Here is a 144,179-nt window from a genome sequence, read left to right as displayed (position 1 = left end):
ATAGCTGATTGTGTTAGTTGGGTAGTTGTTGGACCTAAAACGAAAAAATTGGGCTTATGAACATGGTCTCAGAACAGAACTCATTCGTATGTAGGGGACTTACTGTACTGTTGAGGGTCTACAGTGAGCCAGAGACCCTTCATGGCACAGGAATGTTTCACACTGCTGTGTGAAGAGTGGGTCGGACCACAAAACTAGAGCAGGAGGTAGGGAGACTGGTCATGAGGCTCTTTTAGTCCAGTGAAACAAGCGGACCAGAATCGGGGAGGGAGGAGAGTGAAATGTAATGCTCAGTGTTACTTTAGGTGAGATAAGTCAGACAGAGAAGGACAAATACTGCATGATCTCACTTATTTCCTGGTATCTAAAAAAGCTGAACTCAGACAGTAGAGTTGTGGTTGCCAGGGGCAGGGGGTAGGGGAAATGGGGACAGATTTCTAGTTATAAGATTGACAAGTTTTGGGAACCTAATGTACAGCAGGGCGATTATAGCTAATAATATTGTATTATGTATTTGAAAGTTGATAAGAGAGTCAATCTTAAATGTTCTTATCATGAAAAGGAAATGGTGATTATGTGATGTGATGAAGGTGTTAGCTAATGCTATGGTGGTAATTGTTTTGCAATATATAAAAGTATCAAATGAACACTGTACACAGTGAAACTTACACGATGTTATACGTCAATTATACCTCAATAAAGCTGGGGAAGAAAACCCATAATGCCCAGATTTCTTGTTTGGGAAACAGGGGCCAACACTGTCATTTTCTGGGTGAGGGAGTGCAGCAGACATGCTAGCAAGGATTCTAGAAAAGGCGATCACTTTGCTGGGCTAGACAGCAAAGTCTTCTTGGCTGAAGTAGACTCCTTTTCAAATTTCTTCATAAGGGGACCTCCCCGGCTCCCAGGTAGTCCTGCAGAATTTCATGGCTGCTTTTGGCCTGTGAGCTGGGGTCTGTTACTGCAAGAAGTTGTTTGAATAATGTGCCTATTTCAGGTTGTAGTTTATATGTTTAAGGGAGACATATTTCAGTGGAGTCAGTAACTTATTTCTTACGGCCTTCTGGGCTTAAATAAAATGATGATTAGAGTAATTCAGGGTCCATGAAGTCATGCAAAAACAGCTGCCACCTGCCATTGCTCTCGTTGGTAACTCATTTACTTCTTACAATGGCTTTCCACATCTGTGAATTAAGTTAGAATATGCTGCTCCGAGGAGCCAATAATGACTTGCTTTTGTGTTACAACTCTCAGAAGTAAATGATTCAGTATTCATTGCTTATAAGGTTTAAAGAGAAACTAAAGTTATTTGGATTCCCCCAACCTTCACTCTAGGGCACGGTTTTAATGTTCCCATCATGGAGACATTGTGGAATTGACTAATTGTGTGTTTTGCATATTTATAAACACTTTTTTATTTATTAATGGGCCATCTCAGAGATAAAATTAGTACTTTATTTGCATTGCAGCCATTTCTCAGAGTCACGCTGACTCATGACAGAGGGGCTGAGATCTGAGAGCACAGAATGAAAGGGCAGGTGATTGCCTTCTCGGTAAATCCCGAGGAGGGGCAAGAGCTGCCTGGATGCAGTTTATCAGACTGATTCTCTAGAGCTGCACTGTCCAATATGGTTGTGTAAAATGTACATTCATTAAAGTTAAATAAAATTAAAAATCCAGTTCCCCAATCACACTGGCCGCATCTCAAGAGCTCAAGAGCCACATGCGGTCCAGTGACCACCATATTGGAGAGTGTGGAGTATTTCCAGCATCGCAGAGAATTCCACTGGACAGCGCTGCTCTGGGCTGTTTTGGTGCTGGTGTCCTTTTGTGTCTCCCTGGATTGAAAGAACTTGGTGCTTGTAAACTGACTGTCCAGAAAAGCTGAGGGGTTAAGGCACCCCTGGTCATATCTCAAATCCTGAATATAGTCAGAATTGCATCACTTCTTACCACCTACAACCTGGTCCCATTACTGTCAGATCTCTCCTGGATTTACTGCAACAGTCTTCTAACTCCCCTCCCAACTTCCATGCTAGGCTCTCACAATCTCTACTCCACATAACAGCCAGAATGATCCTGCTCAGAACCTTCCAGTGGCTTTTGTGTCTTACACAGAGTAAAAGCCAAGATCCTTACAATGACCCCCAAGGCCCTATATTCTGACTCTTCACCATCCCTTAGATGCATCTCTTGCTATACCTGACTTGGTTTTCCCTTCTGCAGCCACACTGGCCTCCAGGTATGTTTTCCCTTGCCTTGGTTCTTTCCTGAAACACTCTTCTCATGATAGTGCTACGTCTTGTTTCCCTACTTCCTTCAGGTCTTTGCTTAAAAGATTTCCCTGCCTACCCTATCTAAAATTTCAGTCCTGATAGGGAGGACCTTCAAGATGGTGGAGGAGTAAGATGTGGAGATCACCTTCCTCCCACAAATACATCAGAAATACATCTACATGTGGAACAGCTCCTACAGAACACCTACTGAACGCTGGCAGAAGACCTCAGACTTCCCAAAAGGCAAGAAATTCCCCACATACCTGGCTAGGGCAAAAGAAAAAGAAAAAACAGAGAAAAAAGAATAGGGACAGGACCTGCACCACTAGGAGGGAGCTGTGAAGGAGGAAAGGTTTCCACACACTAGGAAGCCCCTTCACGGGCGGAGATGGGGGGGTGGTGGGGGGGAAGCTTTGGGGTCACGGAGGAGAGCTCAGCAACAGGGGTGCAGAGGGCAAAGTGGAGAGATTCCTGCACAGAGGATAAGTGCTGACCAGCACTCAGCAGCCTGAGAGGCTTGTCTATTCACCCGCTGGGGCGGGCGGGGCTGGGAGATGAGGCTCGGGCTTCGGTCAGAGCACAGGGAGAGGACTGGGGTTGGCGGCATGAACGCAGCCAGAAGGGGGCTAGTGCACCACAGCTAGCTGGGAGGGAGTCCGGGAAAAAGTCTGGAGCTGCCTGAGGCAAGAGACCATAGTTTTGGGGCAGTGCGTGAGGAGAGGGGATTCAGAGCACCGCCTAAAGGAGTTCCAGAGACGGGCACAAGCCGCTGCTATCAGTGAGGACACCAGAGATGGGCATGAAATGCTAAGGCTGCTGCTGACGCCACCAAGAAGCCTGTGTCCAAGCACAGGTCACTATCCACACCTCCCCTCTCTGGAGCCTGTGCAGCCCGCCACTGCCAGGGTCCCGTGATCCAGGGACAACTTCCCTTGGAGAACACACGGTGTGCCTCAGGCTGGTGCAATGTCATGCCGGCCTCTGCCGCCGCAGTCTCGCCCTGCATCCGTACCCCTCCCTCCCCCCGGCTTGAGTGAGCCAGACGCCCTAGTCAGCTGCTCCTTTAACCCCATCCTGTCTGAGTGAAGGAGAGACGCCCTCAGGCGACATACACGCAGAGGTGGGGACAAAACCAAAGCTTAAACGCAGGAGCTTTGGGAACAAAGAAGAGAAAGGAAAATCTCTCCCAGCAGCCTCAGGAGCAGCAGATTAAATCTCCACAATCAACTTGATGTACCCTGCATCTCTGGAACACCTGAATAGAAAATGAATCATCCCAAAATTGAGGCAGTGGACTTTGGGAGCAATGGTAGACTTGGGGTTTGCTTTCTGCATCTAATTTGTTTCTGGTTTTATGTTTATCTTAGTTTAGTATTTAGAGTTTATTATCATCGGTAGATTTGTTTATTGATTTGGTTGCTCTCTTCCTTTTTTTTAAATATATATATATATATATATATATATATCTCCTTTTTCTCTTTTTGTGAGTGTGTGTGTGTATGCTTCTTTGTGTGATTTTGTCTATATAGCTTTGCTTTTACCATTTGTCCAAGGGTTCTGTCTGTCTGTTTTTTTTTTTTTTTTGTATAGGTTTTAGCACTTGCTATCATTGGTGGATTTGTTTTTCAGTTTGGTTGCTCTCTTCTTTCTTTCTTTTTTTTTCCTTTTTTATTACTTTTTAATTTTTAAATAATTAAAAAAATAAATTTTAATAACATTATTTTATTTTACTTAATTTATTTTTCTTTTTCTCTCCCTTTTCTTCTAGCTGTGTGGCTGATAGGGTGTTGGTGTTCTGGCTGGGTGTCAGGCCTGTGTCTCTGATGTGTGAGAGCCAAGTTCAGGATATTGGTCCCTAGAGACTGCCGGCTCCACGTAATATCAAATGGCAAAAGCTCTCTCAGAGATCTCCATCTCAACGCTAAGACCCAGCTCCACTTGACAACCAGCAAGCTACCGTGCAGGACACCCCATGCCAAACAACTAGCAAGACAGGAACACAACCACACCCATTAGCAGAGAGGCTGCCTAAAATCATAAGGTCACAGACACTCCAAAACACTCCAAACCACTGGATGTGGTCCTGACCACCAAAAGGACAACGTCCAGCCTCATCTACCAGAACACAGGCACCAGTCCCCTCCACCAGGAAGTCTACACCACCCACTGACCAACCTTGGCCACTGGGGGCAGACACCAAAAACAATGGGAAATATGAACCTGCAGCCTATGAAAAGGAGACCTGAAACACAGTAAATTAAGCAAAATTAGAAGACAGAGAAACACAGAGCAGATGAAGGAGCAAGGTAAAACCTCCCCAGACCAAAGATATGGAGAGGAAATAAGCAGTCTACCTGAAAAAGAATTCAGAGTAATGATAGTAAAGATGATCCAAAATCTTGGAAATAGAGTGGAGAAAACACAAGAAATGCTTAACAAGGACCTAGAAGAACTAAAGAGCAAACAAACAAAGATGAACAACATAATAAATGAAATGAAAAATTCTCTAGAAGGAATCCATAGCAGAATAAAGAAGAAAGAATGAAAAGAATTGAGGACAGTCTCAGAGACCTCTGGGACAATATTAAATGCACCAACATTCAAATTATAGGGGTCCCAGAAGAAGAAGAGAAAAAGAAAGGGACTGAGAAAATATTTGAAGAGATTATAGTTGAAAAGTTCCCTAATATGGGAAAGGAAATAGTCAATGAAGTCCAGGAAGTGCAGAGAGTCCCAAACAGGATAAATCTAAGGAGAAACACACAAGACACATATTAATCAAACTATCAAAAATCAAATACAAAGAAAAAATATTAAAAGCAGCAAGGGAAAAACAACAAATAGCATACAAGGGAATCCCATAAGGTTAATAGCTGATTTCACAGCAAAAACTCTGCAAGCCAGAAGGGAGTGGAAGGACATATTTAAATTGATGAAAGGGAAAAACCTACAACCAAGATTACTCTACCCAGCAAGGATCTCATTCAGATTCAACAGAGAAATTAAAACCTTTACAGACAAGCAAAAGCTGGGGAATTCAGTATCACCAAACCAGCTTTACAACAAATGCTCACGGAACTTCTCTAGGCAGGAAACGTAAGAGAAGGAAAAGACCTATAATAACAAATCCAAAACAAGGAAATAGTAATAGGCACATATATATTGATAACTACCTTAAATGTCAATGGATTAAATGCTCCAACCAAAAGATATAGACAGGCCGAATGGAAACAAAAACAAAACCCTTATATATGCTGTCTACAAGAGACGCACTTCAGACCTAGAGACACATACAGACTGAAAGTGAGGGGATGGAAAAAGATATTCCATGCAAATAGAAATCAAAAGAAAGCTGGTGTAGCAATTCTCATATCAGACAAAAGAGACTTTAAGATAAAGACTATTACAAGAGACAAAGAAGAACACTATATAATGATCAAGGGTCAATCCAAGAAGATATAACAATTGTAAATATTTATGAATCCAACGTAGGAACACCTCAATGCATAAGGCAAATGCTAACAGCCAGAAAAGGGGAAATCGACAGTAACACAATCATAGTAGGGACTTTAACATCCCACTTTCACCAATGTACAGATCATCCAAAATGAAAATAAATAAGGAAACACAAGCTTTAAATGATACATTAAACAAGAGGTACTTAATTGATATTTAGAGGACATTCCATCCAAAAACAACAGAATATACTTTCTTCTCACGTGCTCATGGAACATCATCCAGGATAGATCATATCTTGGGTCACAGATCAAGCCTTGGTAAATTTAAGAAAATTGAAATCATATCAAATATCTTTTCTGACCACAGTGCTATGAGACTAGGCATCAACTACAGGAAACAATCTGTAAAAAATACAAACACATGGAGGTTAAGCAATACACTACTAAATAACCAGGAGATCACTGAAGGAATCAAAGAGGAAATAAAAAAATACCTAGAAACAAATGACAATGAAAACATGATGACAAAACCTATGGGATGCAGCAAAAGCAGTTCTAAGAGGGAAGTTTATAGCAATACAATCTTACCTCATGAACAAGAAACATCTCAAATAAACAACCTAAACTTACACCTAAAGCAATTAGAGAAAGAAGAACAAAAAAGAAAAAACCCCAACGTTAGCAGAAGGAAAGAAAACATAAAGATCAGATCAGAAATAAATGAAAAAAAAATGAAGGAAACAATAACAAAGATCAATAAAACTAAAAGTTCATTCTTTGAGAAGATAAACAAAATTGATCAACTATTAGCCAGACTCATCAAGAAAAAAAGGGAGAAGACTCAAATCAATAGAATTAGAAATGAAAAAGGAGAAGTAACAACTGACACTGCAGAATTACAGAGGATCATGAGAGATTATCACTAGCAACTATATGCCAATAAAATGAATAAACTGGAAGAAATGGACAAATTCTTAGGAAAGCACAACCTTCTGAGACTGAACCAAGGAAGAAATAGAAAATATAAACAGACCAATCACAAGCACTGAAATTGAGGCTGTGATAAAAAATCTTCCAACAAACAAAAGCCCAGGACCATATGGCTTCACATTGAATTCTATCAAACACTTAGAGAAGAGCTAATACCTATCCTTCTCTAACTCTTCCAATATATAGCAGAGGGAGGAACATTTCCAAACTCATTCTACAAGGTCACCATCACCATGATACCGAAACCAGACAAAGACGTCACAAAGAAAAATACTACAGGCCAATATCACTGATGAACATAGATGCAAAAATCGTCAACAAATTACTAGCAAACTGAATCCAACAGCACATTAAACGGATCATACACCATGATCAAGTGGGGTTTATCCCAGGAATGCAAGGATTCTTCAATATGTGCAAATCAATCAATGTGATAAACCATATTAACAAATGGAAGGAGAAAATGATCTCAATATGATCTCTATGGTCATCTCAATATATTCAGAAGAAAATTTTGACAAAATTCAACACCCATTTATGATAAAAACCCTCCAGAAAGTAAGCACTGAGGGAACTTACCTCAACGTAATAAAGGCCATATATGACAAACCCACAGTGAATATCATCATCAATGGTGAAAAATTGAAACCATTTCCACAAAGATCAGGAAGAAGACAAGGTTGCCCGCTCTCACCACTATTATTCAACATAGTTTTGGAAGTTTTAGCCACAGCAATCAGAGAAGAAAAAGAAATAGAAGGAATCTAAATCAGAAAAGAAGTAAAGCTGTCACTGTTTGCAGGTGACATGATACTATACATAGAGAATCCTAAAGATGCTACCAGAAAACTACAGGAGCTAATTAATGAATTTGGTAAAGTAGTCGATACAAAATTACTGCACCAAAATGTCTTGTATTACTATACACTGATGATGAAAAATCTGAAAGAAATTAATGAAACACCCCCATTTACCATTGCAACAAAAAGAATAAAATACCTAGGAATAAACCTATCTTGGGAGACAAAAGACCTGTATGCAGAAAACTATAAGGCACTGATGAAAGAAATTAAAGATGATAGCAACAGATGGAGAGATATACCATGTTCTTGGATTGGAAGAATCAACATTGTGAAAATGACTATACTACCCAAAGCAATCTACAGATTCAATGCAATCCCTATCACACTACCAATGACAATTTTTAGAGAACTAGAACAAAAAATCTTAAAATTTGTATGGAGACAAAAAAGACCCCGAATAGTCAAAGCAGTCTTGAGGGAAAAAAACGGAGCTGGAGGAATCAGGCTCCTGGACTTCAGACTATACTACAAAGCTACAGTAATCAAGACAATATGGTACTGCCACAAAACCAGAAATATAGGTCAATGGAACAGGATAGAAAGCTCAGAGATACACTGACACACATATGGTCACCTTATCTTTGATAAAGGAGGCAAGAATATACAATGGAGAAAAGACCGCCTCTTCAATAAGTGGTACTTGGAAACCTGGACAGCTATATGTAAAAGAATGAAATTAGAACACTCCCTAACACCATACACAAAAATAAACTCAAAATGGATTAAAAACCTAAATGAAAGGCCAGACACTATCAAACTCTTAGAGGAAAACATAGGCAGAACACTCTATGACATAAATCACAGCAAGATGCTTTTTGACCCACCTCCTAGAGAAATGGAAATAAAAACAAAAATAAACAAATGAGACCTAATGAAACTTAAAAGCTTTTGCACAGCAAAGGAAACCATAAAGAAGATGAAAAGACAACCCTCAGAATGGAAGAAAATATTTCTAAATGAAGCAACTGACAAAGAATTAATCTCCAAAATTTACAAGCAGCTCATGCAGCTCAATATCAAAAAAAACAAACAACCCAATCCAAAAATGGGCAGAAGAAATAAATAGACGTTTCTCCAAAGAAGATATACAGATTGCCAACAAACACATGAAAGGATGCTCAACATCACTAATAATCAGAGAAATGCAAATCAAAACTACAATGTGGTATCACCTCACACCAGTCAGAATGGCCATCATCAAAAAATCTACAAACAATAAATGCTGGAGAGGGTGTGGAGAAAAGGGAACCCTTTTGCATTGTTGGTGGGATCGTAAATTGATACAGTCACTATGGAGAACAGTATGGAGGTTCCTTTAAAAACTAAAAAGAGAACTACCAGGGCTTCCCTGGTGGCGCAGTGGTTGGGAGTCGGCCTGCCGACGTGGGGGACGCGGGTTCGTGCCCCGGTCCGGGAGGATCCCGCATGCCGCGGAGCGGCTGGGCCCGTGAGCCATGGCCGCTGGGCCTGCGTGTCCGGAGCCTGTGCTCCGCAGCGGACGGGGCCGCAGCGGTGAGAGGCCAGCGTACAGCAAAAAAAAAAAAAAAAAAAAAAAGATAGAACTACCATACGACCCAGCCGTCCCACTACTGGGCACGTACCCTGATAAAACCATAATTGAAATAGAGTCATGTACCACAATGTTCATTGCATCTCTATCTACAATAGCTAGGACATGGAAGCAACCTAAGTGTCCAACAACAGATGAATGAATAAAGAAGATGTGGCACATATATACAATGGAATATTACTCAGCCATAAAAAGCAATGAAATTGAGTTATTTGTAGTGAGGTGGATGGACCTAGGGTCTGTCATGCAGAGTGAAGTAAGTCAGAAAGAGAAAAACAAATACCATATGCTACCACATATATACGGAATCTAAAAAAAAAAAAAAAAGGTCATGAAAAACCTAGGGGCAGGACAGGAATAAAGATGCAGACGTAGAGAATAGATTTGAGGACATGGGGAAAGCTGAGCTGTGACGTAGTGAGAGAGTGGCATGGATATATATACACTAGCAAATGTAAAATAGATAGCTAGTGGGAGGCAGCTGCATAGCACAGGGAGATCAGCTTGGTACTTTGTGACCACCTAGAGGGATGGGATGAGGTGGGTGGGAGAGAGATGCCAGAGTTAGGAGATATGGAGATGTGTCTATATGTATAGCTGATTCATTTTGTATAAAGCAGATGCTAGCACACCATTGTGGATCAATTATACTCCAATAAAGGTGTTAAAAAAATTTGTCTCCCTGAACAAAATTTCATATCCCCCTTCCATTTCCCTGACACTTGTCACTATCCACATACCATATGTTTTACTTATTAGTGTTGTTTCTTTTCTGATTCCTCTGCTAGAAGGTAAGCTTGGCTGAACAGGGTTTTATCTATTTTGTTCACTTCTATGTCCCAGTGCTTAGAACAGTGCCTGGCACCTAGTAGGTGTTCAATAAATATTTACTGAATGAATGAATTCATTTTGCAACTCAAGCTCCTCCGGATGAATGAGGTAAATGAAGAGGCGTGGGTTTTAGATGCATGAGATTCTGCCTCCTTTTAGATGTGAGACTTCAGGCAAGTGGCTTAATTTCTTTGAGCTTGTTTCTTCATCTGTAAAATGAAAATTAGAATACCTGCCTGGAAGGATTGTCATTAGGATTAATTAGGGTGTTCCCTAGTACATAGTCTGAGCACAATAAGGTTATTCCAGGAGCTGTGAAATTTGGCCCAGGGCTCTTCTTCATCTACTAGTGTCAATGTGAAAACCATGCTAGCCTTTCTTTTACTATGCATTTAAAAATGTTGTGCTTTTATTTTAATAATAGAAACATTATATGTAGGGATATTTTGGGGAAATCTGGGTGATGAAAACTGATGATAATTGGTGATTACTGAGTTTGGCTGTGAGGTTTCTTTACAACAGTTTTTAGATGGGAAAGCTAGGAATCAATGCTGATATTCTATGAATGAAAGTTTCACAGAAATTCCAATAGAGAACAGCAGTGGGAAAATCCGGTCGTGCTGAGTCACACATGGTGGCATAAGCCTGCTAAACTCAGAAAGAACCTACACCACAGGGGACAGGCTTACAGTCACATTTCAAAGAGGGAATTTTGTTCAGCAAAATAGTGTAGTCTATATGGTCTATCATGTCGAATTAATGTTATTTGGAATTTTATTTTTTTATTGTTATAGTAGAACCCTATGCTTATAGAATGTATACTTCGTTTTATGTTTGTACTTATTTAGAAGTGTAGCAGAGGTCCCACCAGAAAAATTGAAATGACTCTAAACATTTGGAACAGAGGCAACTTAACACAGGGAAGTGGTGACGCAGGGGGTGGGATTGCTGAGACCCAAATGGGATGCACTTTAGAAACTGGAACAAGCAGGAAGCTACCCCACCCGTAGGCTGGAGAGAAGAGGATGGTTTTGGAGCCTAGGGTGGCTGCCCAAGGTAGGCAAAGATGGGAGGAAATACTCTGGCTTCTCCTTTCCCTCAGCCTCCACTTCTTCAGTAATGCTTCCCGTTGGCTGACTCTAGTAGAAGCCCAGGAGACATAGGAGAGGGGAAATGCATCCGGCAGGGATCAGCTCCTCTCCACTGTGCACGTGCACATGCGCACACACACACACACACACACACACACACACACACACACTTTAGCAATACAGAGCAGAGCAGGGGAAGAGTGAAGAGATTGTCTAAGGACAAACTCACCACCAACACGTTGAAATTATATGGACATGTGGTTGATTGTAACCATCTGTGTTCTTCCCTGCCACCCTTTTTTAATTTTAATTTTTTTAGGTAAAAAGTGGATTTATTTACAGAGATACACATTCCGTAGATGAGAGATGGTCCGTCTCAAAACGCAAGAGCAGCCCTGGGAGAAACCCATTCCACAGACAGAGTGCGGACCATCTCAGAAGGCCTCTTCCCTTCCACCATGAGTGGCAGTCAGGTTGACGGGGTGGGTTTGGCACTACTCCAGCTCCAGTGGTGGGCCTTGATTGGTTTCCATGTCTAAACCAGGCAGGGGGACCCCACTCCCCTTGCTATAGTGATCTGTTACATGAGTGATGGCTTAAATCAACAGCTCAACACATTCCTCAGGCCTCAGTTTAGGTCTTAGGGTTCTTTCTCCTGGATATGAACCAAAAAAAGCACATAACCCCCCAGCGTTCCTAGCAGCCATCTGTGGCTGGGTCAGGACAAGCCTGAAGGGAGAGGCACGATGCTGAATCTCTCTCTCACACACACACACACCACACACCAAAGCAGAGACAGAGCTTACCTCACAAGACTGGTGGTCATAATTCCCCGGGGTCCTCATTTGTTTGAACCAGATCAATCTCCCTTCATGTCCAAGCCAGTCTGAACTGGGTTTTCTGTTGTAACTCACACAATAAGAAAAATAAGTTAGGTCGGCATTGGGAGTTCCAAAGATGAAAAATAGTGTGTTAACGGAGGTACAGACATTGTTCAAGCTTGGGAAACACTAGCAACTCCCGACAGCCCCACATCTTCCTTTCCACGCTGGAGATGAGTAAAGAAGAACTGCACCAGGCGTGGACCATGCCGGGTCACGGAGGCCTTTGGATGCCAAGCCGAGAGCGTGTGGCGGCTCCATGGCGCACCCCTGGCTCTGAACCAGGAGGAGAGATGCTTGCTTGGTGAAGTAAGGACCTCCCAAGCAGCTGTGCGTGGGCTAAGCACAAAGCTTGGAGTCAAGCTCTACAGCATGGGTGGGACTTGGGCCAAACAAGCAGAAAAGGGGGTCGATGCTACCATGTCAACATTCTCTCTTGAGGTGGAAAAATCAATGGCTTAGAATTTTAATAGGTTAAGAATTTGTCTCGCTGAATTCGGGGCAATGCTTAGATGTTCAATCTATTGACAAGAACGTCTGGCCTGAGTTTCCTCAAAAGGAAGGCCTGTTGGAGCAACTCCCTTCTACCAAGAGAGGCCATGGCCCTGTAATTCCTGGAGAAACTACCAGGATCCATGCAAAGTCAGGGGAAGTGAGTGGGCTTAAGCATTTTGGAAGCTTCTTCCCTCTGCTGGATTTTGGTAGCAAAGGCCTCTGAGCTCGCATGAACATACTGAATGGGGTCCTTTGGGTTTCTGCAGACTGATTTTTGAAATAGGAGGATTGTTCAGCCTGAGTCCTTTGTCTCCTCCTGAATTAACTTGTGACCGAAGGTCAGTATGGCGCAGGGGAATCCAGAGAGTACCTTCCCCAGTCCCTCCGGTTCCCTAAGGCTTGTCTGGATTAGAGGATGTGGGTTAGGATTCACTATTTCACGCTGGACCACGAAAGAGTTGCTATTTCTGTTACTGGCTATGGCGGTTTGCCGCAGGTCATTTGGGATTAACTTGGGTCCCCTACAAAGTGTACATATAACTGTTCCCCTCTCTTCCCTGGTCTGGGCTGCTGTGGGTTTTCTCTGAGGCAGACCGAAGTCTGGTGGGTGGAGGAACAGAAAGCGGGTGCTGACATTTGCTTGGGGACCAGCAGGTATTTCAGGGAAAGTTTTCATGGAATAAATAAACCAGCTCAGTTTAACCTTTAGTCGTAGTCTTGGAGTTTTGGGGTCTCCTGGGCTTTAGGGTAACAGTTTTGCTTTGACTTGCCCCAAATGACCCTCCACTGGGCAGTTGTGCCTTTGGAGCTGTCTCTGAAACCTCCATCACTCCCAATGTCTGACTTTCATTGTTCAGGGAGCAATTTTAGGGCAGCCTGCATCTAACTCCTAATACATCCATTGATTTCACTATCAGCTGAAGTCAGTTTTCTCTTCTTTCTGGTGGTGGTGGGGACAGCTGGTAGACCAGAGATGTGACTTGGGCAAAGTTAACCGAACATTCAGGCAACAAGTTTTCCCTTTTCTTCTTTGGTTCCACAGCTGAGTTCCCGATACATTGCCCTGGCGATTCAGCTTGGATTCTCAAACCTTTCCTCAGCCCCTCTTTGAGTGTGAAATCCTGCTCATTTCTGAGGCTCAGGAAAAATTCGGTGACGGACACTTCAGATCCTTTGGAAGGATCCTTCAGAAGATCTCAGAGGACAGGAGGCTGACTCAGTCGGTTGAGTTCGTACAAGACACTTACCATCATGCTGAAGGAGGTTTTGGACTGACCATCATGTCCAACTGCTGGTCACGAAGTTGGGATGGCGAACACTTGGATTTCACCACTGGCACTGGAAACAAGAGCCTTCAAGCTGTTCTGTTACCTCATCAGGAGATGCAGCCTTTCCTTTCTGCTGTGTGGTTAGTTTAGGAAAACCATGCTGTGCAATAATATTTCAGAACTCCCAGTTTGGGGATTTCCCCCCGTTCTATGTCTTCTCTTTATTCTCTCCCCCATTGGGATGATCAGGCCTTTCTGGGTCCATTGGCCCAGGGTTTAAAGAAAAACAAAGAGGAGTTTCCTGGACTTTAGCCTCCAAAAGCTTAAGCCCCTACGGAAATGGTAGACAAAACGTTTTGCCTGCACAGAGTCCATGCAGATCGACAGCTCCATGGAGATTTCCACACCCCACTGGGACAAGAAGCACGAGAGTGGTTTCAGAGGGGCCCCCCAAACAAGGCATGGAAGGAACAGAGAAAGTTTCAGGGCCTGAGTGGGCTAGGTACCCACAAGAGCGGTGTCTGCAAGAGGACATGCCTCGACAGATGTGTGACGGATGTACAGAATGAGGTATGAATTGGGGATGTCTGTAGGGACAAATGACTTGAGTCCATAGAGTGGACTTTTCTTCCCTTCTCCCTGTCCCATTACCCACCCACCGGGCACCTTGCACAGGAGCCGCATAGAGTGTCGACTCTACAATGGCCCAAGCTGGGGATACCTTTAAATTTCATTAAACGTGACCTTCTCAGCTGCCAGCACGTTCTGTGTGGTGGTATGAACTGCATAAAAATGCCCCTTCTGGGTGGTCAAATGCCAAAATGGTGCACCTCCCCAGGCTGATTCAGCCGTATGCTAGGGTGTGTGGTTTAGCAGATAGGGTGCAGGCTGAATTTCAGCCCTCACTGAGGCCCTCAGCTGTGAGGCGCTTAAATTGCGCCACCGGATGTGGAGGCCCCGTGTGGACTGAGGTGCATCCCCTCCACGTGTGACTTTAGGTCACCTATAGCTGCGTAGAAATGAGCATTCTGACCGCCTATAAAAGGGGTGAGAGATTCAGTGGTGGTGTGGCAATACTGGAAATCAGAAGGTTCGGTCCCGGAAGCGTCATTTGTTCTCAGTGTGGTGGAGGCAAGCATTTAACAATGGAACCGCGGTTTCTTCGTCTGTTCGGTGGGGATAAAAGCTCTCTTGCTCTTCCTCGCACAGCTGCAGTTTGGGTCAAAGGCAGGGATATCCATGAACCTGCTCTGGGAATGGTGAACTAGGGCTGAGCCCCTAAAGTTCATGGTGCCACTGAAGGAGGTGAGATTATAGTGCAACCCTCTGTGAGCGAGAGGAGGAGGTCAGGAGCCCTGGAATCTGCTTTGGTGGCAGACTTTGTGGGACTGGGGAGGAAGGGCAGGAAGAGAGACCCAGGGCTGCTGGGTGACCGAGGGCTGGCCTGTGTGACAACTATAGGTCATACTTTAAGGCTCTGTGAGGCAGAGGTGAGTGTCTGCTGGGACAGAGGAGGTCCGGGGCCACTGCTATTTGGCTGTTAGTATAAATGGGCCCAATTTGCATGAGGTGACTTGTCATAAGTCTGTGCTGCTTTGGGGACGTGAGGCCTGGAGCCTGGGCCAGTCAGGAGACAAAAGCCACACAGGAGGCCAAACAGGGAGAGCTGAATGTAAAGAATGATAAACTCAGATGGAAGAGTATCTGTAAGGTAAAAGAAACTGCATGGCTCTCTAGGGCTGAGGACGTCCGCCGCAGGAAGGACGAATTTGGAAGGGGGCTGGACCTCACTGGAGGGCATGGTTTGGTCACTGGGTAGCAGAGAGGTTTATTGGTTCAGCCAGGCTGGAGTGGGCCTGGAGCGGCTGGACAAGCAACAGGCCACCCTTGGGAGTGCAGCCATCCTCAGTGAATGGCTGGGTGTGCAGGGGGAGGCGGGGGGGGGCCTTCAGAACACGTGACCCACCTGTGCACAGGCCCTGGTTTCGGTGTCAAGGGGACTGCAGAAAGGTGATCGCCAGGCCAAAGCTGCAAGGTTGCAGAGGGACTGTGTTCTGAGCTGCGGGGAGGGGGTTGGATGGGTTGGGGGGGCAGGTTCTTAGATGCCCTCATACCACCTCCAGCTGGCATGGAACTGCAGGCGACCCCCTCCTGCAATGTCCCTCCAGTGCCCTCTGAGAAGAGAGCTCACGTCGTGTTTACTGTAAAGAAGCCAGGGCACTGGCCACACTCCCAGACTAAGATCCGCAGCCCTCTCATTTCCACGAGCTGCCTGCCTGGCCTAACCTTCCTGAGGCGACAGCTAGGATACTCTCGAGATTATGTGCTCAAGTTCAGGGTAGAAAATAAATGAAAGGGCCATTCCTTCCTCCTCGTCCCAGGGAAGAAAGAAAATTCACGCAAGGTTTCTCAAACTAGACTCTATAGTCATCCTTCATAATTTTGTTTGCCATATTCACAGTCCATCTGTGCTATGATTTACTTGTTTTCTTTTTTAAAGAGTTGAGTCACTTTTTAACCCTTAACAAAATGATTTGAAAATGGAAGTCTGTAAAAAAAAAAAAAGAAAATGGAAGTCTGTATGGCTTTAATTAATGGAAAATCAGAGAAGGGAACTGCAAATACATTGAAAACAATCTTTTAAAATCAGGCTAGATGCTGTGTCTGGGCAAAGACACAAGCATGAAGCCTGTTGCTTCTCTGTGAAAAAGAGAGCATAGCAAAAAGGCCTGATTGAGAGTCTTTCATTAATCAGGACTCAGAGAGTTGGAAAGGAAATAACTTTTTCTACCTGGTATTCAGTGGTTTAAGACCCTGTCACATGGCACCTTGAGCATCTCAGATATACTGGGACAGCCTGGATTCACTGAGAGACCTGGACGTGGGATCAGATACATCTGTGATGAATTCCTCCCTTGTGACATGAGGTAAAATATTTAACGTTGCTGATGTGCATGTCAGGTGTTAAAAACTTGAAAAAAAGTGAAGCCTTAGAAATACTCCTTAATGCAGGGCTTCCCTGGTGGCACAGTGGTTGAGAGTCCGCCTGCCGATGCAGGGGACACGGGTTCGTGCCCCGGTCCGGGAGGATCCCACATGCCGCGGAGCGGCTAGGCCTGTGAGCCATGGCCGCTGAGCCTGCGCGTCCGGAGCTTGTACTCCGCAACGGGAGAGGCCACAACAGTGAGAGGCCCGTGTACCGTAAAAAAAAGAAAAAAGAAAAAAGAAATACTCCTTAAAGCAGAAATTTATGTGTGTGTGTAAAATATAAATAAAACCTGGGAAGTGAAAAGACATATGTACAAAGATGTTTATTCTAACATTGCACAAAATACAAATCACAAATTCAACCTCCATGGTCCAAAAGAGAAAGTTGATAAAATAAATTATGATACAATCCTAAAGAGAAATGCAATGTTGCTATTATAAATGGTGTATATTTTTTCTATCATAATAGGAAAATTAAATTTTTTTGTATGTTGATGAGGTGTGTAGAAATGTAACTTTTCATGTGTGTAGGTGTGAGAGTAAAACAATGGCACCTTTGGCAGGGTTATTTGGCAGAATCAATCAAAAGGTAACATGGGGCTTCCCTGGTGGCGCAGTGGTTAAGAGTCTGCCTGCAGATGCAGGGGACACGGGTTCGTGCCCCGGTCCAGGAAGATCCCACATGCCACGGAGCGGCTGGGCCCGTGAGCCATGGCCACTGAGCCTGCGCGTCCAGAGCCTGTGCTCCGCAACGGGAGAGGCCACAACAGTGAGAGGCCCGCTTACCGCAAAAAAAAAAAAAAAAAAAAAAAAGGTAACATGGTCTTTTCTAACAGGAGCCTTTCTCACTGTGATATCTACAAGCAAGATTTAAAACAGAAAAACACGGGCCTTCCCTGGTGGTTCGGGTAAGATTCCACTCTCCCATTGCAGGGGGCCCAGGTTCAATCCCTGCTCAGGGAACTAGATGCTGCATGCATGCTGCAACTAAGAAGTCCACATGCCACAACTATGAGCCCGCATGCTGCAACTAAAAAGATCCTGCATGCCGCAAATAAAAGATCCCGCATGCTGTAATGAAGACCCAGCAGAGCAAAATAATAAATAAATAAATATTAAAAATAAAAAAAAATAAAATAGAAAAACACAAAAAGTCCTAATTCCCTTCAGTAGGGAATAGTTGAAAACATTATCGTATTTCCATAATGAAGAGCCATGCAACCATTAAAAAGAATGATCTAGATCCTTCACGTATACCGACAGAGACGTCCACACTATATTGTTCAGTGAAAAAGGTAAGTTGCAAAACAAAAAAAATGGTGTGTCCCCACTAAAAATGTATACACACACACAGATATATGTGTATATATGTACTCACATATATATCTTTAGTTCTGTATGAAAAATATCAGGCCAGAGTCCATTAGTCCATTAAACTATTAACAGTGGTTACCTGTGGATATCAGGACTGGAGAGGCAGCACATTGGCAGGAGAGGCAGACTTAAGTGATGGAACTAGGGATGATTTTTACTCCTTTTAAAAAAATACCCTAAATAAAATAATCTTAAAAAAATGACAAGCTCTCTCTTTCAGGTTACAATTTATTTTTGTAAAATTCTGTAAGTGATTTTAGAAAAAAAACCCCAAGGTCATATATAAACACACACACACACACACATACACACACACACACACCTGAATTGACCAGAAATAGTGTTTACATTTACAGCATAGGTTAAGGGAGAAAACCAGGCCACGGAACATTATGATCCCAATCTTGCTAAAAATAAGTCTATTTCAGAGTACAGTATATGCATAGAAAAATAACGGGAAAGATACATAGAGAACTGTTAGCAGGGTTTTTCTCTGGTAGTATTATGGCTAATCTTTGTTTTTCTTTTTGCTCATCTATATTTTCCAGTTTTCTATAATGAACTTGAATAAGGAAAGAAGGAAGGAAGGAAGGGAAAGAAAGGAAAAAAGAAAGAGAGAAAGAAAGAAAGAAAGAAAGAAAGAAAGAAAGAAAGAAAGAAAGAAAGAAAGAAAGAAAGAAAGAAAAAGAAGAAAGAAAGAAACAGAAAGAAAGAAAGGAGAAAGAAAGGAAGAAAAGAAAGAAAGAAGGAAAGAAAGGAGGAGAGAGGGAAGGGAGAGAGGGAGGAAGGAGGGAAGGGAGAGAGGGAGGAAGGAAGGAAGGAAGAGAAAGAAAGAAAACAAGAGAAAACCCCTGAGCCAACCTGGACAGGGATGAAATGTGAAGAATGCAGGTATCCAGCACAGGTGGGCATCTGACATCTGAGTTGCTCTGTCCTTGCTTTACCTGGTGGAGGAGAAGTGGTCCAGTTCTCCCTGTTAGGACCTATCCCCTGCACCCTCAGAGCTGTGCTCTGTCCCTTGTGTCACCTGCAGGGAAAGCTGTGGCCTTGGACACTCCTAAGACTGCAAGCCCTCCAGGTCATCCTTCCAATCTCCCAGGTGTTCAGCTGGGGGTAGAGGAGAGGCCAGATTGCAGCCTCTTTGGCTAAGCAGGTCCCACTTTTATTAGACACAAACCTAGCAAAAAAACCTCAACCTGGGGAAAAGTTTCTATTTAGAGCTGGGAAACTAGGCCACTTGGAAGATCAGTGACCTACATTTCCTGCTATAGAAATGTAAGATGAAATAGCGGTTGTTAGTGCTGCATGCAGGCGCTGAAATCCCATCAAAAGGCAGGGAGGAGAAAGGGAGGAAAAAAGAGAGAGAGGGAGGGAGGGAGGGGATTTCAAAGAGCTTCTGTATTTGAAATCTTTTTCATCCTAGCTAATGATATTTAACCATGGAGGAAAAAATGGGTCTCCCAGCTGTGTATTTGTTTTCCTGGAAGAGCAGTGTTTGATAACGGGTGGCTCCTTCAGCAGGTAAGAAAATCCATCCCCATTCTGAGCCTGTTAGAAAAATAGCAGCTTCCCCAGGCTCCCGCTAGCCTCCCACAAAGACCAGTCTTGGTATCTCATGCTGGCCTCCAGCTGTCTGCTTTTTGCTTTAGACTTCTGAGAAACTGTTTGCTTGATCTCATCGATCTGGGCTCTTTGCATTGGACCCTGTGGAGCATCTAAGGTTAATAGGCTCTTGGAGCCCGAGTTCCCATGAATCTTGGTGGTGGAGGTGCATGGCTGTCCAGAGGAAGAAAAAATAAAATGGCAGCCTCACGCAGTGCTGCTTCTTATCCACAGCTGCCTCATAGCAGAGTCTGGGGCGTCAGGGCCAACACTTAGATGGCAATCACTAGATGGAGAACACTGAGGCCATGATCACTTTATTCATTGTCAATTCACACTGGGGTTCTCTGTAATCGTTAAAATGTGGAGACAAGGAGATTACTGAATCCATACCTGCAGTTGGTGTTTCTAACATTCCCCAATATCTAGTTCTCTCCTAATTCTGGTTCACTGAGCATTGCCATTTCCCGTGCCGGGGGTTCGAGCCATGGTAATGTAATAGAAGTAACATGATAGACATAAGCATCGCAGCACTGATGCTGGATCCTCAGGCCTCCTCCCCTGCAGCGGCCAATGCAGCTGCCTCCTGTAGAGATCAGCTTCTCAAGAAGGAACAGCCCCTGTCCGTCTGGGTCGCGGAGTGAGTGTGTCAGGGAGCAGAAGTTCTCCAAGCCCAGCCCAGGCTGAAGGGTCATGTGAGCGAGAAATCATCTTGTTATTTCGGCCACTGGGCTGGAGACAGTCTGTACACCTATGCTGATTGAGGCGGTATCATATCAATGCATTGCTGAACTGGTAATAGTTTTGGTCATACAACGGGAAAATCAAAACCGAGGAACAACTACACAAAGCGAAAAAGCCGACGACCGTGTTTGTTGGTGGAGACACAGCAGGGATTACTCAGACGCAGCCTCTCCTCTCCCGGATCTTACATGCAGATACAGGGAATTCACACATTCTGGGATGTGTTCGTAATAAAAAATAAGTAAATAATAATAAATACATTTTCTGTAGCAAATTATCACAAACAGTGGCTTACGACAATAGGAATTTTTTTCTCTCACAGTTTCAGAGGCCAGAAGCCAAGGAGTCAGCAGGGCTGTGCTCCTTCCCAAGGCTCTGGGGGAGAATCCTTTCCTACCTTTTCCAGCTTCCGGTGGCTGTTAACATTCCTGTGGCCACATCTCTCCGCTGCCTCCATGGTCACGTGGCCTTCTCCTCTGGGCATCTGAAATTTCCATCTGCTTTTCTCTTATAAGGATACTTGTCACTAGGGTCCACCTGGGTAATCCAGAATGACCTCACTTTGGATCCTTAATTACATCTGCAAAGACCCTTTTTTCAAATAAGGTCACATTTATAGGTTCTGGGTGGGCATATCTTTTGGGGACCACCATTCAACCCATTACCTGAATATTTTCTAAGTGCCAGCCACTAGGCAGTTTACGTCCATGTTTTATCTGACTTTTCCTCCCAGTCAGTCTCTGAAGTAGATATTTTTGTGCCCATTTTAAAGGCAGAGAAACTGAGCTGAGTTTCAGGGATGTTAAGTAACTTGTCTAAGGTCACACAATGGTGGGAGCCAGACGATATTCCAGGTCTTATTCCTAAACTCGTAGAATTTCACATCTATATCTGTATCATCTATATCTATATTATATACCTATATCTATCTATATATATACATCTACACCTATCTATATCTATCTATCTCTCTATCTCTCTATCTATCGATCTATCATCTATCTATCTCCAAGTAATTGTCATTTTCTCCAAACCACTGTTGCTTAAAAGATTTCTGCAACCCCCCTGCTTCTAAACCACTTTACAATCCACACACAAAAAAGTCTACCTACTTGCATTATTGTCACAATTTGTCTTATGTGTGGTCTTAGGCAGCTTTATTTTCATATGATGTAGTTCCCAGATTAAATTCTGCTCTCAGTAAACAGGCCCCAGCATCTGACGAATCACTGCCTATGGATTTCTCAAAGCACTAATTACTCAAGAGCAAAGTAAGCTGGTTAAATCCAGCTGAAGGCTTTGCTCTGCAATTGAGGGGCCCAGGTAGAGAGACAACGTGGAATGCCCCCAGTACAATCTGGGTTGTCACACCGGTGTAACCCTTCTGCTGTGTCCCAGGGAGGTCTGGAAGGCAGGCAGGTGTGGCTCATTAACCAAACATAAGTATATGGAGTCCATGTTGCAGAAAGCCTTCCTTTTCCATTGAATTCAGTCTGAGCCACATACTCTTGGTGCCATCCCCAGCAGCTATCTCCTTCTGTCTCCTTTGCTGGAAATGCTGCCTCCCCACTTTTGTAGAGGCCATGTGGCAGCTGGGAATGCAGGGTTACCTTACAATAGTGGGGAAACCCTTCTCGACCTCCTGCAGATTCAGAACAGAATGACACAGAGCAGCTGGGATGTAACCAGAGGTGCCTGGAGCTCCCTACCTCTGGACTCACAGCAAGGAAATCAATGCCTTTATTTGAATCTTGCATTACCTACACCAATAGCACACTGCCTGATCACAGGAATTATAACAACAATAAGGTAACATTTACTGAGTACCCAGTATGTGCTGGGAACTTTTCATAGATTATCTCATTTAATTCTCACATCAATGCTACGAGGCAGGTATTGTTATTCCTTCCATTTTACAGATGAGAAACCAAGGTACAGAGAGGTTAAGTAACATACCCAGGGGAGCACAGTAAGTATGAGGGAGGCAGAATTTGAACCCAGAGCCATGTGCTTAACCCCTATGCTGTGCCAGTTGAATGGGCATCTGGGAACCTCTCTTCTCTTCCCCCCTAGAAAGCCCTATTCTGCCACCTGCTTAGCCAATTCTTCCTGAAATGGAAAGAGTAATTCCACTGGGAAGTACTCTCAGCCCTTAGGACCTTGGGCACAGAGTAGATATTTTCTCATTGGAAGGGGGATGACAAGTTTGTTATTTGGGAAGAAGGAATATTTAGAATGCCTTGTTTCTTTTGGGTTGACAGGGATCCTTAAGCTGAGATCAGCTAGTTATGTCTGCAGAGGGCTCGAGTAAGATGAGAGGTATTGTGTGTGCTAGGGGTTTATCATTCCCGCTATGGTGAACAACAAGACATTACATCCAACAGAGGAAAGGACTTTATTGCTAGGTTGGGTGGCAATGGAGGGTACTACTTTTATGTAAACTTGGCCTTGAATGTCACCCCATAGGTAAACAAGAGAATGTGTGTTTGGCACGTATGATATAAATGGCAAGGAGGGACACCTATGTGGGATGGTTTTCCATGTCTCCTGCCATCCTGATTACAGTGTGGGAGGAAAGCCCTGTTGCCATAGGTTGAGGTTAAGCTTTAACTTGGCCCAAATTAAATGGCTGCAGATTATGATTAATTGATTTTGATTAAAGTGGATTTTAATATCTATTGCCTGTCCTTATAAATGTAATTTCTTGATGAAGGCATTCTTTATGTAGAGGTTTAAAAGAAAAATTGATAAATAGCTGAGCCCAGCTGTTGGATTTCTATTTCCTCTCCAACTCCTGCCTGTACCATTGTTGCCAGCGCTTCTCAGAGCCTTCCTTGAAACTGTCCTGTTTTACATGTCCTGGTCATTCAGTTACTGGCTCCTTTGTTCACCAGTAAACTGAGGCTCTGGCTAGCATCGTGCCACGGGAACAGCTCCCTGAGAAGCGTTTGGGCGATCTCTCATAATGTGGCCTACTTCCATGCCCTGGAAGCGTGTTTCTTGATGAGGACTCCTGGCCCCTGAGGGCTACTGGTTCTCCCACGTCTCACCAAATGATGCTCTTAGTGAATTAAAGCTGTTCGCATTTTGCTCACGGCAGGTTTCAGAGTGCTTTTTCAAGAAACATGCAGCCCTGCCTCCACCAAGGCTTTTCCGGGCCTCTACATCTTTATAAAGCGCCCACCTATTTGTTTTCCTATTTCCTTCTGTGGCTCCCTTTCTGTTCAAGGCTCTTGGCAAAACTGTGAAGTAACTGCTGTTGTTCTTCCCAGCCTTCCTTGCTGTGTCCCATTGCTCTGTGGAAGCTCTGCAACCGTCTTCCATGGAGAGTTTCCCATTCCTGAGCACTGGCTCCTGCAGTGAGCCAGACCTGCCTTAGCGATGTATACCCTAACACCCATTTAAATTCTCTCAGTAAATCTCTCTGCTGTTTTAAAGAAGAGGGAAATTGAGGCTCAGGGAGGTCAAGTAACGTTGCTAGTTTCCTCCCCAGTAAGAAAATGGGTTCGGCTCAGGTGTAAAGTCCGAGCTGTGGAGTGTCCCCCGTAGGCTGTCACCCACCCCGCCCCCTGACCCCTCTTTTCTCCCGTTCCCTATAACATCTGCTCTCAGCAGCCTCTATTTTCCTAGCCATTGTCATCTGTTCTCATTCATTTTCTATTCCGTTATTTTCCTCGATGACAGTGCTGCCTCTTTAAAATACAAATCCAATCACATTCCCCCTTAGGATAAAATTATTCCTGGCTTCCCATTGCTTTCCAGACAGAATCCAGGCAAGCACAGCCTCTCAGGCCTGAGGGGCCTTTACTCTCCTCCATTCTGTCCTCTACTCCTCCCCTACTCCATCAGGGATGCTCACCCCTTGCACGCTGCACAGAATTGTTGGCAGCCCCTAGAAGATCCCCTGACTCTCTTTCACCATCATTCCTTTGCCTGTGATATTCTCTGCTACCTAAAATGGGCACACTTCTGCCTGACCTTGGAGATTCAGCTGAGGAGTCGCTGCTCTGGGAAGCCAGCTGGGCTGGGCCATTCTGTGTGGAACCCCTCCCTGCAGGACAGCCTGCCCTGGGTTTGGTGCTCTGGAGGCCCCTCCTGCAGCCAGACCCTGCCTGCCCAGCCTGTGCCCCTCATCTAGACCATGACCGGAGTGTCAGGACCTGGAATATTCTTCCCAGAGGGCCCCAGCCTGCTTCCAGGGCCTGAGGGGTCAGAGTGACAGCCAAGGGGAGGCCACTTTTCAGGAGAGGAATGTCATGTGAACTTAGGCTTACAGACTGGGTTGGACACGAATATGCTTGGGAGGCCTTTTGTGATGTCCCATGAAGCCAGGATGGGAACAGAAAGTGGGGATGGTGAGCTGGGGCTGGGAGCACGCCGCTGCTGGGTGCTACAAGTACTAAACATGGCCTGCAGCTACCGCTGTGCTTCCTTTCCTCCCTTCCTTCCTTCCTCCCTCCCTCCCTTCCTTTATTGTTGTAAAAGAACACCTAACACACAATTTACTGTATTAACCCTTTTCTTTTTATCAATATTAAGAAGGATCTGCTAACACTCGGGGTGCGGCTTCTTCATACGAGGAATTCTGGAGGTGAGACCACACCTGAGCAGCCAATGCCAGGGAGTTTGATTTTGATTGAGAAAGAGTAAAGTTTGGATTGGAAGGCCAGCTCTGGGCAGGTGATGGCTGGGGTTGGTCAGAAGCAAGGTCAAAAGACAGGGCCTTGGAATTATTGTCAGCACCTTGAAACGAGACTTTCAAGTTCAGGTCCAGAGAGGGTCGTGACGCAGGCTAAATCCTTGCAGGGTCCTGAGGCTGAATGTTATGCCAGGAAAACACCTTTTAAATGGCCTTTGCTCACTTTCCAGGCCTGGACTGGGTGTATCCCTGATCAATATATTTTGAGAGACAGTGACAAGCTGGAGTTTTCCAGAGTAGGGTAAACAGGGCTCTGGACGTGTGCCCTGGAAGAGTGGGAGATGTGTGCTCTGAAGAGAAGACTCACTGGGGCCATTGATTCGTCTTCAAATCAATGTTATATATAATTCATAGCATAAAATACTGCATAACTAACTGGAGAAAGAGCCCCCAACGCACCACGAATCAGAAGAAGCCAGTTACGGAACAGTGTGCTTGGAGTGTCCTCATGTTTTAAAACTGTTAACAAACATATATGTATGCATACCTGTGTATGTGTGAGTATTCATACATATGTGTGTGTGTGTGTGTGTGTGTGTGTGTGTGTGTGTATAAATGTATTGGATACAATGTTTCAGAAGTCGGGCCGTTTGTAAAACTCAGCTTTTCAGTCTACAAAAATGAATTTTCTTTCATCTCTCCATCCACATTCACCTTAGAAAAGAAGTCCTCGTTTCTGTGAGGGTAGGAAAATGGAAACCTTGCCACCACAGGGCACTTAATCATTTCTGGCCTGAACTTTGAGCTTTTGGGGGAAATGTCAGTTAATTGAAGTTTGTCACCGTGACACTCTCTCCATGAGGTGGTGGCCGTGTGTCTGGTCAGGGAGTGTCTGCTGGCTCCATCCTGGACCTCCCGCTTCTGGGCTGGTCCAGGTGGGCCTGGCCCAGTGTCTGTGCCTGCACAGTGGTCTCTGCCAGCCAGAGATGCAGGTTTCCTTGGGCCATGATGGCTTCACGCTGGTTTCCTGTTGCAGGTGCCTCTCAGAGGTGCGGCCGCGGCTCCTTTCGGCCTCTGACGGTCTTGTATGTGACACTACCGCCTGGTTTCATCCCCAAGTCAACCACTGACCCCTTGGGGTGACAGAGAGATGCTGGGTCCCTTTCCATGGCCCCTGATCCTCAGGGAATTGGTGATTATTGATGATGATGGGGTAGAGTGGTCTATCCTCTCATTCTTAACTGGTGAAGGGGACACTTGGGCCAGTGTTCTGACTTCAGAAATCTGAAATCAAGGGGAAGACACAAATCCCCTATATTCAGAGTCACCTTTAATCTCCAGGGAGGGTCTGATCCATCACTCCAGAGGGGGAGGGGCACACAGTTCTTACCTTTCTTTTTCTAACAAGTGACTCCCTGTTCCCCTGCCCTCCTCCATCGTCACTGTATCTACAATACTGCACTGGACTGGTCACCAGAAAGAGCAAGCACTAGAGAGTTGGGATTTTTAGAGCCCTGACCTCTGGGAGAGGTGGGGGGCTGGAGCTTGAATTCAATCACATGGCTAATGATTTAATCAATCATGGCTATGTAATGAATCCCCAATAAAAACTCAGGATACTGATGCTGGTGGAGCTTCCTGGTTGGGGAGCACATTGATGTGTGGGGAAGGTGAAGCGCCCTGGCTCCACGGGGAGTGTCATAGAAGCCTTGAGTCTGGGACCCTCCCAGACCTTGCCCTAAGCCTGTGGGGTCAACACTAACTCCAGGTTGTTAGTGTCAGAATTTTACTGCAGTGCACCCAGCTGGGGTGAAACAGCACAAGTGTATATACCTAGGAGTGGAATTGCTGCCAGGTTATTTTCCAAAGCGTTTGACCAATTCACATTGCCATCAGTACTGTATAAGTGTTCTGGTTATACAGTACACTGGTTACTCCTTGCCCTATACAAATGGCAGGCTGTCTAACTTATGCCAGTCTGGAGGTACCATTGCTTTCTTACTGTGGTTTTAACTTGAATTTCCCTTTTACCCAAGGAGATTAAATATCTTCTCATACAGTCATTGGCCATTCAGGTTTTCATCTTTTATAAAGTGCCTGTTTACCTGTTTTGCTTATTTTTTTTCTGTTGAAATCAGTAAATAAAATCTATCATCTTTTTCTCATTGATTATTTATACATGATATTAATTTCTGTCTTGACTTTCCACTTTCATTTTGATGTCTTTTGAAGAATTTAAATATAGTAGTGTTTATTAATCTTTTTCTTCATGGTTTGTGCTTTCTAGGTCTTGTACAAGAAATAAATCTTTACCTTCAAAGTCTTTTTTTTAAAAAACTACTTCCACACATTTTATTTTATTTTGTTTTTAACATCTTTATTGGAGTATAATTTCTTTATAATGGTGTGTTAGTTTCTGCTTTATAACAAAGTGAATCAGCTATACATATACATATATCCCCATATCTCTTCCCTCTTGCGTCTCCCTCCCTCCCACCCTTCTAGGTGGCCACAAAGCACCGAGCTGATCTCCCTGTGCTATGCAGCTGCTTCCCACTAGCTATTGGTTTTATATTTAGTAGTGTATATATGTCAATTCCACTCTCTCACTTTGTCCCAGCTTACCCTTCCCCCTCCCCGTGTCCTCAAGTCCATTCTCTAGTAGGTCTGTGTCTTTATTCCCATCCTTCCCCTAGGTTCTTCATGACCATTTTTTTTTTTTACATTCCATATATATGTGTTAGCGTATGGTATTTGTTTTTCTCTTTCTGACTTACTTCACTCTGTATGACAGACTCTAGGTCCATCCACCTCACTAAAAATAACTCAATTTCGTTTCTTTATATGGCTGAGTAATACTCCATTGTATATATGTGCCACATCTTCTTTATCCATTCATCTGTCGATGGACACTTAGGTTGCTTCCATGTCCTGGCTATTGTAAATAGAGCTGCAATGAACATTGTGGTACATGATTCCTTTTGAATTATGGTTTTCTCAGGGTACGTGCCTGGTAGTGGGATTGCTGGATCGTATGGTAGTTCTATTTTTAGTTTCTTAAGGAACCTCCACACTGTTCTCCATAGTGGCTGTATCAGTTTACATTCCCACCAACAGTGCGAGTACCTTCAAAGTCTTAAAGATGTTTTACTGTATTGTGTTCATAATTAAAATTTTTGATTTTCACATTTAAATGTTTAATGTACCTGGAATTTATTGGTGTGTATCACGTGAGGTAAGGGCCCAATTTCATTTATTTCTACATAAATAACCAATTATCCCAACACCAATTATTGCTTGGTCCTCCTTTGCTACTAAAGTGTCAGCTTTATTGTAAATCAGTTTTTCATGTATAAGAAGGTTTGGTTCTGGTTTTCTATTCTTTTTGTTTTAATTGAGGTATAATTGACATACAGCCTTATATTAGTTTCAGGTGTATAACATGATTTGATATTTGTGTATATTATGAAATGATCACCATGATAAGTCTAGTTAACATCCATCACCACATATAGTTACAGAATTTTTTTCCTTGTGATGAGAACTTTGAAGATTTACTCTCTCAACAACTTTCAAATATGCAGTGTAGTGTTATTAACTATAGTTGCCATGCTGTGCATTACATCCTCATGACTTATATTTTATAACTGGAAGTCTGTACCCTTTGTATCCCTTCACCCACTTCATTCACCCTCTACCTCCTGCCTCTGGCAACCAATCTGTTCTCTGTAACTATGAGCTTCATGATTTTTTTTTTAGATTTCACATGTAAGTGGGATCATATGGTACCTCAAGATCCATCCATGTTGTCACAAATGGCAAGATTTCATTCTTTTTTATGGCTGAATAATATCCCATTGTATACACCACATTTTCTTTATCCATTCGTCTGTTGATGGACACTTAGGCTGCATCCATATCCTGGCTGTTGTAAATAATGTTACAATGAACATGGAATTTTTGAATTGGTGTTTTTGTTTTCTTTGGATAAATACCCAGAAGTGGAATTAATAGATCATATGGTAGTTGTTTTAGTTTTCTGAGGAACTTCTATACTGTTTTCCACACTGGCGGAACCAATTTACATTCCCATCAACAGTGTATGAGCGTTCCCTTTTCTCCACATCCTCACCAACACTTGTGATTTGTTGTGTTTTTTTGTTTTTTTTTTTGCGGTACGCAGGCCTCTCACTGTTGTGGCCTCTCCCATTGCGGAGCACAGGCTCCGGACGCGCAGGTTCAGTGGCCATGGCTCACAGGCCCAGCCGCTCCACGGCATGTGGGATCTTCACAGACCAGGGCACAAACCTGTGTCCCCTGCATCGGCAGGGGGACTCTCAACCACTGCGCCACCAGGGAAGCCCTGTTGTGTTTTTGATAGCAGTCTTTCTAATAGGTGTGAGGTGAGATCTCATAGTGGTTTTGATTTGCATTTCCCTGATGATTAGTGATGTTGAATATCTTTTTATGTACCTATTGGCTGTCTGAATATCTTCTTTGGAAAAACATCTATTCAGGTCCCCTGGCCAATATTTAATCAGATTTTTTTTGCTGTTAAGTTGTATGAGTTCTTTATATATTTTGGATATTAACTTCTTATTAGATATATGATTTGCAAATATTTTCTCCTATTTAGTAGGTTACTTTTTCATTTTGTTGGTGGTTTCCTTTGCTGCGTCTCGCTTTCTATTCTATTTCGCCGATCTATTTGTCCATTTTGCACAAATACCATACTGTCTTCATTGCTCTTTTTGGTGTATGCTGAGATGAATTACTTCTACTCATTCTAATGTCTTGATTATTCTTGATCTTTTGTTCTATATATGTACATATTGGAATCAGCTTAGCAAATTCCATTAAAATAAAAACTCTTGGAATTGTGATTAGAATGTTATTAAATCTAAAGTTTACTTTGAGGATAATTGACCATTACATGATATTAAGTCTCTCAATCCATTAATATGGTATGCCTATTTATCTGTTTAGGTATTTTTAAATAATTTACAATGTAGGTCTTGCACAATTTTAATAAAATTTATTCTTAAACATGTTAGTCTATATGTTGATATATGATTTTGTAAATTGTATACTGTTCTAAATTGCATCTTTTTTTTTTTTTTTTTTTTTTTTTTGCGGTATGCAGGCCTCTCACTGCCGTGGCCTCTCCCGTTGCGGAGCACAGGCTCTGGATGTGCAGGCTCAGCGGCCATGGCTCACGGGCCCAGCTGCTCTGCGGCATGTGGGATCTTCCCGGACCGGGGCACGAACCCATGTCCCCTGCATCGGCAGGCAGATTCCCAACCACTGCGCTACCAGGGAAGCCCTAAATTGCATCTTTTAAAAATTATATTTTGAACTTTTTTTACCAGTATATGGAAATGAAAAATATTTTTACATTTTGGTTTCAAATCTGACAAACTTCTCAAACTCTCTTACTAATTCTAATTATCCATAGATGCTTTTGGGTTTTCTGTGTACTTAATAGTATAATCTGCAAACAACAATAGTTTTGTTTCTTTCTTTCCAATCCTTATATATTTTCTTTTTCAAAAATTTTCTTTTAGAAAAGAAAATTAGAAAAATTTTCTTCTTTTTATTATTCTGGTGTTTTTTTAGGCCTCAAGATCAGAGGGTCAAGTTAATTATGCTTCTCAGTTCAGGGTGAATTATCATAATGGATTCATGCAAGGCACTTCTCCTCCATCATTTATTTATTCCTTGTTTCTAACACTCTCCCATCCCACTGCCCTCCCCCTACTCCAGAGACAGCCACTCCAATATGTTTAATGTGTAGACTTTATTTTGTATGTATTCTTGGTATTTTTTTTGTAGGAATATATTTTTAACTTGTGCTATATAGATCATTCTGTTTCTTTTTATATTTAAATATATGAATACTTAATCACCATTTCTAACTGCTTCATAGTAAATATATTTTGTCTCTTCATCTCTCAGTAATGGATGTCAGAAAACCCCTTTGCCACACAAATACAGCTACAATAAACATCTCCATATATATTCCCTTACAGACCTGCATAAGGGTATATTTGGAATCTAACGAGGGAGTGGAATTGCCAGCTCACGGGGAATGCATATTCCTAATTTGATGAAGTGGTCCCCATGGTGTTTCAGGACAGCTATTGTCAGCAATACCTGCTGTTTCTGTGTCTTCACATGTCCTCTGATATTTAGCATTATGCCATCTTCCTAATTTTTGCCAATCTAATAAATGTAAGTGGATATTTTATTGTTATTTTAATTTGCATTTCTTTGATTCCTAATGAGTTTGAACATCTTTTCATAAACTTGTTAGATTGGGGATTTCTCTTTTGTAAGATGCTTGTTTATATTTTTGCTCATTTTTCTATTGTGTTTTTGTTTTTTCCTTGTTGATTTGCAGGCATTCCTTGTATATTTTATATATTATTCTCTTGTTGATTTTAGTCATCACAAATATCTTTTCCTAGTCTGTCTACTTTCTATTAAGTTTGTCCATGATGTCTTACATAGAACAGAAATCTTTCATTTTGATGTAATCAATTTTATTCCCCCTTCCGTTTTTTTTTGCCTTATGATTTATGTTTTTGAAAATTTGTTTACAAAGTCCTTCCTTGCCCCTGGATCACAAAAATGTTCTTCTGCATTTTCTTTGATTAATTTTATATTCATATTACCTTTCATATTTAGGTCCATCAGAAGTTCACCTTCTTATGTAGTATCAGGTTTAAATTCGGATTTAATGATTCATTCTTTCCACTTGATTCATGGTGTCACCTTTGTTTCACATTCAATTCCTATACACAAACGTGTATATGCATTTTGTGTGTGGGTGTGTGTATGTGTGTATCCATAGATTTGGCTTAAACCTGTGGGTTTGACCCTGAGCTCTCCATTTTCTTCCATTGGTATACTTATCTATTCTTTCTCTACGACCAAAACGTTTTTGTTAATATGTCAATATGACTTTGTAGACTGTCTTAATATATTTTCAGAAAAGACCATTTCTTTATTTTTATTTTATTTTATTTTATACATATATATTTTTTGTGGTACGCGGGCCTCTCACTGTTGTGGCCTCTCCCGTTGCAGAGCACAGGCTCCGGACACGCAGGCTCAGTGGCCATGGCTCACGGGCCCAGCTACTCCGCAGCATGTGGGATCTTCCCAGACCAGGGCACGAACTCATGTCCCCTACATTGGCAGGCAGACTCTCAACCACTGCGCCACCAGGGAAGCCCCATTTCTTTATTTTTAAAAGGTGACTTACTTATCCCTGAATATTTATTCTTGTATGTAAATTTTAAAATTTATTAAGTTCCTAAAAAATCCAAACAGAATTTTATTGTATAGAGTTTATACACTAATTTGGGCAGAATGTCTATAACATTAAATCATGCCATTAAAGAAAATGAGATACAATATCTCTGCATTTATTTAGATAGTTTTAAATGTTCCTTATTGAATTTTAAAGTTTCTCCATAGATGTATATCCTCAGTGAAGCTTTTTCTTAGATACTTTATAGTTGTATTGATTTGGGGAACTATGTTTTATTTTTAATTATATTTTCTATATGGTTAGAAAGGTCATGTAGAGATAAGCTGGTGAGTCTTGTAGGTTAAACCTCTCTCTGGGCCCTGATTAGGTATGTGTGAAGCCACTCTCATCTCTATGTTTCTTAATCTTTCTTTCCTACTTTCTATTTGTTTTTCCATGTGCTGCTTTTTGGATAATTTATTCAGCTGTAACTTCCAGTCAAGTAATTCTCTCTTCAGCTGTGTCTAAGGTACTCCACCTCTGTAGTCTATTTTTAGAAAAAAAATTCCCTCAAGTTATCTTTCTTTTCAAAAGTAGGTTTATTGAGATATAATTTATGGCTGATAAAATCTCTAATTTTAATTGTTCAGTTTTATCAGTTTTGACAAAATTATATAATAGTGTAACCATCACCAAAATCAATATATAAAGCATCTCCAATCCCTTCAAAAATTCCTCATAATCTTTTATAATCAATTCCTTCCAACTCTTCCAAGTTCCTGGCAACCATTGATTTATTTTCTGACTTTATAATTTTGCCTTTTCCAGAATGTCATTTAAATGAAACCATATAGTATATAGCCTTTTGTATTTGGCTTCTTTCACTTAAGCATAATCTTTTCCAGACTTATTCATGTATCCTGTAGTTTATGTATTAGCAGTTCATTCCATTTGGCCACTGAACAGTATCCCAATGTATGGATGTACCACAATTTATTTATCCATTCTCCAGTTGATAGAATTTAGGTTGTTTCCAGTATTTGGCTATTATGAATAAAAGCGCTATGAACATTTGCTTACAGGTCTTTGTGTGAACATATGTTTCATTTATTATGAGTAAACACTTAGGAGTGAGATTTCTGGATCACATGGTAAATGTATGTTTAATGTTATAAAACACTGCCAGAACTTTTCCCAAAGTTTCCATACCATTTTGCATTTCCTCTGGCAATGTATGAGAGCTCCAATTGCTCCACATCCTTGCCAGCATTTGATATTGCCAGTTTTTTTTAAGTTCAGCCAATGTAGTGAGTGTACAGTGTTTCTGCAGTATATTTTCAATTTCAATTATTATATATATATTATATATATATATATATATATTTATTTATTTAATTTTTCTTTTTTGGTGGTATGTGGGCCTCTCACTGTTGTGGCCTCTCCCGTTGCGGAGCACAGGCTCCAGACATGCAGGTCCAGCGGCCATGGGCTATGGGCCCAGCTGCTCCACAGCATGTGGGATCCTCCCAGACCAGGGCATGAACCCGTGTCCCCTGCATCGGCAGGTTGACCCTCAACCACTGCACCACCAGGGAAGCCTCATTTATTATATTTTTTATTTCTAGAGATTCTATTCATTTTCCCCCAAATATTCTTAGTCTTTTTAAGATATGCTTTCTCCTTCCTCAACTCTCCTTTACTTTTAAAAAATTATTATATAAGTTTTAGGTGTACTGCATTATAATTCAACATCTGTATGTACTACAATGTGCAACTTTACTTTTAAAAGGCATATTAAACTGAGTTTATGTTCTGTGTCTAATAATCCCGGTATCTTACCATGTTTTAAGGTCTTATTCTGCTGTCTTTGTTTTCAGCTGGCTTTGGTTCATGATTTCTTGTTGTTGATTATGAGCTATATTACTTGCAACTTTACCTGTGGGAATACTTTGAGGGTGGGGTTGAAGATGACTTCCTTCAGATAAGGAAGGCATTGCTCGCTGTCAGGTGTCTGAGGAATTACCATCCCAGGACTATTTAAACTAAATTCTCACCCTGAGATTTTTCAAATCAACCAGTTAGTTTGAATTCAGTCTGTGAACCTGCCTGAGTCTGACTTGAGATTACACACTCTCAGGGGAGATTTCTTTTTTCTCCTCTACTCACCACAAAGACTTGAGACAGATCATTTTCCTTGTAGTCCTTAGAGAGGTGGGTTTATTTCCAGAGCACTCTTACACTGGGGGATAGCATTTAGGTAGCATTCCAGCTTTTTGTTGGGGGTCTCCAATTACACACTATTTTGAGGGGACTCTGGGCTTTGCTCTAGCAGCAGGAAAGACAGGAAGGAAATGGAAATGAATTGGCAACCACCCCTATCTACTACAAACACTATTTTAAATAAAAATCACATTAAAGTAATGAATGGAAAGACACCCTAAAATGAGGAAATGCAAGGACACAGGAGTAGGAACAGAATCTTTATAGGTTTAAAAGATTTTTTTTTCTTTTACCTAATGATTTATCCAATTTTTCCATTCTATTTTAAGATTCTTTTCCCATATAGGCTATTACAGAGTACTGAGTAGAGTTCCCTGTGCTCTACAGTAGGTTCTTGTTAGCTATCTATTTTATATATAGTAGTGTGTATATGTCAGTCCCAATCTCCCAATTTATCCCTCCCCCCCACCCCCAAGAATCCTTATAGGTTTACCTGAAGACATGGAGTGAGTTGACTCCAAGGTCTTACACATCTCTTCCTGCATTAAGATTCACACATCATTATCCCATTCTAGAAATGTTCCTTGAGTTCTTTGCAGTGTGTTGATAAGAGGTCAACTAGCAATAGCAAAGCATTTACTTCCTGTCCTTTAAAAAATATTAGTAGATGGGGCTTCCCTGGTGGCGCAGTGGTTGAGAGTCCGCCTGCCGATGCAGGGGACACGGGTTTGTGCCCCGGTCCGGGAGGATCCCGCATGACGTGGAGCAGCTAGGCCTGTGAGCCATGGCCGCTGAGCCTGCACGTCCGGAGCCTGTGCTCGGCAACGGGAGAGGCCACAACAGAGAGAGGCCCGCGTACCGCAAAAAAAAAAATTAATTAATTAAAAAAAATATTAGTAGAAGAATATAGTAGAAATAGTATGGTAGAAATTAACACTTTCCAACTCAGATGTGAAAACCCGTCTGGGAATGTCAGTTATTTCCAATACTGACAGAGATTGAATTTCTTTCTTTCTTGTTGTCTGATGAACTTGTTAAGATAAATACTAGAAGCAGAATCGCAAGGTCAGCTGTATGTTGATTTTAAATTTGGAGAAGTATTACCTGACTTTCCTTCAGATATTCTACTATCAGCAGAATGTGAGCGTTAATTTTCCTCTCTACCCTAGTCAACATTGGCTATAATTAAAAAAATTTGTTTTTTGCATAGTCTTTTGTAGTCTTGTAACAGTTCTCATAAGTTATTTCTAACTGTCATCTATAACTAACTAATCAAATTCAATGTTCAAACCTCTACCAGGCCAATATTTCTTCTTTCAAATGCTTTGTTCTATCTTTTCAAGATGGTGTTTGGGTATAGATATAGATGTATGTGATTTCGTGGCAGCTAAGGGGTCCTTTTGCCATCCCCTGGATTCTTGATGACTCCTCTGGAGAGAATCTTTGTCATGCCTGCTCAATGGGCATCCTACTGGCATCTGCCTCTTACGACTGTTGAAGATGGGACTTGGTTCTATCACTACCCCATTGGCTAAATCCCACCTAGGTTCTTGTTGGCCTCACAGAACTTGAGTCTCGCCACACTTTCCATCTGGCTGCTGGCTTGGGCCATCCCCTCTGCAACCTCTGCCTTCCATGGGCTTCCCTTAACTCTCTCTTCCCTTAACTCTCAGGCCTGATGCCTTGCAACACTCTACTACCTCCTGCGTTCCCTAGGGTAAAGCAGTGTGAGGATTCTGGCAGCTCTCTCACTAGGGAAACATCCTCACGATATCCCAATGTACACATGCTGAGGCAAGGCAGATAAAGGCTGCCCAGCCTAGCAAATAGTAGGTACATAAAGTCTATTTTCCTTCCCTTCTCTTTCTACAGTAGGCAACCAAATGTCTGGCTCTGATCCTGTCACTAATCAACCATGCTAGAATAGTGGATTAAGAAAGAAAAGGAAATAGTTCCACTGCTGAGAGATAAGCACTCTGACCATTCTGATAGATATTCATCTCCAGACTTTTTTTCTGTGAATATTGAAATCTATGTTAAGGTTGGGGTAGGGGGAACATCCTTTCTCTTGTCTCCATGTTTCCAAATGTTAGGACCTCTAGTAGAGTAACATCCTAGCCTTTCTCTAATGCCTCACTTAATCCTCTGAAGAGAAGGGGCTGGGAGAAGCAGCTGGGTCTGTGAGGCTCAGTACCTCCACCTTCCAGAGATAGGCTGAGAGCCCCTATTCTGCCTTGGGGCTCCCTGCTTTGAGTTTTACAGAGACAAGATTTGGTCCTGCTGAGGGAGCCTGTGTTTGTCCAATGTAGCCTGTGATCGAGTAGGCAAGGGAGTCAGTTGTGGGGTTCTGTATTGGGAAGTTTGTAATAAGTATTTTCTCTCTCTCTGTCATAGAGTGTTTAACCCCCTATGGATGGTAATTAAGTTGTTTCCATATTTTACTATTAAAACACAGGCTTTGTAAACATTCTTGTACATATTTCTTTTCTGCTTGCCTGATGAACTCATTAGGATAAATTACTAGACACAGAATTGCAGGGTCAAATGTACGCCGATTTTAAATTTGGAGAGGTATTACCCAATTTTTCTTCAGTTACTCTCTCATCACCACAGTGTGGGAGTTCCTTTTCCTCCACACCTTAGCCAACATGAGCTATAATTAATTAAAAAACTTTGCTCATCTGCTAGCTTAAATATTGTTTTAATTTCCATTCATTTTATTACCAGTGAGCTTGAACATATCTTCAATTTGTTTTTCTTTAATTTGCTTGTGCATGTTCTTTGAGAATTTTTCCATTAGGGTGGGTTTTCCCTCTTCTTTGATTTGTAAGAGTGATTTTTGTGTTAAGAATCTCAGTCCTTTTTTTTTTTTTTTGCGGTATGCGGGCCTCTCACTGTTGTGGCCTCTCCCGTTGCGGAGCACAGGCTCCGGTCACACAGGCTCAGTGGCCATGGCTCACGGGCCCAGCTGCTCCGCGACATGTGGGATCTTCCCGGACCGGGGCACGAACCCGTGTCCCCTGCATTGGCAGGCGGACTCTCAACCGCTGCGCCACCAGGAAAGCCCATCAGTCCTTTGTTGATGGCAGATTAGTGTAGCGATTGACAGCTTGGGTTTTCCAGATGTGACTTTGGACCAAGTCACTTAAATTCTGTTGTCACTTCTTCATCTCTACGTTAGTTCATATATATCTATATCCCTGTCACTTCTACACCTCTACGTTAGTTACAGGTATGAATATCACTGCTCTCCTCTCACACCCTCCACCTCGACTGCTCCAGGAGTAACATGGATAGACAGTATTGGTAGTAGCCAGAGGATCGGATGACTTTACATGATAGTGACTTATCCAGAGAGGGCAGCAATCATAAAGAGAAGAACGAGGCAACGTTTTGGAGGAGGGATGTAGAGAGAAGATTGGAGGTAGCTGCCACACTCTGTGGCCTGTTGGGAGGATAGATGGGCTAAACATTTTTTAGCGATGTTTTTCTGAGTGTTATAACCCCTTTGTAGGCTCTGACCCTGCAGAGCTACTTATTAAATAGTGTTCTTTTCCTGAGCTTTGATTCAGAATTGTATGTCTTCATTATCTTCCGCTGTGTGTCACTGGATTTAGAAAGAGCAAGAAGGCTCACTTGACCAGGGTATTAACTGAAATGGGCTATGTAAGGTGAATGTTGCAAATATTTTCCCCAATCTGTTATTAGCCTATGCTAAGTTTATGACATTTTGCCATAAAGAAAAATTGTTTTAACTTTAACTATTTTAAAATAATATCTTCTAGGCTTGTGCCAGTTGGGAAGTATTTGTCTGCAGGTAACAGAAGACACAGCGTAGAGGGGCTTGAACTGTAATCAAATGTGTCGGCTCATGTGGAAGGAAGTCTAGCAGTGGGATGGACCTCAGATACAGGACTCAGAGCTTTTGTCTTTCTGCTCCACCTTTCACAGTGTCAGTGACATCTTAAGGTTGATTTCTCTTGTGGTTATAAGATACCTGCCAGTAACAGTCAGGGTTTCATCCCTGTCCTGCTCGTGTTTGGGTTGGGGGAAGAGAGAGAAAGTCTGGTTTGCCCTGTACTTCTCTCTTTTTTTTTTTTTGCAGTACGCGAGCCTCTCACTGTTGTGGCCTCTTCCGTTGCGGAGCACAGGCTCCGGACCCGCAGGCTCAGCGGCCATGGCTCACGCGCCCAGCCGCTCCGCGGCATTGTGGGATCTTCCCGGACTGGGGCACGAACCCGCGTCCCCTGCATCGGCAGGCAGACTCTCAACCACTGCGCCACCAGGGAAGCCCTGTGCTTCTCTTTTAAGAGAAGGAAGTGTTCTCCCAAAAAACATCCCATCCGACTCACATCAAATATCTCAGTTGGTGTAGGCGCCATAGCTCTGAAGCCATCGTTGACAAAAAGGAGGAGTTTTCTGGCTTAAATCATGGGTTCTCAAGGTATGGTCCCCTGACCAGCAGCATCAGTGCTTCTTTGATATGAAAATTCTCAGGGTCCCCCCTTTAGATCTACTGAATCAGACACTCTATGATTTAATAAGCCCTCCAGCTGGTTCTGATGCCCCTCAAATTGGAAACCCACTGGCTCAGGGCCCACCACTGGGGCTGGGTAGGTTTATGTCCCTTGAATCACATGGGCTGCTTAAGGGATGGATGGAGTCCTGAACAAAACTGAGATTCTGTGAGGGAGGAAGGGAGAAATAGATGCTGGGGCGGTACCAACAATGTCCACTATGTGGGACAAATCGTTCATAATTCCAATCCCAGATGACCATTTATTTATTTATTTATTTATTTATTTATTTATTTATTTGCGGTACGCGGGCCTCTCACTGTTGTGGCCTCTCCTGTTGCGGAGCACAGGCTCCGGACGCGCAGGCTCAGCGGCCATGGCTCACGGGCCCAGCCGCTCCGCGGCATGTGAGATCTTCCTGGACCAGGGCACGAACCCGCGTCCCCTGCATCGGCAGGCGGACTCCCAACCACTGCACCACCAGGGAAGGGAAGCCCCCAGATGACCTTTTAAACCTACCTTTTTAAATTGAACAATTAACATATGCACATAGTGAAATTTTGTAATTGTGGAAAAGTATAGGTGGGCATACGATGCTCACAATGCTCACTTGCTTTTTTCGTGTAATATATCAGAGAGATAATTTTATGTCAACGCCCATAAATCTCTTTCATTCTTCCTATTATTCCATTTTATGAATGTTTCATAATTTCTTCCATCAGTCTCCTGTGGATGGACTTTTATGTTGTTTCTAATCTTTTGCTAATACAAACAATGTTGCAATGAATGAATATCTGTGTCCATATATCTTTGCATGAGAGCAGATATGCAGAAGTGGAATTTCCAGCTCAAAGTGAGGTGCCTTTGAAATTTTGATAGATATTTACCAATTGTCTTCCACCGAGTGACACCAAGACTGTATAAGAATGCTCGTTTCCTCACATCCCATCAACTCTAGGTATTACCACACATCTAGATCTTTGATTATCTGGTAAGCGAAATATTATTTTCATGTGTTTTTGTTATTTAAATGGGCATTTTCTCATTTATGAGAAAGGTTGGGTTACTTTGTGTTATTTTCTTATGCTTAAAATTCACTTTTACATCTTCTCCTCGGGGCCAGCCACACAGACATCCATATTTAAGTGGTTTCCTCAAAGAATTCTGGCTTCAGCATCATGCAAAAAAAAAAAGGGTTCTTAACTCTAAGATTTTAAACAGATGTTTTAGGGACTTCCCTGGTGGCATAGTGGTTAAGAATCAGCCTGCCAATGCAGGGGACACGGGTTTGATCCTTGGTGCGGGAAGATCCCACATACTGCAAAGCAACTAAGCCAGTGTGCCACAACTACTGAGCCTGTGCTCTAGATCCTGTGAGTCACAACTACTGAGCCCACGTGCCACAACTACTGAAGCCCGCACACCTAGAGTCCATGTTCCGCAACAAGAGAAGCCACTGCAATGAGAAGCCCGTGCACTGCAACCAAGAGTAGACCCTGCTCACCGCAACTAGAGAAAGCCCACGTGCAGCAACGAAGACCCAACGCAGACAAAAATAAATAAAATAAAATAAATTTATAAAAAAAGATAAAGTGATGTTCTAATAGAAAAGAGATTAAATAAAGCATCTCTGGGAGTGATAAAGAAGGTCAGTGCTGTTCTCTTTGCAAAAATGTGGCTTGTTCAGACGTTTCAGGAATTCCTGAAAATGTCTTGGGCACAGAGTGGAACAGGTGTATTTCTTTACCATCCAGAGGCCTGGTTAAAATGGTTTTTAACCCTTCCATTGAACGATTACGAATCACATCAAGTCTGAGCTTTTGGTGGAGACACGAGCTCTCCTTGTGTAGGATGAGGCGTTTACAGCTCCAGCATGGGACTCTGATGGAATCCCTCACAGGACGCCCTGTTCTCACCCTGCTGTTGTTTTCATCCCATTCCTAGGGCCTAGTTGATCCTCTGTGAGTCGCTTTCAAATACCAGCTCCTATGGGTCTTGTTAAAATACTTTATCAATGCCCATCTTTCTTGCCAGGGATGACCTTTAACTCAGCTTTGCTGTCACTACCTGACTAGGATAACCTCCAAAGGAAGGTTGCCATGGCGATCCTGCATTCAGCTCAACCAAATCTGGCTTCTGTATCTTATTAAATGTTCCCTAAAAAGGAAATCACACAGAGACACGGAAGAGGAGGGTCATTCACGTGTAGCTGTCATGTTCTCTCGCCCTCTCCCCCTCCCTGATCACCAGCGTCTCTTCCTCCTCCAACGTGAGTTAGTTCACTCATGGCCCCTCTGCTTCTTTTCCTAATCCCAGCTGCCATGGTAAGTGCTTAAGTCTTAGGACTCGAGGGGGTGGAGGGTGGTTAGGCAAATGTCAATTTGCCTTTCAAAAGACATTTTTGCAGCTCAAATCTAACACCACTGGCAAATGTCAGAAGTGGATGTATAATGAGGCTATGTTAGAGACACTAATTGGATGGATATTCTTTTTTTTTTTTTATTGTGGTGCTTTTCCCCTTTTTCCTGGGGACTCTGTTTTCACAATGGCTCTCATTAAATCTGAAGAGATTATCTCCTTTAAACTACAAGCTCCATGCCCCTTGTTCTGGGAGAGACAATTGCTGCTGTGGGCTTTCAGGAGATTGTTCGGTATTCACCCAATGGTTGAAGGAAGAGGGGAGAAGGCAAGAAATATGTGACACGCACAAGAGTCTGCAGGAGGGTAGATCAGGCATTCCATTTTTGGCTAACAGTCAGTCTGGCGAAAGGGATGATTGGGCATCAGGGAAGATAAAGTCTGCTCTCAGAAATAGCACAGGGACTCTGCTTAATATTATGTAACAACCTAAATGGGAAAAGAATTTGAAAAAGAATAGATCCATTTATAGGTATAATTGAATCACACCTGAAACTATCACAACATGGTTAATCAACTATACTCCAATATAAAATAAAAAGTTAAAAAAAAAAAGGCAGTGCTGCCTTCAGTCCCTGAGGGGTCCCTACCCCTCCACCGCCCCCCCCCAGCCTCTAGGAGGAGGGGAGGCCTGACTCTCATCCAGCACACAGGACACAGAGAAGAGCAGTGGGATGCTAAGCAGGCAGAGAAGAGAGCTCTGCTGCCTGGCGCCAGGTCCTCGCCTCCTTCTGGAAAGTCTTTCCCACCATTAGTTTGCTAGGGCTGCCATGACAAAATACTGCAGACTGGGGAGCTTAAACAACAGAAGTATATTTTCTCCTGGTTCTGGAGGCTGGACGTCTAAGATCAAGGTGTTGGCCAAGGCACTTTCTCTTGAGGCCTATCTCCTTGGCTTGCAGACAGCTGTCTTCTCCCTGTATCTTTACACGGTCTCCTCTCTGTGTGTGTCTGTGTCCTAACCTCCTCTTCTTATAAAGACGCCAGTCCTCTTGGATTAGGGCCCCACCCCAATGAATTCATTTTCACTTAATTACCTCTTTTAAGGCCCTGTCTCCAAACATAGTCACATTCTGAGGTCCTGGGGCTCAGGACTTCAACATATGAATTTTGCTGGAACACAGGTCAGCCCATTATACACACCTGTTCCTGACCAGCCCTCTTTTCTGGGCCACTCTTGCCCTCACGTTGTGTTTGTGGGGGGAACAGCCACATGCCTCAGAAGGAAGCAAACCGGGACAGTGTCTGGAACCTCATTTTTACCAGATGTCAATCGTTGTTATGATGGAATGCCAAGAAAACTTGATGTTTAAATAATATAATAATCTGCTGTTGAAAACATAATAAAATATAATGTTCCAATAAAATAATCAAAGTGGTAGATGAGGTTGCTCATAATATTCTCTCACGGTCCTCTGTTCTTCTCTTCTGTTGCACTCAGCAGAGCCCTAATTGATACGTTGCCTGTAGGATGATTATTTTCTTGTTCATCCATTCCTGGTGATGGATACTCCATCTGGGCAAGAACCAACACTGTTCTCTTCACCCTGTATCCTGACCACCTTGCACGGGGCCTGGCACACAGTGTGTGCTTAGAAATAAACTGTGAGTTAATGAATTTATATGCATTCTTATGTCTCCCTCTCTCAGAAAATAAATGACCATGGCATCAGATGCTTTTCGAGCAAGTGAGTGTCCACCTTCCACATACACTGGGGAAATCCACCCACAAGTTCTGAATGGGGAACACTTCTTAAGAGAGGACGGGTACCCCCTCCTCCAGAAGTCTGCCTTGGCCCCAAAGTTAAACACTGACTCTTCCCTTTCCTTTCTTTTTTTAAGTCCAGGCCGTGTGGCATGTGGGATCTAGTTCCCCTACCAGGGATCGAACCTTTACCCCTGCATTGGAAGCGTGGAGTCTTAACCACTGGACTGCCAGGTAAGTCCTCTTCCCTTTATTTTCTAATAGACTAACACAAACACTGATCTATTTAAAAGCTTCACCAAGACTTGAAGGAATTACATGAAAGAAAATAAAACCTTAAAATTGGCTCTGGGGTTTCACTTCCTGCAAAACACATCATCCTGTCTCTGTCCTCACTCCCCTCCCTATAGCAAGCTTTTGGCTGAGCCCCAGGTCTGCCCAAGTTATGAGGTCTCTCCTTCCACACCTGACTCGTTCTGGTGTTCCTATCCCCTCACCCCAACTCCCACCTTAGTTCTAGAGCTCCCACCCCTGTGTCTGGCCAGGTTGGAGCTGTCAGAAGTGAGCTAGCATCAAAATCATCTTTGGAGAGATATCCTCTAACTCCTGCAGAGCTCTCCTTCTACGTTATCAAAACTGCAGACCCACAACCCAATAGAAGCATTTGCTTCCAGATTTGTTCATCCAGATGCTTACATGGGACTTGTGTCTGCACCCTGTAAAAGAGGCACCGGAATGCTCTTTCCCAGAAGCAGGGAGAGCCTGTTCCAAAGGAAAATCGCAGCTTCCGTCCCAAAGCCACCTGAAATGAATACTTCAGGCTCTGGCTTCTGGCCATTCGAGTCTCAGAAATATTAGGACTCAATGTCAGAGACCCTTGTTTTGCAAACCTCTTCACCCATAAGCTAGGGCCAAGGTGACACTCTCAGACATTAAGAGACAGTGAGTTGCCTGGAAAGTTCAGCTTACAGCAAAGGCAGTAAGACTGTCCAGTGAGGAGTTGCTGGCACACAAACAGCATGGTCTCGGGCCCCTGATGCTTACCTGGGTCACTCAGAACATGTCCCCCATGCAGGGTGAAGCCTGCTAAGGCTGAGTGCAGTGGGGAGGAAAAGAGGGTATTGTAATCAGCCCTTCACTCCACAAACGCAGGACAAACTCAGAGCACCCTGGCTCAGATCTTAAAAGACAGGGCTTTCCTGGGGATGGGGGCAGCGGGGGCCTGTGCCCGGCTCCTTGGAGGAGGGGAGCCACACAAACGCCCAGAAGCTCTGGGGAGGGCCAGCCCTGTCTGCATGGGGGGGATGCTCTGTCCTAAAATACTCTGCTGCCCATTCCAGCTCACAACCTGCTTTCCAGGGACGGGGTCCTGGTTTGTCCCTACCATGACCACAGGCTGCCTTGTCTCCAACCCTCTCTTATTTGTATTTATTTATTTTTAATTAAAAAAAATTTTATGTTTATTTATTTGGTTGTGTCTGGTCTTGCGGCACGTGGGCGGCACACGGGCTTCTCTCTAGTCGTGGCGCATGGGCTCTAAATCCTGCGGGCTTAGTTGCCCCGGGACATGTGGGATCTTAGTTCCCCAGCTAGGGATCAAACCCACGTCCCCTGCATTGGAAGGTGCATTCTTAACTACTGGACCACCAGGGAAGTCCCTTTCCAATCCTCTCTTGTATCACCTTCTACAAAAGGTGACAAACAGACCACACCTGGGCTGTTCCTGTGTGGCCACCTGGAGGGTGGTGACATATTTCTAAAAGACGTTGACTGTTTTTGTCCCTTGATTATTCCTGTCTTTGCCTCCCCTACTCCACCGTGATTATCTTGCAGCCACAGCAGCAAGAAGTTATGTCAAACTCAACAAATCCAACAGAGTCCCACACGTGACTGTGCTTCAGGGAAGGTGAGATCCCCAGGCAGTGAGCATGATTATGGAGACATCAAGGGTAGAACCCGGAAGCTGGGTGACCATCCTCAGCCCCACCAGCCCTACCCTGAGGCCCAGAGGAACAGAATCAGTCCTGGACCCTCTGACAGGCATAGAGACAGTGGAGGGCTGGCCTGAAGCGCATGGAAGAGAGGAATGAAGGGGGTGCTGGTGGATGCCTGGGTTGATAAGTTGACACCAAGGACCAGATGGCACCCCTGCCCCCATGCTGTGCACCAAATAAGTCCCCAGGATTTAGGCATAGTCACAGGGAGGTGAGGAAATTCTGAATTGATTGAGTTAGAGTTTCCCCCAGCCCCGTGGAGTGATGGCTCAAAATAGAAATAAACTTTAATTATAGAAAGATGAGGCAAGTTTTATTACTTGCGCACCGAACTGAGGAATGCGATTCGTGTCTGCAACACATGTTTCAAGACTGAAAGGCCCTTTCTTCAGGGGGCAGAACGCTGGGCTTATTTACAGATTCGATGTTGGAGAAGGAGGGAGGGGCGGTCTTGAATTAGGGAGTAGAGGACACAGGCTTGTATGCTCAGGGGCAGAGTGGGGATAAGGGAGAGGCACGTGGAGGGGGGGAGGGTGCGGATGGCTGGTTAGCTTCTTTGTCCCAGGAAGGTGGTGAGGCAGGGGGCCAGTGACTCAGCATATCATCAATTTTCCAGGACCTGGGCTCAGTAGGCAATTTTCTTTTAGAAGCAAGAGATGGCTCTGAGCTGTGCAGCCAGGCCCTCTTCCTGGGACCAAGCTCCAGCTCAGCTCAGCTCAGCATCTCCTCACACTACTTGTTAACTTTTATAATACAACCATGCCCATGAAACTTGCCGACATTGCCACTTGCTGGGTCAGCTGCTGACAAATAGCTTCTCGATGAAGAACTCCGATGGGTGTGCTCTGTGATAGGGGAACCTGAAATAAATTGTGCTAAGCCTCATGCTGGGTGTTGAAATGAAGACAGAGAAGAGAAGGGACCACAAAAAAAAAAAAGAAAAGAAAGAAAAGAAAAGAACGTCTGACTTTCCAGCAAAGAAATTCCCTGATCCATTTTTACAAGAAATCCATATTTTACTCTTTTAGGATAAATTCTTTTAGAATGGTTACTGAAGAGCTAAAACCATCTCCTTTTAATTTCCTTATTCCTTTCACCCCCATCTTGAAAGCACCAAAAGACACATAACAAACAGATGCAATGCCCTCCTTCAAACCAAGCAATAAACAAGGCACGATCGCCTTGCACGTGCCGCGTGCCTCCTGCAAAAGAAAAGCTGCTTCTGACCAAAGGGTTCTATTAACACTCTCTCCTGGAAATGATTCAAGCTTGAGTTCCCTCGAACTGTACCTTCTGTGATCACCTAGGTGGTATAGTTAGCTTAATGTGTGCAATTATGAAAATGGCTCTTGTTAACCGTAAGCCCGGTAGCTTTCCACAGTAACTGTGTTTCCTAGCAAGAAACTGGGGAATGTGTCCCTGACTCCAGGTCTTCCAGGATCCTTACGGGTAGAAGGAGGAAAATGGGTCTAAAACCCTGGATTTCCAATGGTGATGTTTGGAACCTTTAAATTCCTTAGAATCTTCAGGGTTTGTCCTTTGGAGGAGAAGAAAGCTAGGAGTCACCTACTCCCTCTTAAGATGGAGGGGTTCTGTTTGTCAGTTTCATTTGAGGGAGGTAAGGTCTATGTTGCTGAAATAGATTTGAAAAGCACGTGACCATGACAGCCAAGAACGGACCGTAAATCAGTCTTCCCTTCAAAGGGAAAGTTGGGCAATGTGGGGTTTTTGGTGAACTTTTGCCTGGATCAGGGGGGTCTTGATCTGAGTCATATAATACGGTACTGAGGAAACCAGTCCCATCCATGTGGGAATGATGCCATTGAGGTTTTGTGCAGGTTTCTGCCCTACACTGCTTGACTGAGGGTCATGACTAGAGCGTGACGGCTTTTCTTGTCAGTCCTAGTTTGAGTTAACTAGTACTTTAAAGAGGGTGGGCTGTCCTATGGAGAGATGTAACAGCTTAAGTGGGTGTTCATAGGGACAGCTGCACCACCTTTTGCTGTTCAATCTCAGCATAGCCTTTGGGGCAGGAATACTGGTGTTCTTGGTCTGCCAGTCACTATCTCTTTGACCTTGGCACCTTTTTTAAAAAAAAAATTTATTTATTATTTAGTTATTTTGGCTGCGCCAGGTCTTAGCTGTGGCATGTGGGATCTTCAGTTGCGGCACACAGACTTCTTAGTTGCAGCACATGAACTCTTAGTTGCGACATGCATGCGGGATCTAGTTCCCCGACCAGGGATTGAATGCCGGGCCCCCTGCATTGGGAGCACGGAGACTTACACAGGGAAGTCCCTGACCTTGGTAACTTTTTAAACTTCAGCCTCTTCATCTGAAAAGTGTGGAGGACAGAGACTATCTTATGAAGTTATTGTAAGAATGGAATCAGATACTTCACATGTAATGTGTAGCATGATGCCTGGCACAGAGCAGGATCTCAGTGTATCATTCCCTTTATCATCATTATCCTGAGAGTGGATGCCTAGCTCATTGACTGAGCAGTGCTGAGGCTGCACATGAGCCCATGGAGATATTCCAGTGGAATATGAGGCATGGAAGCCCAGTGCAGTCATTCAAGGATGAACTCCAAGTTCTCACCTGTTGCATTCAGGAAGGGCAAGGTCTCCTGCTCACTGGGTATGCTATTGATGCTAATGACAAGTGGTCCTTGGAGATTTACCGGGAGGGCATGAACAAGATGGCTCCATTAGGCAGCTTTTGAAAGAGCACCTTCTTGAATTCTCCCTCCCAACCTGGTCTTGGGAAGTTGAAGTAGGATCATCTGTGTCCAGTGCTGTGGACTTTATGAAATGCAGCTCATTACAGAAGCCAAAATGCTTAGTGGATTTCCTGAGGGGAAATGGTACAAAATAACTTAACAGAGAATGGCTTGAAAGAAGGAACAAAAAGACGTTTTGTTCCTTAAAGGAGAATGTTGAACACTCAGTCCAAACACCCCCATAATAATTCATTACTTTACACCAAGCAGACATCTTTTAAATTAGGCAGAATACAAATGAGACTTGTTTTGTGCCGTTAATTTCAATGGTTTTACAAAATATTTGAAGCACTGGCTTTTCTGCCTCCTTTGGAGGCAGACCAAGTCAGGCTGAATCTACTTGTATTAAAAGCCATTCATGGGACCCAGCCAGCCCCATCTTACAGATGGAGCACCATATGTTTGGGCTTGCCCCCGCCCTACCCCCATATGGAGTGGTCATGTGCAGTCCAAGAATAGAATGCACTATTTCTCTACGTCTGCATTTCTGGTTCACCTCTAACCTACAACCACTTTGCATTCTGGACGGAGGTAGGCAAGTTCATCCGGAAAAGATTCAGAGAGACGCTGATAGTCAGAAGGGATGATTTTGGTGTTCTTTTGTCCCTTCTAGACTCAAGACATCAAATGCAATCACATCCAAGAGCTTAGTGCATCTATAAAATGGGACTTGGAAGTATTCCATTTTTACTTTTCCAGGAATATATTAGGCCTTTTAACTTGAAAGCGTAACACTGACTTTTTATTAAGGTCGGGAGGCTCTAGAAATAATGAATTAAGTGGTTCTGGCCCATTCAAAAGCATTTGATCTTAATTTGACGCTTCTTGGGGGGAATCCCAGAATGGAAAAGCAGAAGTACTGTTGCTCAGATGAGACTGGTGAGTATGGAATCTGAATCATATCTACAACTAGAGTAAGCCTTGAGTGTTTGGAGGGACTTGATGGGAAGAATGGACCAAAGGTAGGTAAGAGAGAAATGCTCGTTTTCCCATTTATTCAGTCTGGAGTGGTTGAAAGAGCATGGAACAGGGAAGTCTGGTCTTTTCCCTGCTTTTGACCTTGAGCAAGTGATAGGACAACGTTCCTCACCTGTACAATAAGGGAATCAGGTAGAACTGGCCAATAGATTTCATCTTTCATGCCATCTTGCATTGATGGGTACTGGCTGAAGCTGGGCTTTGTGGGCGGCGTGGTGAGATGAATTAGATGTTTGCCATGAGCCCAGGATCTGAGAGAGAGTGTGTTTACCACTTATTGGATTCAGCCTCAAATGTCTCCAAGGTCCCCTCCAGCAGTAACATTTTGGAACTGTGATTCAGTTTGTTCAACAATTGACCTTCAGAAGCATGGGCACCATTTGGAAACCTCTTAGTGACTGAAGAAGGGCACTTCAGCTTCCAAATCATTCTCTAACACCAGGAGAGCCTCTGTACAAACTCCTATTTCCATTGGCCCATTGCTATGAAGTTTTACTTCCTGGCTAAGGTACTGTTCTAGCAACAAACAATTTGATGTCATGGTAACACAGATGCACCTAATCTGAAATTCTGATTTCAGGGAGATTGTAAGCCAGAAGCAAGAGGCAGATAATGGAATTTCATCTTGTTTCAGATTGCTATAGTGTGGCCCACATCTTCTTACAGTTCTTGAAGTTTCAATCAGCCATAATCACGGTGCTCGAGTTACCAGATGTCTATTTTCTGGGTCCTTAGAGAGGGAGCTCTACAAATCTAGGTCTCTGACATCATCTGACCCTGTAGGATGGGCTTTCAAGTAAGCTGCCTGAACCATTACCTGTCACAGCATGTTAAAACAGGACTTTCTGTCTCCTTTAGCTGAGATGCCAAAGGCCAAGAACAAAACAAAAGCAGCCAAGCACCTTCATATTCCAAAACCAGGAGCTAGACATCTAAGCAGGGCTTACAAAGGGAGTGACTTAAACCAGTGTCCTGACCCTCAGTCCATCACGCATCTCAAGGGTATAAAGGAATCAAAACTGGAAACTGAAAAGAGAGGATATCTGGGGGAAGAATTGTTGGTATGTGATGCGACCCACCCCATATCCCAGTCCACACTCTGTAGGGGAGAGTAGCCATCTGGAGGACCACCTGGAAAGTTATTATTCCCTGGAATTGGAGGACACTGTGGACTGTGACCTGATATATATATGAGTTAGAAGTTAAGGTACCAGAGCTGGGAGAATCAGGGCTGCTGGGTGGCAGTGTGGTGAATCTCCCATGTGTCAAAGGAGATTTGTCCTAGAGATTCCTTAAGAGGGACTTTGACCAAGAGATACAATTGGAAGGGTGACAGACCAGATGTCTGATAATCCTTGAGTGCCCACATTTTACCATTGTATACCTAAATGGTGTTTGAAAACCGTGTGTGTGTGTGTGTGTGTGTGTGTGTGTGTGTGTGTCTTTGTGTTAGTCAGGAGAGACTAGACTTGTGTTTTGAAGCAATCTCCAGTTTTCAGTGGCCTAACACAATAAAGGTTAATTTTGCACATAACATAAGCAGTGAAGGTTGCTATTGAACTCTATTCCACACTCAGGGACCCAGGCTGATGGAGGTTCCCTCATTCTGGAGTTGTTTCATCTCGATCCTGCAGTCTCTTTGTGCACCTCATAGGGAAACAGAGAGCCAGATGGCTGTATCCTGGTTCTTATGTTTTATTCCAGAAGTACCATGCCACGCCTGCCTGTAGTCAACTGGCCAGATCTAGTTACGGTTAACCCCCAACCGAAAGTGGGGTGGGTAGCGTGGAGGGCAGATGGAATGCTTCTTGGCCATTGCTGCCTTTGCCACAGGCTTTTTGATCGTGAGCTTCAGTGTACAGGGATCTGGCTGGCCTCAGGTGTCAGTATCTTTGTTTTTTTCTCTTGAGTTGGTCATATTCCAGAAGAAGTCTCTTCTACTCTCTTACCTAGAGAGTGAGGCCTAGTAGCCAATCTCTGGAAGAGGGAAGGAGGCGGAATGGGTGGTGAGGGGAGTCTCAGCACTGAGTGTGCATAGTGTCATTCAGTTCCTCTGTTCTGTACATATTCTTTGGTTTCATCTGCTTCAATTTAGGTGTGGGAGGAGCCATCACCCAGTTTCTTAGAGGGGAGAGGAAATCGGAGGGTCTAATCACTTCTTTAAAGTCTTTTAACCAGTTTTCCTGTTTTTAGCCTCATCTTCATACCCAAATTCATGGGCACCTGGCGCCACCTTCCCTGCTGCCAGCTTAGAGCATAGCCAAGCCATTCACCCATCTGTCTTTCATCTTCCCAATTTCTCATTTTCTCTCCCATTCTTTATGTGCCAGAGAATTTGTATTCCTTTTTAAATATTTTAATAGGGTTTCTGAAGGAAGTAGAGGTGGATGGATGCTTTAAACCCCCATCTTAATGCAGAAGACACGTTCTCACAATTTTTAGAAAACCCCCTTTCTAATAGGACGCCCACGCCTTGAGTTGTGTATACGTCTTACTTCCAACTGTTTTTATTGGAACTTGGGACAGCTCTGTCCGACTGCCATTCAGGAAGAGAAAATGAGCATTTTTACTCACTCTGTCTTCCTCCTCTTTAGCAAGGGTAATAAGTAGATTTCTTAATTTTGGAGCATTTTTGCAGATGACAGACCATGGTTAATTCAAGGAAGCTTGGTAGAGTAGGGCCAATGTATGTGGAAAAGGGTGTTTCCTTTCTCATCAACCAGATCACATATTCATCTACCCAATATGCCCTCAAGACCTAAAACGCTGTGCTCTGAATGGTACCATAAACCTTCAGAATGGGAAACAACAGCACAGTGTGGCTTTATCATAAACGTTTTCAATGTAGAAGAGGCAGAGGGTCTCTTAATGTTTTAAGAGTTTATTTAATGGTTTATTTGAAGCTTGATGAGAGCCCACGTTGTTCTCTTTATAGGGAGTCATAAAAGACCTGATTTCCAGAAACACATTGTAATTTAGCTGGCTCTTTTTTTCTCAGAGAATATGGTGGAATGAAGGGAGACTTTGGGGAGTGGGTGGTGTATGTGAGACACAGGGACACCATGTTGAAGTTACAGCCTGGACTGAGCTCTCACAGGCTTTATTTTGTCTCCAGTAGAAACGAGTCATTGTTTGTGCTTTCCAAAGGGAGGACAAACAAATGCTTTGTGCTTGGGGTTTAGCTTCTGAACCCTGGTATAGTGTTTAGAAGATTATTTGGACTCAGTTAATCAACACTGCTTTTACATGCGATCATTTGACATCTTCCAGTTCCCTGGTGTAGAGCTAAGGCCCTCTGAGTTGAGCTCTGATGGCAGTCACCTGATGCCACACCTAGGAACCAGGGGCTAGAATTACGGAGCTAGAACAATGTCCTCTGCACCATCCAGGCCAGCTTTCTGCCTTTAGCACATGCTAAGGAAAAGTTCGGTTTGAATCTAGCCTATGACTTAATGGTTCCCGGGGAAACCTCACTGTAGTTCCATAATGGAAGTCACATTGTTCTTTAGATTCTCTCTCAGGATTGGCAAGGACAACGCCTGAGTCATAAGCAGGCAGAGCTCCTCTTTGTGCCCCAGTTCTAGAAAAATGCTAGACCCCCCTCATTGTGCATGCCCTTTTCAATAGGCTGAGTTCAGAGTTACCATCTGGTATAGGCAGGAGTGGAGCTGGTGCCTCGATTTCACCTTGCTTCCTCCAACATCTTTTCATCAGTCTTGATGACTGTCCTGTCAATTTATTACCTTAAATATTTTTTTTTTTTTTTTTTTTTTTTTTGCGGTACGCGGGCCTCTCACTGTTGTGGCCTCTCCCATTGCGGAGCACAGGCTCCGGATGCGCAGGCTCAGCAGCCGTGGCTCACGGGCCCAGCCGCTCCGCGGCATGTGGGATCTTCCCATACCGGAGCACGAACCCGTGTCTCCTGCATCGGCAGGCGGATTCTCAACCACTGCACCACCAGGGAAGCCCACCTTAAATATTTTTGAAAAGGCACTAGTTTGTAGAATGGGCTTCTCTTCTGTCCTCTACCCCCACCTCCAGATATGATTCAGGGGAGAGCCTCCTGTTAGTTTTTCCCCATTTCTTTTTTCTTTCTTTTTTTTTTGTGGAACGAGAGCCTCTCACTGTTGTGGCCTCTCCTGCTGTGGAGCACAGGCTCCAGACACGCTGGCTCAGTGGCCATGGCTCACGGGCCCAGCCGCTCCGCGGCATGTGGGATCTTCCCGGACCGGGGCACGAACTCGTGTCCCCTGCATCGGCAGGCAGACTCTCAACCACTGCGCCACCAGGGAAGTCCTTCCCCCTTTCTTTTTAACTGAGAAAGCAAATTGTGAGGCACACCACTCTGTGCAGCACACCATGCTGCATTTATTCCTGCCATTCATTTCTTCCTCTTGTAAGTGGGAGGCTCACATTTAAGACTGTACATCCTTCATGTCCACGGAGAGGGTAAGAATGATGCCCTTGTTCAGGATGGGAAACTGGAGATTATGGTCACATTAGTGGGATCCTGACTGATGACATCATTAGGTGCTTCGATCCTGCTCCTCATAGCCAAGAAAAGTCCTTTTGTCCCTAGGTCAGAAGAAAAAGTATAGGCTCCTGCTAGCCCAGCTGAGCAATTTGAGGAGCTCCCACTGCTTTCCTCCTCAACTCCTCTTCTCTGTCTATTGTGACTCCCATTAGAGGGTGGCAGGAGACTTCCACTATCCCTGGAAAGGATCAGGAAAAAGCTGAGTTGCACATGAATGGCCTATGCAGTTGACAGCAATCCTGGGAAACTGTAGTATTTCCTGAAAGATTGGACTGGAGACTAGCAGACTTTCAGAGGTCATCACAGACCTTCTGAAGAGGCACCTTGGAAGCTGGAGTGGAAGGTGGCTGGGACTCCTCCATGTACTAGCTTGGAAATTAACAACATCAAGTTAAAAGTGGACAAACCCCAGATAACTAGGGATCAGTTGAAGTTGGTAGAGGAGACATGGACAGCCAGCATCAGGACCATCTGAGGCAGAATACCACTGGAGAGGGGGAGACAAAGCTGCATGGAAATGCTATGAAATAAGACACCCATACTGGCTGCCCCTGGAGTGGGAGAAATTTGTTCCTGGCAAGTTTCTGAAGACGCACTGCAGGAAGGACTGTATAAGTTATGAAAGTTTGTGTCCTAAATATTATATGAGACAGGAGAATGTTGTAGAAAGAGCATGGGCTCAGAAGTGAGATCAGTTGTCACTTGTTGGTTGTTACGTCCTTGGACAAATTACCTAACAAGTCTGATCTCCATTTATTCATGTGGAAATGTGGAATATATATCTATATCTATCTCCACTAACATAGTGCTTGGAGAAATGTGGACACTTGGTGTATTAGATGTGGGAAACTAACATTCATCCCTACTCCCTTATAAAGTCTCTGCTATATTTGTGGGGTTGGAATTCTGAGAACTACACTTCCCAGCATCCCTTATCAGCAGGATTCTAATTTAGATTCAGAATGGGAGGCATCCAGGTGTGATTTAGAAACAGAAATTAAAAACAGAAGTCGCTATTGCACCTGCAAATTTTTGGACAGTTACATGAACTTCAGAAAACAGTAGACATGAGCTTTTGCCAGTGGCTTCTGGGAATGCCCCCCAAAGTTGACCCACTTTAGGGCAATGGGCAGCATAGATCACTAGTGGCAGTTTTTTTTTGGGGGGGGGGTCTCTGTACTTTCTCATTTCCTGAAAGTTAGTTTTGACTTTCCCTGACTTTATCTTCTCAGTTTATCCAATAGTATTGTAAACCTCTAATTCCCTGCACTAAATCCCTTCCTGTTCAAAATACCTAGGGAGGTTTCTGTTTTCCTGGCTGAATCTTACTAACATATCTGAGTTTTAAAAATACAGAAAGAATGGTGAGAATGAATGGTCTTATGTTTTCCTAATAAAAAGAGGAACATTTGCAAATCTGAAAGATGACACTGAGGGCTAGAATTGTAACAATTGGCATTGAGAATTGGGAAAACTTGGCTCAGGTTTAACCAGGAGAGCTTGAGGAAGAGAGGATAGGAAGTCATAGGTATCTGGGTAAGAAGTGAAATTTTAATTGCTTATCTTTCCCTGCCACTGGACAAGGAATTCTTGACAGCAGAATGATCTCAAGCAGAATAAATTGAACAAAGAAAAATGTAACCTGAATGGAAAAATAAGCTTCCTAATACTGATGTACATGAGACTGTAGGTGGAGAAGAGGTGATTGAAATAAAGAGATTTACCCCATAATAGATAGAGGTGCACCCATGTAACCTATGGTGGGAGGAAGAAACCTATAACTGCAACGAAATGATATCTCTTTAATGTTTTATTAGACAAACCTCCTGACCCTTTTAAAATAAATGTCGTCTGCACCCCATTCAAATAGCCCTTTCAAAGTTGGTTAAATTATAAGTTTGTCTTCCTATTCTCTGAGGGAAAGCATGAGCCCTTCCTCCCATGCAGACCACAAGGCACTTCTCAGAGAGGATCTCAGGTGGCACCTTGGTATAACAGAAAGCCTGTAATTTTGATGCATTCAGCAGTGGAGGTGCAGTTGTCAGTCTGCTTCTACTTGTGAGAATTCTCTTCACCCTCTTCTTCCATGCAGCTTTTCAGTAAAGACAAAGCCTTATTTTTTTAAAAAAATTGAAGTACAGTTGATTTACAGTGTTGTGTTAATTACTGCTGTACAGCAAAGTGATTCAGTTATACATTGTTTTTTTTAATATTCTTTTCCATTATGGTTTATCATAGGACATTGAATATAGTTGTCTGTGCTATACAGTAGGACCTTGTTGTTTTTCCATTCTAGATATAAAAGCTTACATCTACTAACACCAACCTCCCACTCCATCCCTCCTCCAACCCCCTCCCCCTTTGCAACCACCAGTCTGTTCTCTATGTTCATGATTCTGTTTCTGTTTCACAGATAGGTTCATTTGTGTCATAGTTTAGACTCCACATATAACTGATGTCATATTGTATTTGTCCTTCTCTTTCTGACTTACTTCACTTAGTATGATAATCTCTAGTTGCATTACGTTGCTGCAAATGGCATTATTTCATTCTTTTTTTGAATGACTGAGTAGTATTTCATTGTATATATATACCAAATCTTCTTTATCCATTTAGGTTGTTTCCATGTCTTAGCTATTGTGAATAGTGCTGCTATGAACATAGGGGCACATGTATCTTTTTGAATTATAGTTTTGTCTGTATATAGGCCCAGGACTGGGATTGCTGGATCATGTGGAAATTCTATTTTTATTTTTCTGAGGAACTTCCATACTGCTTTCCACAGTGGCTACACCAACTTACATTCCCACCAACAGTGTAGGAGGGTTCCCTAAGACAGAACCTTATTTTAAACTCTGAGTTTGTTATCTTATTTTCCACAACAAAATCAATCCAGATAAAGGAGCAAATATGAAAAGAGACTTCATCAAGTAACAGAGATGTGTCTCTTCCATGATATGTTCATGACTGTCCACACCAGACTGGGGTTGAGAGAGGCAATTTCAATATTTTGAATTGTCCAGATGGCTCCTCCAATCTGAGCTTCCACTTTCCTCTGGGGCTTGAGTGCAGTTCCCTCCAATGTTCACAGCTGACTGGATGGGGGTGGAATACCTAAGGGGTGAGGTCCAAGAAATTCCTGTCTTTGCCCACCTGGGCCACCCAAGGGGAGATTTCTTTGAAGAGACTCTGAAATGAGCCAGGGATCAGTCGCTCTGGGCTCCACTCAGTGTGCTGGGCCAGATGGAAGACAGCAGTAATGAATGAACATGAGCTAGGGAGGACATGGCTAGTCAAGGCCACAAGGAGCGGGCAAATGGAGATGCTACATCAGAAGATAGGGCATAGTGATGCCAGTGGCTCAGGACATGAGAGGGAGCAGACTCAGAGCCCTCTCATCTTGGACATAGTCAGAGGAACTTGTGGTTGCTGGGTTGGGCATCTTTCATGTATAATTTTGAATTCTCATGCCAGAGTACAAGAGATGCATTAAGGTGTCTGGCTACCTCTAACTCCAACTTTTTCTACCATTTGGTAGATTTGGTTAGATAATCTGTTGTTTTGGAGGACACACATATATTAGGATAAGTAATGACCATGTTGATAATATATTTCTTGAGGAACTATTTAGGGTGTTTGTAAAGACATAAGGTTGTCCTTATATATATGTGGACATATTCTGCCTGTTGCATTTGGTAGAATTAAAAGTGTTAAGTAAATCAAGAGAGCAGATCCCCTACAGTAGGGACTGGGGTAAAGTGAAGAGATTAGGAGGAGGGAACCACAGTGCGTGGCCACGGTGAGGAGGTCCAAGAGCACAGCTTATGTTGATCGGGTGGAGCCAAGAATGCAGCCAGGAGCACCCTCAGCAGCCCGCACCCAGCCCAGTTGCTATGGTTAGAGGGTCTCCTGCAAGAAAAAGAGCACAGTCCTGCTTGGCCAGCTCAGAGATCTATGGAGCTGCCACTACTTTCATCCTTAGCTCCTCCTTTCTATCCACTTGACTCCCACTGGTGAGAAGCAAGAGAATACTATCCTCCATGAGAAAGACCAGGAGAGAGAGGATATGGGCTTCAGTGGCCAATGGAGGTAACAGCCATCCTGGGAAACGCTGTAGCATTTCCTCAGGGACTGGACAGGTGACTGGTATTACAGTGAGAAGAGCTGCAAACCAACCACGGAAACTGTAATTAGAAATGGAACACCGAGGTCTTGTTAGCCACACCTTGGGGGAAGGCACAGTGGGAAGAAGATGAAGCCATGAGGGGTGGGCTTGGATTGGAAGAAACAAGCTGACACAGTGGACAACAGCTGCCTACTGAGTGGGCACCTGCCTGTCCTTCCTCCCCCTGGCACGGCAGAGACCATTATCCACAAATCAACGTTCTCATGAATCCAAGTGGCCTCCCCTGGGGCAGCGTCAAGACCTAGAGGGGTGGCGGGACTGGTGATGGCAGGGCTGATTCCTTTGGTGGCTTTTGTGAATTGGCGGAAATTGGCAGCAGTGTGGCAGCCAGCTGCTTGAGCTGTCCCCTGTCCTTTGCTGTCACCAAGGAGGGGAAACTTCCCAGAGAGGGTAGTCGAGAGTCTATCCATCTATCAAAATTCCACGCATTCAAGGCCCAGCTCATCTATCATCTCCTCTGTGAAACCTGTTCTGAATCCCCCCAGCTTGGATAGGTGGTTCCCTTTTATTTTGCTCTGCCTTGGTTGTACATAATGTTCCATTAGACTTGAACCTACAGGGGCAGGGATTATGTCTCCCACAACGCCTGGAACAGGGCTAGTTCCTTGCTGCCTCTCAGTGTGTCCATGACATTGAATGAATGACTGGAAGATGACATGGTTAGGCACACTGGGAGCCTTCTCCTTACCTGTTCTTGTTGGTGCCATCTGTTGAGTGGCTCGTTAGTTGAGGGTTGTGTACTTACATGTGGACTACACCCCAGAGCTGTCCCAGAGCTGGACGGTCACCACGCTTTGGGAGTATGGGAGGATAAGGGCCAGAGTGTCCCATCCCTCCCTCTCCCCTTGTGGTCCCTGTGTGTGTAGAGGAAAGGGGAGCTGTCTTCATAGGTGCGTGAACTAAGTCCCTAGGGCTTGTTTCCAAGTTCTGCTTCCCCTCAGTAGTAGAGGTCGTCATAAAGAATGGTAAGTTGAAGAGGAAGAATCTGTAGTGCGTGAATTAGAGAACTAACAGCAAGGGGAACACTCATTTACTGCAGGAATTCAAATGCCCCCTCCTCTGTGAAGCATGTCCCCTAATGTCCTCCCTGGTGAACCTTCCTACAAGCAGAGTTCTTTGCTCCTTTCTTTCTGTTCTCTCTCTCTCTCTCTCTCAGCAGCAATCTGCTCATTCCTCTACATTAACCCTTACAGTGCTGTACCATATCTCCACCCTCCCTTCTCCACTCCCACCCCTGGGCTATGAGTCCCTCAAGACCATGGACAGAGTGTTCATGTGTCATGACACCCGGTGGGAATGCCCTGATGTTTCTTAAAGGAATGGATATAGAGATGAATGAATGAGTGAGTGAATGAATGCATGGGCCTCAATTGCTGTGCAGATAGAGAGGTAGAGATTCATAGAAGGAATTCTGAACCTGGGTTAAACCCTAGCTTGACCACTTACTAGCCATCTGATAAGCCATGGGCCTTGGCCGCCCATCTGTAAAATGGGGATAAATAATCCTGACCTTACGGCGCTGATGGAGGAGGGAGATTATCTAGTCAAAGGTCCCAAGGCAGTGGCTGACACATGCTAGACACTCAACAAATGGACAATTCTAAGACTACTTGACTCAGGGTGTTGCAGGGATACCAAGCCATTTGGAAAAAGGTGCCTCTTCTGGAGTGCAATAGGGAGGGAATTGAGGGGGTGCCAACACTAAACTAGGGGTGCCGTCTGGCATTCAAAACCCTCAGCTGTCTGTTCCATTACTATGAACACTCCTGCAGCTCTCTGGTAGAGGGAGGTGGAGAAACCTACCTATTCTGTTCGGGTACGGAAACCGAGGTCTGGGCAGCCCATCTGGTGAGTAACCAGAGAGAAATGTTTTCAGGAAACAGGGAAGCACCAGGACATTCATTCATTCAACAGGCATTCCTTCATTATTGGGCACCTACTGCCTGTCAGGCCCTCCTACTTGCTGCAAAGACAACCAAGGAGGTGAGCGGAGCCAGGTGGGAGCTGAGAACTCTCCACACACTAGTCCTTGCCCCTTGAGCCTGGGAGAGAGGCTGGAAAAGAAGGCAGTGAGTTGCCCTGCATTTATCAGCTGCCTTCTGTGGGTGAAGGACTCAAGGTGTCTCATCAGGTTCAATTCCAAGAGCATCTGAGCCAGGAGGTGTCTTTTCTCAGTTTACTGATGAGGAAACAGAGACAAGAGGTGAGGCAGCTGGACCCAGCCCACGCTGCAGGCAGAATGCTGTAGAGGAGAGGTTAGGCCTGGGTTGTCTGAGGTCCCCAAGTTTCCCAATGCTGCAGAGGGCTGGAGGCCACCTCTCTGCTGTAACCCAGTCTGGTATGAACACCTAATTTTGAGGCATGCTGTTGGAGCAAAAGTCCTGACTAGGATAGCTGGTGGCATCTTGCAGAGGCCACAGGGAAGCACCAGGACATTTCCCATCCTGTATCTGTGGTCTTCTTGCTCATCATTCATGCCTTTCTGTCCTGTTTCATTGGTTTTACTTCTCGTTTCCAGCCTGGCCTCTGCCAGAAGGTGATTCCACATTTTTCTAGCAGCCCATGGTTTGGCTGCCCCCATCTCATTCCCAGACACCAGGCCAAGCGACCCAGCATGTGCAGGTGGGAATGTCTAGTTCCAGCTTCCCTGCCAAGTTCAAAAGGCAGCAGCTGCATCCACAGGGCCCAAGGCTGTGCAGCCAGTGCCTGTCACTGTCACTGCACTAATGAGAGCTTCCACTGGGTGGGCCTGGGGGTGACAGCTTGGGGTGTGGAGGGGCTAGCGGCTGCAACTGGTGTGGGAACAGCACCTGTGGGAACCAGCTGCATCACTCACCAGCAAGGCTAATGCAGACCCCAGGGCATCAAGGGATGCTGATCAAAGTGAAGCTTAGGGGCTTCCTGAACCCCTTTGGAACCTGAGGACTTGGGTTCAAATCCCAGCTCAACCACTTCCTAGCTTTTTGATCTTGAGCAAGTTAACCAGCTTCTTTGCCTCAGTTTTCTCCTCTGCGAAGTGGGAATATTAATAGCATCCACATGAAAGGGGTGGCCGTGAGGTTTAAATGCCTTAGTCCATGTAAAGCATTTAGTTAGAGCTCAATAAACATTATCTGTTCTTTTCTGGTCCTCTGCAACCCGCTCCGTGCCCCATCACCCTTCTGCCTGCCAGCCCTCACAGGTACTATTCAAAATAGTTGTTTCCCATCACTGGTCTTGCCTGACTGTCCTAAGATGCCTCTCCTTCTCCGTGTGCCTCCCCACGTTTCTAGAATTGAATTTGCAATCTGTACTCACAGGGCCACACAGATCATGTTCTCTGGGTTAAGGGATGTACCCATGGAAAACAAGAGGGAGAAAAGGCAGCCACTTCTCTAGGCTTTGCTTCCACAAAAACACCAATGTGATGAGGCTCTGGTGTCTTGCACAGTGGTCCAAAATGCCCAAGCAGCCCTCCTGCCTGGAGTGTGTGGGAGCAGGGGTGATATGCGAAATATTCAACAATTCAGAGGGGCCCTGACCAATCAGAGTGGACTCTGGCCACAGTGCTGGATCACGGGGTACTGGGGGCTGGGGTCTGTAGCTCTTGACCAATTGGCAAGGAAGTAGTTTAACAATCGACATTGCTGCACAGGTATGCTCTGGGTCTATAGCAGCTCCCCTGGTGGGAAGAGTCAATGAGGGGCCTGTGTGGAGTCTGGGTGGAAGGAAGGCAAGTCCTGTTCTCTCTCCATGACCACATGGTAGAAGGTTGAGAGAATTAAGTGGTCTTGAGGGGCTAGCAGGGTGGGCTGGTGTTAACTGTGTTGGCTTTGACATCAAACTATCCACTTATGAGTTTTGGCATCTTGAGAAAGTTTTTAACCTCTGAGAAACTTGGTTATCTAATCTGTGAAATGGGGGCAATGAAACACAGAGGGCTATTGCTAAGGATAAGTGTGATAGAAATCACCAGAATGTAGGGCCTAGCTGAGGAAGTGGGAGCAATTTCTGTTGCTCTTTAGTATGCCTTGGTGTTCTTTCCATCAGGTGGGACTCCTCCCAACTTTGGGGATCAATGAGGTACAAGTCTTTCTTCGAAGCACTCACACACCTGTGCAGCTCATGCTTGTTCTTTCATTCATGCAATGGGGGTTTACTAAGTGCCTTCTCTGTGCCAGGCATAGTTCCAGCAGCTGGAGAGGCTTCAGGGAACACACCAGACAGGGCCCCTGTCCTCATGGAGCTTGCATTTTGGAAGGAGAAGCAAGCAATATGGCAGCCAAGCCTTTCCTCCTGCATCAGGCACTCAACAGTCCTGAGTCCTGGACGTGACTGACACAGGAGCAGCAACAATAAAACCTGCTAACCTGAAATCAAGGAAGAAAACCCTCAGAAGCCATAAATGAAAGCATGGCCTCCAACCAGAGGCCTGAGCTGGGCTGCTGTGGAAGAGGTGCCGGGGTTCAGGAACTGGATCTGGGTCAGCACTTTCCAGCTGGGGCTGCACCTCAGCACCAGCTGGGGAGCTTCTGGAGATGCACAGGCCACACCCCAGACCAATCACATCAGAATCCCGGGGTGTGGGGTCCAGGTACCAGTGGGTTTTAAACTCCCCCAGTGGCTCCAATGTGCACCTGAGCTGGCCAAGGTCTTTGAAGTGGGGCTGGGGATGAGCCTCCCGTATAGGGCAAGAGTCATGAAGGTCTCTGAGTAGGTGGAAGGAGACTGGAAAAACTCCCCCCACCAGCTCAGCTAAAGGGGTAAAATGCTGGTCATCTACCTGCAGGGGCCACAGGGGACAAAGTGTCACTGTGAGAATTCAGAGCTCGTCTGTGCCTCCTGAGAGGGCCAGGAAAGTGGTCACATTGTCGTCTGTTGCCAGTGCCCCAAGAAAAGACATTAACCATAACCGTGGAGGGTGGCCACTTCTGCCACCCAGGGCACAAGACACTGCTATGGAAAACAAGTCCCCACTGAACAGTCTAGAAGGGCAGGCAAACAATAGACAGGGGAGCAAATATGTCAGTGTTTCCCAATCCTGGCCGTGCACTAGAAGGAGTTTTTTTTTTTTTTTTTAAACTTATGTCCCTCATTTGTTTCTGGAGATATTGATTAAACTTGCCCCCATTGTGGCCTGGACATGGGGGTCTTTTATGAATTTTCTCAGGGTTGAGAACTACAAAATAAGTGAGATAATTTAGATGGTTTATAAGGACCACCTAGCAGGATAATGTGTATGTAATAGAGAGTGATTGGCTGAGAGAGACTTGCGACAGACTCCCCCGGAGGTGACGTTCAGTTTGAGACTTGAAAGATGAGGTAGGTGTGTCCTGCAAGGAGCTGGAGAAGAAGCTTTCCAGGCAGAGGGGACAGAATGTGCAAAGGCTGGAATGAGTCTGGAAAGTACTAGGAGAAGCAAAAAAGCCTGTGTGGCTAGTGTGTAGTGAGCCAGAGGGGAGGGGAGCATTCAAGGCTACATAAGCCATGGTAAGATGCTTCGAATTCTCTTCCAAGGGCGAAGGAAAGCCACTGATATGTTTAAGCAGGGCAATTACATGAGCAGAATCCTAAAACTCGTGGCTGCATGCATTTCATTGGCTCCCACTTACCCCCACCCGACTTTTCTCTCTGCCCCATCCTTTATTTGCATTTTCACAATTACTCTGGGAAGAAGGTAGGTAGCCGTCTTCTCCATTTTATAGCTGAGAAGGCACCAGTGTTGAATGACTCATCCATGTCCCCTGGGTTCTTGAATGGCAGGCTTCTGGATCATCTGGTACCCGTCCCAGAGCTCTTGCCCAGAGATACTCCTGAGCACGAGAAGTTACAGTTGTTGTTACAGCGAGTCCCCGACATATGAAGCTCCAAGTTGCGAACTTTCAAAGATGCGAATGTGCATTAGCATGTCCAATTACGTAAGTTAGTTCACATGTCTGGCGTACATTGTCACGTGTGTGCATCCTCTGCAAGTAGTTGTACTTTTGTGTATTGGGTTGGCCAATATGTTCATTCGTTTTTTTCCATCAGCTGGCTCTAATAGCACTTAGTTGTCTTTAACTTCATTCGAAACGATTTTGTTAGATTGTATGTGACAGCTGTCATATCAGCGTGCATTTAAAAAAAGACTTATCAAACTTGGTGAATTTTTGTGTAGCCATTTTAATATTGAAGATGGAAGGAAGAAAAGCAACATTTTTGGCATACTATTCTTTATTATTTCAAGAAAGGTAAAAACACAACCAAAAAACACACACACACACAAAAAGATTTGTGTAGCGTATGGAGAAGGTGCTGTGACTGATCGAACGGTCGTGTCAAAAGTGGCTTTCGAGGTTTCACGCTGGAGAGTTCTCCTTGCTGGGTGATGCTCCACGGTTGGGTAGACCAGCTGAAGTTGATAGTGATTGAGACACTAATTGAAAACAATCAATGTTATACCATGTGGGAGATAGCCAACATACTCAAAATATCCAAATCAAGTGTTGAAAAGCATTTGCACCAGCTTGGTTATGTTCATCGCTTTGATGTTTGGGTTCCACATAAATTAAGCGAAAAAAACCTTCTGGACCATATTTCCACATGCGATTCTCTACTTAAATGTAATGAAAACATTCCATTTTTAAAACAAATTGTGATGGGTGATGAAAAGTGGATATTGTACAACAATGTGGAATGGAAGAGATCATGGGGCAAAGGAAATTACCCACCACCAACCACACCAAAGGCCGGTCTTCATCCAAAGAAGGTGATGTTGTGTATATGGTGGAATTGGAAGGGAGTCCTCTATTATGAGCTCCTTCTGGAAAATCAAACAATTAATTCCAACAAGTACTTCTCCCAATTAGACCAACTGAAAGCAGCACTTGACGAAAAGAGTCCAGAATTAGTCAACAGAAAACACATAATGTTCCATCAGGATAACGCAAGACTGCATGTTTCTTTGATGACCAGACAAAAACTGTTACAGCTTGGCTGGGAAGTTCTGATTCATCCACCATATTCAACAGACATTGCACCTTCGGATTTCCATGTATTTCGGTCTTTACATAATTCTCTTAATGGAAAAAAATTTCAATTCCCTGGAAGACTGTAAAAGGCACCTGGAACCATTCTTTGCTCAAAAAGTTTTGGGAAGATGGAATTATGAAGTTGCCTGAAAAATAGCAGAAAGTAGTGGAATAAAAGGGTGAATAGGTTGTTCAATAAAGTTCTTGGAGAAAATGAAAAATATGTCTTTTATTTTTACTTAAAAACCGAAGGCACTTTTTGGCCAACCCGATACTTTACAGTACTGTATAGAGTACAGTAGTACAGGTACCGTTATTTCAAACTCAGGATGTCTGGAAGCAAGCGTAAAAGCAGTGGTACATAGCCGATTGTGTTCGTTGGGTACCTAGGCTAACTTTGTTGGACTTACAAACAAAGTGGACTTATGAATGTGCTCTCAGAATGGAACTCATTCATACGTAGGGGACTTACTATACATTGAGTTACATTCCCTGCAACCCTGACCGTGGGGATGGGAAAGTTCAATCCTGGCTTTCCTTGAGCAAAGCAGCTCACCCCAAAGTGGTCTTCTTTGCAACAGCCAACATCCCATCACAGACACTGTCCTGCAACTCTACCGTGACAGGCTTGTTCTAGAAAATGAAGGAGCTTTGAAATAAATCAAAGGGGTGTTTTGTGGCGCCAGCCTCACCTTGACTTACCTCAATGTTCTGCCCTGGAGTCTGCAGTCCTTGTTGGCTGGGCCTGCTCTGCAGGGTCCACGTGGGCCACGGGGCCATCTCCCCACTGCCTGGTTGTCAGCCAGGCAGTAATATTCTATTACTTCCCCAAGGACTGACTGCTGACAGCTAGTGCTAGATCAGTTTTAGGGAAGCCTCTTTAATACTTGAACATGTTGTCATGGCTGGAGTATTTGGGGTTTTCTTGACACACGTCTTGGAACCCCTTGGGAATCCCATTTCCCACCCCAAGTTCTAGGGGGAGGTGGGATGGCTGAGGAAGTGGCAAGGAAGACAGAGAGAGGCCACAAAGGACCTTCAGTGTCCTTGCTGGGTGGCTCTGTTGGGCTTTGGCTACAGCCAACTGGGGTGATTCTAAACACATGGGATGACCTGGGGTTAGAGAGCTCAATGCACTGTATGTGGAAACTGGTCCCACCACCTGGACCACTAAGGATGGAAACGAAACTCCTACCCTCATCATGAAGCCCAAAGGTGACAAAAACATTGCTTCTAGACAGTAACCATGGAAACCTCTCATTGCTATGGATGACCCACCACCAGAACAGCTCCTTGTTCTATGGCATAGAGTGCCCCCCTCTCTCCTCCCCTCCTGCCACTTCACTACATTGCCCCAGGCCAGGGCTCCGGTCCCCAGGAAGAGCTATAACTTGGTTCTCCAAGGTTCACCCTGATTTTGGTGGGTGCCAAGGCAAAGAGCCCTGGAGAGGAGAAAACGAAAGGATGGAGATAAAGATGGGAAAAGATGATGACATCCGGCAGTGCTGGTGAGAGACAGGCAGGCTGGGGCAGACTGTCAGTGTCATTGGGGATGCTATTAAGGGCATTCATGAGGCAGCATGCATGTCTGGAGTCCCATCTGACTGGCATCATTCATTCCTGTTCCTGTTCCATTCATTCTGGAAGGGGAGCCTTAATTAGGCATGAAGAGATTTATCAAAAGCAGCCCCTTGGAGCTGGTAGTCTCTTTGCCATCTGGACGGATGGTTTCTACCTTGTGACAACAGCAGTGGGAATGATTTCTGAGGTCCCACAGCTCCACACCCTGGGCCTGGTAAAACCTGAATGGCTTTTGTTCTCTCCAAAAAAGAACGAGATTTTGCCTGTGCTGATGGGCTCATGAGCGGGGCTTCACAGTAAGGTTTGCCCGACTCTGTGAAGTTGATGCCCAGACCCGTGGCAGCCAGGACCTTGCCTAGGGTCAGTTTTCAATTTACAGTGACTCAACTGCAAGGATGAAAAGAAAAAGCCCTGGAGTGGGGACCAGAAGACCTGGATGCAAATTCTTTTGGTGAGCTATGTGGCTTCATGTGTTTTTTGCCTCAGTCTTATGACTTATACAATGGGGATAATGATTTCTGCATCTTCCTAACTCACATGATTCTTTGGAAGTTCCTGTGACACTATAAGACACAAAATGACTTTCTTAATTATACAACCCTTGATAGGCATTGAGGATTTAATCCAACAAACATTTATTGAGCAATTGCTGTGTGCTATGCACCACCCCTGGTGCTGTGATGGACATGGATGAATACAACACAGTCCCTGCCCTTGGCGAGCTTACAGTCTAAGAACGGTCATAAGACAAGTGCACAATAACTATAATACAAGGCAGAATATGGTAAGTGCCATGAGAAAGGTACAAATAAAGTGCTACGGTGGTTCAGCGGAGGGAGAGATCCCAGTGGTTGGTAGATCGGGAGGGGGCTTCGTGAAAGATGTGGTTTCTGCATGGGCCTTGAAAGAACCAGGAGAGAGTGTTTCAGGGGATGAGAACAGCAAGACCAAAGGCACAGAGACAGGAAAACCGGGCACCCCTTCCAGGAATGATGGCTACTCTAGATGGACTGGTACAAGGTGTAAAGGAAGGATGGGGCTTTACTGGATGGTCTGTAATGTCAGGACGAAGACTTGCACATTATTTTAAAAGTTTGTGAATGGCTGGAGATAAAAAAAAAAAACTCTATGAATGTCTAGGATGGACTGGAGAACATGAAAGTGTGCCCAGAGGAAATCTGGGAGAGGAGACTGCTGCTGAAATTGAGAGACCAGAAGACAAGGATAGTGCAAGAGTAACAAGGGAATGCATGGAGAAGACATGAAGATGACTTTAGGGTCTCAGAATTGGGTGGTTGAGAGGATCATGGGTCTTCTAACAGTCAAAGGAGAGACTGTAGAGGAAGGGGAGGCAGAGATGATACACTTGGCTTCAGAGATGTTGAGTTTCTGGCGCTGCCGGAGCAGATGGGGTGAATGGCCAACGAGCCGTGTGCAATAGAGCCTGGAGCTCAGGGGAGGCGCCAGGCTGCAGGAAGTGTAGGATGCCTCCGAAGGAAGGCGGGAGGTTGCTGATGAGTGTGCAGGGATGTGACGAAAGGGGGCCGAGGAGAGGACGCCAAGGTGGGGAAGATCTCAGTGTGGGGTAAGAGGGAGAGAGGGAAATCATGGTCGGATCTACCTCAGCTACTTTTTAGATTAAGGTAAGGGTGTCAATAAATAAATCATAAATACATAAATAAATAAATACATAAATAAACAACAAAGGGGCATCGGCAAAGGAGAAGAGTCACGAGAACGTGGCTTCCTGGGCACCAAGGGGACAGGGAACGTCCAGGAGGCGTCAGTGTTGAGCCAAGAAGTGCAAAACCTTGGTGACGAGAAAGCGCTTTTGACGTGGCAGCTGAGTCTCTGGTCCCAGGAGCATGGGGGCCACGAGGGGGTCGAGAGGAAAGGCGGTGCCAGCACCAGAAAGCCCCCCCCACCCCCAGGTCTGGTGGTGAAGGGACGAGCCACAGCAGCCAGGACGGGTGGAATGAGTGCCCGTTGGTGGAAAGAGAGGACAGAGGTAGCAGAGTGGCTGAGGACCGGTGAGAGGATGAATGTCGTTTCCCCAGAAGTGGGAGGAAGGAAGTGAAAGGGGAGGGGAGAGATCAAGAGATTTTGAGGAGAGACTGCATTTCAGATGATTCCACCTCTTCACTGAAGGAGGAGGCTGACGGTAGGGGTCATTTGGGGGTTTGAGGCAAATGGAGAAGATCTGAGGGGCTTCAGGGTGGGTGATGATGGGGTGACTGGGGATTGACTGATGGTCAAAAGGAGGTTGGCTGAGGGAGCACCTGCTCCCGGAGGCCTGTGGCCACTCTTATTACAAGGCAGCAGATCAGGGTACCGGGTACCAGGTACAGGCCGGGACTCCGTGGGGCTGCCCCAGACTAGCTGGGCTGCGTCAGAGGCTACAGTGGAACCTCGGGCAAATTGAGCTCTAAATAGGAGAAAAGGACAGGCTGCCTCCTGATCATGGTGCCCAGATGGAGAGGGCAAGGGGGGAAGGGAAGCCGAGGTCTCTGGAACTCACGCCATCACAGGGCCAAAGTGTTTTGGCAGTACAGGACCTGCGGGTTGGGAATGGTGATGTGCGGATTGCCCTGGGTCCCCAGCCCTCTCTGGAGAGAACCCGGAGGCAGGTTTTAAGAGTTCCTTCCCTTTCCACTCCATCAATTTCAGTTTAAAGACCCAAGACCGAGAAGAGACAGAAGGAAAACCGTGTTTTCCAAAGAGCTCTGGCCCCTTTACTCCCCTGCAGGTGGGCACTGGCAGGTATGTGGAGTGCAGGGCCAACTCCAAGACCTGACATCGAGTTCCTCTCTGCACTCACCACTGGAAACTTCTGGAACCCAAGGCCTTAGCTAACCCACTGAGGCCCCACTGGCAATTTTGCCTGTTCCCCAGGGCACTGCGAGCTTCAACAATGAAATGTCTTCCAAGGTCTCTGAGAGGCTCAAGAAGAAAGGCCCTGGAGAAGTGTAAAATGTGATACTAATTATTTCCACTTCTTGTGAGAAGTCCAAACCACTCTGTCCCCATAGAGTCTGTTAGGGCTGCTGCTTTTTTAAATATTAATTTTCTAATGCAAATCCCAAATCTCAGACTTCAAGCGTCAACAAGAAGAACAAGGGAAGAAACACAGAGACATCGTATCGTGATCTCGGTCTGGAGCTGGAGCGTCTGCATGCAGGGTTAATAGGTTCTGAGCATCCTTCCACTGTCTCCACTCGCTTCCCGTCAGGCATTAATTTAGAGCAAATGTCCTGCTTGAATTGCCATTGATTAATTATGTCATCTCATATGCTTGGGAGCGGATCTTGATCCCTGTTCTTAACCCCCTTCACCTTCAATATAATGTTTTTTGACTTATCTTTCAAATATATTTGAAAACAACGTTATTTATCAGGCAAGGGAATGAATCTATCAAATCAAGCTGGCTAATGCTTGTCTACATGTGACGTGTCATTCCAGCCCCTAAGTTATCGGCATCAAGCCCAGGTTTCCCTGGGGAGAGTATGTCCAGTATTTGGATTCTACATTTGGCTTTGGGTTTTGCAAAAAAGTCTTAACTCTTAATCTTAATAGGGGGGAAAAGGATTTTGCCAAATTCTAAAATCACTGCCTCTGTGAAAAGAAGGAGGTGGGGATGGACATTGCAACCTCTCCCCACAGAGCTGAAAACCTCAGTGTTGGAGCTCAGTGCCGGCAAGTGCCGGCAAGTGTGACGATCAGGGTAGGAAAGTGACAAGAAAGTGACATTGACACAGCAGTCTGGCTGCAGAGACACCCCCCGCCCCCCCCCCCCCACCGGAGTGCAGGATGCAGAAAGCAAACACAGTGGCTGTAGAGAAATGGAGCTCGATGCTTAACATTCTTCCACACTCTGGGGCCTCACACTCTGGGGCTCCCGAGGCACCCGGGAAGGCAATCACCTATATTTTAAAGGGATGACATTTATCTTTGCGGTGCCCTTTCAAGCTTTTGCGGCGGCTTCCCTGGAGGCAGAAGGGAAGAGCACAGTCCTTCCTGTGACATTCTAACAGAGCAGGAAGGAGGCTAACCCTGAGGATGAAAGCCCAGGGTCCCTTCCTCCTTGACAACTCAAGTGGCTTTAAAGAACAGCCACCACATTTGGGACACTCTTTTGCCTTATTCGGGGCTGGAGTGCTGACTCTTAGTAGGAAGCTGCGATTTTTCGAAAACACGATTTGGAACACCCTAGCAATTTAGTGTCATCTGCCTGCTCGGTCCCAGGTTCTTGGGGGTTCTTGCAAAGCCAGAATAGGACCTGTCCACTGTCTTCTCCAGCCTTCTCTCCAGAGCTATGGAGGCTGGTCTGGGACAGGTGGGTCAACTGTGGTTCGTCCTGTGGGCAGTTCAACTCTAAGTTCACGGAACCGAGTCCTCAGCTCTGACGTGGCCTCTGCTCCTTTTGGTGACCTTGTGCTCCTTGGCTGGGCTGAATGTTCCAACCTCCCTCTTCCTGGGAACAGCACCATTTTAGACTTGGGTCAAGTTGTCCCCTCTGGTCTTGGCTCACCCAGAATCCACATTTCTCAGAGGCTCGGGGCAGCGGCCAACAAGTGGTTCTCCAATCATCCGTGAGCCCAAAGACCCCTCCAACTTGGGAGGCAGTGTGTCATCCAGTCATGGGACTGACATCTCTTCCTGTCAAGTCCTTCTGCCCCCAAAGATGCTCTGAGTCTCAATCTGATCCAGGTGGGTTCTCCACACCTTCTTCCTGTGGCTTATCTGCCCAATGCTAGATGAACACCACACAGTTATAAATACTCAGGTCAATATATATATGCAGGTATAGATATATATATTCTGGTCACTGTTTTACACTTGAACAAAGAAAACCACTAGCCTGCTTGTTCTAGAGTTTGTGCCACCCCGACTCCCATCTGCCTGTGGTGTAGCTGGCAGGAAATGTGAGCCACTGAGTCCCACGGGGCGCTCACCTTACGTGGCCCCGTCGCACTGGCCGACAGTCAGTTTCAAAGCCCCCTGCTCGTGCAGGCTCTTCAGGGCCTTGAACTCCAAGGGCATGGTATGGGGACCGGCCTGGGAAGTGTAGCCGTACTTGAGGCTGTCGTAATAGTGGTACTTGACGGGGTTCTGGTTCTGATCTAGCGGAAAGGGCCAGAAGCCATAGAGGTAGATCTGGTTGCAGAAACGCGTGGCCAGGGTGTACATCAAGAGGCCCGTGGTGGGTCTTTTGATGTGAACTTTGTTAGTCAGCCAGTATCTGGGGAAAAAAAAAAAAAGAAAGTGAAACAAAGAAACAAAAAAGAAACATGAGTTTACTAATTATCCTTTCCAGGAAGGGGAAGATTTTGTCCTGGGCCACAGCCTGCCGCCTGCTGAGGACATGAGGTTCAGAGATGAAAGGGGCTTGCCCAGGTTCACCTGGGTAGAAAGGGCAGGACCTTGACTTGAGCTCAGGCTGGTTGAAATCTAAAGCAGGGGCTGGCAAACTTTTTCTGTAAAGGGCCAGGTGGCAACAATGGCTGGCTTTGCGGCCATACTCCTGGCCTCTGCCATTGTAGCCCGAGAGCGCCACGGACAACACACACGGGTGTGGCTGCACCATAGTTTGCCGACCCTGATAAAGGGCCGCCTCTTGCATGGTGCCCACTGCCTATTGCCACACCTGACTTTGGCAGGGGTTGACCTCCTTGCCTCCTAAGCATCATCAGATTTCTTTCCCATCCCTGCCCACAGGCCCCACACCCCGCCCCCTTCCGCCTCTGATGCAGGCTGCCCATCTCTGAGCATACGTGGCTTCCCTGGAGGGCAGAGGGAGCAGCAAACAGCGGCCTTCCCTGTGAGGCTGGGTTCTGCAAAGGACTCTGTCGGAAGTATGAGAGGAAACACGGGGAGGGGGCAGGGCGGGGAGAGCAGAGCTTTAGGCTAAGGGCTTCCTGTGTTGAGTGAGGTGCTGAGCTACCTTTGTACATAGAGGGCCTTGGTTTACCTTAATCGAGAAAGAAGTGAGGAAGAAACCATCTTCATTTCATAGGCTAAGCAACAGAGGTTGAGAGGTGGTTTCAGTGACAGTTCTGTCTACAACTACCGGTGTGCCTTTGAGCAAGTTGCTTCTCCCTGCTGGACCCACTTTTTCACATTTATGCAACGATGGGGCACAGACCAAGGGATGGCCAAGACAGCCTCCAAGTTCCACCACAATCCAGAAGTGTCTTCAGAACTGGGAAAATAGACACTCTCTTTGCCACCATTTTTGTTTTCCATCATGGTTTTTCTCCTGCTTGGATTTAGAACCCACTGGGATGTGTGGTCCAACCTCTTTATTTCTAGTAAAACCTTCCACTTACCCAATGCTGAATCCTTTTAGATGTAATGCGTATGCCTTGGTGGAAAGCCGTACTTCCCTATCACAAAGTCCTTACTACTGTGTCTCCACCAGACAGTGTCCGTGGTTTTCTGTACTCAAACACACTCTGTGGGCCCCCATCCCACGAGCTCCCATTTGCCACTGTGAGAAACACCCACCCCCCATCGGAAGCACAGGCCAACGACGTTCCCCGTGGCGCCTAGGCACAGTGATGCCCAAGACTGTAAAGTCACACGTGTCAGTGAAATTCATGCCAGAAGGTAAAACGATGTTGCACAGAACGCTTACATATTGCTGAAAGTTACAACTGTTTTACATTATTGACAGCGCTTCTAGCTCAAAGTTTGGGGGCAGCTTCTCTAGAAGCCCAAGTACACCCTTTTGCAAGAGTTTCCTTCTGCAGCTCCAAAATAGGGACCCCCCCAAACATTTCAGAGACTCAAGCTTAAATCCTTTAGCTTTTGGGGGAGACATTAGCCTTTGTATCAGACAAGGTTATAGATTCCTAATAACCCATATAATTTCAGTAAATCATATACTATTGGATATAATAAAACTTATTTCAAGGCTCCCTCCCACCCCATCGTGTCTGTCAGGCCAGGGTGATCTGAATTTCCCCCCTAACATTGATGATGGAGTCTGTGGTCCCCAACGGCCGGAATCAGAGTGAACATGATTCTTCTGGGCTCTGCAGGCGGCCCCCTTTCACAACGGCTGTTGTTTCATAAACCTGTCCGTTGAAGGCCCCTTTCTCTGTACCCTCTCCTTTTTCATCTTGTCTGAGCCAAGAAACTTCCCTGCAGCTGAATTTTCCAACCTGGAATCAGACAGAGAGGCAGAGGCAGAGGACAGAAGAATGGCTCTAGTAACTGCAAACACAATACAAAAAATAATAGGAAAAGAGTTGGCGGACATACCACAGAACTTCATCATTTCTGTCCTGCATGGTTGAGAAGTTTCATCCCAGCTGATATGTAGGAGGCATGGTGCTGGCTCAGGGGGGTGCTTGAAGCTGAGACTGGGGCTTATTAGATAAGGAGCCCTTCCTTAGACTACCTCAATACTCTATACGCTCAGTAGGGCTGAGCTGAGCTTGGGAGGACCCTGGGGGTTGAGGGCAGGAAGAGTGCACGGAGGAGAAGAATTCAGAAGAGCAGCAGCTGACACCTCGGCTTAACTACATCTAATAATGGGGAGCTCACCCCCTCTTGAGCTACTCCATTGCACTTTCAGCTTTAACTTAATGGTTCTCAACCTAGGCTGCCCCTGCCTGGAGCTTTAAGAGGACCCATCCTGGGTCCCACATCCAGGTGCAGCCTGGACGCTGGGATTTTTGAAACCTCCCCCAGTAATTCAAATGTGCAGCCAAGGCTAAGAAGCCCTGCTCTAATTGGTAGGTGGTTCTGCCAAAAGAACCTAAGAACGAGACTTATTTAGAGAAAAGAGGGGGAAAAGGTAAGCATAAGGGATAGTCATCGAGTTTTAAAGACAGTTGGGCCTGGAGAACTCATCTAGCTCAGCGGTCTGGCAGGGGATATAGCTGAGCGAGCTGGGAGTTGGGACATGTGTGTAAGGAAAACTGACACTGGCCTCTGTGTTGCCAAGGCAATAGGGAGTGGGGGGGACTGTGGCATCTAAAGGGGTAGCTGGTTTTATTGTTGTCTTGTATGGTCATGTCAAATTTTCTGATTTTTTCAAAGGTATCAGAAATCTGGATTTTAACACAAATTCTCCAAATTTTTAAATGTTGGCAACTACTTAAAAAAAAAATTTTTTTTAATCCGGTGAGTCCCTATTGGGTGAGTTAACAGACCATATCTATGGGTAATCCACGGTTCTCCTGGATTGAACTTGTCCTCGTCTTTCAATTTACAGAGGAAAGAGTGAGAATCCAGGGTGACTTGCCTGAGAAGAGGCAAACCTCTCACACAGCTGGTCAGATAGAGCTTGGATAAAATGCAGCCTCCCCACTCCTGGTTCTTGGGCTTTTTTCACTCCATAGTGATTCTGGGGGGTGGGGGCGTTGCCGGGGTTGGGGATGAGTTGGCTGCAGCTGCTGTTGACACTATCCAGGGACACATGAGCCACGGGCTGTGTCCCCTTATGAGAGCATCTCAAAGACCGTTCACCCCCTGAGAAATTCAAGCCCTAACAACGGCCACATGACAGATTAGGGATTTGCGGTTTGTTTATTTTCTGATTGTAAGGGCTTAGCAGGGTAAGGCTTTCAGAAATAAATTTCTTTTCAAGCCATTGATGCTCTGCCCAGAGAGAGGCAGGGAAGAATTGAATCAGTGGGGAAACGTCCAAGCAGCTCATAGGTGGGTCTGAGTTTACCCAGACAAGTGCAGTGCCCTCCCCGTAGATGTGCCTCTCCCCTACATGTCCTCTTGGTGAACTCTCTTTTTTTTTTTTTTCCCCTCAAACTGAGCACGTGAATCACGTCTTCCTGGAAATGCTCCCTTTGTTCCACTCTCAGCTCAAACTGAATTAGTCATTCCCCCCTTATTATTATGAGTTTTGTTTCCATGGATGCTATCGTGCGTATCAACCCGAGCTGATCCTTCATTACTGTATGGGTTGGACTCCCACTTGAAACTGTACTGTGATCTCCCCAAGGGCAGAGGCCATGCCTTACACTCCTTTGTGGGGTCATCAGAGGCACCTGGCTCAGTGTGTGGTGCAGCCAAGGCACTATGGCAGAGACAGCATCACTCAAAAAATCCTCCATGGGCTTGCCTATATCTCTCAGCATCCCTTGTAAATGAGCTGGGGTCCCATGACCAGTTCTGGCCAATAGACTGCAATAGGAAATGGTCCCTGCTGGACCAACTGTTCCCCAAGAACTTACTCCTGCCTTGGAGAACCTCAGTGCCTCCTGGAAAGATGATGTCAGCCTAAGATGAAAGAAGCCTAAATCCTAGAATCACTGGTTGGAAGACAGCTCCAACCAACCTACATCGCACTTTGCGAGGATGAGAAATAAACTTCTGTTGTGCTAAATCACAAGGGTTTCAGGGATCGTTATCGTAACATAAACTAGAATTGATTATCCTGCTTCCATGGCGCTCAGCAACTTCGGACTTAAATGGAATTGAAAAATGGGAAGAAGTAGAAAAGGAGAGGGGGGAAGCTAGCAGTGCATGCAGCTTTGTGACTCTGGCCAGCTAAGACAGGAATAGAAACACCCAGCCTCTCAGATCTGCTGCCCAGAATTGCTCACTGGGAAAGGTGTTAACAGCAAAAGAGGCTCCGGAATGAATTGAGAGCTCAGTGGCAGGGAGGGACCCTCTCATTTCTGATTCTGCCTCTGTGGGTAAACAAGAGCTCCTGAGTGAGGTCTGACAGGGACACGGGGACGCCGTTTAATGAGCAGCTTGTTCTAGAAGCTGACAGTTATGTGGGAACAAATCACTCTCCATTTCCTTTATCGCTCCTCAGTCGCCCTGGCCAATTTAGAGACTGTGTGCATGGCCGACTTGTAGATGATTTCTTTCCTTGAGATAACAGCTGGGTGTTAAAACACAAACTAATTAATTTTGCCTTCCTAAACGAGGTTAGCTGGGTGCATCCAGGATGCTGTATTGACAATGCACCTTTAATATCCCAGTCTGGAGGCTTTAATTAGAAGGCAAAGTAATCTCCAAAAAGGCAGTAATTATTTTTCAAATTTGTTACCCCAATTGCCAAGACAATTAAGTGGCATATTTTATGAGCATGGACGGCAATAAATGAAGATTGCCAAAATCATCACCAAAGCACACTTGTCCTTCTCCCTGGATTCCTGTGCTTGGTATGTGGCAAGCATGGTGGCTGCCACGGTTGGAAAAAGTGACCAAAGGGGCTTTCTCTAAGAAGCTGAAAGCACTTTGTGGGATATAGCTCATATCATCCTTAAGGAACAGGAATGCCTCACAGGTGGTCATCGAGGGATACTTGGTGATGCTTTGCACAGGATCATCAGCAAAGCCAGAAACAGGGCTCTCAGACTCCTGTTCTCTCGTCATCTACATCACCAGCCCGGTCTCTGGTCCAGGGGCCTCAAAGCCCATTGCTGTCTTTCCTTGGGAGCACCTTAGAGCTCTGGTGTCTTGGGGGGCATCTCGGGATGTAGCTTCCCAGCTTTGTGGAACTGGAGATCAGGGGGCTTGTTTCAGAATCTGGGGCTGGTGTGGAGAGCTGGTTAAGCCCTGCGGATGCTTGAGGCTGATTCCTGGTCCCCAGGCCTCCATGCTTACCCAAGCCAGTGCTCTCATTCAAGTAAGCCAGGCTAGCCTCAAGTATTACCATGCCACCAAAAGCTCCCCCATGACTCCTGGGGTCCACAGGATAACATCCAGCAGCCTCAGCCCAACTTGTGAAGCCCTTGAGATTTGGGCCTGAAATCCCTCCCACCACCTGGCATGCACAGCCACACCGCCACCAGGAACTTCTGGTTTCTTCCAGGACACCACCACCTCCTACTGCTACTGGCTGGCAACTCCTTCTCAGCTTCCCTGAAGGAAGCCTTCTAGGACCTGCCTGGATGGTTTTGTGTACTGTATGCTGTTCTTTTCCTATCCTAGCACTGATCATGCTATGCTGTAATGATTTGTTTACTTGTCTTCCTCCTCCCCTGCAATTTAAACTTCTATGAGCGAGTGGGTTGACTTTTTGCTTCCACGTAACCCCGGATCCGAGCATAGCTCACCCATAGAGTGGATGCTTCACAGATCTCTGTTTAATGAAGCAGTGAGTAAAGATTAGCAAGTAGGGGTTAATGTCTCCCTTCGGGGGCACTGGCAAGAGAGGTGGAAGGAGCCTGGCCTTACCCTAAACCCTTCTAGGCAGCCACTGGGTTCTCACATGTGAAACGTGGGCTAACAGCATCCTAGACGGTATGTTGCCAAAAGAAAGAAGGAAAAACCATGATGCCGGTTACTTAAGGCGTTCCTCCTGCTACACGTGGGGGTGGCCCCAGGGAGTCTAGAGACTGCAGCTCCCGCACAGGTATCGCTTCTGTCGCTAGAGGCCCTGCAGGGACCCAGCAAGACCATTTCTTGGGGGTTTAAACCTTCTGGCTAGATTCTGGAATCTAAACGGAGGCCACTACAAGTAGAAAAAAAAGTTATATTTAACCTCATTCATAATTAAAGGAAAATTCAATTTCATACAACGAGATGCCATTTTTCACTGGATTGGCAGAGATAATAGTTGTTGATAACACATCATGTTGGGGAGGTTATGGGAAAACAGGTATTTTCAATAATCATAGGTGGGAGTGTAAATTGGTACATACCTCTGTGGTGGGCAATTTGGCAATCTCCATGAAAACTAACAATGCGTACAGCATATATCCATCTCTCTTTTTTAGCAATGGCACATCTAAAAAGCAAGACTACATATATACATATGTGTGTAGATGCCAGTCCAGGACAATTGCTGTAATACTGATCATACCAGCAGAAGACTGGAAAAGCTTGCGATGCCCACTGATGCCTTCTGCTAACGGAAATTATGGTCCAGACATGGTGGAGTGTAAGGCAGCTGTGAAGGAGAATGAGGTGTTGCATGTCGATATGGAATAATTTCCGGAATTTAGCAAAGTGCAGTACTTAAAACATTCTCCCTTAGGTGTGAAAGGGGATATTTCTGGAAGGATACACATAGAAAAACCCAGTCTAATAGGCTGCTTCTGTGGAGGAGGCCTCACTTTTCACTTGAAATCCTTCCATACTATTTGGCTTTTTCTTTTGACTATCCATTGCTATTTAAAAAAAAAAAATGGAGACAATCCATTAAAAATGACCAATGCCATCTGTGCTTTAACACCCCAGACCTTCCTCCCTTTCTGTAGGTAACACCACCATGCAATGCACTTCCACACTCCGTGTCCACTGCAGGAGACTGGGCCTCAACTCCTGTGACCAGCCCTGGAGACATGCTCTGTGGACTCTGATAGGCATGTCTGGGAGGGACCCCCTCCAGCCTTAGCTGGTCTCTCCCCTGCCTCCCTGCACCCTGCTTCCTCTCTCCCCCTGGACCTGCCCTCCGGCCTCAGGTTCTGCTCCCCTCTGACAGGCAGCAAGGCCTACTTTGCCGAGCCGCTGCTCCAGCCCTGGCAGTGGTGCCCGCTGGATCAGTGCCTTCCGAGGGCCTAGGCTCAGCACTCCTGATGCCTAATTAAGCACGAATTCACCGGCCTTCTGTGCCCTAGGCTTCTGGGCTGGGCGGCTGGCTACCCAGGCCAGCCAGCGAGCTGCTTTCCTGCCCAAGGGCAGCCCTCTCTGTAGGTCCCAGCCTTCCCCATTGTGGTAACTGAATTAGAGCCATTCACTACCAGCTGCTGACCAGAGCTTCCCACTTCCTGCAGCCAAATTCAATTGCCTGGGTGTCCTTCCCCTCCATTGCTCACGCCCCTTGCCGACAGCCAGCCAGGGCACTGTGCCACCTTGAGGGCCGGCAGAGCCAGAAGCTTCTGGAAGCCAGGTTGGGTCAGGGGCAGTGAGTGTCAAAGGGCAGGCCTTCTGCTCAGTGTCTCTGCCTCAAGCTGCCCACTTCCCTGTAATGTCCAGGACCGATAACTGCCACAGATGGCAGGAATCTTGAGAGTACATGGTGGGTAGAGATTCTCCTAGCACAGGTGTGTTGAATCAAAGGCTCTCTGTTGGGGGGGTGGGCACGGGTACTATCTAGCCCAACTGTTAAAGGCTGAATTGCATCCCCTTGAAACTCATATGTTGAAGTCATAACTTCCAGTACTTCAGAATGTGACCTTTGGAGATAAGGGTCTTTACAGAGAACCAAGTTAAAATGAGGCTACTAGAGTGAGTTCTAATCCAATATAACTGATGTCCTTAAATTTGGAGACAGACAGGGAGAATGATGAAGATGGCCATCTACGAGCCAAAGAGAGAGGCCTGGAAGAGATTGTTCCCTCAGAGGCCCCAGAAGGATTTCTAGCCTCCAGAACTGTAGGGCAATACATTTCTGTGCTTTAGGCCACCCAGCCTGTGGTACTTTGTTACAGCAGCCCTAGCAAACTAACACCCTAACTGTATAATACATATTTCCCTCTCCACAGCCCAGTAAGGGGCATCCCTTGCTGTCTGGACATCTCCAAGAATGCAGAATTCATCCGTTCCTAAGAGGCAACTATACTCATTTCAGATGATCTTTATTTGTTGGAATGTTCTTCCCAGTGTCCAGAGGAAACCAGACTTACTCTAGCTCCTTTCCCGGCCCTAGTTCATACCTGGAGACTCACAGCCCAAATCTGCGAGCCCTTCAAGGGCAGGAGCCTGATTTATTGATTTTTGTGTTCCCCCAGCACAGGCCTGGAACCCTTGAGGTGCCTGTAAGTATTTGCTGAATAAGAAAGATTGCTCTCATACTCCTTGGAGACTTCTCTTCCCAAATCCTTTCAACTTTTGAATTTCTTTGCCACTGTGGCCCCTCTCCAGCCTGGTACCCAAAACGGAATGTGATTCTCCAACAATCCATCGCTGACCTCCCTGACTCTCAAAGATGTTACCCATCCATCCATTACTATGGATGTGTAATGCTAAGATCACATTATCCCTTTGAGCAACCACACATCTGCTGATGGTTGGTACTGTTTATCCCTTTTTACCTGTACAACTGTTTGGAACCCAAGTACAGAATCTTGCATTCATTCATATGAAATTTCTTCCTCTTAGATTGGCTCGTTGTTTCAGCCTGTCAAGAGAAATTTGGATTCAACTCTGAGGCCCCCAGTATTGGGAATTCCCCAAAAGTCACATCACCTGTGAATTTGCTAAGCAGACAATTGATGCCTTCAAGTAAGTCACTGGTAAAAATGGGAACAGTTGGCAGGACAGGGTGCTGGTGGCCTCTTCTTAAAGATCTCCATGAAGTCAACATTAATCTAATCAATTAGTGTCTTTGGGGCATCAATGGTCAACAGACAGTGGTCAGTCTGTGTGTCAAGGATATGGGAAGGCGGGTGGCAGTGGGAAAAGTAGAGACTTTGAAGCCTCTACATGTGGATTCTAATCCCCCTCTTCCCATCTGAGTGATCTTGGGCGATCCTCTTCACATTCCTGTGCCTGTTTCCTTATGAGTAAACTGGGGATGGAAATAGTATCTATCTTATAAGGCTGTTCTGAGGTGTCCTGACCTTCCCGCTTGTGCTGCTTGGTGGGGAAGCTGCCCTGTGCTTGCGATAACGGTGCTGTGCAGGTGGAGTCTTGACACGCTGCTATCCACTGCGGTCTACTAACACCACATCTTCAGTGCAGCAGCTCCCAGCCCTCTGAGCTCATAGCACCCCCAAATCCAGAACTGGGTGGGTGTGAATTTCTGCTACATCTGGTGCATTGCATTAAAGCGAGACAATGTGGTTAAGTTCATGGTTGTGACTCTTACTGGCTGGGTGACCTCATACAAATCACCCAACTTGTCTGGTCATCAAGTTCCTCATTTGTAAGATGAAGACACTAGGGTGCTCAAAGTCAATTCCCACTTGACAGTCTGATCAACAAGCACAAGGATTCTAGTTTCCTCACACGTGTTATTTTCCACTGTTTTGATAATAGCCATTCTAGTGGGTGTGAAGTTGTAACGCATTGTTGTTTTGTCTTATATTTCCCTAGTGATCAGTGATGTTGAGCACCTTTTCATGTGCTTATTGGTCACTTGTATATCTACTTTGGAGAAATGTCTATTCAAGTCCTTTGGCCATTGTTGAATAGGGTTGTTTGATTTTTGTTGTTGTTGAGTTATAGGAGGTCTCTATATATTCTGGATATTAATCCCTTATTAGATAATATGATTTGCAAATATTTTCTCCTATTCTATGGGTAGCTTTTTAACTCTCTTGATATATTGTCTTTTTGGCACACGAAGAGTTTTAATTTTGATGAAGTCCATTTTAATCTATTTTGTTGTTTGCTGCTGTTGTTGTTACCTGTGTTTTTGGTGTCATACTTAAGAAACCATTGCCAAACCCAAGGTCATAAGGAGATTCCCTATGCTTTTCTATAAGAGTGAATTTCTTCTAAGTGAATTGTACACTTTAAAATGGTTTCAATGGGCTATACTATCAAAAAACCAAAATAATGAGTGTTGGTCAGGATGTGGATAAATTGAATAACAAGTGTTGGATGAATGTGGAGAAACTGGAACTCTTGTACACTGTTGGTAGATTGTAAAACGGTGCTGCCACTATGGAAAACAGTATGGAGGCTCCTTAAAAAATTAAAAATAGAGCTACGGTATGATCCAACAATTCCATTTCTGAGTGGATATCCAAAAGAATTGAAAGCAGGGTCTCAAAGAGCTATTCACAGACCCATGTTCATAGCAGCACTATTCACAAGAGTCAAGAGGTAAAAGCAAATGTCCATGGATGGATGAATGGATAAACAAATCATGGCATATACATACAATAGTATATTATTCAGCCTTCAAAAGGAAGGAGATTCTGACACATGCTGCAACATGGATGAAACTTGAGGACATCACATTAAGTGAAACAAGCCAGTCACAAATAAGCAAATACTATATTACTTTACTTATATGAGGCACCTAAAGTAGCCAAAATCATAGAAACAGAAGTAGAATGGTGGTTACCAGGGGTTGGATATACGAGGAAGAGGGGACTTGTGTTTAATCAGTACAGAGTTTTGGATTGGCATGAAGAAAAAGTTCTGGAGGTCTGTTTCACAACAATGTGAAAATACTTAACACTACTGAACTGCACAGTTGACAATGGTAAATTTCATGTGGTGTATATTTTACCACAATAAAAAAGTGTTTATCCTGTCCCACCGCATAAATGGGGTGTTTGTTGGACAACAGAGTTTTAATAAGGAAATAAGATTATTCTGCAAACTACAGCCCATATTGGAACTTGGAGGTAAAGTTCAGGTGAATTTGACTTAGTCCATTGTTCTATAGACTCCTTTATTAAATGGAGCCTAAATAAGTTTCCCTCCCAGTGATTTCACCCTCTGGTCCTGCTTCTACCTCTTGAGTCTCCAGGACAAGTCTAATCCCTTGGTTGGGGGTTGGTGGCAGCTGCCATGATCACAGTAGTTATGACTGATTGTCTGTCTCCCCTGTGTTGGCACAGGACACACATTCTGTCGTAGGTATTGCTCCCCAGTATAAATAGAGAAAGCAGGGCACAGGAGACAAGCCACCTGGTCAAGGATGTTATACAACCAAGGGAGTAACGGAGCTGGGATGTGAACCCAGGTGTCCCTACCTCCAAAGCTCATGTTCCTGATGCTAGGCCAGATTGCCTCTTAGCCAGATTCCTCCTCAGCCTTCTTCTCTATGACCCCTTGTTGTTTTCTCAGATGCCTTTGTTCTGCATCCCTCACCAGCTCATTCTTCCTCTTGCAGTAAACACCAGGTAAGTTCCCACCTGGTGGGAACAGAGGCAAGCCCTTCCTCTCAATACAGACATTGCCCACCTTCTCAGTGATGCCCTACTGGACCCAAACCCTATAGGGCCCAATGTCCGCACAGAGGGAGGGGGCCATTGTCAGATATCCATCCCAAGGCCCCTGAAGCCCTCATTCCTGCTCCCTCCCCTTGCTAAAAGGAGAACCCTTTCCCATCCATCTCTCCTGCAGTATTTCCTCCCGGGAGTTCCTGCAAAGGAAGATGTTGCAATCTCAGGATTAACAGCCCGTTTGTTTAAAGGGCTTATTACTGGTGCTTAACGCTATTTTGACAGGTGAAAGTGAGTCAATTATAGCTGGAAATAGTTCTGGCTGCACAGTTTCTTCCAGGTGGTTGCCCATTCCCTAGCCAAGGGACTTTTTTTCTCTTTACCAAAGGGCACTTCGTCTCTTTCCCTCATATCCTCTGACCTCCAAACCACATAAAGACTTTCCTCCTTCCAGGAAGGAACAATGTTAAAGGCATGGAGCCTAAATCCATGAGATGCGGGCTGCTGCAACAGCCCCCCTCCATGAGGGGGTGAAGTGAGTGCCAAAGGGAGGCTTGACAGGTCCACCTCCAGGATAAAGAATGCAGCCCTAGCGAGCCTGGGTCCATACAGATATCACTCTTCTCCATCAGCCACGAATGTGGCTGCCTCTCATTGAATGTCTCTCTAGGTCTTTCTTGAGGGCAATGGGTTTCTGTATTGATACCCATCCTAATTAGACCAGTGCTGGTCACAGGCTTGGGTGCCTCAGGTCGGGGGTCACCTTTATGAAGACAGCAACAGTTCTTTCTGGGTGGCTCAAAGGACTTCCTAGGGTCACACCAAGTTAGGCTAAGGCCCCAGTGAAGATCATTCCAATGTCCCCCAGAAATTGTCTTATGTCACCAGAGCAGGACTGTGAACTGCCAGGTGGTTGGATGGACCACTGGATGCAGGGCCAAGCTGGCAGTCAGGAGTGTCATGAGATGTATTTGTAACAGGTATCTCACAGTGAATATGCCCAAGAAAGAGCTCTCTTCCTCAACATGCCCAAACACACAGACTTCTTCCAGACTCTCCCATCACAGGGAATGGCGCCACTGTCCACACATCTGCTCCAGCTCTAACCCTGACAGTCATCCTGGATTTCTCTCTTTCTCTCACCCCTTGAGGTCCTTAAATAGAATCCATTAGCAAATCCTGCTGCCTCTACTCCAAACGTTCTAGCAAATCTGACCAAAGCGTTGCATATCTACTACCACTGTCCCAGTCGAAGCCACAGTGATTCCCAACCTGGACTCTTGCAACCGCTTCCCAACAGATATTCCTGCTTTCCTTTTTGCCCCCCTGTGGTTCCTCCTCCACCCAGTGGCTGTCCGAGGATCATTCTCCACACTGCTCTCTGGGTGGGGGCAACAGATTGCTCAGAACTGGCACGCCACATGCCACACGTTTGCCAGCCAGCCTACTCCTCCAGGAAGGGAGGCTCAGAAAGGCCAGGCAACTTGCAGAGGTCAGACAACGAGTGAGTGGTGGAGCTGGGCTGCAAATGCACCTGGGAAAGGAAAACCGCCTCTCGAGCACCCCCCGCACCCCGTGGCTGCTCACCCGCGGACGGCGTGCAGCAGGCGCAGAGAGGGGTATGCAGTACGCACGTTGACGCGGTGCTTCAGGATGAGCTCGTTGACCCACTCGACCCGCTCCTTGCCGCCCCTGGCCATGAAGGCGGGGATCCACAGGATGCTGCCGTTGAGGCTGTGCAGCCGCTGCAGCAGCTTCTCCCGCCACGTGGCGTTGACCAAGTCCTCGAAGGCCCGCTGGATGACAGAGGGGTTCATGGTCACCAGGTCTGTCTTGAGCCCCACGTCCCGGGCATACTCCTGCACCGGGGCCAGGTTGCACCTGCCGGAGAAAAAGGCAGCGATGGTCCTTTTGGGGAAGCTGAGGCACTGCTGCTTATACTTAACTTTATCCATCCTTGATCTCTCCTTGCATCCTTCTCATCCCCAAACAAAGACGTAGGGCATCCTCCTGAATTCACCAGGCCCTCCTGTCATCCCTGTTCTTTCTTCTCCTGACACACATATTGGCTGGGCCCTTAGCACATACATAGAACCTTGCTGGGCCCCGGGGTTGTACAATGCCTGCCTGTAAGTCAGCCCTCAGCCCACAAGTTGACCATGCTATAGGCAGGTGTGACCTGGTCACATTAGGTGACAGAGTGAGGGCTCTGAAGACACACTCCTGGGTTCAGAATTCAGCTCCGATATTTTCTACCTGTGTGATTCTAGGTAACCTGATCAACCTCTCTGTGCTTTCTGAGAGCTTCCTCCTGGCTAAGGAAGCGCCACAACAGTTTTTTTTAGCTATGACGGAGATCACAACAGCATCCCCTCCCAGGGATTAAGGCAGTCCCTAGACACCCAGTACTTAGAACGTTGCTGGGCCACAGTGAGAGCTCAGTACATGTTAACTGTTATCATCATCCTCACGGGGAGGAGCATCGGGTGGGCTTCCTGAGGTGGTGACCATCACGGGAAGTCTGGAAGGATGGCAGAGCAGAAGCCCGTCTGTGGATAAGGCACCTCAGGAGAGTGTTTCTCCAGCTTGCAAGAGCAGAAGGATCATCTCAGGCAGTGGTTAAAAATACAGAACCCTGGGCTTCCCTGGTGGTGCAGTGGTTGAGAGTCCGCCTGCCGATGCAGGGGGCACGGGTTCGTGCCCCGGTCCGGGAAGATCCCACATGCCGCGGAGCGGCTGGGACCGTGAGCCATGGCCACTGAGCCTGCACGTCCGGAGCCTGTGCTCCGCAACGGGAGAGGCCACAACAGTGGGAGAGGTCCGCATACCGCAAAAAAAAAAAAAACACCAAAAAACCAGAATCCCCAGGTCCCTCACCTAGAGGTCCAGATTCAGCAGGTGAGCTGAGGAATTGATATTTAGTCTTATAACCAGGCAGTTTAGGAAACATCACGCTATGGCATTTCAGGCCCAATAAATGTATCACGGGGGCCTAGGGGTATGAAGCAGTGTGGGTGTTTAGGGGAAGGCAGGTGATTTGCTCTGATGGGGGCATGTTGTGTAGAGGAGATGGGGTGAGAGAGGCAAGCAAGGTGAGATAGCAAAGGGTCTGTGTGTCAGGGATGCTGCCACCTGGCAGCCAGTGGGGGTCTGTACACAGTGGCACCGTGTGACTTTTGTCCTGAAAGACCACACAAGTCGGCCCCATAGACAGGCAGATCTGTGAGAACCATAGAGTAAAGGTCAAAGTACAGCCACACATTGTTCTAAGTGGCTCTCGCCGTGGTGTTTCAGGTCCCTCTTTTCCAAGTGCGTGTGGACCGTTGCGGACGTGAGTCCTGGGAGAGGCAGAGCATGCTGTGGCCGTGCCTCTCAAAGTGCGGTCCACTCATCGGCACAAGGGTATTTGAAATGCAGAGTCTCGGGCCCCACCCCAGACCTGATGACTCTGCATCTTGATAAGCTCAGGTGATTCATACGCTCGTTATGTTTGGAGACACTGGGCTAGAGCCTAATGGAAGGACTTCAGAGACCGCCAGCCGAACCGCCCAGGTTACAGATGATGAAACTGAGGCCCAGAAAGGGGAGTGACACGCTCCAAGTCACGTGACAAATGGGCAGCAGAGCCAAGACTGGACTCCAGACATCATACCACTCATCTTGCTGTGCAAGTGTCAAAAAAACAAAACAAAGCAAAACAAAAAACTGTTGGTTAGAACCTGCTGTGGCCTCTGGAAATCCTGGGGCCAGGCTGGGTGGAGCACTGAAAACTCAATATGGAAACCAGGTCAGGAAGGCCGCCTTCAACGCGGCCAGGCTCCCCAGGAGGTGATCAGACCCTGCCAGGGTCAGCTTTTGCCCTCTGACCATACCTTTAACGCCCTCCCGAACTACCCTCACCCCTTCTCTGGCTTCCAATCAGACAAACCTGCCACTTCCCTTCTCCTGTCCCTTCTCCCCTCCATCCCCAGTTTTTTGACTGGAGAGCTTTGAGAAACAGGACTGGACCACTGGGTACGCCAGGCACAGACAGAACCTGGGAAAGGACAACAAACTAAAACAAGCGTGGCTGCGGGGCTGCAGCAGCTCGTGCATCACAGTGGATGCAGGAGTCAGCACACCATCTAATCCCACGTCCTGAGGTCCAGGGAGCTCTGTGATAAGGCCGCTTCCCAAAGCCCGGGACAAGGCTCTCTTTGCATCAAGAGAGTCCCGATAGAAACGTGAGATGCGGTTCTGCCAGTGCTGGGGTGCTGTTTGGGATGAAACTCGAGGCTCTGTGTGCCCTACTTTTGACCAGGGGACAGCAAGGCCTTGTTTTTGAGTTGGATTGGGGGTCAGGTATCAGGGCCGTGAGTAACTGTGTCCAAATGTGTCCCCAGGCGACTGGAAAATGAGAAATGAGAATGAGACCTCATTCTCTCTTTGGAGAGAATGATGGTCAAGTACAAATACAAGTTTCTCTGTCGCCCCTTCACTTCCCAGATTTTGTCTACAGGAGAATAAAGGAACTAGTAGAATACACCTTAAAAGAGTTTTCCAAACCTGGGCCAACAACTGGCCAGCCCAGGAGACTTTTTTAACCAAACTTTTGTGCTGGGTTCTATCCAGGGGTCAGCAAACTTTTTCTGCAAAGGGCCAGATAAATATTTTAGGCTTGTGGGCTATATGCCCTCTCTGTTGCAATTCTTCAACTCTGTACAACTAATTCAACTCTACATTGCAGTGAGAAAGCAGCCACTGAGGATATGAGAATGAATGGGCATGGCTGTGTTTCAGTAAAACTTTATTGACAAAAACAGGTTATGGGCCATAGTCTGCCTGCCTCTGTTCTACACCAACGGTTCTCAATCTTGGCTGTACAAGATCCTTTTTGACCCACGTCCTAGAGAAATGGAAATAAAAACAAAAATGAACAAATGGGACCTAATGAAACTTAAAAGCTTTTGCACAGCAAAGGAAACCATAAACAAGATGAAAAGACAACCCTCAGAATGGGAGAAAATATTTGCAAACGAAGCAACTGACAAAGGATATATCTCCAAAATATACAAGCAGCTCATGAAGCTCAATACTGAAAGAAAGAAACAATCCAATCCAAAAATGGGCAGAAGAACTAAATAGACATTTCTCCAAAGAAGATACACAGATTGCCAACAAACACATGAGAGGATGCTCAACATCACTAATCATTAGAGAAATGGAAATCAAAACTACAATGAGGTATCACCTCACACCGGTCAGAATGGCCATCATCAAAAATTCTACAAACAATAAATGCTGGAGAGGGTGTGGAGAAAAGGAAACCCTCTTGCACTGTTGGTGGGAATGTAAACTGATACAGTCACTATGGAGAACAGTATGGAGGTTTCTTAAAAAACTAAAAATAGAACTACCATATGACCCAGCAATCCCACTACTGGGCATATACCCTGAGAAAACCATAATTCAAAAAGAGACATGTACCACAATGTTCATTGCAGCACTATTTACAATAGGCAGGACATGGAAGCAGCCCAAGTGTCCATCGACAGAGGAATGGATAAAGAAGATGTGGCACATATATACAATGGAATATTACTCCGCCATAAAAGGAATGAAATTGAGCTATTTGTAGTGAGGTGGATGGACCTAGAGACTGTCATACAGAGTGAAGTATGTCAGAAAGAGAAAAACAAATACCGTGTGCTAACACATATATATGGAATGTAAAAAATAAAAAATGGTTCTGAGGAATCTAGGGGCAGGACAGGAATAAAGACGCAGCCATAGAGAATGGACTTGAGGACACGAGGAGGGGGAAGGGTAAGCTGGGACGAAGTGAGAGAGTGGCATGGACATATATATATACACTACCAAATGTAAAATAGATAGCTAGTGGGAAGCAGCCGCAGAGCACAGGGAGATCAGCTAGGTGCTTTGTGACCACCTAGAGGGGTGAGACAGTGAGGGTGGGAGGGAGATGCAAGAGGGAGGAGATATGGGGATATATGTATATGTACAACTGATTCACTTTGTTTTAAAGCAGAAACTAACACACCATTGTAAAGCAATTATATTCCAATAAAGATGTTTAAAAAAAAAAATCTTGGCTGTACACCAGAAGCCCTCAGGCTCCCTGGGCTACATGCCCCCACCCCTCAGACGGACTTAATTGGTCTGGGGTGCAGTCTGGACATTGGAACTTTCCAAGGCTACCGAGCAATTCTAATGGACAGTCAAGGTTGAGAAAGGGGACTCACCCAACTAATCTTATTTCAACCTTTTGGGACAACTGGCAAAGCTCAACTTAAATATGCCCGTCACTTTGTGTCTAGGGGGCCTACTGCGGTTACCTGATGACAAAGCTGTGTGTGTCAATCTCCTGCCCGCAGCCGCTGTTCAGCAACACCCCGGAGTTGCCCACGATGGCACAAGTCCCGAAGTGCTTGTTCTTCAGTGGAGAGGTTCTGGGGAGGAGCTCATAGAGGTTCTGGGACACGTTCATTGTGCTGTCTCGGTCGAAGATGTAATGAATAATATCTCCGGGTTTCAGGGTCCCCTTGAGGACAGAAATGTCCTTTTCAGCATCCAAGAACTTTAAGATTTGCTTCCTATGAAAACCAAACACACATGAGGAAAAAGTCTCCTGTTGCTACCTGCCCTTTGCCAACCCGGCTTTTCCTCTCCTTGGTCACCCTGCAGGACTGATGCAGCCCAGCACACAGGGGCAGCTAGAGGTCAGATGCCCTCCGAGAATCTCTGGTTACACAGTTTTTAAAGTAAGATCTCCAGTTAGGATCCTCACCTTCCTAGGGGCAGGAATAAAACTTCCCTGGTAATTCTGGGAGGATTTCTATCCTTTTTCTGACCACATCTCATCCCGTCTATGTGTTTGACTGGAGAATCTCCAATCTCTGGTTCTGGGCAGAGACTGGCAACACGGCCCAGAGGCCGATCTGGTCCTCCTTCTAGGAGATAGGATACCTGCCCTGGGAAATGACTTCATCAGGACTGAATGCGAGCTCATCATGAAGGGCCCTGGAAGGAAGGGTGACCTGCCATCCTGGTTTGCCTAGGAAAGCATGGTTTTAGACTGAAAGCCTTGTACCCCAGGGACAAACTGTACCTGAGTCTTGGGCAAACCCAGACCATGGTCATCCTATCTCATACTCCCCTCTCTGAGTGGGATTCAGGGCCACCATCTGACAGGCAGTCCTGAATTAGGACCTGGAAACCGGAATGACAGGGGTCCCTCATTCCTCAGTGGCCAATTTTCTTCCCTGGAAGCCTTCTCTGTGCACAGGGGCCTTCCAGGGGGCGAGTGGGTGTGTGGACACTGTGAGGTGTGTCAACCACTCCCCGTTTACAGGACTGCGAACGTGTCCTGCCGTCCGTGCACTGGTCCTTTCTGTGCTGTGTGCTCCCTGGCCCTCCTCACTGCTGGCTTGTTTGGAGTTTGTAAATATTGATACCTCTCTGGTCCCACAGAGCAGCGTTGCTTTGTGCTGTTTCAGAACAAAGGTGATCAAAAGACAGCTCTCTAGGCTTCAGCGTGACTTTTAGGGGGAAACCTCCAGAATCATCTAGCAAAGCACATAGATGGGATGGGATGTGGTCAGAAAAGGGATAGGAATCCTCTCAGAATCACCAGGGGAGTTTCATTCCTGCCCCCAGGAAGGTGAGGATCCTAACTGGAGGTTTCCTTTTAAAAACTGTGTAAACTGCCCCAAAGATTTTTAGAAATGATTCAAGTCATCCAGAGAAGGAAATCTGGTACCCAGATCACCTGGAATTAATTTCATTTCCTGCAGCTGGCGAGCCCCCATCTAGAACAGACACAATGATGCTGTTCTCTTCCACCAAGCCCCAGAGGAACAGGACCTTCACACGCTTTGCGAATGTGAGGATGTGCAAGGTGGCTGCCCCATGGCACAGATGCTAACACTGATCCCCGAGAGCCTGTGTGATCTGAGATGGTCACAACCTGTGGTGTATCCCAGCAGGATGCACATTCAATTATTTGGGGAAGTATAAAGGATTCAGAGGCTCCAGGCTGACGCCCGAGAAATCCTGATTCTGAGTGTGGCCCGGGTCTCAGCACGCTTTCAAAGGCTCTGCAGGGGACTCTAAGGTGGGTCCAGGTTTGGGAGCCTCTGGCGTCACCAAGGGGCACCTAGAATGCTCGACAGGGCACAGCGCTCCTGTTCCACTGGTCTTGCCTCATCAATAGTCTGGATCTCGTGCTTTCATGCAGAGGAAACCACTCTTGATGCATAATTTGTATCTCTTGATGGAAAACAGAGATACAACAGAAAACATCGTTTTTATTTATAGTGCTTTACCCGGGATGACACAACTTTACAAACTAATATGGTCTGGACATTGCTGAAACCTTTGCAATTACTTACCCCCAGAGTATTTAAAAGCAAAGAGAGCCCCCAGAAAGCCCATAGATAAACTCCTCTGTGGATGAATTAATTTCCAACTAATTGTGAGAAATTACTACTGATTATTAAACATCATTCCAAATCAGTCACAGAATCTTTATTATGAATAATTTTGGTGACTAATTGAAGGAAGATGAAGGAAATCCTTTTCCCCCCTGGGTGAAGGCACATTGTTCCTGCCGAGGTAGCTGTGTGTTTGCAGGATCCCCATGGCGGCCACAGTCTGGTCTTCTCCGAAAGGGGGAAATATCCTTTTCTCTACCCAGTGGTGGGAGAAAGAGTGAGTGGAGATTGAGGTGGGCTTGTGCTGGCAGGAGGATTTCACTCACAGGTGGTGTAGTGGGGTGAATAGTGGCCTCCCCAATATATGTTCACCTCCTAACCCTAGAACCTGTGAGGTGCTTCATTTGGAAACAGCATCTTTGCACATGTATTTAAATCAGGGATCTCGAGATCATCCTGCTTACCCTGATGGGCCCTACATCCAATGACAAGTGTCCTTATCAGAGATAGGAGAGGGGACACACAGACACAGAGCGAAAGGCCACGTGAAGACAAGGCGGAGACTGGAGTGACATGGCTACACGGCAGGGAATGCCTGGAGCCAGCAGAAGCCGGAAGGGGCAAGGACAGATTCTCCCCTGGAGCCTTCAGAGGGAGCGCTCAGAATTCTGAGCCCCAGAACTCTAGGGGAATCCATTGCTCTTGTGTGAAGCTACTGAGTTGGGGAAATTTGTTACAGCAGTCCGAGGACTCGTCCTTCACAGGGCTGCTGACCGGGGGTGAGTAACGCAGGTGGCAGCTGTTGGGGTGTAAGGTGAAGGCCGAGGGCCCAGCCAGGGGCCCTCAGAAGAGGCCTTGAATGAGGCGAGGCAGAACGGTGGTGACAGGAGTCAGCTCCTTCAGATGCCTTCTCAGCTGCTAGGGTTCCAATCTCACACCTCTCTACTCCCCACACTTTCTCAGGCCCCAAATCCAAGCCTCAAGAACCTGGGGGTAGGGACATCTTGACGGTGAGCCCACCTGAAGGGGGAAGCTCCCTGCTCTGTATGGTCGCTATGGTCAAGGCTGACCGCCATGCCCCAGCCCCCTGTTCTCAGCTTCCTCTCCATGATGATGGGCTGGGAAGCTGGGGCTGTGATAGTCAAGGCTTTCCTGTCTGGTCCTGGTTACTGCACCGACCTCCTCACCTCCATTCCCTCCTCCTGATGGGTGCTCCAGCAACACAGCACAAACACCAGACTTCAGGCAGCAGCTTGGCATGCCTGGCAAACTCCTAATTATCCTTCAAAACCCATTGCTCCTGGCAAGCCTTTCCTGGCCAGCCCTCTTAGCCCCCTTACAAAATGGAGTACTCTCCTCAGTATGATCTATCTCCACCTATTTATATGAGGCAACACCGCCTCATGTGTACATCACACTGCCCTGCTCTATCTTTGTTACATTTGTGCCTCCTGCCAGCATGTCTGATTCATGTCAACGCCCCCGGCTCCCAGCACAATGTCTGCAAGTGAATGGTTGGGTTATACTGACCACTCTTTGCTGCGTCTATCACAGCTCTGTCGAAGTCAAGAGGCCAAAGTGCTGACATTGGAATCCCTTCCTTACAGTTCCCCATTCCCGCCACCCAGCAATGTCTGCACTGCTCTGGAAACATCACTCTGCAAAGATCAGGACAAGAGCTGTTCTCTGGCTAAAACAGACCTCTCCCTTTGTAGTTAGGTGTCCCATCGGCTCCTGGGTCACCTGATGCCCAGTTGTAGCTTTTCTTCATGTCATCAGGGATTGGCTGCCTACTCAAGCCACACGGGCTGTGGGAGGAGACAGCTCTCCAAAGACAAATGGGAGGACCATCGCCTCTGAAAGGGGATGGATGCCAGGCAAGGACTGCTGCTTTGGGGTCCTCTGGGAGAAGCCATCTGTGATCCCCCCCGCCCCTGGCTCTCACTGCTGCTGACCCAAGAGCCTCACTCCCTCCAAACCCAGGGCCTCAGCCAGTTGCTCCTGTCACTTCCCCGGCCTGAGTCGCCGCACACATGTGCTGGGCTGCCGGGCTTGCCTGGGGTTTTTGTTTCCAATTGATCAGTGAGAGATGAAACCTGCCTCAGCGGGAGGTAAACAGTTTATTTCTATCCTGACTTCTTTAGATGATGGAGAGCGGCAATTTGCCAGCTTGTGCCAAAGAAGGCCAAGTCTGTCTCTTGTCCTAGAGGTAATTACCACTACCTGATCCTCAGAGAGAGCGTCTGGTTGTGTCTCCACTTGGCCGAGGCTGGTTGGATGTTACGCTTAAAGCCTTCATTACTTCTGTCAACAAGAGCCGGGGACGAGGAGCCATTTATTACAGCTTCAGCTCTGGAAGGGGGAAAAAGAAAGAGGAAGAGGGGAGACGTGATCTGTTAGCAAACCAATGACAAGTCTAACAGTTCTGTTTTTGCACAAGCTTGAATGTAAACTTCTTCGGAGGAGCAAAATTGCAGTTATTACCTGAGAAGGGAAGGAAGTCTATTTATCTTCTAGAATGCACCAACTCTCTCCCTCAGGTATTACCTACATATATTCTGGGACACAGGAAGGGGGTGATGAACTCTCTTTCTCCCCACCCCCAACCCCCAATGTTTCCTCCCAGTGAAACCTAGCCGTCGCTGTCCTAATAGTAATACTTCTTCAAGCCGCTTTTGTGAAACTCCGAAGAGCAGTTGAATTAAGAACCAAGTATCATAAGATGGTTTACAAACTTAATAAAGAGGAAACAAAAACTCACATTGGGGCAATGGGATGTAGCTTTATCTCATTATCCCTCGTTTGTAAGATGCCACTTCAAACGTCTGTGTAGTTCCAGAGTTATCCTAGCTCTGTTTCTCTCTCCCACTAGATTGTAAACAGGGGAGTTCCCTCACTCATTTCTATATTCCCCAATGGTCTAACATAGCAGCTGCTAAATAAATGTTTGTTGAATTTGAATTTGAATTTGACCTTGGGGGGGTGCCTGGATGGATGAAGTTGCTGGCTGGCTCTGAATGCCCGGGGCCAATCATAATTCTGGGTGCATACCATCTTTCCACCTGACTCAGGCGTTACAGGACCCGCTTGAATTCAGATGTTTGAAATCTATGCTAGTAGGTTTCTATGAAACTAGGTTACGATTACATCTCAAAAGGCAGTGTAGGAGCCAGCCTGCCTCTGCCGGATGCACACAGATGCATGTGGGTCACATCGCAAGTTCCTTTTGTCTGTGCTGACAGCAGATTCTCTCAGTTAGAATGATAAGTGGATTTCTGATGCCAAATTCTGGAGCTTTAAAGCATTCAAAGCAAACAACTATGTCCTCTGCATTTATCTTGGAACAGCCAAGTTAGAAAAGATGAAATCCTTTTAACAGGTCTAAACCCAACGCTCTATTTTGCTTTTTGTAGGTAGAAAGGAATTTATTTGGGGGTGCACTTTCTCCCCACATACCTCCATTTCCAATATTCCTGACTCCTCTGGCCGATATTACTTGTGTGGGATTCAAAAATATGTAACTTTTGCAGAGAACAGAAAATTCAAGGGTTTTGAGTAAGGTGGATGCATTCCTCCAGCCTGCAGGCTTAAAGGGAAGCTATGAAAGGAAACAAAAGACCTGACCCTTTGCAATTTTTGCTGTTTTCACGAACAGAAGCAGAGGGTGTAGTGAAAAGATTTCATAAGCTGTGTGACTATGGGCAAATCACTTTATCTCTCTGAGCCTCAGTTTCCCCATTTATAGAAAGAAGGTATAGAAGAGGAAGATATCCTCTGGATGGGGACTGGGTAGGGTCCAACCATAGCCAGTGGCAAGCCTGAGTTTTTTGGCTTGCAAGGCGTTTGCTCACACTCCTGTATCAAGGTGTCTTCTGGCCAAAGACCGTCATCCGAGGAAACACTCTTAGAATTTAGAGTGTGCCTTCAGTAATCAAGGTTAACATTTCTCAATTGACTTCCTAAATATTTTTAAGAGGTCTCAGCAAAGTTCCTGAATGCTCTATTTTCTATCTTTACCTCCTGGACAAGCCATCTACCACAATGAAATTGGGTGAAAGTCCTGATTCCTTTCAGAGTCTCCTTTATTCGGCAAAAATTCAAGTTATGAATAAGCTCATTGGTGGCTCAAGTGCCTCCAAGTGAGTGGGTTCTTTTGCAGAAAGAGACTCTTACTCATCTGAATTTTCTATCTCTGCAGCCTCTAGACCTTGGGCCATTTCACGGGCTCTCCTATCGACAACTCCCCCCGCCCCCCCCAAAAGTGATTAGGGAAATGCAAAGCCAAAGTGAAGCGAAACAGATCTCTTTGCTATTTGCTAAGTAAGAAGGGCACCATCCAGCAAAGAGGAGAAGCAGATTAATAGCTGCCTTACAGCAAAAACAAATGAACACAAAATCTAATTTACAAACCTATTAGATTTGCTATGTAAGCTGTTCACAGCTGATCTGATTGTACCTCTGCCTCCAGAATTCCTGCAAGACAAAGGAAATACATTATTTATAAACCCAGCTCTTCTTTGCAAAGCCCTCTTCAGTTGCCAGGAGATCTCACAGCCCGCCTTGGAGGACTACAGAGGGACAATGAAATCTCACCTAGGCCTCTCCAGAAATGGGCAACCTCCTGGCCCAGCCACAAACCCAGGCATTTTCAAGGAAGTAGACCTCCTAGATCCTCCCCGGCCTCTCACTTGGACATTGTTTCAATTCTCACCAAGGTTTCCACTTGAGGATTTCATTTGAGCTTTGAGACAAACTCCTTTGTCTCCTCTGGTTAAGCCCATAGGCTAGCACGCTTGAGCCTGACTAAGCACCTGCTGCAGCATGACTCAGTATTTCCTTTAGCCGGACTCATCCTTTGCCCCTGGTCTTCGCTGGCCGTCACTCACCTGTGGTAAGACGTTGTCCATCACATGATCTCCAAACTTGAGACATCAGAAGTCCAACAGAGGCAGCAAGACTGACTCAACCAGTGCCTCCAACCAAATGTGAGAATGATTTGCTTTTGGGGGGCAGGAAAAATAATATTTAATGGTGTCACTTTACCAGGGAGCAGGAGATGGGTGAGTAATGGGGTCCTTTGCGTCTTCCTCTGGAGGAAAAGGTTTTTGGAGTAAAAGCATTCTAAGGCCCTTTCCAGCCCCACCATCTCTTCAGTTCTGTCAGATTCCATTCTGGATGGGGGCCATGAAGTTTCACCCTGCTTCGCTAATCACACTGGGCCAAGGGGAGAGATGAATCCATCTGCCCCTGGTACCCAGCCCACTTTGTGCTCTGTGTGTGTTTTTTTAAAAGTTGTACGTGAGACTAATTATTTTTATTAAGTTAAATAGTTTTTTCACCACTGATTTATAGGATATGTGGTTTGAGGAGATATTTCTTCACACTTTTCTCATTTTTTTTTTGGAGAGTTATAATTTTTTTGTGATTTTATTTTAATTTTTGAATTAACTTTTATTGGAGTATAGTTGCTTTACAATGTTGTGTTAGTTTCTACTGTACAGCAAAGTGAATCAGATATATGTATACATATGTCCCCTCTTTTTTGGATTTCCTTCTCATTTAGGTCACCACAGAGCACTGAGTAGAGCTCCCCGTGCTATACAGTAGGTTCTCATTAGTTATCTATTTTATACATAGTATCAATAGTGTATATATGTCAAGCCCAATCTCCCAATTCATCCCACCCCCCTTTGCCCCACCGGTGTCCATACGTTTGTTCTCTACGTCTGTATCTCTATTTCTGCTTTGCAAATAAGATCATCTATCATTTTTTAACATCTATCATTTTTTAAAAGTTCCATCTAGCCTTTCAGTCAAGGTGTTGGCACACTCCAAAGAAATAATTAAAATCACTGCAAAAGCTGTATATTTAAAGAATCCTGTGATTTAATAAGAACTCTTTGGGGGAAGTTAATGCCTAACTCCTCACTGGTTTTAAATCTGGATTTTTCTATCTGCTTTCTTTAGGATTCACATACTTGGAGATATAACATTGTGTGTGTGTGCGCACGCGTGTGTCTTTTCCTGATAGACTGAAATGTCCTTTCAACGTTATTTGGCAACAGGAAATATTCTGCCTCTTAGCTGGATGACCAGGCAACAGGACGTGTGCTATGACTCACCCAGTGCCTCATCTCAGGTCTCCCTTCAGGTCTCAAATTTCATTACACACAGTCTAATTCTTAATTACACAGAGTATCATTGGTTCTTCACATTTAAATCAATGCGTAATATCTCTTTTTTGTCTCTCTTCATTTACCCTTGGGATGGCGGCTTTCTCACACATCTAATCCAAGGGTCTGGGAATACCTGGCCATCTCTGGCCTGTAGCCATAATCTACTTAGGTCAGCGCCCAAGGGCTTTCCTGGGCCCGCTGCTGTCCACATGACACTGACCTTTCACATGTCCTGACCCTGACCCCAGTCCTCAAAATCAGCACTCCTTGGGGGAGGGAAGACTTGCTGGGCCAGATATTAAGTCAAGTAAGTAATTAAAAGTGTGGTCATAGCTCAATACTAATGAAAGGTTATTGGAACAAAAAAGATTGTCTAGAAATGCTGCACATGAGAATTGATGTATGATTTTTAAAAATCATTATCAACGAGAAATTCAATAAATGGTTTGAAGTAGTTGATTAATAATCTGGAGGTGAGTTGGAGGGAAATCATGTAAGTGTTCCCTGACTTATAAATTTCAAGTGGATTTAACTAGTGTTTCTCAGACTTTAGTAATTCTCATATTCCTATCAGCAGTTTGCCATATTTTGTTTATCACCCATACTACTATCTATTAAGTTTTTAAATGGACTCATCTTTTAAAAACTTCTTAACCTACACAACACCATCCGTGAAAATATGGGTTCGATATCATGATTATATACTCATTTGAAAAGAACACAAAACCATTACCACAAAAATATTTACCAATGGAATTCCTAAAATCATCTTACTTATTACCAAGCATACTTATAGCACCTCTGGGGAAGACTGAATTAAACAGTTAAATATTTAAAGAAGGCAACCCATACAAAGTTGGTAAGAAAATGGAAGAGGATATTTATCAAATCTTGATGAGGTGTGAGGAATATATGTGAAGGACTTTTAAAATTCAGAAGTGGAAGAAGAAATCCTAAGAGAAAATATAATTTTAAAAAAACCTTCATAAAAATTTAAAATTCTGCTTATACAAACAGCAAACCTCAACAAACTCTGCTCAGCACCTTTCTTGAAATCTGAGAGGACTCCAGGTGAGGTGAGCACTGCATCTGTGCATCTATCTGGTTTAACGCAACCAGGGGTTTGGAGAGGACTCAATGCTGAGCAACAACTTCCTCCTGCTTTCTCTTCTCCTGCCTCCAGGCCAGGTCCTGGGGAGCATCCAGTCCTGCTGACGTGGGCACCACAAACCATGCACTTTTTCATACCAGTCCTTCCTCTAACTCTGGGTTTCCCCACCTCGGCACTATTGATATTTCAATGTGGGTGTTGGGGGTTGGGCAGCTACCTGTGCATTGTAGGGTGTTCTAGCTGCATCCCTGGCCTCTACCCACTTTATGCCAGGAGCAGCCCTCCCCACACCCCCAAATTGTGACAACTAAAAGTGCCTCCAGACATTGTCAAATGTCCCCTGGGGCAGGGAGGCAAAATGGCCTCCATTTGAGAACCTCTGCTTTGATGTTTGTTTTCTACCTAATGCCTCTGAGAAGATGAATCCCCTCCATCAGCCAACCCATCCCATCACCTTCCTATGCTAAACCCCAAGCCCAACACCTGTGCTTCCCCTCAAAACCATCTTAGTTTTCAATTCTCAGCCACCTTTTCCTTCTCTTCCCAAAGCATTCTATTACAGCATTTGTCACCTTTTCATATTTAATTATTTCATGGAATCACAGATGGGAGACTTGAAAGAAATTTTGTCATTGACATAGTCTAAACTCCTCCTCTTATAGTTGAAGAAACCAAGGTCTAGAGATTGGTTTCTGGTTTCATCTTCCTCAGCTGCTCGCCACACTAGAAGGGAAGCCCCTGGATTGTGTGTATTAACCATGTCTTTTATTTTCTTTATCTGATGCTTTGACGTCTGGGACCTTGCTGACTGTGGAGGGACAGCTCCTCTCAGGGTTAGCAAATTCCTAGAGATAGTAAACAACTGGCCTGGGAGTGCACCTTTCAAATACAAATCAACTAATCTAGAGCCCATACCCCTGCCACCTCCCTTAGTGGGATCTTATCCTCTGGGCCACTATCCACCTGCCATAATCACCTGGAGCTAGGTACCAGACATCTATGCATCTATCTGGTTTAATATAACGAGGGGTTACAGTTGTCCCAGACAGGTAGGACAGCTCCTATGCCCCAGAGTCTGCTGAAGTTATCCAAACTAGCCAATCCTAAGACTGCTTACCCTGCTTCACCCTTCCTTCCTATGGAAACCACAATAAAGGCTTTTGTCCACAGTTCCCCCTCCCCTCCCTCCTAAGTGACCTGGTGCTACTCCATGTGGCCCTGCACGATGTGGTGTGCCACCCCTCTTGGAATGTGGGAGTATAAACACTACATTTTCAATGGTGGTCATCTCCTGATCTGTTGGCCTGACCATACCTAAATAATAATAAAACCTATATTAAAACAGGGGGACCCTGTTTTGTTCACCTTCCCAGCCTTGCATAGTACTTTGTCCAGCTGAGGCTCAGTGAATCAAATCTAACTTCAGTGCTAAGTGGGACTTTTCTTCCAAAGTCTTCCCTGCAGTTTGCATGCTGTGTTCACACATATTACTTATACCTGTACAAGACACAGTTTCACCTCTCAGATACCCAGAGAATGGGGCAGACTGTCATTCAAAGAAACTCAGGTTGCAGATAATTTGGCTCAAAATGAATCACGTGAATTGGCAAGGGATTTTTTTTTTCTAATTAGGTTTTGCCTCCATTGTTATTAAAATAAGCTTACATCCCTTGTGATTGGGGAATGCTGATACCTGCTTGGTTGAGTGACAGAGGAAGATGATCAGGTGAGAAAAATTTGCTAAAGATAATTCATCAACTTCTGAAATCATAGAAACAAAGATGCTTAGGTCATCCAAATGAGTAAATATGTGGGAAAGCTCTTTTCACACTATAAAGAACTCTATAAAACAAGGTATAATATTAGTAATAATCCCTGTCCACTTGACCCTGCCTGATATTCTCAGCCATAGTGAGGATGGAGGTTGATTACTCCAAAGCTCTACATTTTAAGATGTCAGTCTCCTTTCCACCATGAACATAATACTCTTTCTGAGCAGTAAACTAAGACAAAAAATAAAAATAGCCTGTTTAAAAAAATAATAACAGGGACTTCCCTGGCGGTCCAGTGGTTAAGACTTTGCCTTCCAACGCAGCGGGTGCGAGTCCAATCCCTGGTCAGGGAGCTAACAGAAGCAATATTGTAACAAATTCAATAAAGACTTTAAAAGTGGTCCACATCAAAAACATCTTAAAAAAATAATAACATGCATAGTTGGATTTGTTTTCAGTGAAAAGCAATTAGCAAACCTGAAAACTGCATTTCTGTTTAGCCTCTTCATCCAAGCGCAGTTGTTCTATAGGTAAGGTCGTTTCAGTGTGCTGGGGTTTCATAGCTGTGTTAGAATCTCCCACATCCTTAGTTCCTCACTGAAGAGTCAGGCTCAGTAAATGAACTTTCAAGAGCTGAAAGCTTTAATTAAGTGTGCGGACCCAACTTAAAACAGTTGATTAGTCCTGAGAATAAAAGATTAAACTAAAACACAATTCATGAATTTGCAGATGATTCTTCCTTTACAGTTTTGGGAAGATACTGAACGTGTGCTTTCACCTTGTGCATATAAACCACTGGGGGTCCTGCCTGTTGATCCTCCAAGGACACATTATAAGTATGTGGCCCCACAAACACATGGTAGGGAGAAAAGAAGGAAAAGGATGATTTGCAGTCATTCACATGCGCAGAGCAAGGGATTCCAACAGGGTTCCAGGGTGTTTTTTTAAAGACTTTTTCTTTTTTGTGGTGAAATATACATAACATAAAATTTCCATGTTATCCCTTTTTAAGTGTACGATTCAGTGGCATCCAATATATTCACAATATTGTGGAGCCATCACCAGCATTTATCTCTAGAATTTTTTCATCACCCCCAACAGAAACTCTATACCCATTAAACAATAATTCCCCAATCCCTGCTCCCCCAACCCCCTAGTACTCTATTCTATTCTATTCTTCTATCTCTGTGAATGTGCCTACTCTAGATATTTTTTGTAAGTGGAATCATATAATATTTGTCCTTTTATGCCTGGCTTCTTTGACTTAATAAAGTATTTCAGGGTTCATCCATGGAGTAGCATGTCGGAAGCCTGGCTTTGGATGTGGCCATTCTCAGGAGCTAGAATATCACAGAGACGGGGGAAGGAAAGTCCCTTCCAAAGTGTTTGTGTCTGGATCATTGAGCACCTGTGATTAGGACAGGAGCAGAAGTCCCACCAGCTGACAAGTGCTTGGGGCTCAAGAGCTCAGGGGCTCTCCTGCCCAGAGCATACTTGGCTAGGAACTTCCTGAATTTTTTGCTGGCAAATTGAGCTTTGATGTCCATTTCCTCCTCCATTTGAAGAGCTGGTCATACTTGGCCAAGTGCTCAGACGGGCAAGGGGGCACCTGCCTTGGTTGGTCCGGTGCAGATCCAGTCACAAGGCTGGCAATGACAGTATCTTCAGTTTCCTTGGCACAGTGAGAAATATGGTGCCCCATCCTTTGGACTGGGCCAGTTTGAACTCCTGAAAAGACTCTGTCACAGGGTCTTTTTCATTCATTCTGAGCAGAAGGCAGTTGCACAGAGTCCTTGCCCATAGGCTTGGGAATACTTTTCAGGTTGGTCACTGTGCAACCATCCCCTACCACCTGGGCACCACCTCCACTAGTGGAGAACTTCCAAGCTTTGCAGTCATACTGGCCTAAGGCATCTTCAGTGGATGCCACTAGGTAGTCCTTGATGAAGGACTTGTACTCATTCACCAACTAATCAGAGTGATGTAATGGCTGGTGTCATCAGGAGACCCAAAGTTCAACGTCATACTTTCCAAACTCTAAGAGTTAGATGCTGCTGCATCTGTGCCATTCACCAGCCTTTCCCATCACATTCCACAGCAACTCCAAGGCCCTGAATTCTTTAGGATATAAGTTGGCAAACTTTTCCTTAAAGGGCCAGACAGCAAATATTTTAGGCTTTGTGGGCCAAGAGGAAAAATTGAAGATCTTATGCAGATGAAGATACTTAAACAACAAAAGAGAAAACAAATTTCAACAAAGTTCTTATTGATGAAATTAAAAATATAATAATAATGATTGAGTACATTATTTTGGGTAACAGGTCTGTTAATAAGAAGAATGTAATTCTTTTTGGGGGATGAGACTTTAGTTAACTGAGGTTCAAAGTTAGTGTTCCTGTCATCATGGTAGAAAGGTGGCCTCATTCCTCTATAGAGCCTTCCCTTGCTTCTCTGAAACACTGTTACCTTCCCTCTGGTGAACTCACCGGATTGTGTCACCTGAATCTCTCTTTTGGACTTATACTCTATACACCCTAACAGTGTTGGAGAACTTGTCATATGGGGAAGCAAGTTAAGAGCACAAGCTCTGAGATAAGACTCCCAGTGTCTGCATTCCAGCTGAACTAATCATTAGCTGTGTGATCTTTGACTACTGCTAACCTATCTAGAAGCTTCCATTTGTTTCCTCATCTAAAAAAATGAGTAATAGTATCTACTTCACGGAGTTTTTATAAAGATTAAGTGAGCTAATGAGTGCAGAGATTAAAACAGTGCATGACATATCATAAAGCACTTGGTATTAATGTTATACTTATTTAGATTTTTCTGCAACCCTTTAAAACTGTAAAATCGTCTCAGCTGGAGAGCCACACGGTAACAGGTAGCTGCCCTGTGAGGTAGGGTAGGCTTTGACCTGTGAGGTAGGCTTTGACCTGTGAGCCTTTGCTAATTCCTTCTCTAGGATGTTAGGAGCAAAATGCCCCTCCACAAAGCATCTCTGCCCCATTTCTGATGACATCCTTCTGGTCGAGGCAGGCTTCTGCTGCCCTGAGCACGGCTTTCCTGAAGTCACAGCTCCAACAGTGAGGATCAAAAACTCCTGTACTGTCGGCTCGTTGGCAGCGTGAAAACTACCCTGGATCACAATGAAAGCTGGCACTGGCCAGTCACTTCCGCACTGCCAGCCAGGACTCAGTGTGACGGTACAGGGGGCCCCCTCTCAGCAGCTCCGGCTTTACAGGCAGCAAACGACACTTCTGGTATGATGTTTGCACCAAATTTAGGTTTATTCCCAGTGCCACCCGTGTCTGACACCAGTTTGTTACCCTCCTCCGGGTTCACCCACTCAGCTTCCAGCTCTTCAGGCCAGGTCTAACACCTTCACTGATGTGCTCGACAGTCTTTGAGATGCCTTTTCCTATTCAGCAAGTCTCATCATGGCACTGGAGCTCTTGGACCTCACAGACACTGAAACGCTGCTGGGCATAGAGCTCCGAAGAGACCAGTGTAGGTTTCAGCCTTGACAATGGTGTTTCCATGACAATTGAGACCTCTGGCTTCTGTGGGTGTTGTAGGTGCTAACAGGAGGGTTACAGTAGCAAGCTCATGGGCTTCTGTCTTCTTATGCCCACCTCACTGAATGCTCAGCTCCTTCTTCTGCCATCCTCTCTTCCTTCACGTTAAATATTAGCTTGGTTTGATGTATCCGCTGGCTGCAATTTCAGCAAACTTTTGTTTGGTAATCAGCTTCCATCAGTGTTCAAAAAGGTACCAGCTCACTCTTGGCTCTTCCCTCTGCTCGACCTCAGAAAATATTCGTGAGAACGGAGGGCTTTGATTCCAGCCAATTTCCCCAGCCTCTTATACTAGTCATCTGCACATCAGAAAAGTAAACAAGCCACTTGGATGCCAAGCATTTCCCATAACACTTATTCCTGATCTTTTCTCTTTCTCATCATGACCAACAACCAGGAGAGAGACCATATAATTTATCATCCAGACCAAACACTTTCGCAGTAAACCGAGGCACCAGCCAGAAATGATACATGAACTGGGATGACCAACTCATGTGGTACTGGTCCTCCTCCAATCTACACTCATTTTATAAAGGAGACAGACTTTATAATACAAAGACTTCTAAGAGAATGATGCGTTCCAAATCCAGACCACTCAAAACCCCAGAAACCAACGCAGTTAAAAGTCAGAGACGATACATATCTCTGCAGTTGGTTGAACTGGAGCTGGTGAAAGCTGTCAGTAGAGAAGACTTCTCCAGTAAGTAGTTCATGGCTACGGAGCCTTTTCTGAGTCCCTCCCGCCCCACTTCTGAAGACCCTTCTTTACAGTGAACCAGCGTCCTTTGACCTGCCTCGGTGTCCTGGTCACACCTGCAGCAAGGTTCTCCCTACACTCAGCTACCACTGCAGCTTCACCTAGCACGTGGCTTCGTCACCAGCCCCTAGACTGGGGCCAAGCCTAGGACAGGGTCCTGATCATCTCTGCATTACCATGGAGGGGTAGAGGTCACATATCTCCTGCACATCCAATGTGCTGCAAAGAGGACTGCTGAATGAATAGATGAGTCAAAAAAGCTGAAGCCATCCCTTCGCTGTAGAGAAGAGGATTCAGCCCCCACCGGAAGCATGTCTCGGGGAGGAAGAAGGGAAACCCCAGCCTCACTCCCACCACCACTGCCCACCTACCCACACCTGCCAGGAGTGCTCCAGATACAGGGCCTTCGCACTGGCTGTTCCCTCTTCCTGGAACATTTTTCCAACAGACACCCCATGGCTCACTCCTCCCTTTCCCCCTTTTTCAAATCTTGGCTCATACCGGACCTTCTCAGAGTGGCCTTCCCTGACCATCCCATTTAACATAGCATCTGCTATCCTACTCCCCCCACTGTGGCCCTTACCACTCCCATCCCCTTTTGTCTTCTCATCACCATATCATGTACCTTGTGTACGGTCTGCCTCTGCCACAGGAATGTAAGTTCCATGATGGAAGCACTGTGTCTATCTTGTTGACGGCTGCACCCCCAGTGCCTGGACATCATCAGAAGTCAGTGAATATTTACAAGTAGAAGGAATCTGCCTCCTCCCGTCCTTTGTTACAAGAAGCCAGCTGTCCTCTTATCCAAACCCAGGACCTCCACCTGTGTTTGGAATTGCATCCCTTCCTGCCTTTGGCGATTCTTATTCCATCAACTACTTCTTCTCTCTTCCCCATATAGTTAAAGCTTCATTTCAGCTGCATAATAATTCTGGTCTTTATCTTGGACCTTGTATATGCCAGATTCTGTCCTACAAATTTTATATTACTTCATTTAAGCCTGACAGTAGCCCGAGAATGTAGAAATGATGATCCATTTCTACCTGAGAGGAAACAGAGGCACAGAGAAGGGGAAAATCCTGCCCGGGGCCACACAACTACTAAGAAGGGATGTCAGGATTTGAACCCAGCAGGCTGGCTCAGACCAGCGCCTTATGACTCTGCCATGTTGCTGGCTCATCCCCACTAGCATTTATATATATGTTTGCTTTTCTCATCTTCAATAAACGACCCAACTTTCCTTTCATACACCCCTCAGCTACTTCTCTGTCTCTCGCCAGCACTTTGCAAGCTTCTACACTGTCTGTGATTCCTTGCTCTACCCTCTCCCCCCTACCACTCCATTCTGGTTCATGTCCCCAACACTCTATCAAAAGCACTCTTGTATGAACACCTTGTGATGGGCATGTCTGTCCCCATCTTATTTGAACTCTGTCAACATTTGGTGGTACGTCCTCCTTCCTGGATAAGTAAAGTCGGGACTTCCTGGTTCTGGCCACAGGGTGGCCCTGGACAAACCTTCTCCCGCTGGAGAAAATAAGCTACTGGGAAGAGTCATGATAAACGATCCCAAGTGAAGAGAAGGGTTAGAGTCCTCAGGGCATCTTTAAGATTCCTTCTGGCTCTGAAAATCCATTATTTTAAATCACACTCCTCTCAACACTTTAAGGTTCCATTAATAACGACATAAAATCCCTCCTTGATTCTTTCTGTTCCCCTAACAGAGGGTGCCCCCCAATTAAAAAAATCTCAATTTTTCTCTATATTCACACCCAACAAGATTTTGTCCAGCATTACTTTCTATCAAAATATAAAAAATATTTTTCTTACAAAATATTAGTTTTATAAAATTTTCAGATAAAAAATATGGTTGAATATTTTTGTCAACATCTTCCTGCCCCCACCAAAATTTACTCCCCAAGAGCGATGGCTTCATTATTCCAGGTGACAATCCCAGTCCCAGACGTACATGTTAACAAAACACATCCTTAGGAAGGGGATGTGGATTCCAAGAGAACAGTGAAAAGTATTAATAACTTCATTTGCCTGAGTTCCACCCTGTGCCAGGCACTGTACCAGTGGCATGTTAATTTTCATATTTTGGTTTTAGAAATAGGACATGCAGGCTCAAAAAGTTTAAGTGATTTGCCCAGGGTCACCCCCAGCAAATAAACTGTCAGAGCAGGGATTCAGTTTGCATATAGTCCAACCACGTGTGCCTGCAGAACACTGGCTCCTGCACCCTGCCCTTCACCTGCTGCATGTAAGAATTTAATACACAGTCAAAGAGATGCCAGAGACTTAAGAGGAAGCAAAGGTTACTCAACAAGTAGTTGCGAGACACTTGGTGAGCTAACTGGGAAAATATTCAAGTCAGATTCTCCACTGGCACCACACCTAAGGACAAAATGCGGTCTAGCCATTAAAAACTACACTTAGGAAGAGTTTTATATGAAAATTCATTCAATCCTATTTTAGTCCATTTGGGCAGCTAGAACATAATACCGTAGTCTGGGGAGCTTATAAACAACACCAACTGATTGCTCACAGTTCTAGAGGCTGGAAGTCTGAGGTCAGGGTGCCAGCATGGCCAGATGAGGGCCCTCTTCTAGGTCACAGACATCTTTTATCCTCACATGGTGGAAGGGGTGAGGGGTCTCTCTGAAGCCTCTTCTATAAGGGCACTAACCCCATTCATGAGGCCTCCACCCTCATGACCTAATCACCCCCAAAGGCCCCATCTCCAAATACCATCACATTGGGCATTAGGATTCCAACATGTGAATTTGTGGGGTGGAGGACACAAACATTCAAACCATAGCACTTCCACTGGCCCGTCACTTAGCGTCCACTATTGACAGTTGCTGCGGCCTCTTGCTGCAGACACAGTGTTAGCCTTGGCTGTCGTTTTCCTCTTTTTTATTGTATTAGAAATATACCACTGCAAAACCTTAACGGAGAGGTTGGCAGCCCTGAAAACTTCTCATTTCATTCATGTCACACGGTGTGGATAAATCCGTGCTCTTTAAAGAGAAGCAGAACGTCTGTCCGACGGGCCGTGCTCTGCTCTTGAACTCGCCTCGCTGGGACTTGAAAGCTCTCTGCCTTAAGCCGGCCTTTCTTCCCTCCCCTTTGTTCACTTCTTGACAGACCTGCATTCAGAGAGGCCGTGTCCCTATTAACACAGCTGCAGCATTTTCCTGAGAAAACCCCTGGAGGGCACCTGGGTTGGGGATGACTTTAAAGTCACTTTTCTTCTGGGTGTTTGATATGTCTTGTCCCCTTCCCTACTCTGCGGGACCTGGATAAATGCTGCTCCCCCGACAGCCGACACCACTCAGGGAATGTTGCCGTCACCTGGAAGGAGGACGGCGGGACCGTCAGTGAGGGTGCTGGAGTTCTGGTTCCCAACGTGCTCTAGCTTTGCAGCCCTTGGCATCTTGAGGTCTTGAGGTCCTTCTCTGCAAAGCGGGGTCCTGTGGTGGGATTAAAGCAAGAAGCTCCAGGCAGACGTGAATGTCAGTTGCAGTGTTGTTATTGAAGGCAATGGCTGCTGCCTTCGGGGTCAGAAGAAACCACTGCTGCGTGTGGACTCTGCCAAGGCCCCTCGGATCAGCTGTCCTCAGGGAAGCTGCCTTCCAACAGCATGGTCCATTAGGGAGAAATAAGGAGCGGTGGACGGAAGAAAATGGAATGTGTTATCTGTGGCAGAACTGTGATTCTCACCGCTGCTTCTGCTCTGTTGGGTGGCTCTGCGGCCGTCCAGTGGGGAGATCTGCCCGAGATTAAATTAGTGCATTTTCTTTTCTTCAGCAAAGAAGTGCTCGGCTAACGAGCACGAGAGGCACATCTGACAGTCATGTTGCCAAGACCTGGGTGTGGTCCATCCACCAGCCACAGGGCTGTGCCGGATGGAGCCCCAGTGGGACCCACAGGGTGTGGCCTGGTCCCTGAGTGGGTTGACGACACATCAGTTCTCCTGAACGAGACCCTGAAATGTCCCTTAGGTCCTAGATTCCCTCCTCCTTCATCAAGTGTCAACACTCCTCCAGGTTTTCCTTGAAACTCTTCTCTGCTGCTCCCTCCCAGGCCTTCCTCCTAGGCCCTTCCCCTAGATGTCAGGGTTTCTCAGAGCCCACCCTTAGCCTTGAGAAGCCCCGGCTTCCACTGTTCATCTACATGCCCAAAACTCCCGATGCACTTCCAGGTTCCAGAATCACAGAACAGCCTGGTCACCGCCACACAGTCCTCAGACCTGACCGGCACTCACACCCCCAACCTGCTCTCCCCCAGGTTTCCCTCAGGAATGGTACCCACCCAGTCATGCAGAATCAGGGTGCTGTGGACACTCCCCATCCCCTCTCACCAGGTTTCCCCTCCAAGATCACCCAGCCTTCAGACTCTCCCACCTGACAGCAGGTGCCATGCCCTCATGCCTTCCTTCAGGTTCCCCGCCATGGTTTCTGTCTTACCTCCCTGTCCGCAGAGAGTCATCCTTTGCCAAACGCTCCCACGTGGGACCCGGATTTCCAAAATGCAAAATGCAACATGGCGCTTCCTCCTTGAAGTGGGTTCCCTCACCGAGCCCCATTGCTTTCAAAATAAAGTTCGGGTTCCTTAGCACAGCACAGAAGACTCTGAGTCTGTCCTCATCTTCACTTTCTCACACATCCACCTGCTAACTCCACCAAGCAATGGGCAGTTTCCGGAACGTGTGAGTCAGATCACAAGATTGTGCCTTTGAACGTTATCCTCTCTCTCCAGAACCCTTTATTCTGTTTTCCATTTTCTTAATTCAGAGTTTATGACTTGCCAGCCCCAGGTCGTATCTGGCCTGGGGAGCTTGCACAATGTTAAATCTTTTAGGATTAAGAGGCCAATGGTAAAAACTCAAGGGATTAGTCATTATAAAATATCTTAAGTTTTGGCTTCTTTTGAACAATCAGAACCCTGAACCATAGTAACTGGTGGAGATGAGAAGCAGCTGTGCCTCACTTTGGGGGCGGGGTATAAACTATATTTTCCCACAGTCCACATCACTCCTTACTGTCTTACACTGTACTGTTTCACTTATTTATGTGACCTGCCTAGACCTTGAAGGCATTTGAGTTTGAGATCCCTAGACCCACTCCTACTCAGGTAGCAAAACTCAGCTCGTGTCACCTTTTCCATGACCTTCCCTGACTCAGAAGCCCCACTTATGCCAGGTACAGCAACGCTACGGGACCTGAGGGTGTATAGGAAGTGGCAGGGAGTACTAGTTCCTTGCTCCCTTTCAATGACAACTGACAAGATGCTTATTGATAAAATCAACCAGAGCAGAAGAGGAACACCCAGAGGCACCGTCGTCCCCACCCCACACACAATATTCAGAAGACAAAAGTTCTGGAAAAGAAAATTTGGGAGCTCCATTCTCCCTATGATGTGGCACAAGGCTGCTTTCTTGGACTTGCTGATTGAATCATTAACTGATAGACTAGTAATGGAAAGCCAGCCCTGGCTCTGGAGGGATACTCAGCCCTAACGCCTCAGGTGTGAGCTGTGGTCTCCATCCCCACTCCCCAGCGCATGTTCTGTGGGAGTCCAAGGCTCTGGGGAGGAATTGGGGGGGGGGGTTCTGCCCTTTGGGTCCCCCTTGTGAGCTGCTTTCTGATTGCCTTTGAGAAAAGCCCCGAGACAGTGCTCAGGGTGGAGAAAATGAACTCCAGCCCTGTTGCTTCAGGGCACGGAAAGTGACATCAGCCAACAAACATCACTGCAGCTGGTAGCAGGTGGGGGGTGGGATGCGGACGGGCATAGGGAGGATGCTGGCACCCAAGGCTGTGTCCAGGTTGATGCTAGAATCGGGTGTCTGAATGGGGACTTGAGGAGACATCTGCTCAGACAGATCGTGGAGAAGCGACCATGACCAGAGTTAACACTGACTAGGCACTTACCACGGGGCAGACACGGACCAAACCCTCACTGTGGATTTTCTCCTTTTGTCCCTATCGCAGCCCTAAGAGGTGGGCCTTTTTATGACTCCCATTTTGTTTAGGGATGTTAAGCATCATATCCAAGGGTTTACAGGGAAGAGGGAGCTGGGGCAGGATTTGAACCTGGCTCTGTCTGACGGATTATCTCCAAATCAGGAACTTGGTGCAAGAGGTTGGGGTGGAGTGGTGGTGAAAGTCTGAGCTCAGTCAGAACTGGGGCATGCTGTAACGGGAGCAAACCCAGAAGAGAAGCCAGAGAGCAGGGCCAGACGGGCATCGTACCTGGGACTCTACACCTGACTCCAGACATGCCCGCAACTCCAGCTGCCACAGCTGAGAGGAGGAGGTGTGAAGCCATGTCAGGACAAGCGGAGTGTCCAAGTGACCCGGGGTTGTTCCATGCCTCTTGATTCCCACCCCTCATTCTAGGAGACTTTGACCTTAACACTTTGAATATTTCCAGCAGCTTTGGACAGGAAGTTCAGGCTGTGCAGAAGGCTGGGAACCTGGTTCCTGTTCTAAAGAAGTACGAAGGAGAGGAACAAAGATGGGTTAACAGGAAGCCCCCCTCCTTTGATTTTCCTCTTGCCCTAAGCATCAGGCCAGACACCCAGGGTGGGCTGGGGCCTGAGGCGGCATCACAGTCACAGGCCTGCCTACCTCCAAGGTCTGGGCTGGTGGCTCTGGACGGTGCCCAGGGGACAGTGGCCCAAGTTGTCACTAAGGGCTCTGCATCTGGGGGCTGCTTCAGAGCCTCACCCTCTTTCCATTTCTCCTGCCATCACATTCCTGTAGAAAGTGCCAGGGGAGAAGGCTAGGGTGAAGGGGGACACCCCGACCCCTCCTTGAGGTTTAGAATAATCAAGAGGCAAAGAGAATTCTCTACCTCCCGACTGACAGGTGGACAGGAAATTTAACGCTTTTTTTTTTTCTAGATAGTAGAACACCTGCACATGCGTTGCACGGGCACATTCAGAACCAGGTGATGCTGTGGGCGGGAGCAGGGAGAGGATACACAGAGCCTACCCATCTCCTGGCGGAGGGGATGGGAGAAAGGGATCTAGCCTCTTGTTTTCTTGATGGAAATGCCTCTTTCGTCCAACACTGTCGTTAACATGGGCTTTGGTGAGATCCCTAACTCCACCCTCACTAGCGGAATATGGAAAACGGAGCTTCCTCACCTCTTAAAATGAGTAAACCATGAAGAGTAAAAGAGATAATGATTACGTATAAACAGCTTGCCAGATGCTATTTTAAATTTTATTTTTATTGTTGTTCCTATTAAACTTTTCTGAGAAGAGAGAGTAGGTCATAGCTGAATTCTTCTTCCTTCTCTTCTTTTTGTTCTAATTAACGTGCATGATGGGCCCCGGGCTGGGCTCTGGGGTCACAATGGGGGACGGAGACAGTCTCCCGTCTGAAGGTGCTTAAAATTGAAATCTGGAGACAAGAAACACTCACACACATACACATACAGGAAACACTGCAGCAAAGGAACAGAATCATAACCGCCCATCCATACACTGGGTGATGCTAAGAAGAAACGAGGAGAAGCACTGATTAGAGACTGAGGGTATACTTGGGAGCAGGCAGGGAAGAGCTGTTTGGGGGGTTGCATTTTGTCAGAACCCCAGAATATGAGAAGGGCAGCCTCGAAAGGGCTGTGGGAAGAGCATCAGGCAGAGGGGTCTGCACAAGCCATGGTCCCAAAGCAAGAGGAGCCTGATGGGTGAACGGATCCCAATCTTCCCTCATGTAAAATTCATGTTGTTTCTGGGCCCTCCTCGCCCCAGAAGATGGTCTCTGAATCTTCATCCCCACCTCTGTTTATTGGTCCCATTTTCTCCTCAAGATTGCGACTTTCTCATATAACCTCTCCCTCTTTCCTTCTCTCCCCTCATTGCTTCTTTACCTTATTTTTACAAATACATTTTTTTAATTTTAAAAATATACTCCTTCTGCCTGGTCCTGCTCTAGACCTGCTTCTCTTTGCCTCTCAAACCTCTAGCAAGGCCAGACTGTAATCATGGCCCCCTTTTATCAGGGACCTCTCTGAAATCTCGCATCACCTCACCACGCCAAGGAAAGAGGTCTCTCAACTGTCACCCAGAGCCCGCTGATGCCCCAGCCAGTGGCCCTGGAGCATCCTCATCCCATGCGCCCTTCCGCCGGGGGCGCTTGCCCCCACCTTGTTCACAGCTTTGGTCTCTCGGTTCTCCCCTCACTTCTTTGTCCTTCTCCATGCCCTTTGCTCCCTTGGTTCCTCCTTCCAACTCTCTAAATGAGGGCAAAGACCGAAGCTTAATCCTGGGGTCTCTGCTACGTTAAAGATGGCTACACTCATGGCTTCAACCGTCTCCCTCCAAATGTCTTCTGATCTCCATCTCAGCTCTGACCTCTCTCCTAAATATTATTCACTTACATATTGGTTACAGTTGCCCACCATCCAGATGACCATGGACAAGCTTTTTCCCACCTTGGGGTGTCATTGCTGTACCTGGAAAATACAGGGGAATGGGCTGGCTGGCCTCTTTTGTACCTACACTCCAATAATTGGTGATTCAATGATTTTTAAGTGTCTTCATTCCTACGTAGATGAACTCTATCCTGTTAAAATCATCGTGTTTAAAGTCAAACTCACCGTTGGACCTTAAGGCACAGCTTTCCCTCTGGATTCCAATACCCACAGTGGGCTCGGCCATCACTGACCATCCCAGAGTACTGTCATTTCTCCTCTGTAACCAAGACTCCCTAGCTCTCTCTTCCTTTCCATTTGTAGCCCCTACCCCCCAGCCCAGACCCTCCATGCTGCTCCTGTAGATGACCTGGGTGGTCTCCCTAGCTTCTGCCCCTTCCAGCAACATACAGTCTACACATTCCTGTTCAAAACATTTCAAGGGTCTCAATTGTTCATAGCAGCTCCTCTTCAGCTTTGTGGAATCCTTTGAGAATCTTTTAAAATGTATGGAACCTCTGCCCAGAGAAATGCCTAAGATTTCAAGAGGTTCATGGATCTCCTAAAACCCATCACAGACTCTTTAGAGGTCTTTGGACCCCAGATTAGACCAAAGCAACCCCCCAAAGAATCAAGTGTGAGTTCCTCAGCTCCTGACAGCCTGGCTCTGCACCCCCTGTCCCATCGTATTTTCCTCCACCCTCAGGTCGTCCCGAAGCCCCCCGCTCCAGCCAAGCCCCAAAGGTAGGAACAGCTCTTTGATGTGCACTTGAACCTTCTTTGTCTCAGGCCATTCTCCCCATCTGGATCATCAATTTCATTCTTCTTCCAGCTAAGTCTTGGACCATTCCTTCAAGTTCCCACCCTGATCCCACCTCGTCTAGAAAATGTTTCTCTTGCCACCGCCCTTTGTGGGGACTCCCTCTTTGGAGCTCCTACAGATCTGAATCATCATCACTAGGAGCACAATATTGTCAGTTTTTGCTTCTGTGACATGGCAGGGCTCACCACTGAGGACAGGGACGCTTACTAGGTTGAGATGCTTGCTGGTGATAATGAATCTTCCTGATAACTGAAGGAAGAAGGCTTCCGAAATCCTCCAGTTGAGCTATGACTGATGCCAGCTTTTCTATATTTTATTACATACACTCACATGCTTTTCTAAAATGTGGTACATTGAGCATAATTTATCAGGAACACCCATCCTGCTGTAATAGAATGATTCTCCAAGTGGTACTGAGAGGCGGGGAATAAAGATGCTGCTGAGCCTGTCTTGCCAGTTCATCAAGAGGCTTCGTTGAGATGTGAAAGCATCCAGTGTGATGCCTGGCATGTGGCAGACCCTCAGCATGTAAGTTTGCCTTCCACCTCCCTTAGAGTGGCTTTTTCCCCTTTTAAATGTAGAGCAGGTGGTAGGTGAAAATAGCTCAGCCCCTACTTATTGCCCTACTCTAAGATTTCAGGGCAAGGAATTTAGAGGCATAGAAAAAGGATTAGCTATTTCCAGTGAGTCTGGACTCACTCAACAGGGAAGGTATCCAGTGGTGATGCCTTGCAGCTAGAGAAGACCTGTGGGGTTGTTGAACCTCATTTACAGATGGGGAAATTGAGGCCCTGAGAGCTTAGGGCCTGCCCTTGAGGTGGCAGATCTCCCAGCTCTCACTCACCCCAGACATGTTTCTCATCCTCACACAGGACGATGTGTGATGCACATTCCTGTTCACAACACTTCAAGGGTCTCAACTGTTCATAGCAGCTCCTCTTCAGCTTTGTGGTATCCTTTGAGAATCCTTTAAAATGTATGGGGTCCTTCCCTGGTGGCTCAGTGGTTGGGAGTCTGCCTGCCAATGCAGGGGACAAGGGTTCGATCCCTGGTCTGGGAGGATCCCACATGCCGTGGAGTGGCTGGGCCCGTGCGCCATAACTGCTGAGCCTGTGCTCCAGAGCCCGCGAGCCACTCCTGAAGCCTGTGCTGCCTAGAGCCTGTGCTCCGCAATGAGAAGCCACCGCAATGAGCAGCCCACTCACTGCAGCCAAGAGCGGCCCCCTCTCGCCACAACTAGAGAAAACCCACGTGCAGCAATGAAGACCCAACACAGCCAAAAATAAATAAATAAATATTTAAAAATGTATGGATCCTCTGGCCAGAGAAATGCCTAAACTTTCAAGAGTTTCTCCTCCATCAGACCACAAACTCCTCAAGCACTTTTTCTCTGCTGGGTTCATCTTTGCCTGTCACCAGCATCTCACACAGGGCTTGTGAGCCCTTGTGTGTGACGAATCAGATGCATTTTACTCACACAGCTTTGTGATGACCACACCAGACTCGTGGTAACAGTCACGGAAACCAGGTACCAGGGAGCCTTCCTGCGGCTTTTCTCCAGGGGCACTGGGATGCCTTGTAAGGCGGCTGTGTCTGCACCTAATTGGGAACAGACTGACTTTTCCAGCAGACTTGGCCCCTGGCAGAGAGTGTGCTGGTTACACTAAAGTGCTGTACTTGAGATATAGTCATTGAGCATTTACTGGGCGACTTGCCCTGGGTATATGGAGATGAACAGGCTAGAAACGGATCTTTCCCTCATGGAGAATCATTTTGTGGAAGATGAAAAAAAGAAGAACAGAAGTAAATATACCATCACCTGGTCCAGGCAGAACAACCCTCTCCAGTGGCTAATCTCCACCTATTTCCAAGACAGAAAATAAAAACAACACTACACAATGGGAATCTGATGAAGACCCCAAACCCAAAAGTCAACACAGTTTGCTTTATTTTATCTCAATTGATCTCAACTCTCAAATATTCCAGCTTCAAAAGGTAAGATTAGGTACCATTAAGCCAGCCAGACCGGCATCGATTTAAAAACCCTCCTTGATACTACAGGATGGAGGAGGTTGCAGACCCTTATTAATCCCTTTTTTATCAGCACGATCTCAGCCTGCCAGGAGCCAGTGCACCTGATTCCCAATTCTGGCCACATCCACATCCCTCCGGTCCTCTGGCTTCTGTGTACCAGGCCATGGAGCTTGTATATAGCACCATGAATTACCCTGTTAAGAAACCTTTAACAGTGGGCTGGTCTTTTCTCCAAGGAATCAGGGAAAAGGAAAAGTGCGTTTCATCTATAACCAAGACGGAACTCAATGGATTTCAAATCAGACAATCATGTGGGAGCTGATATAAACCATCATATTTTCTCTCCTTTGGCCATGGAAAGGAATATATAAATGATTGCAGAATGTAGGTGGCAGGAGCTGTTCTGAGCTTCTCTCTGGAACTAACTCCCTCCTTCCTGCCCTCCTTCCTTTCCTTCCTTTATTCTCCAAACCAGCACTTACTCTCTGCCAGGCACTGTGCAAGGGGCTGAAAGTACAATGCAGCACAGATGTGAAATGGTTCTAGCCCTCCTAAAGCTACAATCTACCAGGCAGAAAAGGCACCATGCAAGAAATATGAACCGTGAGGAGGAAAATATAGAGGGCGCCGGGAGACTCTAAGACGGGAGTCTCACCTAGTGGTGTTTCTGGGAGTTGGTGGCAGGGCTCAATCATCCTTGCCTTTTGAGTCATCCACAAGGTTGTTTCATCGGAGAATTCTTTTTTTGAGCACTGGGCAATTTCCCAGATACAATGAGAAATCGTATCTGTAACTAGGTACTTTTTTGGAAGATTAACTCACTTACTCTCTATAGAAGTTTTACAAGGACTTGTGGCGGCTTTGCTGCCAAGGGGGCAGATAATGGTCACAGAGAGAAGTAAAGCAACCACATCATCACAGCATCGACTTCAGTCATTTTTGGGGTCTACCTTTACGTGTTTTGCTAATCCCACTTTATTGACTTAATAGTTTTCTTTAAATCGACTCACTTAAAAACTTAAATGAATTAATCATCAAAGGAACCTTTATATCATTACCATAAATAGAATACCAATATCCCTTGCCCTAAATAGAAATTAATGGCAAAAATAAATACAATTAAATTCTTGGCTTCCAGCCTGCCCAGAGGCTGTCTTTATCTGAAGTAGCAGATTGGTTTTTAAAGGCTCCCCTCTACTTGCCTTCGATAGCCCCTAGAGGCCTCCCCCATCAATTCCTCTGCTTTTTATAACTGAGAATGGAGTTTGGAATGAGATTGCTGGCTGGGCAGGCCACCAAAACCACTCAGGAACCCCAAGAACTCTAGGGAACTGTAACCACGTGTGCCAGCTGTGAAGTGGGGCCATTGGCTGTGCGAATGATCACTTCCAAGCCAAGCTCACGAGGGGACTTAATGACACAGTCAAGGAGTACTTGGCTGACCAGCTTCTCTGGAAATTTCTATCACATGCTCCAGCCCTGGGTCAAAGTTATTCTGGTACAGACATTGCGGCCTCCTTAAGCTCATTTAATAAATCAATTCAACCCTTGGTTAAGATTTCTCCTTGCCTTGGGACTCCCCTGGTGGTCCAGTGGTTAAGACTCTGTGCTCCCAATGCAGGGGGCATGGGTTCAGTCTCTGGTGGGAGAACTAATATCCCATATGCTGCACGGCATGGCTAAAATAAACCCAAAAAACAAAAACCAAGTTTTAAGACCTTCTTGGCCAAGAAAGTTGCAAAGAAAGGGTTAACTCTGAAATCAAGATTTAAAAAAAAAAGCCTCATGGATGAGATGGAAAATAAACTGTATTAAAAAAAAAAAAAGATTTCTCCTTGCCTTACTTCATGCCTCAGGCCTCATTTGTGGGAGGGTGAAAGGGAGAGAAGAAGGTTAATCCACAGGCCTAAACCCCGGCACCCCGGAAATGGCCAGGTAGACCTTCATAAAATTCAGTTCTTTTTTCTGTGTTTATCAAGCAGCTACTTTACCTGAGTCTCAGTTTACTCATCCATAAAATGGGTTTTTCCAGGGTTTTATAATGAAATAATGTATGAAAACCCCTAGTGTGCACACAGGCATCCAGCTGTAATAACAACCATTACTGATTTTTCTGACATCCTTTTGAGAGTCAAGGCCACCTCTGATGGGCAACAGGGATCCTCAGACAAGTTTCCCCTGGTTTGATGGGCCAAGGTCTTTGCCTTGGGCTGGGGCTCTGCAGAAGGCCATGAAACCAATTCTTCCCACCAGTGCAGGGAGTGTGTAAGCAAATTACCTGGGGTCTTGTTCTGATGCAGATTTCATCAGGTGTGGGTCTGGGGTGAGGCCCGAGATTTTGCATTTCTACCAAAACTCCAGGTGAAGCCCATGTGGCTGGTCCGAGAACCGCACTTTGATTGACAAGGCCCAGTGGTTCTCCAAGTGTGGTCCTCGAAAGGGCTAGAGATATCAGCATCACCTGGAACTTGTTAGTGATGCCAGTTTTCAGGCTTCACCCCAGACCTGCTGAATCAGAAACTCTGGGGTGGGGCCGGCACTGTTTGTAACAGTCCCCAGTTTTGGGACTGCCTGACCCTGGAAACCACAGCACTTGCTCACTCCAGTTGTCTTCTGGGAGTTGCCTGGCATGAGCCTAAATGGGGAGAGTCAGCTGTATCTCAGCAGGTTCCAGACCAGCAGGAACTCCCTTCTCTGTTCCCTTGAGCCAAAAACACTAACCATGGCTACTCTGATGCAGATGGTAAGAAAAGCGCAGCTAGGAGCCCAGATCTGGGAGGGAGGGGTGGTCTGGGCTATCTGCACCCTTGGCCTCCCACCTCTCTCTCCCCTGCTTCCCTCTCCCACCACTCCCTGACGTCCATGCAGTTTAGACTTTGACGGAGACCTTATGGGCCCCTCCACTGAAGTTAGACAGGAAGGCAGGCCAACCAGTAGTTACAGAGAGTCCATGAAAAGTATATGTTTGCACTTTCCAAGGTCCTAAATCCCAGGTGTTGGGAATTTGGGCCCCCTCCAGCAAGTGTATCCAGATATGCTCACAACAAAGAAATGGTTTGTGTATCTCTAATTCCAGTCTACGTCCCTTTCTCTTTTTCTCCCTCTACTGCCTCCCAACCATGATTTTTGTACTATATCACTTTTTGAATTAAATAGTACTCACATTGACGTTGCTTTGTTAATACCACAACTATGCTCTTCAAATAAATCAATGTGTCTTGAGCACCTGCCAGGCACTCTTCTGGCTGCTTTCATTTGTGTGTGTGTGTCTGTGTGTGCATGTGTGTGTTTAGTTGTGGTAAAATACACCTAACATAAAATGTACCATTTTCACCATTTTCAGCTGTACGGTTCAGTAGTGTCATGTACATTCACATTGCTGTGCAACCAACCTCCAGAGTTCTCATCCTGCAGACAAAACTGAAGCTCTGTGTGCCAACTGAACAGCAACTCCCCTCCCGCAGCTCCTGGCAACTACCCCTCTACTTCCTGTCTCCATGAATTTGACTATTCAAGTCGTCTCATATAAGTGGACTCATAAAATATCTGTTCTCTGTGTCTGGTGTATTTCACTTAGTATAATGTCCCCAAGGCTTATCCATGTTGTAGCATGTGTCAGAATTTCTTTCCCTTTTAAGGCTGAGTAACATTCCATTGTATATGCATACCACATTTTGCTTATCCATTCATCCGTTGATGGACATTTTTTGGCTATTGCAAATAATACTGTTATAAACACGGGTATAAAAATATCTGTTCAAATCCCTGCTTTTGATTCTTTGGGGTATATACCCAGGAGAGGAATTGCTGGGTCAGATGGTAATTCTATTTTTAATTTTTTGAGGAACCACCCTGTTGTTTTTCACAGCAGCTGCACCATTTTACATTCCCACGATTTATAATTTATTCCTCAGAACACTGTGAGTTGGATACTAGTAACTCCATTATACAGATTAGGAAACTGGGGCTCAGAGAGGTGAAGCCACCTGCCTGAGGTCATGCAGGTAATAAGTGTTTCATCAGCGATTAGAGCCTCAGTCTTTCCATAGCAGCTCCCAGGGGCTCCAAAGGTGTGGCCTAGTGTCCAGAGGCATGAGCAGTGAGTCTGGCTCATAGGGAAGGCTTGACAGTCCTTACTGACCGGAGAAAAGGAAGGCCCCAGGCTGGCAGCTGGGAGAGATTTACAAAGAAGCCCTAAGGGAGTCATCCTAATGACGCTGGAGGGTAGAGCTTTGGTGGCGGTACCCTCTGGGGAAGGGGCTGCGGAGCCTTAGCTGGCTCCACCCCCAATGCTGGATGGTCCCGGTCTTCTGGAGCTATTTGTCGAGGAGCTGCTGCTCTCGTGCTGCAGTCTAAGAGGCTCTCTGCCTGGGCCAGGACCTGTACACCACTGTGGGTTTCTCTCTTGCCCTTCTCTTTGCCTCTCCTGGGAACTAAACCTATGGACTGGGGTATAGTTTGGACATCAGGCAGAGTCCGCTTAGAGCTAAATCCCAAACTTAGGAACCTCAGAGGTGCAGTAGGAGGGGCTTTGCTGCTTACAGGAGAGGAGCAAACGAAAGTCGCCTGATCAATTTACCAGCTCATTTTCTCCGGGTATCTTAGCTTCCCCGCTGCATTATTTAAGCCACGCTGGCTTTTACTAAGCAAGAAGGTGTGAATTAATCCTGTGTAGCGCTCCTCCGAGCATGGCCAATATTCTTGTTCTTGAAACTGGAGATGGGAAGCCTAGCAGCAAGGACAGAGCTCAAGGGTGTGTGTGCCCCTCCCCTCCTCAGTCTTGCTGAGACGTTGCACCCAAGGGCGCGGTCGCCATAGTGCTTGGGAGGCTCACCTGACATGCCACGAGTCCTTTCTGAAGTCCTAATGTTGCCAGCTTCCCTTTGCAAACTGTCTTTGTGGTACAGAAAATGGCCCAAGGCAGGAGACGGGAGGCAGGGGGGACAGGGGCAGGCGGCCTGGTGATTCGGGGACACAGAGTCACTATGAACAGCGTAGGGGATGGAGTCGGGCAATCTTGGCTAGCACCTAATTTCCTTGTTACTGGCTGTGTGTCCTTAGCAAGTCTTGGCACCCCTTTGGGCCCCTACTTCCTCATCTGCAGATGAGCAAATGTGGCGGCTGTGAGGCTTAAGAGATTGCCCCGTGCAGCTCTCGACACAATGTCAGCTCCCAGGAAACGGGCTCCCTGGGCCTGTACAATCTCCCTGCAGAAGCCTGTCCCCTCCCAGCCTACTTTCTTCCCTCCTTGCCAGGTTCCGGGAAGCGGACTGCACTAGCCCTTCTCTCTTTCCCCAGAAGAAAATTCCTCCAGGCCTTAATCGTCTGTGCTGTTTTTCTCTCCCATCAGTGTGTGCGTACGTGTGTGTGTCTACTCTAATGAGTTGGTCAAACAAATGTGCTCCAGAACCACTCTGATGAGACCTGGTGGGGACGAAAAGGGGGCTGGACGGGAGGGAAAGGGGGAAGGTGGAGTGGGGGGCACCATTCCAAGACAAGATGCTGCGGGTCTGGAGACCCTAAATCGCATTGATCTTCTGGGCTGCCATATTCCATTACGGCCTCACCTCTAGTTTCCTGTCTCCTAAGCTCTCTTCCAGCGTTGCTGCTTTCCGGGTTTCTCTCTCCCACAGACCTCTCTCTTTCCAAGCTTCACCCTTTGGAAACACGAGCATGCATATTTTCCCCACCGGATGTCATTTTGTGCGTCCGTTTGGGAGAGTTCTACTGATTCCCTGGAACCTGGGTTCCCATCCCAGCTCTGCAACTGACCAGCTATGTGACCTTGGCCAAGTTACTTAACTGTTCTGTGCCTCGGGTTCCTCATTATAAAATGGAGATAATAACAATATGGACCTCATAGGATTGTGGGGAAGATTACAGGTGCGAACAGAGCTAAAGTGCCTAGGCTATAATATGGCACACAGCAGACCCGCCCCAAACCTCCACGGAGGAAAGATGTATGAGGAAGGAGCCCCTGTTTCTAGAAGCGATGCCCTCTGTTTACTCTTCAAGGTAAACTGAGACCCCAGACTACAGATTTCAGTGATCGGTAACATTTCCAAAGAATTGGGGTTGGGGACTCCGTTTAGGAAAAAAGATCACAACTACTATCTACCATCACCCTCTTTCAGGAAAGAAAGGACATCAATACCCAAAAGAAAAAAAAAAGAACAGCATCTCAAAGGATAGTTCTTGGGAAATGACAGTTGGCATACTTGAAACTAACATGATTGTCATGGCTACACTGTGTTTTTTATTTTTATTTTTTCTTTTCTTTTTTCCTTCTGGATCACCACCCATCAGCACTGGGAAATGCTGATCTCAGGGTCATTTCAACCTCCAGCCATCAACTAAGAGAAGGAGGAGAAATTGTAGCCCGGAGCCTTAAAAGGGGACCAGGAAGCAGAGCTGAGCGTCTCCGTGTTTCTCCAACAATAAGAGCAAAGTGCTGAGGAAACTCTGTGACAGAGCCAGGAGCTTCCTTCTCACAGAGCAATTTCAGAACTCAAACACACACCCACACAGCAAGGCAGGACGCTGGGTTTCCAAGAGCAGCGAATCAGGATTCCAAGTGCTAGAAGTGTCCGGAGGAGCTGCTCCCTGCCGTGTGTAACACAGACACCCCTTGAGCAGTTCCCTTTGCCACTGCGAAGTCTGTGACAGCTGAAGCTAAGAAAATGCTGTGACAAACAGGTCCTGTCAGGACACTGGGCGGCTTCCTAGCCAAGTGACCAACTGCAGGAGACTGGGGAGAATTTAAATCCAGCCCAGCTGCCCCCCAGGAGAGTGACTAATCCCAACACTTAAGGACAAGCGCCAGACCAGCAGGCACTCATTCACAGGGGACGGTTTCCCTGTGCGCAGATGACACCCAAGCGTCTCACCTTGGGGCTTCTCCTGGAGAGGTGGACCTGTCCCTGTTCCCTGGCAGGAGGCGGCCACCTGACCACCCCCCTGGTGGCATTCATGTTCCTGCCTCTGCCTTACTCCTTTCACTGTATCTTTCCACCTGCCGCTTGAATTTGTTTTTGCTTGAGGCAGCTGAGAGGTGCGAGGCTCCTGAAACCCACTGAGGGTCCTTGCAGCTGCTATGAGTCTTGGTTAATCCGTCACGATTCCCTGGTTTGACCAGTGTTTGAAAATCATAACACCACTTAAAAGCGCTTAATAGAGAAAATCTTTGAGATGACACACATCAACCTGACCTCTTACTTCTTACTCCCTCAATGTTTCAAACACACAACACAGCCTTTCTGTTCAGCATCCTTTCTGGGGACCAGCCCTAGGAAGGAAACAGTTGGCCCCAACTTAAGTCTGCTCCTAACGCCAGTGTGGAAGCCGTTAAGGTGATAAAGATGGACAGAGCAGGCACTTCCTCTCCAGGCAGAAGGAGGACGGGGGAGGCGCTGGCACTGTTGGCAGTGGCAGGGCTAGAAAGGGCTCTCTGGAGAAAATGAGCTGGACAGAGGCTTGGAGGTGGGGCTCTACCTCTTTGCTTTTTATCTGAACTGACAGTGGGAAAGTTATCACTAGGCCCTCCTCTTTTACAAATTAGAAAGGTGCTTTCTGAGCAAGTGGAGGGTGTTTAATTGTTATTAGAATTGTGTAGACCTTTGGGGTCAGAAAGGCTGAATGCTTACTTTTGCCATGTGCTAGGCCCAAGTTTGTTCATCCTAAAAATACTTTATGGGCTCTATTTACTAAACCATATACTTATCACCAGGGGCTGGGGATAAGGGAAAAAATAAAACAAAATTGTTGAGTCCATCTCCATAGGATACTGTCACTATGGGATGCTAAGTGTACACACAGGAGAGGCAGCTACCCCAGACTGTCCAAGGAAGGTCTGGGGTCCTGGAATTCTTTGCAAAGGAGATGATACTAGCCTTCGCCTTAAAGGAGGAGGGAGGGGAAGTAAGGATGGGTGGGGTGTGGGGTTAAGAATAGTGTGTGCAAGGAGGTTGTTCTAGAAAGCAGTAAGAACATGTGCAAAGGCACAGAGGCATGAAGTCATGGTACATTCCAGGGAACTGTGAGCAATACAGAATGTCTGGAGGTCAGGAAGGCTGAAGAGAGAGGCTGGGGCCAGATTAGGTATTACCTTGTACACCATGCTAAAAGCAATGGGAGCCTTTATAGAATTCCACTATCTCTGAGAAGTATTCATCATTTGCGATCTACAACATCCCCAATTTGTAAAACCTAAGCAATTTTCAAATCCAGCAACCCCGCTTTACAAGGGGAAAGAGGCCCTGAGTGGTGAATTGGTTTCTAAGATGGATATCTATTTGCAATTTAAATTTGATGCTAGGAACAGTTGGCAACAAGGGCTTGGAGCAAGTCAGTTAAACACCAGACTTTCTTTCTGTCCTATTTTATCCTCCAATCATGTTTATACTTGAGTGAAGTACATGAGGACTGGGGCGAAGAGTGGGCTTTAAAAAAATGTTGCACGGCCTTGTGCAAATATGTGCCTGGACTGCAACTGCCCAAGGTCATTTCCTTTCTCATCCACCTGGACTCATCCACTAAAAGGTGCACCTCACCTCATTCTCAGCTGATGGCAGTAGTTACCAGCCCACGGATCTGAGGGTCAGAGCTAGTCCTTCCTTGTCTATTACCTTCCCAGACAGTGTCTGATGTCTGGGGGGCACCAGGACCCTGACCATGGTGTACTGGACGGCATCAGTTCTGACCAGTCAGATGTCCATTCTCACAGGTCAGTGCCCGAGAGGGACCAGTTGTTAAGCATCTTTAACTATCACCTAGTCCAGGTTCCTGGATGCCCAATCTTGTGGTGTGTAGAAGTAAGGAAGGCGCATTCTACTGACATCAGAATCAGGGCTGCAATGGAATGGGAGTTTTCTCTCCTTCAGAAGCGTTAGCCCAAGGCCCCACCTATAAGTCTGGGATGCTCAGGCCCATGGCCAGTGAGCTTGTCTGGCAAACCAGGGTATAGCATCACACTGAACTTTGACTGGACCAGAGGGGCACTTTGGGGAGACGAGCCCCGAGTCCTTCTCCAATCCTCATTACTCAACTTCCCTCCTTCTAAACCGCTGAGGGCAGGGGAGCAGGTAACTACTAAGTCAGACCAGGCTCTTAGGAAAACTGGGCCTTTGAAAGGATGCGGGGGGATGAGTTAGGAAGGCTCGTTCTGAGACCTATTATGTAATGTTACTGCATGGGGCAAAGAATTCGTAGGACAGGGCAGTCTAGCACAGCAGTCAAGACAGGGGCTTTGGCTTCTCTTAGAATTAGGGTCATTTGCTTTATCACAAGCAAGTTATACAACCTCTCTGAGCCTCAGTTTCCTCACTGATGAACTAAAGATAGCCACCCTACCTAGCTTCAAGAGGTTTGGTGAGGACTGAGTGAGCTAGTGCTTTAAAGCAGTAAGCACGGTGTCTGGCAGTATTTGTGCTCAACAAATAGTAGCTTTTGGCGCCACTAGTAGGTGACCATTGTGTAGCCAGGAGGATGACGTGTGTTAGCGTCTATAAAGCACTTGGAATAGCTCTTGGTTCATAGCAAGCACTCAATAAATAAATGAATGTTAATGACCACCATCATCTTCACCTTCACCATTGCCATGATTTCTGTTATTACTAGCTACATCCTCTTTAACAAGAGTTCTGTAACTGTTTTACGATTAGAGACCTCATTTGGGGACTAGGGCATTGGGTTATAAGTGAGGAGACCTGTGCAGGCTTGCCCTGTCCCTAACCAGCCAGGGTGTGATCTTGGATAAGAGATGCTACTTCTCAGGGTCAAATTTATCCTAATTGTAAAAAGAGAGGAGGTTTCTTAGGGGGAGCCCTGCCCTCCTTTCTCACCCTAAGGCTCTGTGAGTGTCAGCCTTCCCTAAGGATGTCGTGTATGCCCATTGCTGGGCCAGACCCCAGAAAGATATTTATTCAGTAGATGTTTACTGAATGCCTTCTGTGTGTCAGGTTCTGAAGGTATCACGGTGGGCAAGACAGCCATGCCCATAACTCTCTCTTGAAGGTTACACTCAAGACTAAAGCCCAGGGGATAATCAGAAAAAGAGTTTTAGCTTACGACTTGGTCCAGCTGACTCTAAATTTGGGGTGCTGCATGAGTTGATGGGGGCTGTTTTACCAAAGTTCCACCCAATCTCTGATTCAGAATTTGAATTCACTCTTTGAATGCTTTGAAGAGCATTTTACATTTTTTTTTCTCATTCAGCCCTAGGGAGACATTTCCCCAAGCAAGCAATTTAGAAACAGAACTTTGAAAATCATCACTTAGGAAGAGACGTGTCTCTAGGGAAATAGGCCCTGGAAGAAAACCCCTGCCCTTCATAACCTGTTATATGATTCCTTGGGCAGGACAGAACTTCTGAGATCACCACAGCAAAAGCCTTATTTTATAACAAAAGGAATCAAGAGTTTAGCAAAAATATATCTCAGTTTTGTTCCTCTAGATGATACACATGAAGTTGTCTTTCCTCTTTTACTTCTCATGTGTTAATCCTTGGAAAATTTACTTCAAGAAGAGATTTTTCCTTCTTTCCTTCCTTCCTTCCTTCTTTCCTTCCTAAAAGATCACAGGGTGCCACCACTGCCTTCCAGAAATAGCCATCCTTTCACAGAATTGTCTTCTCCCAGGGAGTGGTACTGGCAGGTAACTTGTAATCTTCCCTAGCACAGGTCAATATCAAGTAGGGGAAGGGTGGGCAGGGCTGGTGCAATAGCACCGTGGTCTCGAGGATGATCCCAGGTCTCCCGGAAAGGCAAAGCATAGGGTGAGGAAGATGAGTCCTGCTCCTGGCGCCGCCTCACTGGCCACTGTACTAGGGCACTGAGCCCCCGCTGGCTGCTCAAAGTTGGGGTGCTTCCAAGGATTAAATAAGTGACTGAGCTTGAAACTTGGCTTGAAAAACAGATATAGGGGGCTGCGGGGATTCAGGTCCTCTGTTTCATATCCTTCCTCCCCCAGTTATGGCAAATCCCAGATGAGTTAACAGTGTGTGGGGAAGACTGGGGGGTGGGACTGGAGGAGGGGCTGCGGGAGAGGGGTCTCGGGCCTGGGTCAGGACTGGTCAAGTCAGGGGTCAGCCTGCGGACAGGGGCACCAGAAGGGGGGATAATGTCACACCAGATGACACAAAATTGTTAGACAATTTTCCCCAGTGTGGGCCCAAGCAGGACCCCCCCCCCCAATGAAACACAGCCATAGCACAAGAGCCCTGGGATTTAAATATATATGTAAATGCCCTTCTTAGCTCAGGCCTTGCAGCTTATTTCTGGATACCGTTAGAACAACCTAACGTGGGGAGTAGGGGCGTTACAACACATTTGGCAGGGAAGTGTAGCATTATGTGCAAAGTGATTTGTTGATTGCATTTGAAAACTTAAAAGTCACTGGCCTATAGAAGAAATTTGGTAAAAGTTCAGTGAATGGACAAGCGAGGGATGCCTGAATGGGTGCAGCTCTTACGTTTTCATAGCAGAACAATGGGCAGCTGCTGGTCCTTCCCTCACATGTCAAGGTCAGCAAGTGGTCTGGGCCAGGCAGAGCCCACATCTGGGAGAAGAGTGTGGGAGCCGAGAGGAAGATCCTCCCCACCGCGTCCTCCATCACCTCAAGACTTGTCTTGCCTGATTTCCTTTCCGATCCACGTTTTTGAGGCGAACAGCTACAGAACGTAGCGTTTCTCTATCTCCGCGTGGGAGCATGTCGTGTATTAACTGAACACTATTTGTGAAAGTTTTCTGAGCTCTTGGGGAAACCGAGAATGAGGAGGAGGGAGAGGCAGAGAAACGTTTGGTACTTGAAGAGCACTGGAGTTCACAGAAGGAATTCTGCGGTGGCCAAGATGGGAAGGGGCAAGGAGAAAAGGAAAGAGCAGGTAGTGACGCCTGCCCCAGGTTTGAGTCCTTAGGGCCTTGGCATCCTGGACCAGGACTGGCCTTTCCCTTTTGAGGGATCTGTCAGCTTAGCGAGCCCTCAACTAGCGCTGATAGTGAATGAAATAACAGATGGGACAAAGGAGGGGCGCACGCGGTGCGGGACTAGCCCCACGGAGGAAGGGACTTTCTGCCCACTCTGCGACCTCACTTTCTCTCTGCCCAGGGCCAGGAGGCTCTCCAAAGGGCCCCTCAGAACCCTGGCTGCACACTCCCCCTCCTGCCTATAGCGGGTTGGTGGCTCTTTGTAGCGGCGAAGCGGAGAGGGGCCGGCCCAGGGGCGGGGCGCGACTCTCAGCCTCCAGGACCCACAGCAGGTGCGTCCCGCGCCGCAAGCGCGCACTCTTGGAAGTCCGGCGGCAGGGCAGGGGCTCGCGGTCCCCCCGCTCCCCCCGGAGAGATCGGGAGAAAAGCGAGGGCTAGACCGCGTGCTAGGCATCCTCCTCCCCAGCCCCCGAAGACGAGAGGGCGGTGGTACAGACTTTCCCGAAAGGTCTCCATCGCGGCGCTGCGAGCGCACAGGAACCCGGGGGCACAGGGGGAGCCGCGGGATTAGCTGAGCGCCCAAAGCCAGGTGAGGGTGGGGAAGGGATCTCAGCTAACCCCCGCGCGCTCCGCCTCTAGCGGTGTCAGCCCACACCCCTGTGCTGGGCTCCCGGGCCGGCGGGAGGCGCGTGTGCGTGTCTGTAGGTACTGGGGACACTCGCCTTCCCGGGAGCCCGTGAAGAACCCCGCCCTCCGCCCCGGCCCGGGGATCCCCTCCCCCAGCACAGAGATCCCCGCGCGCCCCCTGCCCACTTTGCTCAGGCGAGAAAGCGGCCGAGCAGGAGACAAAGAAACTCCTGCCTCCTCCACTCTCGGCCCCTCCGCCCGCCCCAGACACTCCCGGGCGCCCTCCCTCGACCCCGGCGACAACGCGCGCGGACATGCAGAGGAAAGGAGGCAGGGTGGGCGAGTCCGCTCCCCGACGCGGTCCAGCTGGAGGCTGGCAGTGCTCCCTGCCCGGGGGCTCCCAGTGGCAGCCGCGCCCCCACCCTCCGCTCCCCAAACAGTCCCGGGCTCCCTGCACAGCCACCCCCGGCCAAAATCGTCCCCCGGCTCTCCAGCGGAGCGACAGGGGGGCGCGGCGCACACAAAGCGGGCGTGAGGGAGGATACGGAGTACCGGGGTGGTAAGAGATCCCGCCAGGGCTCGGCACGGGCCCAGGCGCAGCTATTTACCCGATTTCTTCTTCGATCTCCGAGATGTCTGCGAAGATGAGGAAGACCACGAGCAGCGTGAGCGCAGCCAGCATCCAGCTCCGGAACTGCAGCTGCATGGTGGGTTCGCGCCCACCGGGACCCACGCGGGCCGGCGCAAGGAGCTGGGGCTGGAGGGCGCAGCGGCAGGCGCGGGAGCCTCCGCGCGCGGCGCCCAGCGGGGCAGACACCCTGCGCTCCGGGCGAGTCCGGGCCGGCGGCGGCGGCGGCGGCGGCGACAGCGGCAGACAAGGGTTGCTCAGGCGCGGCGAGCCGGCTCGCTCCCTCTCAGCTCCCGTCCGCCCCTCCTCTCTACTCCCCTCCCCTCCCTTCCCCCGCCCCGCGCGGCGCTCCGCGCGCAGTTTGACAGCTTCGCTCAGCTCCGCTGCCCTCCTCCTCCCACCCCAGTCAACTCCAGTGTCCAGACTCCCGCCTTTGCTTCTCCCGCCTGGCTTCTTTCAGCTCCCGAGGGCGCTGGGATGTGGCCGGAGCCTGCCACTCCCCGCTTAAGGAGGCTGGGCTCGGGGCACCGGGTGCGTCCGCGTACAGAGCTGAGCCCAGGGAAGAACGCGCACCGCCCGGCGTACCCCGCCGGCTGGCAAACGCCCTCCCTCCCTCGCTCTTTGTCCAGCGCCCTCGGTTTCTCACAAAGTTTTCCCGACACAAAGACTAACACCTGGGGACAGCCCCCGCGCGCGACGAGGAGGCCGTTTCAGCCAGGCAGATGTTTCAGCAGTTGACGAATTAGGAGAGGTGGTGGAGGAAGGGGAGGGGAGAAGAAATATCCAGGACAGGCCAACTTCGGCAGAGATGCAGATTGCAATTTGTGGGCGAGGTGCTCGACCGCCGAGAAACCACCGCCTTCAGGCGGTCATCTTGGTCTCCATTGATAGACCCAAGGAGACCGGGTCCAGAGAGTCCGCTGAGTTGACTGAGCTCTTGCAGCCTTGCCTAGAACCCTGGCTCCTGCTGGAGTGACTGCTCTACCCACAATGGCAGACTCAGTGCCCGCCCTGCCTGGGCCCTCGCGGTGCTAATTCTGAGCTGGGCTTCATCTTACCAGCTCTTGCCCTCTCCTGGCAAAATCAATAATCCCCGCCCCGGAGTCTTATCTTGATCTAAAGGTCTGCTAGAAAATATGGCTCCCACAAGGGGTAATGCCCCCCGTGCTGAATATTTTATGCTTCCCCAACCTTAGACAGCTTAACTTAAATTACATTTTGCACCAACCATTAGCCTGGGGTGGGAAGGGCCCCATTAAGTTTTACTGGAATTAGATAATTACCCAAATTTTCTTTTTCTTGCACTAATTGTAACAATCCTGAAATCAGGAAACTTCCCAGAAATGACAAGCTGGTTATGAAAGTGAGAAGCTATATGGAATGTCCTCTCTGGAAAGCCCTGGTGAATGAGTGGGAGAAGCAGATTGGCTGTGGCCCCCGGGGCCACCCATACAGAGCCAGGTCCCAGAGGGGCTTGGAGAGGAGCTGGCAGTGTCTAAGCCTCTTCGGAAGAACCCTGGGCTGGTAAGAGGGCCTTTTTGATTTCCCCTCCAAAGCACTGGCTGTGCTCTGCCTCTTTGCCTTCTTCTGCCTCTTTGTGTGTAGGAGTTGTATTTGTTATCATTTTGCCTTGTTTTTCTGAGATGAATGGTTGGGATTGTGGGATAGGGAGAGGACAGAACAGGATACAGCTGTTATGCTGCCTAACATTTCAATCACTCATCCATGCACTCCGTCACTTGGCAGTATTTATTGAGCACCTACTCTGTGCCAGGCTCTGTGCTAGGGGCTAGAGATAGCATAAGAAGAGAGAGGCACATGTTTCCTGCCCTCTAGTGGTTCATGGTTCACGAGGAAGACAGACCTGGAAATTTGTAGTTGTGGTAGGGGCTGTGAGCTACAATACAGCTATGGCCTCTTGAATAGCTTATAATTGATTAATAAGATCACCCACAAAAGCAAGAAGGAACTGGCTGGCCTCTCTCTCCCCAGCTCTCTGCTTCTCTACCAACTACACCCTTACTATGCGGAACATCGTGGAGAGATTGCCATGATCCTAAATTTATCCCAGGTCAGGTAAACGTCGCTGCTATAAGCGCTGCTACAATAGAGTCTATTTCCACTTCCTATTAGGTGACCCATGTTATCATCCCAGCCTCAAAGGCTTCCTTCTTTGGACTCACTTGAGGAGTCATTATAAGTGGCCAGGAAGAGTAGAAACTTGGTGAATAGTTCCATCCCTTATAGAGAAATCCTTGTAACCAGACCCAAAGAGCAACATCCCTCAAGTACATCTGCTGGGAAGTAGCACGAGCTTTGTAACGTGGAGGCTGTCCTTGCACTGAGAGCCATTGAGATGGGATTTTACTCGGAGAATAATAGGGAACCCTTGTGATAGTTGATTGTGGAATGCTGTCCCTAAGCACTTGGGCTTGAGTCTGTGTGGGCCAGCTACTCTTACAGTGATCTGTGTACATTCACCGCCCCTTGCAGCTGTCTCCAAAAACTGAGTTTGTTCCTGGCATCTGGAAAGAGGAAGAATGATTGGATCAAAGGTGTCACGTCTGCTGATGCTGGGTAACCTGCCGTGTGGGCCCACGCTTGGCTTGGCCATCCTGACCCCTCCTCTCCTTCTGACCCCTCTGTTTAAGCGTGACTTTTTCCTGCCTTTTTTTGTCCAAGAAACTGGAAGGTCCCACAGTAATCATTTCTTTAAGCTAAGTCATTGAATGTGTGGGTTAAAATATAGGAGTTTATGGGAGTGGCAGCAAATGAAAAGTCACTACTACCCATTAACATTTTAGCTCAAATTAATAGAGTCTATTAGCTATTCAGGCACCTCATCAGGCCCCGGGAAGTGCGTATTAATGAGGGAAAGGGGAACAGGAAGCTCTGCAGAGCCCTGAAGGGGCTCAGTCGAGCCACACCCAGTCATGGGGCGGTTCCTTCTCATCCCTGACACTGGCTAAGGGCGTGCTTCCCCTTCCAGGGTCCAACTTCAGGAGTGGGGACCGCAACCCAGACCTGAAACTTGGAGAAACTCAAAATTGCATGTACCATTTACACATCTAACTAAACTCCCTCCACCTCTCACCCCCAGATATATAGACTTTTCACCAGAACTACTTCTTAGGTGGTAATGAAGAATCCTTTTGGCAATCCTTTCACATGGGTACCACCTTCTTCATTTTACACTGGAGGAAATGGAGGCTCAAAAGAGGCTAAATTGCCCAAGATGTTTCACCTGGCAGAGAGGAAATTTTAATTCAGTTAAGCCTCCCCGGGCCTCAGCAACTTCTGGGATCAGATTGCCAAGGCCCCCTCCAGCACTCCAGGCAGCTCTAAATGGATTTGTAAGCTACCATTGCCTTTGATTCTTACTGTATCTTCTTAGTTCTGGGATGTCAGGATTCAAGGAACAAATTTATCTTCACTCCCTGCACACCCTTCATCATTGGAGAGACCATGATCGTAAATCTCAATTTTTGTCTTTCCACATGAAAGAGCCTAGGCCTTTCAGTCAATCCAAACTTGTTTTTAAAAACTCAATAATAAGTAATAATTTTCTCATTCAGAACTCTTACCTGGTAACTATCACCCTTGACCTCTCTCCGAGAGAGAGAGAATTTTGACATTTTTAACATTTTAGAATGTTAACGACCTGCAAAGTGGTGATGACCTGACTTTTTCATCATCTCTGAAGCAGAAGCTATGAACAGCTATCGGTGGGACAGGGTGGGTTGGGGGTGTAAGGAAGTAGGATATCTTAGTTGGAACAGACTAATAGGCTGTTGTGTTTCTGCACCTCCAATAGCTGAGAGAACCTGCCTTCCTTTCCGAAATGTACTCTAAATTTGAATGTTCTCAGAAATGCAACTTTTCACCCTTCAAAATCAGAATCGAGCCATAACAAGGAAAAGTAAACAGGCACGTCTGCATTCCATCTGTAGCTTTTGTAAGTGGTAAAACTGTATATTAGCCAAAGAAAGGAAGGAAATATATCCAAGCAATTGCTGTAAATGTTTCTGGGATTATCAGCAGGAGATCTTGGAAGGGACTGTGCTCCCCAGAGAATTGGAGGTGTTAGCAGAGAGTGGGGAAATTGTTCAGTTTTGCTGGGATTTTTCTAACCCTTCAGATGGTATTAAAGGTAGTTTGAACCAAAGCATGAAGTCAGGTACCAGATGGCAAAGATAAACCTAAAAGAATGTCCTCACTTTGCTGTACATCTGAAACTAGCACAACTTTGTAAATCAACTATACTTCAATAAAAAAGGGTTTAACCAAAAAAAAAAAAAAAAAAAGGAATCATACAATTAAAAAAAAAAGCATCCATGATACCAGTCCTTTGTCAGACACACGTATTAAAAATACTTTCTTACAGTCCAAAAAAAAAAAAAAAAAGGTATGTCCTTTCTCTATTCTGACCAGTGCTTCAGCGAAATTATCACTGCGATCCTGGAATCAGCTTTCTCTGAGTCAGCTCACCCAACTTTGCTCAGAGTCCAGCATGACCCCTCACCTGCCACCACTCCTTGAGGCATCTGAGGAAGCTGGCCCGAGCCGGCCATCCCTGGCACTCAGTTCTGTGTCTCTTCTTTTAACCTCAGTTTGGATCATGGACCTCCATATTTTCAGAGCTGGAAGAGTGGGTAGAGACAGCTCCTGGCCACTCATTTACTTAAGTGTTGCTGCATCACCTGTCATGTGTCTGGAACTCTGCCAGAGGGCTAGGATGTAGTGGGGATCCGTAGGTACAGTTTCTGCTCTTCTGCAGCTTGGAGTCCTGGGGGATTTTACAGATGGAAAACCCTGGGACCCAGAGACAAAAAGACTTGACCACAGCCCCACTGCTAATTTCAGAACTGAGAACAGAATTCAGCTCTCCTGTCTTCTAGTTGAGTTCAGTGCTAGCTCTCCTGCACATACCAATTTTATTTAGTTTTTCACGACATTTCAGTGAGATTGTAAATTCTCAAGGGGTGTGGACCTCTATTTCTCTTCTGGTCCCATGTTATCCATTATGGTAGAAACTAACTCAATACCTGTTCCAGCCATGGCCAATCTCAAGCCCCAACCATCACCTCACTGAAGGCAACGTTGAGAAGAGTTGATATAGTATTTCTACTATGTACAGACCATACATGAAATAATCTCAAGAACATAGGTAAGGGACTTCCCTGGTGGCGCAGTGGTTAAGAATCTGCCTGCTGGGCTTCCCTGGTGGCTCAGTGGTTGAGAGTCCGCCTGCCAAAGCAGGGGACACGGGTTCGTGCCCCAGTCTGGGAGGATCCCAGATGCCGCAGAGCGGCTGGGCCCGTGAGCCATGGCCGTTGAGCCTGCGCGTCTGGAGCCTGTGCTCCACAGCGGGAGAGGCCACAACAGTGAGAGGCCCACATACCACAAAAAAAAAAAAAAAAAAAAAAGAATCTGCCTGCCAATGCAGGGGATACAGGTTCAATCCCTGGTCCAGGAAGATCCCACATGCTGCAGAGCAACTAAGTGCAGGCACCACAACTACTGAGCCTGAGCTTTACAGCCCGCAAGACACAACTACTGAAGCCGGCGTGCCTAGAGCCCGTGCTCCGCAACAAGAGAAGCCACCGCAGTAAGAAGCTCATGCACTGCAATGACGAGGAACCCCCACTCGCCACAACTAGAGAAAAGCCCACGTGCAGCAACGAAGACCCAATGAAGTCAAAATAATGATAATAATAATGATAAATAAATAAAAATTTAAAAAAAAGAACATAGGTAAAATGTAGAAAATAAAATTAAGAAGTGATGCATTCTGAGTATGCATTGCCTTTAATATAATTTATTAATGTAAGTTTATATACTTTAGTGTTTAATGACAGCCCTGTTTAACAATCAGGCATTTCCAGCACAACACTGGTGACCAGTGGCAACAGGAAGTTGCCACAGTCACATCATCCTGGTGAGCAGGTTTGGTGAAATACCATTTCTAAAGTGGACTCCAGATGGGATAGTCTCCAAAGCCATGGTAGCGTTCATCAGAATATCCACCTGCTGGGATCTTAGCACAAAACACTGGTTAAAGGGGAGTGCCCCTTGGCCCCAAGTGGGTTTCTTGTACAATGTCCCTTTAGGAGTCCTCTTCTACTTCTCCTCAAATGTATTATTTGTGGTTGTACGTCTTTTTTTCCCAGTTCCCCAAGTCAGGTTTGATAAAGCAGATTGGGATAGTTGCAGAAGGATCAAGAGGCCAGTGGTTTTATGAGTGAATTAGTTTGGATTAAGTTTAGCTGCAAGCAACAGTAAACACAAAATGCCCAAAACCAGGTTTTTTGTTTTTTTGTTTTTTCTCATGTGCGAGTCTCCAAGCACATAGCCAGGGCTGGTTTGGCCATGGGGTCCCCAAGGTCCTTAGGGACTCAGGTCCTTCCAGCTTTCCTCTCTCTCATCCCTACAGTGAGGCCCTTTCCTTGTGACCCATCACATCCAAGTTCTAAACAATAGCATGGAGGAAGAGACAAAGGCAAAAAGAAAGTTCTTGAAACTGGCCACATGATACTTCTGCTTCTGCCCCTTTGTCCTGAATACTGTCATGTGGCCATGCCTAGCTGCAAGAGAAGCATGAACAAATCTTTATTCTGGCCTTCTATGTGCTCAGCTAAGAAGTCTATCATGGAAGAAGGGAAAGAGAGATGTGGGGGACAACTGGCAAGCTCTCCCACAGTGGGGATGGAAAAGACCACGGCAGGCTTTTTCTCTCCCACCTCCAGCTCTGCACACAAACCCTCATTAGGCCTGCCTTCAGATGACTGTGTGAAGCAAGGACTTGCTGGAAGTTGCTGACCAGAAATAAGCATGTGTGTGGGTAGCAGAGCTGTTTCTGTAGCTGAGTTTCATGTTGTTGCATTTTCTGTTTCTTAACACCCTATTTTCCTACCTTTATTTCATTGTTATCACCCTAGGAGGCAGTGTAGTGGTTTGTATTAAGCAGGTATTTTGGTTCTAATGCTTTGACATCTGGATCCTTGCTGACCCCGGAGAGACAGGGAGACCCTGCCCAGGGTAGTCAGTTCCTAGAGATAGTAAAGGATTTGCCTGGAATTGTACCTTTCATGTGCAAGCCAAACAATCCAGGGTCCACACCCCAACCACCTCTTTATGGGGCTCTCAGTCTGGGCCACTATCCCCTTGTCCTAAATACCCTAAGGCCAGTACCAGATACCTAGAGACAGCCCCTATGCCCCAGAGCCCACTGAAATTATGCAAACCAGCCTATCCTAAGCCTGCTTATCCTGCCTCACCTGCTCCTTTCCATGGAAACCACAATACAGGCTCTTGCCCACATTTTTTCCCTACACATTCTGCTTTCTGACTGACCCTGGTGCTTCCCCTGGTGGTCCTGCATGGCATGTCATGCCCCCTCCTCTTGGAACTGTGAGTAACAAACTATCTTTTCGATGGCTCTCCTGATCCATTTGCCTCACTATAGCTGAATAATAACACCTACATTTAAAAACAGAGCAGTGCTCCTCAAACTATTCATGGTGCAGGACCAGCATTTTTATTAGGTTTTAAATTGCTCATTGATTGCAGACCAGTTCATGTCCTTCTGCATGACTAGTATGCATTTCACACCATGGGCTACTCACTGTGGCTGTCAGGCATCCCCAAACCCTCTTCATCTAGGGGAGCCCTTAATCACACACAGAGATGTTGCAAATGTGAAATTGTTATAAAAGTTTCTAAATGTTTGTCTTTACTTTCTGTACTTCTCTCAGCAGGGATCAGTAACATACAGTTCACACACCAGTACTGGTCCATGGACCACACTTTGAGAGGTTCTGGTTTAAAGTTGATTTCCACATCACATAGATCACTGTTCAGAACTTAGCTTCTTGTGTGATCTGTATTCAAGTTTCAGTCTCCTAAATATTAAGTGAGGAAAATAACAATACTCAGCTCACAAATTTCCGTGAGAATGAACTAAGATAATGTATCTAAAGTACATGGAATTCTAGCATAAAGTAAATGCTCATCACATATGGACTTTCATTTATTATTTAGGATAATGCAAACATAGAAAGGATATATATATAAAATGTGAGCAGTGGTTATTGCTGGATGGTGAAACTTGAGTTGATCTGTATTTTTCTACGTACTTTTCTCTGTTTTATAAAATTTTCTACAATGATCATAAATGACTCTGTAATCAAGAAAAATGTCATTAAAATTTGTCATGCCTATTTTCTCTGCACTGAATTTTTTTCTCCCAAAGTTTAATATTCTTTCTCAATAACCCAATATAAACACACATATTAAGAAAATTGGTTTTGCAAACAATTTCCAATCTTTCTTTGATGTTTCGTAAACATCTACCTAGTATTCATATTGCAATTTACAATGAAGGAAAGCACAGTCTACAACACCGTGCCCCACTCATGTTGGGAGCCTTGGCGAGTCTTCCCTCTCATATACTTCTCACCTGATGTCACTGATCATCACTTAACCTGGATTTCTCTGTTGCTTGTTCTACATCTCAGCCCAGCCCCAGCTTCTGGAGCAAAGGGGCGATTCAGAGAGCCACCTGCAGAGAGAGGAGACAGTGGCTTAACGCCCACATGGTGCCGCAAATCTTGCAACTCGCAGGGGTTGAGGGGGCCTCTTCCCCTCTGCCCCACCATTGCTCAAATTCTGCTGACCATGGTTTCATGCTGGCAACAATACTGACGATCTGTTAAAATGAAGGGTGAGGGTGAAAGAAACATGAAGTTCATAAAGACATCCTTTCTTTTCAAATCTTCACAAAGTTCTTGTCCAGGCCTTCAAGGCATCCTATGGTGCACAGCTCTCTTTGAGAAGAATAATCCTCACTTTAAATGCAGTTAGGTGACCACTACACATCGTGAAATATCCTCTTTTTTGCTGGGAAGAAATTTATTGAGATGAAAAAGAAAGCCGTAATTTAAGTTTCCCCAGACAACATATATTTTTTTGGAAATTTATTAAATCCAAATTGTCTCAAACTCATCCAGACTCTAAAAGGGTATTATTACTACTCAACATTTATTACAGTGAACACTTTCTTGGAAAGACTATCTTTACCACCAAGTAGAGTTGCATGTTTTTATGTTACAAATATTCTTCATAGTACATTGGGATCCCACATGCAATTGAAGCTTAGACTAAAAGTTTACATACAGGGAGATACTTTTGACAATTCTGAATGATTATGGACGTTTGTAGCTGTGTACCTGCCTTGACGTAAGCATATTATTGGTGATAGCTATGATTTACTTGCTTCCAAGTCCTTAGTCAGTAATAGAACCCCAGCTATAACCATGATCCAGTGAAGAAATACAGTCCATTTCTTAGGTTTCTGGAAATTCACTGAGATGACAGATGAGAGCTGGGTCCCTCTTTTGGTCCGAAAGCTGTTTAGTAGATTTTCCTGAGTGGCCCTGGGAGCCGCCTCTAGCCATCTGACATCAGTGGGAGGTAGACTGGGCACCTAACAGCCACCCTGGTGAGCACTTACATTGCTCACATACTGAGTCAGACAAATGCCACAAGATTTTCCCAATATAGCAGCGCATGGGTTCCGGAGAGATTAGGAAGGCTAGTTTACTCTTTCAGTTTTCTTCCAAAAGGAAAAAAACTGGAGTCTCAGACCCAGAAGGGCCCCATTGTGGGTTATTTTACCTCTGTAAGTGCTCATGAGGTCCGTGGCCAAACTCTCTCACATCCACTGATTCAGCTGTTTGTGTGGACTGTGCTGCTAGAGCTTACAGGGAAGGTCAGGAAGAAAGAGAGACCCAGTGACAGCTGGAGAACTTGGAAGACTTTCTTTACCATGTCCTTCCTTTCCCCTTTTCCTTTGTGTGCATAATCCCCATTTGGACAATTTGATGAGTTTTGTCATTCTTTTTTTTGGGGGGGGTGTATAGTTGATTTACAATGTTGTGTTAGTTTTAGGTGTACAGTAAAATGAATCTGTTATACATATACATACATCTACTCTTTTTTAGATTCTTTTCCTATATAGGCCATTACAGAGTACTGAGCAGAGTTCCCTGTGCTATACTGTACGTCCTTATTAGTTATCTGTTTTAGATATAGTAGTGTATATGTGTCAATCCCAATCTTCCAATTTATCCCTCCCCTCCCTTTACCCCCCAGTAACCATAAGTTTATTCTCTACATCTGTAACTCTATTTCTTATTTTGTAGTTTTCAAGATATAAGTGAGTTCCTTTGGCCTTTTATAAAACCCCCCCCCTCACATTCTCAGCACTGTCATCCTATTTTCTACTTGAATTGGTAACGTCTTAGCTTTTATGTGTTTTATAAACCTTTTGTTTTTTTCCCTATAGTTCAGCTCATTTCAAAGGATACTATTCTCTTGTGGTTCCAGGCCTAGCAAAGGGGATGGCATCTTCACCTCCCCTTCCTTACCATGTCTGTGTGCCAGCCGCTGGGAGGGGCAGATGTCCTTCATGCAGGATGAGTGCCCCAGGATCAGACCACAGCTGGCCTCTGGCAGAGGTGTGCCACTGCAAAGGAAGAAAACAAAAGCAAAGCTGCATTCATTTCAAGCTCCATTAGGGGCATGTGTTGGGAAAGGAAATCAATGGGAAAGATGAAGCTGGCAGGAAAAGAACTTCTTTTCCTTCGTTTCTAGAATGGAATTGACCACAAATAACGACAAAGCAGAAATCACTAAGCGGCGTCTATTTTTAAAAATAGGGAAATTTAAAAATCACATCCCAGAAACATTTTGTTGTTATTTCTAAAGCATAGCGAAAGAAAAAAAAAAGAAGATAAATACTAAAAAGATTACTGCCACTTGGTTCTTTTTTCCTTCACATGGAAAAATATTAGCCAGGACCCAGGACAACAGTGCACAGTTAGCCATTGTGAGATTATGAGAGGGAGACTCTTTGAATGAAGAGACTCTTTGAATTGTTGTTGCAAGGTCGCTGCAGCCGTTTGAAAGGATAAACTATTAAGTATCAATAATATTGATGATTCAACATAATTTTCTAGATAATAGAAAACCATTTTACAGTTTTGCTTTCAGAAGCCGGTAAAGAGAGGGCTTTCACAGGGAGAGGTTTACCACTCAAAAGTCATCCTTCATTCACTGACAAAATAAAATATAAAAGGTATTTTCAAAGAAGATGTGGATAGGAATACAGTTTTGGATGTTTGTAAACTAGTCCCTGCAGAATCAATCCTTACTCTGCATTCATACAACTTGTGAATTTATGGCCGTTCCACAAAAGGAGGAAATTTTTTCTATCAGTCATTTGATTTCTTTTATGCAGTCAGTCCTGGATGCTTTCATTTCCATTCATTTGATAAGCTTTTCCCCGCAACTGCTTTTGTTGTCCTGCTGTAATAGCTGAGGGGAACCACCAGGTGGCACTGTGCAAGATGGGCGGCGGGGTGGGGGTCGGGCTTACCCAGAATGATGTGGTATCCCTGAGCTGAGCCAGTGCCAGGAAAGTACTGGACCACGAAGAGTCGAAAGGGAAATTGAGAGAATGGGAGTATAGCGAGGAGACAATCACCTACAGAGGCGAGAATCTTACATTTTGCTTATTGACCTCAGAAGCCAGTTTCAATCACAATGTAACTGGAATTGAGATGAAAAAGTCGTTACAGTAGTATCTCTGGAAATGAGTATCCAAGGCAAACAAGTCAAGGGGAGATGGATGTGGATTATCAAAAACTGGTTGGAAAATCCGAGTTATTCCTTCAGAGGAATCCAAGGTATTTCTTCAGAGGAGTCCTTTTCTTAATGCCCCTTCTAGCTTGGGTGAAGAAATTAAATTTGAGCAGTTCTTCAAACAATCAATAACAAAAGTCAGTAATAGAATGACACCTTGCACCATCAGTGAAAATCAATAATAAATCAACACTTTGCACTATTCCTGATTTGGGCACAACCACAGTAAGATGTACATTTCTAGCTGTTTTAAATCAAAAAGTTAAAAATATGAAATGTCCCCACTTTCCCCAGATATCCTGACATATAATTAGACCAAAAACCAGAGTCTTTCTCTTGACATCCCTTCCCCTCCCCCAAAGAAAGGGATATAAAACAGCAAATCCACTTCCTTGAAGGAGGAGGAAGAGGGTGATATTAAGACAGTATCTGTGTCCTCACAGCTCACACACCTGCCACAAGATCCTAGTAAACATCTTCCCCTTATGTGCCCAGCTCTGTGCCCAGCAATCTGATTTTTAAGAAACTGAAGCCAGAGCTTTTCCCTCAGAGTCTTTGCAAAAGATCCCCAATTCAATTATGAGGTGACACTTGTCACATGTTGCATAGATATAGCTGCACCCAACTCCTCATTAACTTAATGGATTCCTATAGTCAGTCCTCCAGGGATGTGGAGATTCATGGCAAGTGTGGGAGTATTTATAAATGCATCTCCCATTACTCGCAGGTTCTGAAAGTGAGAGTGTTCTACTCCTGTAGCAGGTAGGGAGGAAGGGAACACAGTACCAGAAAAGCTGTCATCATTTGTTCATTCATTTATGCTTTTTATGACACCTAGTTTTGCTTCCCGAGAAGAGAATGTTTATTAATCTTCATGCCCTTTGTCCATCTTGGAGTTCCTGCTGACCCATTTCATATGACATTTTTGGAGTAAAGACTTAAGTGTCACCTATCTAGGGCAGTTGGCTTTGCTGACAGATTGCATTTTTCCATGTCCAGAGGAAATTATTTTTTACCAAGTGTCTCTCAAGTATAAATCATGGATCATAAACTCATAGCCCAAGTTTACGCCGAGTCACAAAAATATCTTCTTGGGCCAGCAAAGTAGTTTAAAATGTTTTGAGTCTAAAGGCCTTTAGTGGGCCACAGACTTCAGCTCTCAACAGGGTCCACCACTCCCTGTTGTTTTAACATCTAGTCTGATTCACATACCTGTGATCTGTGCTTGGCTCCAGGGGCATCTAAGAACTAGATCTGTGTGAAACTCACATTGTTGTTAGGAAAAGAAACCAGAATGTGTGCACTTTATTGAGGATGGGTCAGCACCTTCTCATATAATAGATTTTAAATAGAGGGGGATAATCCCGTATACTGTTCACAGGGGGGTAATTTGGAGCAACTTCTCTGGAGGGCAAACCTAGTGATATAATGGAAATCATGTTATATGGGACATCTGTTCTATAGAGGAATTGATGGTCAGTGAGAATGGAAATGGGCAGACCCACCAGGAAGAGGCCTGCTCCTGCACAGCCATTATGCGCTAGGAGCAGCAGTACGATTTACAGAGAGGAATGAAGGCCTTTTGTTAACCTAAGTCCATTAAATGGAGATCAGTTAAAAACACCTCATAACATAACAAAAGTCTTTAAAAAGAGTATGTCCTCAACCCAACAATTCCATCCATCTCTAGAAATGTTTTCCTAAGCAAACATATAAATGAGTGTGGAAATGTTTAGTTACAAGGATGTTCACAGCAACATCGTTTATAGAAATGGAAAATCGAAAACAACCAATTGTCTGGCAATAGGGTTTCATGAGTAAATCATGTGATGGCTATTCAGTGGAATACTATGCAGTCCTTAACTCATAAATAAGTGACATTTGTGTATATAGAAGTTAGGCTGCATTTTAACCTAAGTGTCCATCGACAGATAAATGCATAAAGAAGATGTGGCACATATATACAATGGAATATTACTCAGCCATAAAAAGAAACGAAATTGAGTTATTTGTAGTGAGGTGGATGGACCTAGATTCTGTTATACAGAGTGAAGTAAGTCAGAAAGAGAAAAACAAATACCATATGCTAACACATATATATGGAATTTAAAAAAATGGTTCTGAAGAACTAGGGACAGGATAGGAATAGAGACACAGATGTAGAGAATGGACTGGAGGATACAGGGAGGGGGAAGGCTAAGCTGGGACGAAGTGAGAAAGTTGCATGGACATATATACACTACCAAATGTAAAATAGATAGCTAGTGGGAAGCAGCTGCATAGCACAGGAAGATAAGCTCAGTGCTTTGTGTCCAGCTAGAGGGGTGGGATAGGGAGGGTGGGAGGGAGGCACAAGAGGGAGGAGATATGGGGATATATGTATACGTATAGCTGATTCACTTTGTTGTACAGCAGAAACTAACACACCATTGTGAAGCAGTTATACTCCAATAAAGATGTTAAAAAAAAAGTTAAGTTGCATTTTTAGTAAGTTGAAGTTTATAAAACAATATGATCCCACTTTGCAAGCATAAACATGTACATATTTTCATGGTGGAGTGGGCATCGTCCAAGATGGTGCCCAGGGATGTCTGCCTCCTGGTATTCATGGCCTTGTATAATCCTCTTCCAATGAGTAACTTGTTTCTTACCAGTAGAACACAGCAACATTAAGGGGATTTCAATTCTATAATTAGCCTACAAAAGATTGTGACTTTTATCTTGCTATCAGACTCTCTCCATTGCCTTCTTGGCTTGTACATTTTGATGAAGCCAACCACCATGTTGGAAAGGCCCATTTGGCAAGGAACTGAGCACAGCCTCCAGCCAACAGCTACTGGAGAATTGAGGCCCTCGGTCCAATAGCCCATGGGGAACTGAATCTTGCTAGCAACCATTGAGTGAACTTCCCCAGTTGAGCCTTCAGATGAGACCCAGCCCTGGCCAACATCTTGTATGCAGCCTGTTGGAAACTCCAAGAAAGAAGATGTCCAGAATCCTTACCCATAGAAGCTGTGAGATAGTAAATGTGTGTTGTTTTAAGCTGTCAAGTTTGTGGTAATTTGGTACTAATAGATAACTAATACCTAGGATAAGAGGTCTGGAGGTATATATTGGAAAATATTGGTTGTCAGTATGTCTGGATGGCATGAAGGTAGCATTCTTAAAATGTTTGGGGGCTACAGATCACTT

General features: G+C 45.9%; 2 protein-coding genes and 1 non-coding gene across 3 annotated transcripts; all 3 read right to left on the bottom strand.

The window, feature by feature from the left end:
* Positions 1–60,866: 60,866 nt before the first annotated feature.
* On the bottom strand, positions 60,867–65,428 carry CUNH15orf32 (chromosome unknown C15orf32 homolog). Its single transcript, XM_033431489.1, is given in 7 exon segments — positions 60,867–60,946; positions 61,059–61,119; positions 61,397–61,444; positions 61,446–61,613; positions 61,615–61,703; positions 61,706–61,772; positions 65,351–65,428. Coding segments are annotated over 7 exon segments (591 nt in total).
* Positions 65,429–66,700: 1,272 nt separating this feature from the next.
* On the bottom strand, positions 66,701–129,439 carry ST8SIA2 (ST8 alpha-N-acetyl-neuraminide alpha-2,8-sialyltransferase 2). Its single transcript, XM_004271671.3, has 6 exons — positions 129,265–129,439; positions 95,841–95,903; positions 93,654–93,782; positions 89,334–89,591; positions 84,586–84,879; positions 66,701–71,468 (listed from the first exon to the last, which is right to left on the bottom strand). The coding sequence occupies exons 1-6, from the start codon at positions 129,360–129,362 to the stop codon at positions 71,183–71,185; spliced, it is 1,128 nt and encodes a 375-aa protein (XP_004271719.1). The 5' UTR covers positions 129,363–129,439; the 3' UTR covers positions 66,701–71,182.
* Positions 107,742–107,885, bottom strand: LOC117202073 (small nucleolar RNA U109). Its single transcript, XR_004484247.1, has one exon. It is a non-coding gene; the product is annotated as a small nucleolar RNA U109 (small nucleolar RNA).
* Positions 129,440–144,179: the final 14,740 nt, after the last annotated feature.

The sequence above is a fragment of the Orcinus orca genome, chromosome 2 (genome assembly GCF_937001465.1).
Source record: "Orcinus orca chromosome 2, mOrcOrc1.1, whole genome shotgun sequence".
Taxonomy (NCBI): Eukaryota; Metazoa; Chordata; class Mammalia; order Artiodactyla; family Delphinidae; genus Orcinus; species Orcinus orca.
The sequence above is the reverse complement of the archived record's forward strand: the minus strand, read 5'-3'. Positions and strand labels throughout refer to the sequence as shown.

Excerpts from the sequence above, each read along its gene's own strand:
- ST8SIA2 (XM_004271671.3), bottom strand. The coding sequence starts at position 129,362 with ATGCAGCTGCAGTTCCGGAGCTGGATGCTGGCTGCGCTCACGCTGCTC. Across the intron at positions 95,904-129,264 it reads GAGATCGAAGAAGAAATCGG|GAATTCTGGAGGCAGAGGTA; the intron begins GTAAATAGCTGC and ends TTTGTCTTGCAG. Across the intron at positions 84,880-89,333 it reads ACACACAGCTTTGTCATCAG|GTGCAACCTGGCCCCGGTGC; the intron begins GTAACCGCAGTA and ends TTTCTCCGGCAG.